General features: G+C 35.7%; 4 protein-coding genes across 7 annotated transcripts; 1 reads left to right on the plus strand and 3 right to left on the minus strand.

Annotated features, from left to right (window-relative positions):
• The first annotated feature begins 1,482 nt into the window (after positions 1-1,482).
• On the plus strand, positions 1,483-60,622 carry osbpl6 (oxysterol binding protein-like 6). Of its 3 annotated transcripts, XM_015358940.2 has the most exons (24): positions 1,483-1,763; positions 22,350-22,606; positions 29,713-29,835; positions 31,840-31,893; positions 32,619-32,732; positions 32,849-33,019; positions 33,924-34,059; positions 35,289-35,392; positions 36,220-36,312; positions 38,342-38,380; positions 39,434-39,602; positions 40,658-40,788; positions 45,406-45,513; positions 48,383-48,520; positions 49,985-50,072; positions 50,847-51,100; positions 53,155-53,292; positions 53,982-54,045; positions 54,972-55,050; positions 56,243-56,387; positions 56,781-56,925; positions 57,676-57,802; positions 59,575-59,697; positions 60,395-60,622. In XM_015358940.2, the coding sequence occupies exons 2-24, from the start codon at positions 22,469-22,471 to the stop codon at positions 60,501-60,503; spliced, it is 2,790 nt and encodes a 929-aa protein (XP_015214426.1). In that variant the 5' UTR covers positions 1,483-1,763; positions 22,350-22,468; the 3' UTR covers positions 60,504-60,622. The 3 variants fall into 3 exon arrangements, with proteins under 3 accessions (XP_015214426.1, XP_006636548.2, XP_015214428.1); XM_006636485.3 differs by lacking the exon at positions 38,342-38,380; XM_015358942.2 differs by lacking the exons at positions 36,220-36,312; positions 38,342-38,380.
• A 4,386-nt stretch (positions 60,623-65,008) lies between these two features.
• prkra (protein kinase, interferon-inducible double stranded RNA dependent activator) lies at positions 65,009-72,442 on the minus strand. Its single transcript, XM_015358943.2, has 8 exons — positions 72,284-72,442; positions 71,653-71,822; positions 71,334-71,418; positions 70,321-70,399; positions 69,577-69,694; positions 69,367-69,461; positions 68,556-68,721; positions 65,009-66,639 (listed from the first exon to the last, which is right to left on the minus strand). The coding sequence occupies exons 1-8, from the start codon at positions 72,331-72,333 to the stop codon at positions 66,482-66,484; spliced, it is 921 nt and encodes a 306-aa protein (XP_015214429.1). The 5' UTR covers positions 72,334-72,442; the 3' UTR covers positions 65,009-66,481.
• A 4,274-nt stretch (positions 72,443-76,716) lies between these two features.
• itgav (integrin, alpha V) lies at positions 76,717-111,330 on the minus strand. Of its 2 annotated transcripts, none has more exons than XM_015358957.2 (30): positions 110,771-111,330; positions 109,898-110,025; positions 103,868-103,959; positions 103,475-103,589; positions 101,992-102,053; positions 101,675-101,720; positions 99,290-99,412; positions 98,754-98,798; positions 98,026-98,069; positions 97,885-97,941; positions 95,924-95,976; positions 94,909-95,114; positions 94,325-94,516; positions 92,980-93,025; positions 91,861-91,968; positions 87,954-88,009; positions 86,930-87,084; positions 86,546-86,683; positions 85,894-85,961; positions 83,790-83,937; positions 82,553-82,645; positions 81,953-82,032; positions 81,229-81,309; positions 79,846-79,951; positions 79,346-79,504; positions 79,095-79,211; positions 78,779-78,892; positions 78,541-78,648; positions 77,930-78,052; positions 76,717-77,499 (listed from the first exon to the last, which is right to left on the minus strand). In XM_015358957.2, the coding sequence occupies exons 1-30, from the start codon at positions 110,941-110,943 to the stop codon at positions 77,401-77,403; spliced, it is 3,135 nt and encodes a 1,044-aa protein (XP_015214443.2). In that variant the 5' UTR covers positions 110,944-111,330; the 3' UTR covers positions 76,717-77,400. The 2 variants fall into 2 exon arrangements, with proteins under 2 accessions (XP_015214443.2, XP_006636633.3); XM_006636570.3 differs by having other exon boundaries at positions 101,675-101,723.
• A 9,399-nt stretch (positions 111,331-120,729) lies between these two features.
• zc3h15 (zinc finger CCCH-type containing 15) lies at positions 120,730-129,810 on the minus strand. Its single transcript, XM_069196662.1, has 10 exons — positions 129,647-129,810; positions 128,888-128,989; positions 128,334-128,442; positions 126,382-126,534; positions 125,770-125,861; positions 125,255-125,437; positions 124,248-124,394; positions 123,236-123,340; positions 122,455-122,587; positions 120,730-121,960 (listed from the first exon to the last, which is right to left on the minus strand). Exons 1-10 carry the CDS (start codon positions 129,719-129,721, stop codon positions 121,782-121,784), a joined length of 1,278 nt encoding a protein of 425 aa, XP_069052763.1. The 5' UTR covers positions 129,722-129,810; the 3' UTR covers positions 120,730-121,781.
• Between the last annotated feature and the right edge of the window lie 14,369 nt (positions 129,811-144,179).

A 144,179-nucleotide genomic window follows, 5' to 3' on the forward strand; every position in this document is an offset into this window, starting at 1 on the left:
CTTTTTGGAATGGTGGAATTAACCATGACCTTATTCCTTTGCAGCCTATACACTCAGATGCAGCCCCCACCCACTCAAAACTAGATAATGGCTTTATTATCAACAGGCACAAGGCAGGATACACACTGAACAGGACACCAGTTCATTGCAGTGGCTAAACTGTATAGTGACACTATCATTGTCTTGCCTTCTATTAAAATGATAGCTTTTCAGGTCCACTATGGCTGTGGTATCATGTGTAGCACCTCTTGCCATCATCTGTGTCTAGCTTCCAGAATGCAACCCTTCTGGATCCTTCAGGAAGTCCAGATGTAGCTGCCTGGTCAATAACACTGAACAAGACACAGCTTTTAGCTGGATAAGCATGCCATTTTAGCAGGTGTTGATTGTTGTACTACATATTCTTCCAGTAATCATGCTTCCCACCAGGAGGCCAAGTGACCTGAAAGCTTTAAAATTGAAAACTAAACAACACTAACTTGCAATGAATTATAAGAGATAAGACGAGATCACTTTATTAGCCATATACAATTTCTTGCATACCCCAGCTTGCTCTCCATGAGACACACAGATAGGGAGAGAAGCTTGGGGTCAGAGTGCAGGGTCAGTCATTTATCAAGTGCCCCTGCAGTAGCTGGGGTTAAGGGCCATGCTCAGGGGCCCATTGGAGTAGGATTCCTCTGCCGGCTGCTAAATTTCAAGAATGACAAGAATGCTCTTCTACAGAAAAACTGGAAAATAACCTAAACCTTCACAAAACGGAAAGAATTATGTACAGAAAAGGATAATGAAAAAATTATCTGCAATATACTCGATATTCTAAACATTTGTGTTCGTGATGTCTGTTTTTTGAAAGAGATCTGCTTACTAATTTGGGCAATGTGTAAAAAAATCATAAAGAGTTTATGAAAATGCAGAAATATTTAGATATAGCAGATCATTTAGCTCTGATGTAAAACGGTTAAGTAACTTGTAGGACTGTAGTTGAGTGAGTGACCTGTTATAAATATAAAAGTGAATCGTGTTGTCTGAATGGGCTCAAGGCACAGAATAAGCACACAGACGCCACCTTCCCTCAGACTTGGGATGTTTAAGATCTTATTTCAATCCATTATCTAATGTTACGTGTTCTTGCATCTTACAATCGTGTTATCTTTCACGTTGTACAATGTTACGAAATAAGTGTTGAGTATGAGAAAAGCAGCTGAGCATTAGGAAGACTCACTGTCGGCTGTGTTTTTTAAACGGGTGTCCGTTTTTGTTTGCGATGTTTTTTTTTAAAACGCCAGTATGATCTTTTTTTTTTGTGTGGGCAAGCATGACACAAGTTGTCCACACTGGCATGCAAAGGGCACCTCACGTATGTTCTACTGCCGTAGGTCGAACTCTAGCATGTCTGCACACATGAACTCAGTGAACTGGATCCAGTTCATCTTTTCTCTCCAGCCCTCGCCCTACCATCCGTTCCAGTGCTCCACTCCGCTCATTAGCAGATGCGGAGTCCCTTACTGCAGGGAGGAGCGCTGTCAGGCACCCGGCTAACTGCATCCAAGAAACGGGCAAACACAGCACTTTCATTGCTTTTCCTTTTAGGTATCAGTGAAGCAACGCCAACAATAAACACGAAAATGATTTTAAAAGAGAACGGTGTCGGGAAGAACTGCTCTTAACGTTAGAATCCGCCGAAATCTTCTTACACTAGCCGAAGCTCCAGTCATCAGTTTCCTACACCTAAAAGACATGCCAGAGACGGTACATTTCTGGTAAGATTTTTTCCATCTTTATCTTTCTTTTTTAATGGGCAGAGGATTTCATTAGGTCTCTGGAAGCATGCATTTGCATGAATTGTGTAACCCTAATGGCAATGCCGGCTGTCACGATGTCTCTGAGCAGTAACCCAGGTGAATGGAAGCGTTCCGCGACTTGCGGGTCGTTTTCTGTGATGTTCTTGGTGCCACGATTGGGAAGAGCTGTTAAAAGACTAGCAGGTGACGGTGACATTAGGTCATATGGGGGATGGGGACAGTTCCTGCAAACCAGTACTCATTCTAAAGAACACAATACAGGTAGTATCAGGATGGAAAGGTAAGCACGGTGAAATGTTAGTGCTGCTTCCGTAGTACCCCGTTAACAAAATGACAGTGTATGAGATTTTGAACTGTGCAAATTTTAAGCTATCCGAGATAAAGGTAAGTGATCCATGGCGTTTCATACATGCGGTGCTATGTATAGATTTAGTTACATGTGTAAGTGCATAAATATTGTTGAGCTTACATATATGGAGACATACAGTACATAAGGAATAATTTTAATATCTCTGTGTTGAAAAACACTTTCTAGCAGTACTGTGCTCTTTAACTGTACCTAAGATAAATTATTTCCTGTATAGCCCACCAGATGAGCCATCGCTTCTTAGCTGGTGTCTTAAATGAACCGTTACCGTGCTCAACTCTTTACTATTGATAAGAATTTTGAGCTGCATCTCGTAAAACAGATCGCATCCCCCCACGCGAGGAGATTGAACCTGAAAAGGGTCTGAAGACTGTTCAGTTTTAAACTGAAACGCGAAGGATAAGTAATTTAAAAACAAGTAGTTGGCTAAACACAGCTATGCCAGCAGTTATCTTTCCAGAGGAAGGACAGACGGGCCTGGTTTAACAGAGCAAAAAATGCTATTTTTAATAAACCAAGGTCAAACAGAAAACTTCAGTTACACGTCTTAGAAATCCAAGTGGAGCACGAAGAGAGTGAGACGGAATAATTTAAAATTGGCTCCTAGTAATGACGATAATTGCCCACCTTTTTTTTTTTGTCATTAAAACTGCTGGGCTGTTGCATGTGCCAGCCAGCAGTCAAGGTAATTGTGTCAAAATGCACCGAAGTGCTGCAGTAGGAGAGGGGTGTCCTCGCAGTACGATTGTGGTCGGAACAGTTTTGGAACATCTGCCTAGTATAACATTGTAATGTGAGCCGTACAAAAAGAGAATCAGACAAAAATAAACTGAATATTGTAATTTGCTTTTCCCACGGGGGATAAGTTAAACGTTAGGATATAGATTGAATTGATTTTGCTCAGTAACACCAAATCCCTACGCCTTTCTCGTCCTTTCAAATATAAAGCAATTTTAGTTTTCTATAATTGTTTATGCCTTTGCAGTTTCTTAAAATCTACTATAGCTCATCACTGTGATGGATGATTTGGTTTAATTGAACAAAAGTCAAGCTTGATACTGGGGCAGCTTCTCTTTTTTTTTCTTGTCCAGCTGTTGACACTTCAGTCCTGACGCCTGGTCCTCCAGTTATTTTTTAATTCGTCTCATTGAAGAAACCTTGTTAACATTTATAGAAATGTTGCTGAATAAGCATTGCAGTTTGTTTTTGCCTTAGACGTTGAATGTGGATTGAATGTCCTAAATTGGTTTTAATTGTGACCTAAATTGAATTTAAACCAGTGCAGCCCAGACTGTAGTGTTTGTCAATACCTCTATTGAAGCATCTACTTCACCCCCACGTTTCTGTACACAGGAAACTTTTCCAATTATTTACTTGTGCTTGTGTAACAAACTAATAACAGTCATAAAAAACAACAATATACAGTTAACATTATGACTGTACTCAGTTTGTCAATTTTCTATCTAGCAGGATTTCTGTGAATACACTGTTTACCATCTATTTGGCTTACATTTTCTGAAAAGGTACAAGTACTTTCTTCACAGTTGAAAAAGTGACAGTCTTTACATTGAACCTTCCATGTTGAGACCATGGTCTTAAAAAAAAAAGCATGTGGCTTTCTGAAATAGGATTCTGGATGGAACATAAAATTAACAATGGAGTCTCACCACAGTGTTGAATACTTCATTATCTTCCAACTTTTCACCAGCTCTTCTTTTTTATGATGCTACGTATCACACAATGCAGGCAATTTTCATATATCCTACATACAGTACTACAAGCCTAGAACTTTAAAAGGTCTACTAAGGTAAAGTTCTTGTAACTAGATTATTGCTAATCAGGGTTCATGATTTCCTATAGGCAGTGCGGATTATGCTAAGAACTAATAAATTAGGTACAGTAGGAAGCAAAAGACATTCAGGAACATTTAGTCTTTCTGCGTAAGCATAGCATAGCGTACTATTTTTTAAAAAAATTCCTCGAAAGCATAAGTCTTCCATCTTTTAAAGTTAATGTTGGAGTAGGAGTCAGTAATTGCTATTGAGCTGTTTTGTTTTTGGCCCTTTGAAAGGTAAATGTATTTTTTTTTATTAAATACAGTGAGGGCTTACTGTTTGGGTGAACAGTACTGGGCAGTTGGATGTTCAGTAGTACCATTACTCATAATGGGTACACAGTTAGGGCAGAGAATGTGGATTTGATTACATGATGGTTAGTCTAGAGCCTGTGGATGACCTCATGTTATCATAAATGTTATGTTAAAGCTCGATGATTTGTGTCCATTACTGTTGAATGACTTTTTCTTAGAATGGTTTATGCTTAAAAATAAAACAGAACACTAGGAGTTTCATGGGAATTGGATCATGAAATATCAGAAAGTATTGTGAAGTATTACATGATAAGCTGTGGTCTACTACTAATAAAAATGGCCCACTAATAAGAACTGAGGTAAACAAGTAAAAAAAACGAAGAAATACATTTTTCCTGTATGGGTTAAAGATTTGATTAATAAGTTCATTTCATTATGGTATTGCATGCCAGTTGTGAAGATTTGAAATACATTTCCTTTACTATTAAATAACTTTCCCAAAACATAAAAAATATATTACCTGCATCTGTCAGGTGATCAATTTTAAACATGGAATTATCTTTTTTGTTTCTGTAGGAAACAAAAGTGGAAGTCTTATTGCACTTGTAACGTGATCCCAAGGCTGGAAGCTGGCTATTACTTTTAATTATGCAATAGAAGGTTGATCAGCATGAATGAGGAAGGCAGGTCTTTGGTATAATATGAAATGTGATAGAGACTTAATAGACTTTCACAATAGGAATACAATGTTTTTGAACAAAAAGCTTGTGTGTTGCATATCTCAGGAGAAAATTTATATTTAGTCTTGTTTATTGCCATTTTTGTATTTCCTTGGAGGTTCTGCTGAATCTGAACAAAAACGTAGCCTAGTGGATGTGCATTAAGCCGTGGCACAAAGCTGGCTGATACCTCAGCCTTATCTTGTGCAGTAATGAAGTTTTTCCTAGGCAGCTGCTAACGTACAGACAGAATTTAAAGGGGAACTGCAGTACCAATTTCTCAGACTGGTTATTAAATCTAACTAAAATGAACTAATTGAGGGTATCATAAAATTTGACAAATTTTGAATTAAGCCAAAAATTGTGAACTTTGCGAAAGTACTGTAAGTCGCCATGTTGTCGCAAACGCCAGCAAGATTGCAAATTGCGACGTAAAGTGTGCCTTCCTGCTCGCTAGTCACCGTAATGACTAATGAAATGTGCTGTACGCGAATAAGTACAGATTGTGCTGCAGACATGTCACCGCAGAAATGTTCCAACGTGATCTGCATGCAGAGTTAACAAGCGAGTTCCATTTATCAGCAAAACCGTCTCAAAGTTGAGAGCAATATTTCTATTGGATTAAAAGAGACGTATTCACAAGCCTGCAATGCCAACAATGTTATAATATGTCACTGAAAGTTTTGTTGCCTCATTCTGGATCGCAGAACATGGCGCTGCGCGTACCTGGAAATCTATTTTGTGATGTAAATTTGAGGTTTTGAGGTTACTGTGTACTTTTTACTTTCATTGGGGTTTGAAATGCACTCATCAATGCCAATTCTTTCTAACTCCAAAATATAAAAATAGCATGGCAGTTGCCTTTTAACCAGACACTTTTTACAGACGTCAGTAGAAAGAATAAACTGATGTGAATGCCTATACAAGGCCCATCCTTTCTTGGCTATCACATTAAGCTTCTTTGCAATCTATAGGTTCTCAAGGTATTTGGATGGAGCAGCTACAGTATGAGCAAGCATCACAAGTATAATCTGGGGATTCTTTTTTTTGTTTGGGTCCGAGGAAGAACACTTAGTGGATAGTTAGACATGTTCCATGACAACATTCATACAGAAATACAGTGGTCCTGGTATCCTTTACAAACAAATTAATTTTCTCATAAAAGTAATGCCTGATTAAGTATTTCGGCTACTAACTGTGGGTTGTACCATTTCTCTTCAGTAGGTATGTAGTCATTTGATGCTTTATTTAAAATACCTACCATTAAAAAACAAATACTGGATTACTGTACAAATGGCAGTAGATGACGTTTTACAAGTGCCTGCTAGTACTTTGTCCGGAAAACTGAACCACTTAAGTAATGAGGTTTAGATTAAAAACTCAAGATGTTTCTTTAATAAAGGTTTGATAATAATTTCCAATTATTCCAATAATATACAATTATTTTGTAAAGAAAGAAGTAACTGCTAAATCCGACATCGCATTTCCAGATCTAATTTAGATCACTCCATATTTAAAAATAATGCAGACATTTATTTGACCAGTAAACATTATATTCCCAAATGGGTTTACACATGACTCACTGCTCCTAGTGTTCAGCTTTACCTCCCCTGAGGGAGACGGTTTTATGCTAATGGAGAAACATTTTGATGAAGGGTTGTGTTCTGTAGCAAATTAAACTGAATTCGAAAGAAGATCCCATTTTAAGAGGTCTCTGAATGTTTTTTTAATTTTTTAAGCAGACCCAATTTTATGTTGAAACCTGTTTCAATCAGTAAAGCACTGCAGCAGGAAGTTTAGTTAAAGTTTACCACCACTTTTACCAAGCTGAAAAAGACAAATGTTAATATCTGCAGTTTTTTGGGTGGGTTTTAAAGGATGCATTAATGTTTACATGCAAACCTTTAAAATTCCATTATATATTATTAATGTAACTTGTTTTATTGCTCAGTTAGAATTTTTTATATGATCTGTGTTGAAATTTTGAATGGAAAAAAAGGCTGGAACATGGAAGATGACATGTTCAGACACTGCTTCAGATGAGCAGGGATTGGTCAAATTTTAATCTGAAATATGTTTGCTGTTTTTTTTTTACTTCTGTATTTTTTGATACTGTTGTAGGAATTTGTATAAATAAGTGGATCCACTCCTACTTCACAATAAAAATTCCAGTCTTTTGGATGAAAAACACCATATAAATGCAATTGTATAGTTTATCACTGGCCCCACACTACTAAACTACTGATTGATTGTTAATAATTAAAATAAATGATTGTGATCCTTTAAGAATATATTTAAGGGGCTGAGATGTTAAAGGAATTTAAGAGGGTCATATAATCATGGCCAGATTCACTGCATGATTGTGTTTATTATTATGTTGTATAATAATAAACACATCAGAATAATAAACTGTGAAGTATCTGGTTATTCAGAAAACTGGTAAAGAAGAAAGCTTTCAGTAATTTTCTATATATTTCTAGAAACAGTAATAAAAATCTAGGCATAAAATAAACAAAAAGTGTCTAATCGCAATATGGTAGTGGTATCGCAGCAGTTCACGGAAATTAAATTAAACTGTAATTAACAATCACATAATCATCAAATGTCTGTACAAATCATTTGGTAAGACACAAAGTCTATAAATTGTATGCATCCACAATTGTTTTCGCAGGGGATTTGTAAGAAGGTGACAATTAGGACTAGTATTAATATGGTGGAATTCATACCTGAGGTATTGGTATTGACATGTTTTCACGTAATTATTATTGTTTTTATGAAATGTAATCATTATTACATCGTTACATTTTCTTTCACTTGTGAATCCTAGAAGTGTGTGGGCATTTTTTAAAAGTGTAATATAACAGAGATATATGTGTATATGAAAAAGGTAAATCACTCTTTTTCATGGTTTTAATGTTAATAGTTTACCATAAATATAGATTTTTAAGAGAATACTGCAGATAACTGCAGTTAAAGTGTTCATAAGCTGACATTTAAGTAATTCTTTAGATTCATAAAACACCCTTAAAGGACATTAACTTGGCTTCCAGAATAGTTGAAAAGATGTAATACATTTAATACAGGTGGGTGGCTGCGTCTGCATGCATAGGCTGCAAAGGGACAAGTAATAGGTTTATTCCATGCTGAAAAGAGAAGAAAGAAAACAACGTTTTGGCCATGGGGCCTTCTTCAGGTGAAGATATCATTCGGTAAGACAGCAGAAATGTACAGCGTAACACAATCTTGTAAAATATAGTACACTCTGTTGTCTTTTAACTTTTGACTGCTGTCTACAATACAACCTCAATGCAAACATGTAGCAACTCACAATGCAACAATGACAAGTAATGGCTCACTTTAAAGTAGACTCGTTCAATATTGTGTTCTTTATGTTCTTGCTAAATATTAATGGTTTTCACCGTTTAAAATGCTACAAGAATATTTCCTAATAATCCATGCTTGAAACAAAAGATCAGGAGCTAATAAATAAATAGTAGTTATTGAATGTTTTTTTTGTTATATAAGTACTCTAAATGTCAAGGTTTTATTTGTGCTATAATCTGCATATATTATTATGATGCAAAGCTTTAATGTTTTGTCCCTTTCATGTTGAAGTCCATGATTCACTGTGACTGGAGTTTGAATGGCAGTGCAGAAAAGGAAAGCTTGAGTGTTTTTCCACAGGGTTTTAATGAGCTCGGCTGAAAATATGCCGAGTCATGGAGTAACACCCAGAAGGAAACCTGACTGTAAACATACAGTATAAGCATAACATAAGCTCTCCATAAACCAGGCTGTTTGAGGTTAATTTATTGAACTCTATTTCTAGAAAATTTCTTCTTGCAAGTACTTGACCCAGCCCTTAACGCCATATTTTCAAAAGTAAGCCTACTTATATCCTATTTATGTCACTCTTTATTTACAAAATCTTTAATTTGATATAAATTTTAAGGTGCCTAGTTTTGAGAGATCAAATTACAGATAATTTCTTATCCACATACACAAAGTATGAATGAAAGTATGAATCTCATGAAGTTTGCTGATGACACAGCACTGGTCACTTATTAAAGGACCCAGCAAACCATCACGATCCCATTCTAAATGATTTTACTAATGTGATGAGTCCTCTTTGGTGTAAAATGTTTTATATACAACGGAAACGATGCAACATCCCTCCAGCCTACTGTTATTAAAATCAAGACAACCTAAATATCCTTTAAAACAGAAGGGTAGTGGAAGGAAACAGTGCGTAATTTAGGTTGAATGGTTAGAAAATCCTGAAGTACTAAACGTATTAGTTTGGGATGTTTTTTCATATAAGGTTGTGGCGTCTAGAAAAGCTACCCAGTCCTGTTTTTGAAGCTGGTGTCTGGGTTTTGTTTTCAACATATGGCTGAATGAAATGCTCATATCATTATATAAATTCAATACTAATTACCATTTGGGCTAGAGGGGCCAAATAGCCTCCTGTCATTTGTAACCTTTCTAATATTCTTATCTTTAAAGAATCAGGCCATGGTAATTTATTATTGTTATTCCAATATCACAAGACCCTTGATTTGTTTTCAGCAGTCAAATATTAATATCAATTATGATTTATTTAGTCATTGTACAGTTTTTTTCTCTTCTAAAAGAGTCTGTAGTGATTGGCACAGATGTTTTGAACAAATAAAGGTTAATTCCAAGCTGAAAAAAAAAATCAATCCGTTTCAGTTGTGGTAGAAGGAGGAAGAGTGCTGGGACATGAATATTGTATGTACATGTATTGTAGTTATGCACTGTTCAATTGGCTGAAGGTGCTTACAACTCTGAGGTTATGACTATTCACAGAGAGTTACCCTGTAAGGTGTGCAATGTTTAGTTGTATAATTCTGCTCCTGGTGGTTTTCAAATCTCAGGGCATCCACAGGCAGGCTTTTCAATGTTACATATACTGTAGTAATATTTTTCAGTAGGAATAGAGCTACCTTTTACAGTCTCAGAAGCCATTGGTAAGTAACTGAGATAGACTGAGACAAATGCTTAGCAAACCAGAGTAGCAATGTACTGTAAGATAACAATAAAATAAAATATGAGTGCCAGTACTGAGGCATTTATGTGCAAGAGGAATTGTAAATTTATCACATTGCTCACAGAAACATTCAAGCTCTATTTCAGTATGACCAACGGCATCAGATTCAATGGGATAATATGCTTTTCTTTGACAAATCAAGCTTTAAATGCCTCTGAGCATCTCTTGGACATAGTTAAGCATGAGGTTTGTGCTCTTCAATGGCAACCCTAGACCCAGGCAGAGTATGAGTGAGAATTCATTGTTGAGGTTAGTCAGGTTTGCAATCACCCAGGGTTGTTATAACATTTTTTGCCTGATTTAGACTAGAGTTGCTCAAACAGCAACTGTGGCATTTGCTGTGTGTGTAAAATCATTTGGTAATGATTGGTGTATAGGTCGCTTCACTTCACACTATTATGAATTGCATCCATACATCATATAGTCTGTATGATATGAATGGTTTCCTTTTACAGAGATATATTTAAACTGGTTAAAGTGGAAAATGAAAGCTTTTGAAGAGGAGTTATTGAAAACAAACACAGTGAAATGTTTTTCATTTGTAGACCAAGTAAATCCATTTTTAACAAGACAGAGAAACACCAAAACATCCCAACATTCCCTCTAGATAAACCATATTACTTGTAGAATCCCTTTATACGGTTTCTATTAAATTTGAAAGCTCCATAAAATGTAGTTGGCTTTCAAAGTTATGTTAAGTTTGTCAATTCAATAAAAAAAAATTGTAAGTATTTTCCCCAAAGGGGTATGTCATATTAAATCTTATAATTTGTTCATTTTTATTATTTTTTATATAAAAGGATTTTCTACACAGGGGTACAGTATTTAAATATTAAAAAAAAATATATGTATTTCTTCACTCATAAGGAAGCTTAGAATTTATATTATAACAAATTTAAATAATTTTGATACAGCATGTATCGTCATCATTTATTTCTTACAACAATTTTGTTTCCTACAGTCATTATAACTAAGCACTTTTATGTCAAATTAAGTAAGGCTGTACTTCTGAGATATCTGGTTCTATGATTTAAGGTTTATATGCTATAGAATATAAATATAGGTTAAATATGGGAAAAATTGTGAATTTGTGAATTGTGACAAATTTAGTGTATACTGTATACTGTACGTGTGAATGATAATTTATTTCAGCTTAGAAGTCATGAAAAAATTCAGTGTCATTATTTGGTTATAAAGTGTTATGCTTTTTTAAAATAATAATATAGTTTGGATTCATTAAGACTTTCCTTTTTACTTCATCAAGACTTTATAAAGCTACAAGATTTAATTTAATGGAAACATGCCTACAAGTGGCTTTATTGTTCATAATCAGTGATCCTGATGTATAAACAGACCATATTTTTATTTTACAAGGCGCCTCTCAACCCAGACTGTGAGGCTAAACAGACAATTATAATCACAACGCCATTTCACAGCAATCAGGGGAAGGGGAATTAATTTAAAAAATGATCTTTGCAACAGGCTGTATAATGTTCTCTCAAGTATTATAGTAGGGAACTCTGAACTCAGTACTGTAGGTGTGTTATCATACTCCTATGGTGAGAGTAATACTTTGTGTTTTTGAAGAAACTGTAGTTTTCTGATTTTGCCCATATTACTCAGTGATTATGTCCGTACTGACACTGAAATCATAATATGCTTTTCTGGTTGATATCGAAGTTTCCTTTAGGAGTAAATCTTTAAAATCTTCTATCAGCTTTTGTTTTGTAAAATACTGTTTAACACTAACAATGTTAGCCTTATATCCATGTTCTTCAAAAGCCCCTGAAATGTTTATGACATGCAAGGTGGAAGCATTCTGTTAAGGGCAGTGTGCAAATCTGGCAAAACACAAACACTTTCTGAGTGGGATTTTGTTGTCAGCCTTTGAACATGGTGCAGTTTATAGGTGTAGGTACATTAAATATGGTCATATATTAATTATCAAGATGATGATTTGCTGTAGAAGAGGTCTACCACTCTATTTCATTGTCACTGCTACTAAAATGGCCCAGTATTGATGGCTGAAATGTTGCTGCCTCCAGAAATTTGTTTTGGTTGTTGTCTCCCTGATGCATGAACACACAGGTGCGACACTGGTTGCAGGGAACAGCAAAAGTGTATTCTCCCTAGAGTATCGGCATGGCAACCATTTGAACTAAACATAACACTGCGCTTCATAGAGGTTATAATGTGGGTAGTTCCTATTTTCAGTGTTTCATCGGCTAACCCTGGTACCTTGCTTGCCTCTGTCCCTCACGCAACTCTAAACCAAAGTATCAAGCAGACACTTTGGCCTGGGTCCGAGTATACAGTATTGCCTTGTACTGTGCACTACACAGACAGCGCTCCTACCTTTCGCTGCCAAATTTTTCACTGAGGTTGTTTAGCTCTGCAGGCAGGGTCATGGTGACTCCCAATGGTGTGTCTTTCAGATTTTTATGAATCTTTCTTAAAGGTTTTTGGTAACTATCTATAGTCTATATTATATGGTATAGTATATTACCATTTCAATAACCTTTGAGAAGAGGTTTAAGAAAGTTGATGACTCACTGCTGATGTAGGACAGCCTTTTTTTCTCTTACAGTAAATCAATTGCTGAGGGGTTCAGTTTTTGTGAAAGAACATTCAATATAATATACTCAGCACTTGTGTACAATATTTAGTTACTGGGATGAGATCCATTCCAGGGCTGAGACAAAACCTTAATGCCTTAAACCATTCAGCATTTTTTGTATTATAATGATGTTATTTTTATGTAATGCAACAGAACATTTTTTTTTAAAAAGATACTTTTCGCTATAATTTCAGTTCTTGTTGTTCTTCCATTTTATCATGATAATTAAGACTGTCCCATAAAACTGATTTACTAACCAACCAGTTTAGTAAAACAATTTGACAGCTTTGAGGGTTTTTCCTGTAAACAGTTTATATTGCTCTAAAAACAAAATATTTAGAAAAGACCAACAGAGACCTATCAATACTTCTTGCTATTTACTGTGTGTGGGCTGTGTTAGATGCACAAGTTTATTTGATATAGTCCTTGCAGAACTCCTTATTATCAGGAAAACATCTCACAACCTTTACAGGAAGCTCAGATTTCCACAATAACTTTCTGTAGTTATTAAACTACATAAGTGGGGCTAAGGATCTGCACCTGTGGCTGGAAGGTTGCTCAAATCCCGCAGTCGGCAGAGGAATCCTACTCTGTTGGGCCCCTGAGCAAGGCCCTTAACCCCAACTGCTCCAGGGGTGCTGTACAATGGCTGACCCTGCACTCTGACCCCAAGCTTCTCTCTCCCTGTCTGTGTGTCTGTGTCTCATGGAGAGCAAGAAGGGAGTGTTTGCATTGTTTTGACTTTGTCATGACTTAAATGGTATGAAATAGGCCTGTGTTAAGATTTGTCTTGAGGTGTATGGCAGATAAATTGTAAATACATTTCAATTTTCCTTATGTGCTTGTTACAAAAATCTAAAAGCAGTATCTTATGTTACATAAATAGGGGAAAGTACATGATTCTTATTTAATATACAGGCTTCACTATTCATAAAATAATTGATTATTATTTTTTATTAAATATGGATGAATATCCAGTGCTGTCCTACAGTATGTCCAGTCTCACAAGAATAACAACTACCACATTAATATTTATTTCATAACAGCTAGGTTGTAGTGGTTTAAATATATCATTAGTCATACAGGTATATATCACAAAGTGATGTGTTATGCGCAATTTTAAACGCATCAGTAAAAGTTCTTTTTAACATTTGAAGCTGATATGGATGAAAGCATGAGAAAGTAGTAGCCAATAGTGAGTACAGTTTATAATTTATTTCTTTTATAAATTGTTATATGGAAATGGAATGGACTTGGAAAATGTAGCATTTATTTAAGTTGTTTTGTACTTTTTAAGTACATTTTTGAAGTACAAACAACACTGATTGTGAGAGAGGACTAAGGGTTTATTAGATTTTTTTGTTTTATTTTGGTAGCAGAATTTGGTTCAATTTAGTTTTACTCCTGAGATCCTCTAGTACTCAGTTCTTTTCCTTTTGACTCAAAGCAAGTAAGGAAATCTACATGGCCATGGGAGAACCTTGGGTGATACAATAAAGATAAGGCTTGCTTGTGACAGAGGTGTTTTTTTCAACGCTTTGACGGAAGTCATCTGAACAGTGTTGTTCATTTTCTTTGTAGCATTTTCTGTTTTTTTTATTGTTGTTTGAACACTTGCTCATTATTTAGCATCTCCGTAATTTCCTTGCAGTTTTTGTACAGTATGTTTGGGAGACACAGTGGTGGTTAGCATTGCTGTCTTGCAGTGCTGGGGCCCTGAGTTCAATTCCCAATCTGGGGTGCTGTCTGTGTGGAGTTTGTATGTTCTCCCAGGATGTTCAGGTGAGTTTCCTCCGGATGTTCCAGTTTCCTCCCACAGCCCAAAGACATGCTGGTAGGTTAACTGGCCTCTGAGGAAAAATAGGCCCTAGGTGAAATGTATGCATGTTTGTGTCTGTGTGTTTGGATTATAATGGACTGGCTTCCCATCCTGCCTTGTGCCTGTTGTTTGCTGGGATAGGCTCCGGCTCCCCCCATGACCTTGTATTGGATGAAGTGGTTAGAAAGCTAATAGATTTTGAATTTTTTTTCTTAGGGTCATTTCTTTTGTTAGTGAGTATGTTCTAAGCCATCCTTCCACAAAGACTATTTCTGTGTCACATTCTTTCATGACTCTTCAGAGAAACACAAGTGGTATTGTATGAATATGGGAAAGGGCGCTCTTTTCTCAGTGATGCGGAACTAATGAAAGAACAAGGCAGGGTAGGGCAGTAGGCAAAATGTGTTTAACAATCAACAAAAAAGTAAAAGTGATTTAACTCAGACAGTTAACTAAAGATGTTTGTGTGTGGAATCCATCCAAATGCTTATCGCTACATTTTTTAGTACAAAGAACTACTGATCAGGGAGTTTTTAAATTAGTAAATGCAGTTAATGCTAGCTTGTGTCTTGGAGGACAAGCTTGTTCTACATTCACTTTCCTTCCATTAAGATGAAACTCAGCCACTTTTAGCACACCACAGCAGCTAAATATACACATCATCTCGACCCTCCTTAACTGAAGACTAAAAAGGAAGTTGTGGCAGTCTTCTTGACTCTAACTTCAGCAATTTAATGCTATGTCTGTCTATATGTAGGTAGTTGAATGGCTAATATGTAGAATGTAGGCCACACCTTTGTGCAGCAGGCTTTAGAGATAAATGTGGGCTAAGCCAGCTCACTGCACAGCAATATAGACTGAATTTGCAAAGCTTTGAAGCTGGCAAAGCAAACTGTAGTGTTTTTTTAAAATGCTATGTTTCTTTTGGCCAAATATTTTAGACATGTACAGTAGTTTTCAGTTTATTTTGAATGCAAAGCATTGTCTGACTCCTTTTGTTTGATCACCATAACTATTTTGTGCTAACATGAATGACTATGGAGATAAACTCTGTGTGTTGAAGGATTTTGCTCTGACAGCAGGGGACAATCGCAGTAGCAGGAATTATGAGATTATCAGTGTGACTAATTGAATCTGGGCAGGAAAGCTCTTAATGAGGCCCCACACAAGTTAGGTAGCTGTTATTGTCCTTGTCACAGGTCTTATGTGAGCCTTAAAACAAGGCAGATAGAAGTTTTTAGTCATTCCAAATAAAAAAAAATGATTAAATATAGGACACTTGCCATGTAAAAATTGTCATATATTGTTTCTGTGTATATCGATTTTACATATAGTCTTGTTTTCCTATTCATTTCAGTACCTATCATATTTAATAATGTGTTCTGTAAATTGCCTTTTTATTTCATTTTTATTAATTGTCCCACCACTTTAAATATTCTGTAAAATAAACATCTTTAAAGGTGAATGAGACAGAGTTTTTATGATATGAGGGTTGAGCGGATCAGTGCGGGGTGTTTTAGGTGTGAAACTGTATGATTCATCCTTGCTTCCTGTGGACACTTCCTGACGATAAGCTTAGAGAAATGTTATGTGCTGGTTTTACTGAAAACTTAACATGGATAATAGTCTAAGATGAAGTAACAGCAGAAAGGCCCAGAATATGTTTGATAGTCTATGAGCTTTAATGCAACAATAACATTAAGATTAGGTTAATTGGTAAAGATAAACAATAAACAAGAACAACACAACAACAATTGGTGAATAACCGGATAACATTGTAAAGCCATGGACAACAGAACTAATTATTCTGATAAGTACTGTGACGTGTCCTGGGGAGACTGTGGCATCAAGATTTTAAACCTTCTGAGTAGACTGTGTAGACTGGGAATTTAGGGAACTTTGATTAAATTAATTTTTCCTTAATTGACCATTTTAATCGTTTTTTGTTAATTATCTTTTTTCTTTTTTGAGTTGTCCTCTGCACTCATTAGTCAGGGTCTTATTTTCTTATCAGGTTAAAGTGAACCAGGTTTTTTTTGCAGATTGCACTGGAACGTATATTTCTATTGGTTTAGCAGTGATTTCTATCCGTCATTATTAATATTTGTAGCATACTTTTTATCTTCATCTCTGTGTGCAAGAGCCTGGTAGTCAGGATTTTGGGTATTCAGCTCACATATTCTCCATCTGAATATCATTATTCATTTAAGGAGAACTTTTGTGTTTCTGAAATAACCCATGGCTATTTCTACTTCAGAAGAAATAGGCTTAGAAAATATTATTTTACTTACTACCAGACACGCTACATTATCAATGGTTATCTTTTATTTGAAAAAATCACTACAGCAAAGCAATCCAAACATTTTAATATTCCCTTCATTCTCTTTCCTTCTTGTCTTCCTACATTTTATGAATGTTTCTTTTTATTGACTGCAGAAAAATTGGGCTGTGACATGTGATTTATAAAGATGGCCATCAATTTTTGTCCTTCTAAAAATCATCTATTTTTTCCTTAATTAAAGAGAAAACAAGGTGTGTGTTCTGTAGCAGGTGCTCTCTTTAGAATGCTAATGTGTCATATATAGAAGATCGTTATACTGTATGTAGGCAGAAGAGGAATGGAAATAGCATGCAAGCTGTTTTTAAGACCGTTGTAATAAGCAGGATACCCTTGTTATTATTTTTGAAGGGCATCCACAACCACACCTTTTTACTGTAAATACAGTAGCAAGTCAAACTCTCAGATGCTTTTTTTGGCATTCAGCTTTTTAATGGTGATTATCAACACCTTCAAACTGCTTGCATTTTTTAAAACTCTTAAAATGTATAACAAAAGTGAACAATAAAGTTGAATCCTGACCTTATGTCCACTTATACTCCTTGCCTTAGTCTTCAGTCCTTTGATGTGGTTTCTGTAGTGTGTCCCAATTACAAGACTGCAGCCTTCTCTGCCTGCGCTCTTAGACTTTGGAGAGCACTTTCAAATTGTTTTGGATGTGTAGAAAATCTGTCTTCCTGCAAGATTATCCAATCAAAACCCATTTGTTTTGAAAGGCCCATATTAATACTTATTTATGACAGTGCATTCGAGTTTTTTTGCTCTAATTATTCAATGTCATGAGGAAAATAAAGTCGGTGTTGGTGATATTCCCATTTTGACCAGTGGTTCATTACTTAGTAGTCACGAAGGTGCCAAACAGTAGGGAGGATGAGAGATACAGATTTACACAATGCTTCAGGATTACATGTGCTGTACTGTACGGATAGGAGGAAGCTCTGTCTGCCAGATGCATCCTGTTGTGAATAAGTTTCTCTGCAGCCATGACTTCAAGTGCTGTTACCCATTCAGTCCCCTGTTTTTAATGACTTTGAAAAAGAAAGCAAAGACGTTTTTCTTTTTGTTTTATGAGCTAGAAACTGTAATCACGTTTAAACATTCACACATTTAACATGGTGTGTATTGTGATTTGAAATAACGGGAAAATGCACTTAGACTTGCACTACATTTTGCATTTGTGGTTTAGCATCTTACGTCTTATGTGGTCTTTTTTAGAAAGTTTTCCAAAAAGATTTCCCCATCATTAAAGCACATTTAAAAAAAACTTACTCTTAATCTAATCAAATAATGTTTTCTGAGACGTGTCCCTTGTGGAAACTATACAATGTGATCTCTTACTGCTTGTTGGATGTAGTTGCAGTTTCAGATACTATAAAAAGTACAAATGTTTGGATCCTATAATTTTTTTAAACAGAAGGTTATGCATGAAAATAACAGTTATTTGTGTCAAAAACAGAATAGGGCCAGAAAAACATTAAAGAGCGGTATGTGCAAAAATGACATCCGTTAAAAGCATCATTCTGGTTTTAATTAGTTTAGCATATAGTACTATACAGAATTGATGTCATATTCCATTTAAATGAAAAAGACTTATGAATACAGGACCACTCACCATAGTAAGCAAGCATTTTTTTGAGTTATTTTTGACTTAGTTATGTGATCGGAATTTTCATAGTTTCATAATCACCTTCAACGAATTAGGTGCACATTCTATCTGGGAATGAAAGCCTTTAAAAACCCTCATTATTATCATCTCTTCACATTATCTAAAGGTCTGTTTTTAGTTCGCTTTGTACAGAGGTAAAGGCTGTCATTATAAACGGGGTAGCTGGCTGATCTGATGTAAATAACTCAGGTCTTCTTTGTCATTTTTAATGGCTTAGAAGCTTCAGTATATTATAAGTTGCATCAATATACTGTATGTTCTATGTACCTTCTGTAAAATGTAGAGTGGCAGTTCGTTTAGAAGCTGTACTGTTAGTGTTTTGTGTTATGGGCATATTAAATCCACATTTTGTTCTGAATTTTAAATATGAAATATGACAGTAGGGAGGTACTGTATCAAGCTGTTGCAAACAAATTTTCCTTTAAAATACTGTGAAAGACTATTATTATATTCAATCAAGGATCTATACTGTAGCACTATTGTTTAACCTTCGGGTTAATAATGTGTATTTGCATTGGAAATTTCAATAAGAATGCCATAAAAGCATACATTCTTTTACATACAGCAGAGCCTAACTGTGTGATTTAAGAGTTTAACCACGTTCAGTGGACAGGTGTTGGTTCAGAGACAGTCTTAAAGGAATAAGATTCAGATGGGCTGGATTACATAAGTCTTATGTAAAACAGTTTAAAAGAAATGCTACTAAAACCAACCAACCAAATTCCTTCCAACCAGTAGTGAGATATTGAAAATATAGCGTAAATCTTTCCTGTTCCATGGCCCTTATGTAAACTTGGTTACAGTTTTTTCATGTCTGCTTTATTTAGGCAGCAATATTATTTTCATGAATCATTACACTTTTACATCTTGAAAAGAAATCATTAATCTCCTCTGCAGTACTGCAGGGGTAGTACTGTGTCAGTGTATACTCCATTGTGAAGTTCTCTTCAACTGACCCATAAATGAAGTGACAGAGTTTCTTATAATAAATTGCAACAAGGTGAATTTACTCTATAAATACATGACACATGAATTCGTCAAATGCCAAGATTATGAGGCAGGAAAAATAGCTAGTGTTCTTCCTGGCATCAGAGTGCTGCTTAAACCACTTTATTTCTGCCGTTAGAAGATATTATAACACAGGACAGAAGGATATGCTGATAAAGAATGTGATCTGGCTATTTTGCATTTTTAAGATCTTATTAATGACACACAAGATTTGAACCAATTACGTTTTCTCCCTGAAGCCCTTTTAATTTTTTAATCACCTAAAAATATTATTCTTGTTAAATTAACAGATGTGAAGTGCTCTTTTTAAAAAAGACAGTAATTATATCAGGATCATTTAATTTGTTTTACTTTTCGTTTCTCCATGCAGCATGCAGGAACTTTTTTTTACAGCTGATCTGTGTGTATTATAAGTGGCAGAAATGTTTCAGGTTATTGATTTTGATTAAATGCTATAATGAAAGTCTTTAATATTGCCAGGAGAATTTTTGACATTTTCTCAAAACAGATTAACATTGACATGCTTGCATATGTTATTATTAATATTGCAGTAAAGTGGATTTTAGAATATTTTTGTAAACAAAAATTGGCTTAGTAGTGTAATGGTTTTTTGTAGTGTTAATATACCTAATTTGTTTCTGTTTTCTGTGCAATGTACTAAAATACATGGGTCGCTAAAACATAGCGACAAATGAGTTAAAAATTCAGTGTACACTGAAATTCAGTCTTTTCCCATGAGTCCAATTAACTGACAAAACCTGGGTGGTTGTATTCCTGGCCCTCAAATTAAAGAATTTTTTTAAAGAATTCTTACCCATTCCTGAGTTTAAACAACATAGCGGGTTACACAGATGAGCACATATGGCGAACCTTTTCTAAGACGTCGTCTTTTTAATGGAGGTTTGACCTTTTGTATTTGAAAATGAATATTTTCTTCAGGGTTTATTTAAATTCATTGAAGTGTGTCCCATTTGGAGCTCCTTTGGCTTGCTTCTACAAAATCTCAAGAGCAGTCTAAGGCAGCTCTTCTTTAAAACAGGCTAATTTCTTTATTTAGCCTGCAGTTGCTTTTGCATTAAATGTCCTGCTGTATATTGGGGACAGCAAAGAAACCAACAGGATGTCTTTAATGTGCTTGGTTGTGTGCTTTTAAACTAGTACTAAGTGGAGAAGATTAGGAAATTCACCACAAAATGTATGACTTTATATTGCACCAAATAATTTCCGCTGTCCCTGGTCCAGTGATAGCCTTGACTTGTTTATAAAAAACAATAAGAACTGCATAATGATGCAAATGTGAGGAGGTCAAATTGCCCCCGAGTTTGGGCCTCGACCGCCTTGTTGGTTTCCAAACACCTACTGTACAACCCTTTGTGTAAACAAGTGCTTCCTATTCTTTGTCCTAAACAAACTCCCCTTTACTTTTCCTCTAGTTACTTGTCTTTGTTTCACTACTAAGTGTGAAATAGTCCCCTCGGTTAATCCTGTCTATAACCCTTTATCTGTGATATACCCAAAATAGAGCTACTGTATTCCCCTGTCAGTCTAAATACGGCAGTCCTCTTGTTGCTCTTCTGTTTCTGTGGCTGTACTGTATATTTTTGCTGTTTGGTGTCCAAAACCAAACAAAGTGTTGTAAGCAAAGTCTTACTAGTGTATTCCAAAGCGTTCTTGGATTTACATTCCACACTTTGTTGGATTTTCTGTTTGCTTGTTTTCTTGCTTTCCCACATTGTCTTGATGAGGACAAAGTAGAATGTACATAATCATTCAGTTCAAGTCATTCAGATTTTTCCATGAAAGCAGTATTTTTCATGGAAAAATCTTTTACATAGTGCTGTATATTTTTTTTGTATTAAGTCAAAATATGTAGCCTTTGTAAACAAAACTTGTCTGCACAAAGGTTCTGTGTACAATGGGAACAATATAAAGAAAAAAGAAACTGCTGAACCATCCTATCCAGTTACTGTATAGGCATTGCGCTTTAGTTTCTATTCAAGTAGCGGAGAAACAGGGTTAAAACTCTAAAACTATGACACATTCTAGTGAGGCTGTTGCTGTTAATGCTACCATTTCTTCACTGCTCATAATGCTAACAGTTCTAATGATGTTGTGATGATGACTACCAATTTGTTATTCTGACATAATCCTGATGAATTTCATCGTTGTTTGTTTTACATCAGGATAGTCTGAACATAGTAGTAAACAATGTGTTTCTAGTGATTGTTAAGACTGTTCAAACCTTTGTTGATGAGAAATGCAAATTCTGACCCCGTGTCTCATTCTCTGAAAAACAAAACAACTTGAAATCACAGCCATGTATCAGTGAAGCATACATTAAAGGGAAAGCTTGTGGTGAGATCTTTGCAGGTTATTGGGCTGCTAAAAGAAAATACTGGGGCTCAGAGACAGATTCTTGAAATTGGTTCTGTGTAACATAAGCATTATTAATAAATAGGTCTTATTTAATAATTTATGACACTAAAAAGAAAGATTACCTTAGCAAGTTTTAAATTTTCTGAATCTTTCCTCCCCTAATATTATTGGGGTAATGTTCTTGTGAAAATACACTTTTGGACCTATTTCATAATAGAGTACATTTAACTGATTGAATAAGGAATGCTGTGCCATGGGATTTTAAAACAGGAGTTGTATGGTTCATTTGGTTGTCTGGTTGAAATCTGATCTGGTTTATAGTAAATTCTTAAATTGTTTTGGACATTTAAAATATATTTGTTCCCTTTCATAAAGTATTCTTTAAAATGAAGATATTTAAGGAAAATTACGTTGATGTGAACAAAATTAGGTGCTAGCAGCACAACAATAACCTTTATTATTCCTCTGCCTTAGGTGAGGCGAATGCGAAGGTGGTGCAGAGTTGGGCCTTCATTAAAAACAGGATAATGCCCTTTAATTTACAACTGGTTTCCTGAGATTCTAACACCTGAGGGGGGACAGTTCAGACATCAATGGCGTATCAACAGCGTGGCCCCCAGCTTAGGGCCATGAGCACAGAGGAGAAGACGTCGACCCCTGTCCACAAAACATCAACACCAACGCATAAGAGTGCCTCGTCCTCGTCATCTTCTCAGAGGGACAGCAGACAGGTAAGAAGCTGCATTTAAAACAACTCTCTTTGGGTTTAAAAAGCTTCAAACTTCAGTTGCAGGTGGCTGAATTAGAACCTTTCCTACTTGCTTTTTGAGAGGAAGAGAGCTGGCTTCCGGAGGGAAGACTGAAGCACCCCTTCTTTTTGTTTTGTAAGGTTACCGTATTCCAGCCAAACATTTTATGGCAAACAAGGTGTGTCATGGTAGAGAGGTGTTTGTCATAGGTGTAAGTGTTTATGTCTATGAGCATGAAAACAGGTTATAAGATGGAGTAAGAGAAAAAGACCGTATATTATGAAATGGTAGCTTGGGCTTAGAAATGGTATTTATCATGTCAAAAGTCTGCTTTATTAAATGTCTGTAGTAAAATGAAATCCATGATTTTATGCTGATTAATTCAGTAGTATTGCAGGGAAAGTGGCTTTTGAATGAATTGTTCCTAAAAGTCGAACAACAACCTCTGACAGTTTTCTGCCACCCCCCTGCCTGTCAGTATTTCCTATTTCCATTATTATAACATTAAGAAGGGAAAAGCACAGATTCTTTACTGATCACGATTGTCTGTAGCTTTGGTGTTTAAGAATTCTAAAAAAATAAAACCCAAACATAATGTTCCTGTTGAACGCAAAAACATCAGAAATGTTAGATACAGTACATTGGGAGGCCATTTAGCTTATGTTACACTTTTGATTTCCACTAGCTTTCTCATCCAAGGACTGCATTATTGCATGTGCCGGACACTCTCAAAAATCTTGTTTTAAATAGATGTCATATTTTCTTTCTTTCATAAGTATTTGTCGTTAATTCTAGTGTTTGATTACTTAAACTTGTTTCAGTTTTTTGAGGATAGATTTTTCCATTTATTTTTGTTTCATATTAGAATACTAAAAACGAATCCCTCTATCTTTAGTGTGATCAAGATTTCTTGTAGACTGGTCTTTTAGTTTGAGGCATAGGTTTCAGTCTGGGAATGTTATTGGTTTCCCTTTTTTCATTTTTTTCAGTGCAAAAAAATCTTTATTTCATGTTTGTTTTGCATTCCTCAGCTGTAATAGGAGGTCCTTACTTTCAGGACCATACCCTTATGAGTCTTATAGAAGGTTTTCAAGTGTTTGCGATCAGTGCTGACATTTGTGACAAATTCCAAGACGATTTAATATTTTGAGTGCCCATTAAAGTCGGGGAACGCGTCAAAGACAAACAGCTCGCCAGTGGAGAAACTGATACTACCAAGACATGGCTGTTGGGGAAAACAAAATCTTTTTGACTTTGTTCATACAGTACTGTATCTGCTGCCTTAAAACACACATAAGATGGTGTTATTTATCAAGGAATATACAGTTACGTTAAATGGGTACATTTGAGATATTATCTTTTTATATCCAGTCAATGAGGATAAAAGCATTGGGTATAATGTCTGTCCTTTCAATCACACTGAGTGTTTGCGGTATGTATAGGAAAGCTTCATGACAAAAACCTAGGGAGCAACTGGAGGCTTGAATGGAAGCTTTGACATCACTACTTTCCGATGTCTGTCTCTGAATAATTGATGAAGCAGCCAGAGAACCCAAAACTCATTACCATAAATTAGTAGTATAGGTTTTGCATTTCAGGTAACCATGAGAGATTATACTCATTCAGAAGAAATCCCTCATGGGTGTTGACGTGAAGGCTGAATAAACCACATCAGCCGAAGACAAACACCCAGCATGAGTGTGTGTCAGATAGTCCTGTTTAAACGAGAAAATGTTTGTTATTCCTGTTCCTCTCATCTCCTCAGCAAGTGCAGACCTTTCTGGAACCTGTACACTCTGGTGTTAGAAAACCCGGTATAGACGGATTTGAAAACCTTTCCCAGCCACTTCACTGGTACTATTTATTGAATTCTTCCACGTACGAAGAGCAAAGCCTCCAGGTAGTCAAAATATTTCAGTAATCCAGTATGCCATCTAATTAGAGGGTTAAACTACATCACAAAAGACACATATACCATATAGGAGAATTATTTTGTGTTCCCATTCGGAAAACATCAAGTAGTGCAAGCTTTCAACTTTTTAATTTTTTTGACAATTACATGTATTGACAGTACTAAATAATAGCATAGCTTATAGGTATGCTATGTGATCCCATGATTTCAGTATCATTTAGGGAATTATATACTGCAGTGTAGGCTGTCATTCAGTCAGTCTTCCTAGCATTAAAAATAGGCAGCACTGTAATGACAGAAATACAACTGGAAAAGACAAGAAAAACAAATGGGTATTGGTTTACTTCCATATCACTGATGAAGTGTAGGTTTCAAGGAGGCATTAAAATGCAGAAAATCAGGTACAATTTTGGTTTAGATAACACTTCACTAGATTGCAGTATTAGACCAGCTGAAAGGATATGTGTCCTGTAGCTACCATCAAATCAAGACTCACAGGACTACCCTTTTCATCAGTTTTGTATGCTTAATCACATACTGGAGACGTTGTTACTTGTAGGTGCCATCTTTCCTTCTTTTTGCAGTATTTTAGGTATAGGCAAACATTACAAACCCAAGACCCTGAATTTACTGATTGATGTGAAATGGTGTGGTAACACAGAACCAGTAATTCAGGGCAGTTCAAGCAGAAACTCTTGAATATTTCTAATGGAAGTAATAAAGACTGGCAAGGAGTCCACATACTGTTAATGTGTCAGTTGAATACCTGCTAGTAGCTCTGGTTTGAGCAGGGTGATTATGATTATGTGAAGCATGGTGTGTTGTTAGAGTGAAATGAATGTTTTCTGTCCTCAATGAACACCAACTGATGAAAGCTTATTTAAAGATAATGTCCTGAGCAAGTATACAGTAAAACCTCAGTATTCGCCACGGTCAGATACCTTGAAGTCTCAGAGAAAGCAGGATTTAGTGCCTTATAGTGGCATTCAAAAGTTGGAGATTTTCACATTTTACACTATACAATATAGAATATAGACAATTTACTGTAGTTATAATATAGAAACATTTATTTGGAATTTTTTTGCCATTGGCCAACACAACACACTCTGTAATGTCAAACTGATCCTCCTAAATATAAATTTTATATAAGTATAAAATAGAACAAAACTGCATAAATATTCACCCCCTTTTACTATGACACATCTAAATAGGCTCTGGTGCAACCAAATATCAAATATAACAGTCTTCCATGGCTGAGATGGAAGAAACTATATGTATATGACATGCTTCTTAAAATTGGATTTCATGGGAGAGTTGACAGAAAAACAAATCAAATCTCACCTTTGCCAGAAGGCATGTGGGAGACTTGAGATCAAGTTGAAGAAGGTTCTATGGTCTGATGAGACCAATACTGAACTTTTTGGCCTAATCGGTAAGCGTTATTTTTGGTGCAAGTGTCACAATGAACATCAATCGGAGAACATTATCCCTACTGTGAAGCATGGTCATATCAGTATCATGCTATGGGAATGCTTCGCTGCATCAGGGCTTGGAAGGAAAAATGGATGCTGTAAAAGTATAGAGAAATACTGGAGGAAAACCTGCTGCAGTCTGCAGCAGACATGGGACTACTGTTTCTGCCAAAAGTACCTATTCGAAATATTGACTCACAGGGGGTGAATACTTATACAATCAGGATAAGTGTAATAACTTAAACTTGTTAACTCTGCCTTTACTGCAGAGATGGAGATATGGAGATGCTCAAGAGAGTGTCTACATTTCCTGCCCTGCTCTGCAGCCTACAAATGTGCAAATCTGGTTCACATATAATAAGTGGTCACTAATAATTTTGTACAAATATGCAGAATCGCGATTGATGAACTCACCAAGGTTTTACTGTTCTGTGCCAGAGCCACTTATTGAGGGTTCAAGAAATTGCTTCAGAACACAGTTGAATCCTTCTGAACTGCATTATTGTTAATGACATTTTTGCTTTAAAATACATGTAAATACATGGTAACATCTGTATAGCCTTTTACTTGTGATCCATAAAAACATAAATTGAAAATCTTGCCTGATATTAGGATAAACTTCATCACGCTAATACATTTTTTTAGACAGTGTAAGCACAACATAGTGTATAGTGTAGTGTTTTGATGACATTAAATATTCTTGCTTTGTTGTGTATAAGCATAGGATGGCATTTGCTGAAAATGAAGATTGACAGTGCTTTTTTGTGTTTACATTGAAACATGAATTATTTACTGTAAATTGCACTGTAATGTTTGTTATTGTAACATAAATATTATCTAATATATAGTATCTTTCAAAAGTACTCAACCCTTTCCAATGGTCTTCCATTTTGATGCATTACAAATAATTTATACACAATTTTTATAGGGAATATTTGTATATATCATATGTGGAACTGTAATATACTTTTCACTCTGTCTTTATTCAATTTTTCATGTATTCTAATCTCTTGTAAAAGCATTAATGATTACACATTGACTAGAGAATACATCCTCCATAATGTTTGCTTCAAATTGACCTTTTTTACCTTACCTTTCGCATGACTTGCTACATGAATAATCAGTTCTGTTTGGAGTATTGCCAGTTTTGTGATTTTTTGCAGTATAATCATGGATTTGAAAGATTTCATATGTCTCTGATGTTTTCACTACAATGATGATCGATGTTGTCTTAACCAAGTTCCTTACATTATGCAAGACTTGTTGTGTGTGGATCTTTTTGGTCAGTCTCATTGTCCTTTGTGGGTGAAGTTTCCGATCAGGGTTTGTAGTGATGTACAACGGTTCATAGATTTTAAGGAACAGTTTTTGCTTCTGTTCTGAATTTCACTGAGAACAGATGGAACAGTATACACACAGAAGAAAATTGCTCAACACAGCAGCTACTGTACATAAATTACAGGATTGAATTCAGAACTTATTACCAGCACATTCTTGACAAAATTAAACACTGACTATGTCTCTAAAGTGAATTAAACTGAAAACACCTTTATATTTTAAACAATCTGAATTGGTTCACTTGAATTTCTTGCCTCGTTGCTGGAGTGTTTAAAGCTTCCAGAAGCACTGTCTGAAACCGTGAGGTCAGGCACTGAGCAGCACTAGAGAGAGTTAGACTAGGGAAGGTATGAATAGAATGACAAACAGGCCCTTGCATCTCCATACCATGGATCAGCCTGGTTAAAAGCATTTGCAAAGGAGCATTCATGAACCTGTATGAAATGGCTTCTAGAGTATAAACTGGAATTCTCTGAAACTGTTCAGTTCAAAGCCACTGTTTTGTTGATCAGCCCTTTAAGGTGAAAAGCACAAACCCATGGAAAAAATATTCTCTTTAGTGATTTTTTAGTTATTCCACCAGTAAAGGTATCATTTCAGAGTGCAGTCTGGTCTCTGTAATCCAGAGGATGCTGAGTCAAACCTAGTTGTCTTGAGGCAACTGTTGCAGAGAATCCTGAAATGGTGGCGGTGCTAAATCAGCTGAACACAGCTAGGTTTGGGTAAGACTTCCTGCCAGAGAAACCTTTACCTGACCTGTATGGGTTGCTAGGTGCCTTGGAGACGGCAGATCTGCCAGGGACAGCTGCAGTAGTTGTCTTTCTGACACCTCTGACGACTGCCTTAGGGCTTGCAGTGTGAAAAGGAGCGGCTGTCCTGACAGCACGCATTTCAGAGGCCCCTCTATCCTAGAACGTGCGCTATGGTGGTCAGACAGGCCAGTTAGACCTGACGACTTCCAAACTGGGAAGGTAGAAAAAGAAAAATACATTGGTAATGGTGAAGTTTAAAAAAGAATACCTTTGCTTCCACTTTAGAGAAACGTAAATTCACCTGTTTTTGTTGTTGATACCAACCATTCATTCCCGTGGTGAGCTGTTTGTCTTTACTGTATACACACTAGCCCCCTCCAGGCTACTACATCATTTCCCCCAGTTTTCCTCCATCTTTAGTGTGTAATTACTGACCATTCCTCAGTAGATTTAGTAGAAGAGACTTTATCTTTTCACAGGTGATTTATAAACGTGTCATTGTTTTACTCTGTAATTTCTTCGCATAAATATTCAACACTGTGTACTTTAAGTTGGGAGCTGCATCAGCATGCTAAGGCTGTAAAGCAACAGGTAAATGTTTATTCCATGCTGAAAAACGCTCCACAGACGAAACATTGTGTCTCTTTTCTTTTCCTTTCAGTATGGAATAAACTTTTACCTGTTCCATTGTGTATTTTAGTTTTCCTTTAGTGCTTTCAGGAAGCATGTTTGAAACTATTCACTGAGACCTCCCTGATTTCTGATTTTTTTTCTCCCCCTACAGTTCATAATATTTTCTATTTTTGGAAAAGGCAATAAGATGAGATGAAATTCAGTTTGTGAATATGAAAATCAGCAAGGACATCATTTTTTGTCTCTGTCAGTGTCACAATCCAGGACGAAATGTGTTGTTTTCTCCTGTTACATTACATAATAGAAGCAAGGCCCTCCAGAGTTCTATGAATAATCCTGCAGGCTTTGCATAAGGTCATTGTTAGCCTTCAGTGCACACCCAGGCTCCACAGGAGGGTGTATCTAATTATACAGCTTATGTTGTGGGGTTGTCAGGGCTTATTTCTTACAGCTAACTTTGGCAGAGTTCTTAAATTAGCACACGTTGAGTGTAGGATATCCTTTCAAGATTTATTCATGCTAAAGGCAGGTTGTTGGAGTCGATATTGGTGGTCTCCTGGTGTACACCGATTTTCACCTTTTTATTTTTAAATGTTAAAGTTCAAAAAACAGTGTGCAGAGTAAGGAAACACTATTGATGTTAAAATGCTGAATAAACTGTTCAGAATAATGGATCATTGTAGCATTTATTTAATAAATTAGTAAACAATAGCAGCATTACCTTCAATTTCTACAGCTGTGACATGAACTCACTTTTTGAAGAACAGTATAAAGCTTTCAGTAGGCTTTGCTTGTCTGCTGTGACTGAACACTGTGCATCAATGTTTTTGTTGTTGATTGTCTCATTTTTAAAAACTCTTTTTGGATTGTTTGCAGAGGATTCATAATTTCTGTTTGTGATTGTGCATAGAGAGAGATTAACCAGGTCCTACCTGAGTGGAGATTTGAATTTTTTTTTTGTTTTGCTTTAATGTCTTTCAGGAGGGTGACAGTTGGGAGATCATTGAAGGGCTCAAGATAGGCCAAACGAATGTCCAGAAACCAGACAAACATGAAGGTTTCATGCTGAAAAAGAGAAAATGGCCACTGAAAGGTTGGCATAAGGTAGTGTTTATAAATATTACAATATTATTTTTATGACAGCCCATTTTTATTTTAGTAAACATGGGTATTGTACTGCTGTTTTTAACGGGACTTAACTTTTTCAGCTAATTTCAGATCTTCGTTAGGTGACTTGTGTGAACCTACTGAGTCAACATTGCTATATCCAATTAATGGTCACAGAACATTGCCCACATATAAAATAATGTAAAAGCAGTGCATTTTCTAAAAAGTCCTACATATTCCTTTAAAGTTTTCAGTTGCATTTTTTGTCAGACAAGAGAAAGGAAAATACATGTACACACTTAGGTTCTGCAAAACCGCTGTACATCCTTTGCTGTTAAAGTATACACTGTATAAAATACAACACAGTATATACAACATACTGTACAGGGAATCCAATTCATTGCAATAATGTGGAAGAGTGTGCTGTAGTTTAAACTGTTAGGCCTACTGTTTGAATACCTTAAATCATAAGGAGTATCATTAAATCTATGTGCCATACAGTATTTACCCATTGGTTAATCTCTCTGTCTGGGTATGTCTGCTGTTTCAGGCTGCATCTGCTTACCTGTCTCTCCTTCTCAGCAATTATTGTGTTGAAGACATACACATTGTTTATATTGTTTATTCACAGGTGGTTATTTTAAACCATAACCTAGACCGAAATCATAACCAGGTATTCTTGAAAGTCTTTATTAAAGATGAAGATAACCTGATTAAATGTATAACACAAAGATATCAAATACTGCATAGGTGGATTCTTTAATTAGTGATCCAACAGCAAATATCCTGATATAAATAAGTACAGTTAGTGGACAGAAATACACAAAAGTAAATAAGGAACACCAAGTGCATTGAAAGCAAGAACTTCCAAACACGTTCACCTCATGTTATAAGTAAATAACATCCCAGCATGATTTGAATCATGTTTAAAAATGTTGTAATGATATTTAAAATGCTTATAATTCTGACTAGCGTGGATGTAAAAGGAGACCTTGGTGACTTTGAAAAAGAGGTCCTTGCTGGGGTGCATTGACAGAAGCTTCTTTGACTAGGACAAATGTAAAATGGTATCTAGATACCCGATTCCAGAGTACTGAGAAAGAGTCTGGAGTTTCAACCCACAAGAATATTGGAAGAACATTCTCTGGACACTTTAGTTGAATGTGAAATTTCTGGCCACAAAGAAATATTTTATATGTTCAAAATCAAAAACTGCCATCCAACAAAAGAATGGCATGTGACTGTCAGGCATGATAAAGAGATACTCTCTTTATCATGCCTGACAGTCACATGCCATTCTTTTGTTGGATGGCAGATTTTGATTTTGAACATATAAAATTTCTTGTCTGGGGGCGGCTTTGCCACTTTAGGACCCAGGTGGGTTGCCATCACTGAAGGAACCATGAATTCTGTGTTGTCAGCAAATTCTGGAGAATGTCAGGACATGCATATATTAGCTTACACTGAACTAAAGGTGAATCATGCAGCAAGACGGGGATCCTTAACATCTAGCACAAGAATATCTGAATGGCAGAAAAACAGAATGGCTACAAGGGAAGAAATTTTGCGTTTTAGGTCGGCCGAGTCAAAGTCCGGACCAGCCCAGACAAGCACCAGTGTTATGGAAGTAAGCAAAAAGTAACAAGGTGTAGCAAGGAAATCCTTAATGTCACTGATTTGAAGCAGTTCTCTAAGGAGGAATGGGCTCAGATTCCTAATAGCCAGTGCAGGCGACTGATGAAACAGAAAACATCTAGCTTAAGTCAAGAGGGTTTTGCATACTTATTTAAACAAGGATATTTAGTTTTGGATCATTATGTTTAAGTAATCCAAATATACATTGTTTTGTGTTATACATTATTTAATCTTATCTTCATCTCTTGTTAAGGCATTAATGAGGATCTCAGGGATTCATAAGCGCTTTCTTGTCATTGTATATTATCACTTTTCAGTGTTTTGTTACTCATTGACCAAATCCTTTCTTTGTCTTTCCTTACACAGCGGTTTTTTGTTTTAGATAATGGAATTTTAAAGTACTCCAAATCGCCCCTTGATGTAAGTACCTTTTAGAAATATGCATCTCTGCATGTGGGTTGTTTGCAATATTCACCTCTACTTCACAGAGCACAGATTTATACTGAGCAGTTTAAAAAGAACTTTGTTTCACAGGCTTGGTAGGGATTAGCTCAATGTTAACACTTGCAATTGTTGTCCAAGCCAAATATGTCTACACAAAAATGGGACTTGCATAAGGTCAATGAAAGTTTAAGCAATTTAGCCAATGTAATTTAAGCAATGCTATATTCTCATTAGTTGGAATAACAGTTTTAAAACGAGTAGGTCAGTTTTGTTTAAGAATCAACTGTGCATGATCCATCGTGATGGGACTCTTTTAATTGAATTGAACATTTCTAACAGTTTTACTTATTCTAATTATTGTATTCTTTATAAAGCATTTCATCTTCTGAGTTGTTCCAAATGATATCATAAAGTGATTTTAACAGTGCAAATGTCAGAGCAACAATAAATGTTTTTTTTCTCATACAGGTCTTGTTATAATTAGAAACAGAAAAGTGTAGCTCAAAGCAATTTTTAAATACATTTGTAATCTCTGAACACAGTAACCTTATATTCTTTGAACCTTGTACAGCTAATTCATAGTCAGCTTTAACTGGAAATTTCTGCAATAAACTGCTATTGTATCAGCATATCTAATAATTGGCATGAGATGTCAACTCTTTCAGATCACAGCAGTTTCTAATTTTGCTTTTCGTTTTAAGATTCAGAAAGGCAAACTGCACGGAAGTATTGATGTTGGCTTGTCAGTGATGTCAATCAAGAAGAAGGCTCGGAGAATTGACCTGGACACAGAGGAGCACATTTACCATTTGAAGGTAGGTCTGTTGGGTGACGTCAAGTATTCTGTCTGAAGTGGAATCCTGAGGTGGAGAGCCAGGTGGGAAATTTATGTACGCCTTCTCTTGAACCGCACTCTGCGCTTTGTTCACAGGTCAAATCGCAGGAGGTTTTTGATGCCTGGGTGGCGAAGCTCCGACACCATCGTTTGTATCGTCAGAATGAGATTGTCCGATCGCCAAGAGATGCCACCTTTAATGTGTTCCCTCCTTCCCCAAATGCAGAATCTGCTATGCCAACTGCTGGAGCAGGACTAGAAGGAAAAGTAGGCTTGAACGAATTATTTAGTATTAACTGCATACAGCATGTGAAAAGTATTTGGCATCATCTGTCTATTCGTCTTGTTGCATGACCTTTGTGCTTTGCTTACTTCAGTTGTAGTCTGTATTTTTACTATGTGGCCTAGAGAAATATGTCTTTTAGAAATTCTTTGCAACACTTGAGTCGAGGAAGTTCTGAACAATCATTTTTGTTTTGTGTAAAAGCGTGTTTGCTCCCTTTGTAAACTGCCGGGTATTCATTATCCAAACTTCTTTGCAGTTCTAGTGCATTACATTAGCAGGGGAAATCGAAGCACAGTGGAATATACTGTAACTGCAAAATGTAAAAGACTGTTATCATGAGAGAACTTTGTTCTTCCTCATCAAATCCTGTCATTTTATACGGCACTTTTATAGTGGTTCCATCACAGTGTTAGTCTGAAGCTGTGTGTTCGATGCTAGTTGTATCCTTGGGTTTTTTGGCAATCACATCATCCCAGCTTTTTACAGAAGTTAGTGCTTGTATTTAGATAAATTAAAAGGTCATATGTAGGCATGCTTAATTTTGCACCTTTTTATGTTTTAAATGATTTGCTCAGTATTTTTACTTTAACATTCAGAAAAAACAGGATCTTTATAGTTCTACAAGTCAGCAACATTATTACACAGTATTAGGATGTATAGTGTGTAAAGTATTTTTTTTACTCATCTAATTTACTATTAGCTGGTCACACAACTAAATGACATTGACAAATGTGTACAGACATAATAAATCTGATCAACACGTAATGAAAGCGTTTTATGGGCCTCGATGTAATGCATCACGGCCATAAACATAGCTCAGTAAAATTGTCTCAGACCAATGAATGTCTGGTAAAATTCTAATTTTTTCCTCTCCCAATGTTTTAGACGAAGCCAAACACTTTGCCCTGGCAAGCCCAATCAGTTCCCAGCAGCAGTGCTTTACCAGCTACGTACAGTAATGGACAGAGCAAAGTGGTAGCCTGGCTACAGGAGTCTGAAGAGATGGATAAATGTGCAGAAGGTAATGTTATTTTCCTTTTTTGTCATTATTTTTTTTAATCAAGAACAGGATCTGTAGCAAATGTGGCAGGTTATTAAAATCAGGAGCGATACAGACTCCTTATCTTAATCCCTGGCTCCGAGAGAGGAAATAGAAAACCTGTTAGTGCGGAATACTGTGGAAAAGATTAGCTTTGCAGGCCAGAGGGCAGTAGAAAAGGTGGGAAATGACAACTTTAGTACACTTTGCAAATGTAAACCCCTGACAAAAATGAAAGTTTCCTGGTTTGGAATTCAAGGAGAGTTCCTATTCTAATAATAGTAACAGCTTGCATTTGTATAGCTCCTTTCACCACAAAGGATTCTAGAGCACATACTCACATGTTAGATGGAATCCCACTTAATCCACTATAGAAGTGTAACACTCTGCTGTGTGATACACTGTCCGAAACTCCACCAGAAGTCCCACTACACAGCGTATCAGTAGGAGAGGTGAGAAATTACCACATCACTTTTACTAAGGGGGAAATCTAGGAAGGCCAGATATAGCAAGCACAAAGTGGAATTTAGCCAGAAACTGGGAACAGCACTCCACTACTACTCTTACGAACAGTGCCAGGGGATCTTTACCACAAGTAGTCAAGTATAATATCTCACAGTACCTTTTTTCTGGTCATCATATCAAGGCATTGGATTGGATATTTTGCTCCAGATTGAAGTGCGCACCCTGCTGACCATCCAAAAAGCTGCAAACTGGTTTTCCTTGGAGGTTTCCCATCTCAATAATGATCAGGTCCAGCTATGCTTAGCTTTTGAGATTTAACAAAACTAGGCTAGAAGGCTGCAGTGCTTATTTTAACAAATGGATCTAAAAAAAGATGCAGGGAGGCCCTTTAGACTTTAATCAGGTTTGAAGAATGGTAAAATACTTCAGGATGTTGGTAAGCACTTTTCATGTTAGCTTTTATAAAAGGATTATATGACTTGTCAAAGCAATCACGTAATTGTAAAAACCCATCTTTTGTTATAATGTAAGGACATATGCTTAGAAGTCATAGCTGATGTTAACAAATACTCTCACTTTACAATGCATGTTAAATATAAAGATAAATTATTCATTTTTAAACTTTCCATTTATAATAATTCCATGAACTGTTATTAAAGTTTAATATCTATAACTTATTATATAGTATGTGTGGAAAGTATTGTTAATCATTGATGCCCAAAATGTTTTTCTTTTTTGTGTGGCAGAGCTTGGACACTGCCAATCGAATCTTATAGAACTGAGCAGATTACTGCAGAGTCTGGAAATAATGCAAAGGACTCAGTCAGCCCCCAACTTCACTGACATGCAGGTAAAGACGATAACGGAAGAAACACCTCAGGCCTCAGCTGGGAAATTGGGGGAAGTCAAGAGAATGTGTTTACGTGTCAGTCCCAAAGCATTTGGAATATGCGACAGTTTAGTACTCGTACTGAAGCCCTTATTCTTGTTCTCAAGGTCTCAAAGCTTTCACGATGATTAATAGATATTGTTTCTGATTGTTTAAGGACTCTTCTGGCTTATTCATTGAATGCCCAATAGTGACACAGTTCTGGGATAAAGTATGGTGTTAACAACTAAGCAGTTGTTACTGCCATACAGTACATCTTAAAGAATAATATTTGACTTTACCCTCTGATGATGTCTGGTTTAATGTAAAAAACAAAATGATGACTGTCAGTTGCTTTGTTTATGTCAGTCATCTTATTTTGAATAGTACAAAATATAGCTATGAACTATTTGAAAGTATACATTTTTTATTTAGATAAGTTTTAGTCCGTTGTTATATTGATTGCTTCAGTTAATAATGTAAATGAATAGTTACAATGATAGTCACTTTTAGAAACAGTTATGCATGTTATAAGTCATTCCATTATGAATTACCACTAAATTCAGTTATCTAAGTTGCATTTCATTAACTTTTTGTATCATTTACCTTGTTTTGGTGTACAGTGCATACTAATTTAAATCTTCTCATCAAGCATTTCATTGCTATGCTTGCAGTATAATTTCCTTATAATACAGTAACTGCTGTTTTAAGAATGGATAGAATATACTGATGTATTCAACACTGAAAGTTTGGCTGTTTCTGTCTTATTAACCACATATTGTGTATTTTAATCCATTTGTGTAATGTAGGCTAATTGTGTAGATATATCAAAGAAAGAAAAGCGTGTGAGCAGAAGATGGAGAACAAAAAGTGTCAGCAAAGATGCAAAAATGCAGCTTCAGGTACAGATTTTGTCTGTTATTTTTCTCGTTCCATCAGTGAATGTCTGTGATCCTCAGTTTTTGGTGTTCAGAAAACATCATAGTAACCCCACACAGTTGCCTTTAAATAGAATGTTTTGTCCTAGGGTGGCATTGGGACTCCCTCTGTTCTTCAGAGGTTTGACACATAAGTCTTGTGGACTTGACAATGCCTTAGATGGACTTTACCACAAGTGACCACATAACTGAACGAGGCTGAGGAGACTGAGCTGCTCTTTACTACTAGATAGGGTTAAGAAAAAGCAATAGTGGACAACCTCTGACTTTGTAGATGTGAACACATGGGATTTCAGTTCTCTGTGAAGAGTCTGAGATTTTTGGTTTCCTTAACTAATCAGCGTCTTTCAAGAGGAAACATGTACCACCTTCCAAAACGTGATGGCTTTTATACTGTCCTAGTGATATTTATATATTGATTTATGATACAATAGCTAATATTCACAGTATGATTGGTATATGTTTGCTTTGCATAGTGCTTAAGAGTTAAAAAGGAATGTGCACAGATACACCTTTTGTCCTCTCAGTTTTAATTCCTGGTTCTTCCTTAAGCCTACATTTTTTCAGTTTATCACCTTCAGGACATTAATATGATCTTACTTTTTTAACCTGTAAGTCACTAAAGAGCAAATTCTCATTTACAATGGAGACCTTTGCAAGAAACGTACACTATTGTTACACTGGAGACAGAGCTGTGAAAGAAAGAAAATAAGCAATTCAATGTAAAAGACCTAACAGGAGGCTGCAATGCTAAGTTGTGGAGGTGTGATGTTGCAAAGATTTAATAATACAACTGAAAACACCCTCACGTACAAAGCTAGATAGTTTGCTCTGAGCTTGTTGTTCCAGTCATTGGCAGTTGCAAATTGAAAAGACTTGTAGCCCAAAATCACTAGTTGCTCTTGGGAGGTTCCGTATGCTAAAAATACATCTTAAATTGTAAGAACTGCAATACATCATGTAAATGACAGGGAGATCTGTAAATTAGCTTAAACCAGTAAAAAATCTAGTATCCACTGAGTGCCACTAAATTAAGTAGTTAAGACACATACTCTGACCATGGTTCCGTGCTATTTGCACATCTTAGATATTTGTGAAGGATAATAGTACATTGTGGTAAACCTAGGTTGAAATGGCGTATTGTTTATCTTACATCCTCAGTGGGCGTGCTTCATCCACTTTTAAATTTCCACTGTCACACCCTAGCTGGATTTTCATTCATTAACTATGTGCTCCAGCTGATATAGATTGGAATACTTTAGAATTATTTCTGATTTTATTATTTCATAAGTATTCTTAAACCTTTTAGGACTTCATTGCATTTTGAATTAGCAGTCATTTTTGTTATGCCCAACCTTTTTTGTGCATTTTTCACATCTGGGCTCAGTGTCAGCTGCACCTGCACTCAGGGGAGAATAAGGAAATGAAGGCAGTCTCTTCTGACACATCCACCTTCTAGCCACTTGTGTTATAACAAGTGATGGGCGATGCACTTGTAGAGCACCAGGTGGGAGAGTTGGTTTGTCCCTCATCGACAGTACTGCAACCCTGCAAGTGCCTGGGAATAAGCAGTGTTGCTGTGGCACAAAGAGCCAAGCACTCCTGGGGGAGTCCTGGTCACAGTCAGCTAGTAACATGACCCAGGGTTGAACTCTTGATGACAGAACTCAACCTGTGATCATGTAGGCACCTCCTCTGGTTCAGCCACTTGGCAGACCATGAGATACTTTATACATATTTTTCCTGTACTGTTAGAAACGTAAAACCTTTATTATGCCATTTGGATCCACAGTACATTACAGTGAGGAGATAAATAAAAGCACTTTAAAGTTTTGACTATGAGTTCTCATACTCTAAGCCTATTTTGTTCTTAATTAAATTCTTCGTGAATGATTCTGCTCCAGCACTCACCTAGAAAGTGTGGCCGTAATATACGTCTGTGCCTTACTAATGTACTAACATTATAATCCCTAACTCTCATAATTATTTCCAGGTTTTTCGTTGTTCATTTCCACACGCAAGAACTGTAAAAGTAAGCAACTTCCACACTCACGTTCATTTCTTGCTTCTAGTATATGTAAATCTGGGGCTAAATAGTAAAGAAGAATTTGAGAATCAAAAGCTTCCATAGCAAAATGATGGATTTCAGTATAATCTGGCAAGGTATTGGTGATGTATTAAAAAACTAGTGTTAAAACTACAAACAGCATTTTCATTTTGTGTTTGATCATGTTTTTATCTTTTGATTCTCATTTGTAATTCTTAAAAGGTTTGTAGGTACTCTTTTAGAGAACTTTCTTAAGATCCCAAGATGTAACCACCCTAAATTTGTTCATGAAGTCTAGTTTGTTGAATATTTTACTTATGTAGTATGTGGTCACAGAGACAAGCTATTTTGAAATAAAAGCCATCCCTAGTGGGGAAGATAAAAATCTAGAAATATTATTCTAACCAAAATGGTAAAATATCTATTTCCTTACTGTAGTTATGTTTTTGGCACCAGAGGCACCAGCTATTATGTATAAATACAGTGGCCATAATCATTATAAATCGTTCTGAAATGATTTGAAATCCAAATTGTTAATAAATTCTTTGTTAATTTTTATGTCATAGCCATTCAAATTTGAGGTGACAGATAAACTTTACTTTAATCTTGTTTTAATTTTAAAAGTAGTACATTAAACGGCTGTTCAAAACTTCATCAACATTTCATCAGACACATCTTAACTGTTTTTTGGCTATCATGCAAAACGCAATATATTTACTGTTTGGAGAAACTTGATCTTGTTTAATCCTTGGGATTATGAAACAAGACTGATGACAATGTCTTCTGTTTGAAATGTCATTTGTAATTGTTTCACCCATTTGTAGACAAAAGGAACAGCTGATGTTATGGATCTGGCTGGAAGCATACGCAATTGACTTCGTCTTTTAAATTCATTTTCTGAATGTATCTGCTTTTTTATCAATTGTCATTTTGTCCTCCCTCACAGGCCATCTGTAATTGTAAAGTGAAGTCAAAATATGCATTGCTATAAATCTATTTTGATGATAAATTATTATGCCTCTTTTTTTTGTTGAATAGGTTCCTATAAGTGCTTCAATGTCACCAGTCCGTTTGCACTCTTCCAATCCCAACCTCTGCGCAGATCTTGTAGATTTTCAGACTCCTGTGAGCAGGCTCGCTGAGACAATTGAGTGTGCCACTGACTACATCAAACTGCAAGAGGAGTTCTGTCACATTGCACAGAAAGGTAAAAGGAACATCAGGATTTTAGTTGCTCCTTTTTTGCTTTAACCAGCATATTGTAAAAGTACAAGCACAACAGCTGTACAGTGCGGATAGGATTCATCAGTTCAATGTCATGAAATTGAACCGAGTGGGACAGGTGACTTCACAGAAAGCCAAGCATGAAGAAAATCATTAATTATTTTATGTTTCCTCCAAATTGAAATCAGCTCTCTCCTGCAACCCTCAACATAAACACACCTTACATGTATCTTCCATGAAGTGGTTTGTCCTGTCTGCTACCCCACTGGATCAACAGCAGTGCTTAGTTAAGAGAAGAATTGCAGATATAGGACAAAAAGTGGCAATTGTTTTTTTACTTAAAATACTGGTGGCTCAAAGACACAAGGATCAGTGTTTTTAGTCACTGTGATTAGTCAGTGATAACCTGACACACACTCACCCAACTGTGGTGGTGCTGTGCTTAGCTCTGGTGCTGGGATCCCATTTCTGGCTGATGACACTGCCCTGAATCAAATCAGTAATCTCTGATCTGGGACAATCTGTTCTTCCAGCTGGGAACCTCTCCTCTGTGAGCCATTCAGAAATTCTTTTCTTACTCAGTCTGTCTAACATGGGACAGAGAACAGATTTGTTTTCTGCACAAAACTGATATGCCATCAATTTCCCTTTGAAAAATCTAAAGAAATTCATACTGGGAATGATCACAACAGACCAAAATGTGTCTGTATCACTTTCATCTGTCTGTGGTGTGCCATAGTTTGAGGTGCAGCTGGCTGAATTTCATTCCAAACACATCTTTTGGATCAGGGGACCCTATCACAGAACCATAACCAAAGTATTCTGAACGTTAAGCTGAAAAAAAGTCTTTGTTAAGGTCTATACGTTATGTACAGTAGCTTTCTTTGAGCTATATACTGTAAAAAAAAGGGTCAGAGAGATGAGTTGTTATTCCTTTAGTTTTGTTTGTTATTTTCAAAACAATTCACAACACCTCAACTATATACTATAACAGATGTGTGTACATCATAACTAATTTTATTTCTGTCTCATTTCCAGTCCACTCTCTCTTGAAGTCTGCCTTCAATACAGTAGCAATAGAGAAAGAGAAGATAAAGCAGCTGCTCTCTGAGCAGGAACAGTCAGACCACACATCCCAGATTCTGTCCCTCAGAAGGTCTCTATCACAGGTAACCACTTCTCTCACACTGCCTTATACAGAGGCTGCTGGGTGTCTGTGTAACATAACATATGGAGCTTAAGAGATCCTACAAGGTGAAGAAACATTTCTTGGTTAAACCTGTCTGGAGGAGCATTTGAACTGTTCTTGTTAGCCTTTTGTTTAAGAGTGTTGTTTGCTGTTTTGTATGCAAAATCGTATCACCTAAAAAGTGATATGCAACAGCCTTCACAAACAATTACATTACACTTTTAAGTCTAATAAGTTCTGTTGTAAGTTAGGGAGCTTGTACAAACTAGGGCAGGTACATCTCACCTAATAAACTCCATAAAACCATATGACAAATACAGTTTATGGTTTAATTTGACATCTTAGTGCATTCTATCTGTCTATAAAGAAAATATTATCTTCTATATATAGCAGATAGAAGATGTATCTATATAAATTTAGAAGGTATTAAATAATTCATCCTGAACAGGTGGTGAAGTGTAACGCCATTCTATTCATCAGTTAAACACACCGCCAGTTTCTCTTGGCAATGTGAACACAAAAAAAGCACAATTTTTGAGGTGTGAGATGAGACCAAATGATTTTTGACAGGTTATCACACAGTATGGTTTTATTCAAGGCGAGATCTACTATTCCTAAATAAATAAGGCTTGAATATGATATTTATTTAGCTTTTTAATGAGTTTTACATATGTAGTATTTAGCAAATATTACTTAATTAAAAACACTCATGCATTTCTTCTTAAAGATTTTAGAAGTTGAATTCACATTCTGGAGTCTTTTCTATTGACAGGACTTATAATACACCCTCAATCCCACGTTTTCTTAGTGATTCATTGCTTCTATTCTTCAGAATTCAATTGAATCAAAGACCTCATGGTTGGTATTGCAGGCGTATGTCTTGACATTCTAAGAACAGAATAAATTAATGTCATTGGTTTTTTATTAGAAATCACGTTCTGCTTCATGTCTTACACAAATTATTTTACTGTAGAAGTCCTTTTTTTCCAGGGTTATAAGTTCTGCTGCAGAAACAATCACTCTTGTGTGCCGTGGGTAACTGCTTTCTGAAATGTTCCAGATTGTATTTTTAAAAGTCTCAGTAAACGTGAAGTGATAATATTGTTACGAAAATGGTGAATTTCAGGAATTAATAGCGCGGTTTAGTCAATATGTAAAATAATCATTCATAACACTCAACTTGTGAGTGATTTCTCTAGAATATACCCAAGCAGTTGGTATAATTACAAGCACGTGAATTCCTGGTTCTCTGGCACGGCTTTGGTGAACAGAGTAATAATCCAGGCACACTTAGTTAAACACATTTATTAATGATGACTAAACACAAACTACACACAACAAAACATACAAAACACAAGTTACTCTGTGTACAGTATTTACAGACAAAGCGTTTCAGAGGCCTAACATTCTAATCACCCTAAACAATTCCCAGACTTCTACTAAGTAAGAAACTCTTTAATAATGTCTACAGTGGCCTAATAAGGCATAAGCTTCCTTCTAAATAAATGCAGTACAACCTGCAGTTAAATTTCTCTCTCTGCAACCCAGATGCCACAAAATAAATAGGAGGCTATCTCCCTATTCTAAAAATGCACCCTAACCATGAATGACTTTTCTATTGGAGGTTAGATTCTTTACCCAGGACACCAAGGTTCCTTAAAAACACAAAATCGTAAACTCTAGCAAGGTTCAAATACTTAGCTCTAGTCAGGTTTTGTTTGGATGATCATAAAGTAGAGGCTCTCGCCTGGCGCAAGCTTCCAGCTCCAACTCCTCTGGACTCCTGTCTCTCCTCTCCTCTGCTTGTCCTGTCCTATCTTTGTTGTCCTCTGTGCTTTTAATGTGATCTTATGTTGTGTGTTTCTGTACTGCTCATTGACAATCATTAACCCACAACTTACCTAAGTATACCAATTTATACTTTACTTTGATTTTTGATCAAGGGATCCCCCAGACCTCAGCAAACATCCTCTCTGCTTTGAAGCTAGGAAGTATTTACTTTGCCAAGTGTCACAAACTTTATCTAAAATCTAAGAGAAACTTCTCAGTCACCAAAAGCTATAATAATAATAATAATAATAATAATAATAATAATAATAATAATAATAATAATAATAATAAAAATACATCACCCATCCTTATTTAGTTATATATATTTTATTATGGAGAATAGCTGGAGGGTAAAACTGGGTACCAAGGGTTTACATCTGTATTCTGTGGGAATAGTTCTGTGTGATATTAAAAAAAAATAAGTTCATTAACTCCTGTCCTTTGGGCTTTCTTTGCATTCCTGTGATTAAATTTGAACAAGTCTCTCGAGCATTGGAAGAGTTCTTTAAATGTATGTCTTAAATCATTGTTATTGTGTATTTTATTTATGCGACCTTAATGAGAATTAAGTTTCGAAAAGTTCAGAGAAAAAACAGTATATGAAATAGTACCTTATGAATACTTTTTTAAAATATGTTTGACCTTTTGATCACACTGCACTAAAATAGGTCATTCATAACTGGGTTGATATGTTAGTTATGAAATGTTGAAAATAGAGAAAGCACATACATTGCGAAATGTACAAAAAAAGTGCCTGAAAAACTAGTAGTATTGAGGCTTTTAATGTATAAGCTGTGCTTAATGAATAAGAAAAAGCCAGGGGGAAACGCAAGAGAAAATGGCCTTAGTGTTGTCTTTTTGTTTTATGGGTTGAATTTGCTGCAGTTTACTGTTGAAAGTTGGAATAATACAACTTAATGGCTGGCAGTGTTCGTGTTTAGAAAATTAGCAGCCATTTGTCCTTCCCATTGGAAGTGAACTAAAAGATTAGAGTAAAATATAACGGTTAAGAAAAGTGCACTTATAGCATTCTTTAATGTGTTGATTTTAGGAGTGTCAGTACTATTAATGCTTTTGAACTCATTTCTATGGACTAGATTTGTACTTGTTTTTGACAGCTTTGTTCATTTATGTTAAATATTTACAGGGTAGGGCTTCTGAGTAGCTCAAGCTCTATTTAGAGTATGCAAGTTTGGAGTCAGGTTGAGCTCTGTGACCTAGATGTTCTCATTTCAAGCCTGGCCCTGTCGGACAGCTGGGATACAGATACAGTATTTGGCACAATTTACAGTGTGTAACTAGGAACAGTGGACATACTGTATTATACTTGTATTATGGGAGGTGTACTGCTCCTCTAGTCGGCATGAACTCTGCTGTAGTGCACTTTGGATCTTGCAGGCAGGAGTTGCGACTCTGAACTGAAGTCTTTAAAACCTGATTTTTAAATAAGGGGATATATATTAAATAAAGGGCAATCCTAAATTAGAAAAGAAAAAAAATATCAGAAAAAGCCAGTAATGAAAGATACTTTTTGTTACACAACCTTCACAGGTATTGTGTCAAAAGTGTATTTGTAGCTGGCTGAAATGCAGTAATCCAAACAATAGCTTGATCATAGTATCTTGGGATGATGATGAATTAGGCTTTTTAGAGATTGTATTTTTATAGGTATCAGTAATGAATAATTGCTTGTATTAGTACAAGACCTTTCATCACGAAGGATCCCAAAGTACCTTACCAGATAGGAGGAGACTTTTAACTTATATTAATTTCATCCAGCACTGAAGTGTAGCACCTACTTGGGTAACATGCAGTAGCTCTTATGCATCTGCTGCCTCACTACACAGGCTGGAGCAGGTGGAAAAGAGAGAAATTGATTGAAGAAAATACTTTCAGGTTAATTGCATACACTCAGAGAGAAATGTATCTAGGACCCCAAGGCTAACACCTCTTACCTTGCAAACAGTCAGGACCTTGGTTTACCATCTCATCTAAAGATGGCACATCCTAAAGCCCAGTGTCCCCTGTCACCATGCTGTGGCAGCTGGTTTAGAACATTTAGTCCTGATCTATAGTGCCACCAACTGGTCACCCAAACATTTGTCATTTTGCAGTTCCAACATGGGTTTCCTTAGAAGGCCATCAATCTCAATTCTGACATCCTGAAAATTAAATTTAGTTTCTGCTCATGTAACATAAGCATGTATTTAAAACTAGTGATATTTGGTTGTAAGTGAACTGTTGGTTTATGTTTTAAATTATGATTTGCTGTATTTAAACAAAGAAGTCTATCTGAAACAAGTCTATACTGTATTATTAGGAGACTGTGTTGTTCTGAGCTGCAGTTTATAAATTGCGGGTTATAAATGTATTTCAGTTCTACTCTTAACAGTTTTTTTCTGTTAAAATCAAATAATAAAAGGACAACAGTCATTGTCAATGAATGAGAGGATAGTGATCATATCACTGTAAGGCAGACGAAAAGCTCAAAGTCTGTGAAAATTATTTAAGCAGCACTGCTTATCTCAAGTGCGACAGATAGAAAAAGAGTCAATGTTTTTTTTAACTGCCTCTTGTCATTGAGGGCAACACAAGACAGAAGGCCTGAATGATCATTGAATATGAGAGAAATTGTTGTTGATCTGTTTTGTTTCTTGTTTTTTCATTTTGTTTCCAGGGATCATACTTTATATTAGTGTATAACCAATATCTATAAGAATAACCATTTTTATTATAAGAATACATTTTGTTTTTTTGCTTTTCGTAGGCTTTGACTCAAAATACAGAGCTTAGAACTCGCCTGAACCGGATCCATTCAGAGTCTGTCCTGTCTGACCAGGTGGTCAGTGTAAATATCATCCCTAGTCCTGATGAGGTATGTGGTTATTATTCTGGACTCCTTCTTCTATGCCAGAATGGTTAAAACAAAACCTTTCGCCTTTGTACTTGCTGACGTTAGGTTAGGCACCAATAAGGAATAATCTTTTTCTGCAGTTGTTTTTTTTTAAATTTGGTAAATAACCTGCATGGAAGCCATCCAGAAGCTTCTAAAGCAGCTGCTACTGAATTTGTACTAAAGAACTAAGCTTGTTTTCTGGATACATTTTTAGAGGTTTTGTGTTAATTGGAAAAGGATGATTAAAAATAACATTTCTGCACCTGCATGGTAATTCTAGAGTCAGGTGAAGCAGACTTCAAAGTATTCTGATTGTGGATTCTGATTCTATTTTGATTTAAATGGTAATTAGGCAGTTTCTACAATATTTTCATGTGATAGGAAAACACGCACGTTTTCTGTTATTCACATGTCTACCACACGTCTCATTTTCCTCACCTGTGGTGCTATAATACTGCACATGCTATTATCTGAATATGTTGTTTTGAGTTAATTAGATTCCTTACATAAAATATTTTTTGACGCAGCTATTTCAAACTTTAGATAATAGTTCATGGGGGTTTCAGGCTTGTTGCACTGTACCTTACTGTTTAAGACAATTCTAAAACTCGATGAGGTCTGTTTTAAGAAAGTTCTGTGCTACACACAAGGATTTTGTAAATGAAAAGGTTATAGAATATCCAGCATTCTTTTGATATTGTCTTTACACTGAACTGTTATATTTAAATGTGTGTTGCTGATATATTTAAGCTTTTTAATCCAGTCTTTTTCACACTTTTCTGATTAAAGGACACCTTTTAAATAATCCACCAACTTTGAGAAACACAGTTTAAGTATAAACAGATACCTGCAGACTATTATTATAATATCTAGTGTTATTGTTAATTCTATACTTTAAGGACAGTTGCATTGTGGTTAGCATTGCTACCTTGCAGTTTTGGGGCCCAGTGTTCAATTCCAGACCTAGAGTGCTGTCTGTGTGGAATTTGTATGTTCTCCACATGTTCGTGTTGTTTTCCTACGGGTGCTCTAGTTTGCTCTCACAGTCCAAAAACATACTGGTAGGTTAATTAGCTTCGGGGAGATTGTCCCTTTTGTGAATGGGTGAGTGTGTGTGTCCCGTGATAGACTGGCGTGTATTCTGCCTTTCTCCCCTTGCTTGCTGGGATAGGCTCCAGCTCCCCTATGACCATGAACTGGATCAAGCAGTTAAAAATGACAGATGGATGGAAGAACAAAAACACACATCAACGAATCCTAAATATTGTAAATAAATCATGACTTGTAGCAGTAACTGTCCAGCATTGTTAACTCTTCCAACTTTACTGAATAGTCTTTTTTGGCTTTCATCTTTGTAACATTTAAGAGGATGAAAAGCTTATAGTAATTGAGAATAAGGTATTGATTCTTGTGTCTAGCAGAGCAAATTATTTTTTGGCAGATTCTGGTTATCAATGTCTGGGTTAGCATACTAAAATGCAAACATTTTCAAATGTCATAAGTGCAGTATTATTTAGAAAAAAGTTTAATATCTGGCCAAGCTCAAAGAGTATCTAAGGGAAATACAAAGATAGACATAGTTGGATGTGAAAATAAACCAAAAGACAACTTTGATTCTGTTGGATTCATCCAAACCCATGCTATTGCATGCTTGTGGAGAGAAAGAAAGCAATCACCATTGGTTAAGGATCACCAACAAGGGACCTTTTCATTAGAGTGACAGTTTCAGTCCTGATGGAGACTTAATATTTGTGTAATCTTGTTAAAGCAAAGCTACAGTACATATACAAGCACAGAAGTATCACTTTTCAGTTTGGTACCACTTGTACTCTGAAATAAGTACTCTAAAAAATGCTGTGATATTTGTGTTGTATACAGAGAGAAATCATATACAGTATAATCCTCTGGAAACGCATGCTTGTAATAGTCAATACATTTTTATGAAAACCTAAATGAATTGATATTCCATTTGCCTTGTCTGTGGACAATAGTTTAGTGTGTGGTTGAAATAAGAAGCTTTAATGAGTTCAGATTTACTCTACTTAAAGGCAAAAATATCTTTACTGCCGCCTTTCTTTGAGGTGTTACATAATGTTTTGCAGTAATTCTGGTACCTAATATGGCTTCTTCAAGTGTGCCAAACCAGCATTGCATGTCCTCCCTGTTAAATTGCTTTTATTAGACTTTAGCTGGTGGCAAGGGCAGATTAATTAAAAACATCTTATCAAAACAGATACTGCAGGTCTTTTGCAGTATCTCTACAATGTACGTGGCTTTAATGGAATGCGAAATATCCAAAATTGTGAACTGTGATGGAAGCAGAAGGACCCTCCTCAGTAAATATTATGATACACCCTGTCAAAAAGCACTGTTTCGTGTGAGTAGAGTCTAGAAGTGTAAGTGGAATGTAACACAATTGCATTAAGTGAAGAAATTCTTTAAACTGTTTTGCAACGTCCAGTGTTCAGTTAGTAAGCTGCTTCGTCTACATTTGTGTTCCTCAACTGCAACACAATGTTAAAAATGTTGATTTAATTAATCGATCAAAAGTATTTAATTGGTTCTGTAATTTTATATGATTAACTGAAATTTGCCTTTGTAGTTTTGGATGTCATTGTGATAACTGTAGTAAGATCCAAGGTTACTGCCTTGTATCCTTGATTTTCCTTGATTTTTACTATCCTATTGCTCAGGGAGATCACTTAATGCCCAATCAGACATAGACAGGGTCCATTTTAAGAAAAGAATCCTATCTGCAGGAATGAGCTTAACAAGATAAGAAGAGACTCAATGTAATGCATGAATGTAAACGCGTCTCACAGAGATATGTGTCCTGTTTGGTCTGCAGCCCAACGAGCAGATTCACGTTGGCATCCCCCTGACACAGCAAGTCTCTAATGAGAGCAGGCTCTCCATGTCAGAATCCGTTTCGGAATTCTTTGATGCCCAGGAAGTGCTTTTGTCAGCAAGCTCATCAGAGAACGAGGTAGGTAGATGGGGGAGGGGCTTGGGTGTTCAGACTGCTGCTGGCTGACCAAATAAAGATTTTATGGTGGCTCATTTGTCCCTGGGTAAGTCAGTAAGTAAATGAGAAGTCCTTGAAAAACCAAGATAACACAAAAGGATTTAATAAATTAACATGGCTGTCAAAAATGATCATTTCCGTTAATTTTGTTAGAGGCTTCTATTCAAAGTGCAGTAAGAATGAAAGGACATTGTTTTATATTTTATCTATTTTCATGTTTTTATGGGCCTTTCTTTGATGTTTCAGTTCATTTGTATTCTGTAGTTAAATGAGGCATAGGGGTTATTTCTGTTCTTTGTATTAGATCTTAAAGTCAGGTCCTTGTTATTTGGTTATTAAAGATCCCAGGGCACAAGGGATGTTAAGCACAGCAACCTGGCTAAATTCAGCTCTGGGTTTTCAGAATCTGGCCTTCATCAAGTTCCTCCTTAAATTGGTTGCTGAGCTTGTTTCTTATTTCTCAATCTTTTCCACTGTGTAGTGGGGATGCTGGTATATAATAGCTTCTGCGGGTCACCCAGGTGGGTGAGTGCGTGCTAAGCTTCAGTGATAGATGAAGTGGATCCACTCGTATAAGCAAAGTGCTTTGGGATGAAAAGCACTATATAATTGCAAGGAAGTCTTGTTATAATATAATTATTATTCTCACCAAACTCATTTGCTTTAAAGGTCAGAATTGAATTACACAAAGCATGCAACTCTTGGCTTTGTGCAAGCACCACAGCTTACCTATCAGCCTATACTGCTCTCTGAATGCCAAGTATATGTTAATATGGATGCACTCTCTAATTTTGTCAGAGAACAGTTTAGGAAGTCAACAGAGCTGCATTTAAATTGTTTTCTTCACAAGCTGCATAATTTAGTCACTTTATTTTTGGGACTAGTTGTTTTTTTTAGTTTATAGTCTGTGTAGCACAATGGCGTGATTTATGAAAACCAAAAACCATTATTTAAGTATGTATTAAGCATTGAAAAAATGTAATTTTTCTGGATTAATGTAATGTAATTACAAAATATTTTAAAATGTAGTGAAAATGGTTAATGTGTAAAACAGAATCACAAACTAAATGTAGTTTGTATAACAGCAGGATATTAAGACATGTACAGTATACAGTATATGGTTTAAATGAAAAAAATGGCAAGGCTGCAGATATGTTGCACAAGTTAAAATGTAATAATGTTTGTGAATGAAAAAAATTACAGCCTGTAAATGACTGTGCAGTAATTTTAATTTTTTGACTAACCTGTTTTGTTTAGATTACTACGTCATGTTTTAGTAACAAGCTATGATTACAGTGAGCCTTATGGAACTTTATGTATGTGCTTGATGTTTGGAGAACTATTATGTAATGCACTGGTGAGATAGGATCCAATTAAATTGGGTGTTGAAGTAAACCCCCATTCCTTTATTCTCCATCCCTTTAGGCATCAGACGACGAATCATACGTCAGCGATGTCAGTGACAATATTTCCGAGGACAATGCCAGTGTTACAGATAACGTTTCCAGGCAAAGTATGCATTACACAGCCACGCCACCAATTAGAACACCTTGCTAATTTAATGGGATTCATGAGCTGTGTGTATTATTCAATTCAGTGTCTGATGAAAGGGTTATTTCTCAGGCATGCTAAATGAAAATTAACAGAATTAACTGTCTATGAATTTCACTATTTAATTTTTATTTTGTAAGGTGTTCAAAGGAGCAGGACTGGGTGTAAAAGCTGTTATATTCATAAAGCTGCTTTTCACATTTGTGGAACACACTGAAAAGACTGTAGGATTCCTCCAGATCATAACCAGATTCCATTGTACAACCATGTGATTTACTATTATATTTCAAAGATAACAGAGCATAAGTAATTTCCAAAACAGTTCTGGGTTCTGTTCTGTTGCTTTTGTGCATGTGTTTTTTTCTCTTTTTCCAGGAACTGTTTTGAGTAAATAGCAAAACGCCTTGAAACAGTGTTAGTACAATTACAGTTCTGTTATTGTAGGTTGTAGCTGCAGTAGTTTTAGCATTAGCACTAGAAACTAGAAAAGCTGGTCAGCACAGCAGTTGACATCACTTGTAAGCAGGTAGAAAAATCTACTAATGTTTAGTCTAGTTTCTGTCAGTTACATATCTGTTCTTATTTAGGTTATATCCCTTCAATGTGATTTTAGCACTCTGCATAAAACTGATACTGAAAAGAAAAAAACAACAAAACCGCCAAGGTGTGAGTGGGAAAAAAAAGAGAAAACAACCTCATTGGAGAGCCTCACTGTGTAACTGTCATGTGATTTTAGTGCCCAATGGAGACCTGGTTGGAGGTTCCTTCCGAAATGGTAGACGGACATGCCTCCCTGCCCCTTCCCCAGACACCAGTAACATCAACCTGTGGAACATCCTGAGGAACAACATTGGCAAGGACCTGTCCAAGGTGTCCATGCCGGTGGAGCTAAACGAGCCCCTCAACACCTTGCAGCACCTATGCGAGGAGCTGGAATACACTGAGCTGCTAGACAAGGCTTCTGAGACAGACGACCCATATGAGCGCATGGTAACACTCAAGCCAGAGTTTTCAGCTGGCTACTTCATTACCTACATTGCTTAGTTTTGGTTTATTTGAACTTGAACCTCGGTAGAGGGTGGCTGGTGTTTCATCTTCATCATCGTTTTCTAACCCCTTATTCCCGATGAGGGTTGCGGTGGTAACAATCTGTTAGACCCGACTTTCCTTTTCCAGCTCCTCCTGGGGGACTACCAGTTGCTCCCAAGCCAGCGGAGAGATATAATCTCTCCAGCGTCTCCTGGGTCTGCCCCCAGGATTTCTGCCCAGTGGGCAGTGCCCTGTACGCCTCCAATGGGAAATGCTGGCCAGTGTTGGTTTTTTGTTAGTCATCGTGTATTGCAGTATATTCAGCTTGGAGCGCTCAAGACACAAGCTTTTTCTTATTAATTTTAACAACTTTCAGGAAGCTTCCAGTATAGGACTGCAAAACAAAATAAATGATGGTGAATAAAATTCATGAGTTTTTTTCTGTCATTACTGTTGGGACCTCTGAATTCTGTGCTGTAGCTGTTCTGTTTCATGTTAATCTGTGCAGCACAGTTTAAAGATCTGGACTGCAACTGAATATGTTATCCTTTCCTTCTGACTAATTTCCATATTCCATTGTCGTACTTAACTGCAGAGCATGAAGGCAATGATTTTATTTCTATACAGGGACGTTTCCAATCGAAAGGTGATGGTTTAAAATGAGTCAGGTCCTTTTTTATCAAGAAAAAAAAGAAATCAGTGCACCACAAAACCCTTGGCATTTTCTGTCTCGTTCTACAATCTGGTTTCTGATTTCTCCCTAAATGGAAAAATGGAAATTCCCTTTATATTATTGTGTGATGTTAATGTTATTTGAATTTCCAATTGTATGTGGAAATTTGGGGAATGGACCTATTGGCATATAGACAAGGACTAATAAAAAGATTTGAGACAGGTTTGGGACAGGTGTTTATAAAATAAAGGATTGCTGTTATACTGAATGATGTACAATTGTGATATGGATATCCATTGCACCAAAGAGGTGCACATTTTGCGTTGGTGTGGTGTTGAAATAAATGTTAAACTGTTATATTAATTAGTCTTTGACTCTTATAGTCTTGAATCATCACTCACAGCTGCTTATTATGAGGAATTCATAAATAGGATGTTGATTTGACTTCACAGAAAATGTGATACAATTTGTACTTTGGTGATAGCTTGCACAAAGCAGACTCAAGGTTTCTATTCAGATTGTGTTATGTAATAGACCTTGCAGTTTGTCAGGTCTCAATGCATAGGCTATTTAACAAAAGCTTTTATCGGCTATATTTGGAAGGGAAAAAAGTTTAATTCAGCTTTGCTTCATTGTCTTGCAGTAATCTTTATCAGTCAACAAATAAGGAGGCTTGGGCCTGGTATAAATGATAAAAGTCAAGGCTTGTAGATGGGGAAAATCAAGACATGTTTTATAAGTGTCGTGATGCGAGGAGTCACAGTGCAGTTCAATGAAGGTTTAAGACAAGTTTAATTGTGACAAAAAAGGACATTTCCAGAAAACACACAAAGTGTATTTCCCACAGTGCCCCGAATTAACAGTGTTATAGAAGGTTTTATGGTCCGAGCCCAACCATGATATTACCGTTAATGGTGGTTCATGAGTGGCCATTCCCAGTTACTATTCCTGATTATATTATCCCTCCTTTCAGCTATTTCTGAGGTGTCATATATGAACCAGGTCAGGAGTAAAGAACTGAGTCAGATTTTTACAAAAGTCTTGGTTAATGTTTTCTTTACTGTAATACTTTGCTGGTAAATTAACTAGTTCTTCCTCATTAGTGTACCTCCTTCTTGTCGTTGTGTTTTTCTCAAAACTCTCTGCCTTCGTAGATATTCTGAAGTGAACTTAAACTAAAGCAATATTTCCATACATGTCAGAGATGATAATAAAACCAAAAATAAAGGTGATGTTTATCAATCTGGTCTGGAAAACATTTTCTCATCATTGCTCTTTAGTTGGTAATATAACACTAAACACCTGATTATTGATTTATTTTGTGCTAACGTTTATTTTTTAGGTCATAGTTGCTGCCTTTGCAGTCTCGGGATACGCTTCAACCTACTACAGAGCAGGAAGTAAACCATTCAATCCTGTGCTAGGAGAGACCTATGAATGTATAAGGGAAGACAAAGGACTGTGCTTTTTTGCAGAACAGGTGTGTTTTTATTTGTAATTTGGTCAAATGTAATTTGTTAACACAGGTTTTAATCTGTTTGAAATATTAATAAACTGTAATCTGCTAGAGTTAAAAACCTACAGTATAAAATGCGAAATTCTGTGCTAAATAAAGTATGTTAAACTTTGATAATTGTGAATGCCAATGCATTAATATGACCCAGATAGGATGTTAAGAAACTCTTGTATGCTTCTTTTCTGGAAAATCCTAAAAGATATATTTTTTTAATTTTACATGTAATTTTACAACTCTGTATTCTTGGTTTTCAGTTGATTTCAGCAAAGGTCTCCAACACTTTATTTGGGAAATAAATCGCAGCACCTGTGCCACCTAGTTTAAGTGGTAGTATCATCTGGTCATGGACTTCAGATCAAGAATATTGATACATTCTATGGCTTCAATCCTAACTTGTATTTAGAAGTGTAGTCATTCCTAGCCACCTAGGCTGAATTCATCTGGTATGAAGAATAACAGTTATTTTTACATTTGTAACATCTCCAGATATACAGTAAAATATGTTCAAATGTTGAATGAATGCTTAAAGAACAATGAACACTTACACAATAATACAATTGCAGGATGAAATGTGCAAAAACAAGTTAGAAAAAAGAAAGTGCTGGATAACAGTTGTATCATTCTTTATATTAATACTTTATTGCATTTTTTAGGTGAGCCACCACCCACCAATATCGGCTTGCCACTGTGAATCTAAGAAATTTACTTTCTGGCAAGGTAAGGTACAAAATATACTTTTTGTTAATTCTTATAGCCTACTAAGCTACTCTGACTGTTATCTGTTAGTAATTAGATCAAATGGCAAAAGACATTTGTTGTTACGTCTGTATAAATGTGAGGGAGATCAGATCACACTAAATCAATATTTTCTAGACATACAGTGGATTTTATATCTTTACTTTCTTACCTTGATAAATAGAAATGTGATTTAAAAAGACCTTCCTTGACCTAACATGAAGTGTGTTTAAATAGTATTGATTGAATGGGTTATTTGCTGTTAATCTAAAAATTTGTTTTGTTATACACACCGTGTTACAGTCTGAACACACCTATACAGTAGCTATATACAAAAATGTGGGAACCCCTGGTCAAATTGCATGTTTCACAGAACCTTTAAGTGAAAAGAAGGTAACACAGCCTCTGCAGGATACAAACTTAAACATGACTTATTTCTGCACATTTTAATGCACAATTACTATTTATTTGCTGAATCTAACAGACTGGAAAAAAATAAAACAGTAAATGTGCCATGTGCAATAGTTTGGGGACCCTGTTAGTCAGTACTTAGTCACTCAGGTGGGTAGCTGCGTCAGCATGAGTAGGTTGTAAAAGAACAAGTAATAGGTTTATTTCATGCTGAAAAGAGAAGAAAGAAAACACGTTTCAGCTGTGGAGACTTCTTCAGGTGTAGCTTACACCCGAAGAAGGCTCCACAGCTGAAACGTTGTGTTTTCTTTCTTCTCTTTTCAGCATGGAATAAACCTATTACTTAGTACTTGGTACCCTGCAGAGGCTGTGTTAACTTCCTTTCAGTTAAAGATTCAGTGAAACATGCCATTTGAGTGGAGCTGTTTTGCAAACAACTGTAGGTGTGAGTTTTAAACATTTTTAACCTATGCCAACCTAAACCTTTACATTTTTAGATATAAGATGGAAAAATAAATTCTGGGGTAAATCCATGGAAATCCTTCCGATTGGAACCATGAATGTGACACTTCCAAAGTAAGTCATCCAAATTTCTGCACTGTATTTCTGCGGAGATGCTTTTTACCTTGTTCTTAAGGAAACATGAATCCTACCTATTTTATGTTTCTTTGTCCTGTTTGGTTGGGTTCGGTTCCGTTATTGTTGTGACCACTGCCTTGTGGCTCCAGGTTCCTGGGTTTGATTCGGGCATTTGGTGTCTGACTGTGTGGAGTTGAAATGTTCCCTCTATAATTGCTATGGTTTCCCTTCACCTCTGAAAGATATGTTGGCTGTATTTGATTGACTTTTCTAAATTGTCCCTTTCTCAGTGGCCCTGTAATGCCATCTAGGAAGTGAATAGTGAGGTACTCTCAGCCCTTTCCCACACCTTACACTTTAGGGATAGGCTCTGGTTTTTCTTTCCCTCACCAGGATAAGTGACATCCCGATTAATGGTTTTCCAATGTGTGCATTTATTTTCTTTCTGCAATACTTTGTATGCCATCGAACTGATGTGTTTTCATTTTATTTTCTTCAGACTTAGCAAGTGGTGAGACTTAACCTCCTTAATCTCATTAGTGACCTTACAACACATAATTGTTTATCTTTTATTTTACCGGTTAGGGATGTACAAGTTTTATCTCTTTTTAAAAAAAAATCTTAGCCATTCCAACTGAATTGTTATTTTTAAAGTATTTTTTGAATCAGAGTTATTTGTGCCTGAAAAAAAAAAACACAGCAGGAGATTATTACAGATCATGGCTGTGCCTGTGTGTGATTGTAAATGAGATCCTAAAATAAACCCTGATTCCCCAGCTGTCTGGATAACAAGACAATGGGTTTGTCTGTGTCTTGGCTGTTGCATGAATGAGATCGGTGGTGCTTCTTCTAAATTTCTCCAGAGATTTTCCTTGCATCACAAAAATATCCACTAAATTGGGTTTCGTTGTTGCTAAACCTTTGAGTACATGGACATTCTGGTCTCATGTTTAATATGCTGTATGTGTGTGTATATATATACTCATCTTGCTATCTTTAATTTATATAACTCCTTCCAAATTAATTAAATCTTAAGTCATCCTTCAATTAGTTTGATAATTCTACATAATTATTCATTTGTCCAGTTAGGGGAAGGGGTTTGAAATCAAACCATTTAAGTACTGAGTTTTTTTGGCACAGGAAATGATGGTTTTTGCAAAGTCTTCATGGTTGTTCTGCTGTAATTTAGGTATGGCGATCACTATGAATGGAACAAAGTCACCACCTGCATACACAATATTCTTAGTGGAAGAAGGTGGCTAGAGCATTATGGAGAAATCACAATAAGAAATACAAAAAGCAGCTTGTGCATTTGCAAACTCACGTTTGTTAAGGTAAGATGCAAAGTGAAACTGGTTCTAAATGTTCACTGTGGTATAGCTCACACTTCCAAGTGTCCATGATGTTATTATTCATTTTGTACAGAGTTTGTAAATTACTGTAGTGCTTTGCTCAGAATGAAAATGTAAGCCCACATCTGTCTGTCATTTTGTTGAGTTTGTGTGAATGTTGTAAAGCATTGTAGGAGTAAATATTCAAACTTTGTGTCGTAAATTAGCTAATTCTCTTGAAATCTTACAGTGCGTAGCATTGATGAGTGCCCAGTAAGATTAGAAGTATAATTGTCAAACAGTTATTGTATATTATCTATTATGAATCACGTTTCTGGAGAGAGACAGTGGCTACTGTATATTTGCAGCTCTATTTGCATTTTGCCATCTTTCCAGGGGAACTATTGGAGTTCAAATGTAAATGAAGTCCAGGGGTTTGTGATGGACCAAGAGGGAAAGGTGGTGCACCGACTCTTTGGGAAATGGCATGAAGGACTGTACTGTGGTGTTGCACCATCAGCTAAATGTATATGGAGGACAGGTGAGACTTATTTCTGGGCTCTTTAGATTTTTTTGTTCCATAAAGATATTTAAATAACACAAATTGTCCAGTCTGGTGGGTTATAGCAATCTTCTTAAGTACTTAACTTAATAATTGGTGCCCGTGAAGTAATTGAGACAGCTGTCTCAGTAAAACTCACATTTTCTGTTATCCTGCAGGATCAGGAATTAAGCTCCTGGTCCAGGTCATTCATTTCTGTGTCACCAGTGGCTTTCTTTTTGTTGGTGTGATGCCTTTTTCATATTGTAGTAATTCTGTTGGTAGAATACAGGCCTGCTGTTCATTTAGCGTGTCTTTTTGGATGAACTGAAAACTAAGGGGGTTATTGCATTGGTTGATTCTAAAAACCCATTTACACCAATCAGTTCATTAAATAGCTTCTCTCTCCTTATTTTCCCATTTCACTGAAATATAACATGGAAACGTTGGGAATGATTAAAGTAATACATGCTGTATATTTTGCTGTTAAACTTGAATCTACTCTTTTTTTAGAGACCCTCGTCGTGGTGTGTTAACTGTCCCCTTTGTTTTATATTATATTATAATGGTTATGTACTATATGGTTATGTATTATGGATTTATGGTAAACAAAAATCCAGCTCACTTGTTTTAAATGTTTTTTTTCTTACAAAACATTTATTCTATGTTTCTCTCAGAACAAAGCCACACAGTCTGCATAATATTTACATTTATTTTCCCAATACAAATATGAACTTTTTGTTTTGTTAGGTTCAATGCCCACCGACTATGAGTTATACTATGGCTTTACAAGGTTTGCTATTGAACTCAATGAACTGAGCCCTGAGATGAAGGATCTGCTTCCTCCTACAGATGCCAGATTTAGGCCTGATCAGAGGTTTGTTTGTGAATATGAATCTTTTAAATGAAAACTTCACAGTAGGTGAGCTTTACAGGCAAAATTGTAAAAGCCTATCTACTGTATTCTGATTCATACCAATGGGCTTTTCTTTACTGATCTCAAAAAACGGTCTTGTAAATATTTTATTCTTGTTTGTAAATGTACAGGCAATGCACATTTATTTAAAGGGAAAGGCTTTAGGGAAACGAAAATAAAGGTAGCCCTTGCTTGGAGGCAGATTTATTTTAGCTAGGAACAGATAATGGGTTTATTCCATGCTGAAAAAAGAAAGGACACAATGTTTTGGCTGTGGAGCCTTCTTCATGAACTATATTTTAGTTAGATTAAACTCTTGTGTTTTTATCCACTATCTTATCACAACTCTTTAAAAAATGTACAAACAATCAAAGTAAATTCCACAGTTTATTACGGCTGCTTGTTTAATATCACAGACCTACCCCTTACATTTTTCAGAAAAGACCTCTCTGCTAAGCATTAAAGATATAAATTACTGCCACCTGCTGGACACCCATTTTGAAATTTTAAAGAAGAAATGAAAGCAGAACAAGTATCAAGTGCAGCTGTATGTTATCATTGTAATACAATTTTATTGAATATGAACAGTCACTATATTGTTTGCACTAGTGTAAGGGTTACTAAAACCTATGTATTAACAATAATATTTGTAATACCTAGACTAGCTGTGTAAAATTCAATTCCAGAAGTGTCTTTTGGTTTTTGTTACAGCAAGAGCTGTTAACTGAACATCTGTTCATCCATTTTTGCTTCATCCAATTCAGTGTTATAGGGGAGGCATAGCCTATCTTGGCAAGTAATGAGTGCATTACAAGGTGGGGTATACCCTGGACGGATTGCAAGTCCATCGCAGAGCGCACAACAGACACACTCACACCAGGGCCAATTTTCCAAAAACCCAATTAACCTACCAGTATGTGTTTTGGACTGTAGGAGGTAAAAGTAGCTCATGGAGGAAACCCATCCCATGCACACACAGGGGTACATAAAAACTCCACACAGACAGCATCCCAGCTATTGGAATTGTACACAGGGCCTCACAATGTGAGGTAAAAATGCTAACTACTGCACCAACAAACTGCCCACCAACTAAACAATTCAATCTAATTATTGTGGTAAATAATGTTTCTTTGAGTCTTTTACAATTGATAAAACATTTCATTCACTTCATTGAATGTACAGTCATCTGTAAAACACTTTGGAGCCAAGTGAGGAGTACAGTTATGCAGTTAAATAATTGAATTTTCTATGTAACTGAGAACTCAGATGGAGCTTATACTAGAAAACACTAGGCCTCCCAAGAAATGGTTTTGAATCCCATGACCTAGGCTTTGAGAAAATACGCTAATGAGTTGAATTTGACAACTTCAACACAAAGTTTCAGTGTTCTCATTCTCTCTTTCTGCATCGGAGACTATGAAAACAAAAACACTTAACCTAAATGCCTATACTAACAACATAAACTGGTGAAGCTACCAAAAATGATTTGTGATCCTTATCATTGATCTTAAACACCATTAATTACAATCATACCGTTATACACAAGGGAACATCAAAGGCAAAGATCCTTCTCAGACAGTTTGGGACTTTGAGCCGGGTTCATAACTCCCAAGACATAGTTCATAATCTTGTAATGGGCTGACAGGCTGACATTGTTGTCTGTGTTGACAGACAGTAGCATGACAGCAAAGCTCAAAATCAGGAGCAACAGAATTCAGTGTCTTTCTAAACAGATACCTGGAGGAAGGAAATGTTGAAGCTGCAGCCACAGAGAAACAAAGGATTGAGGAGCTGCAGAGAACAAGAAGAAGATGGCTTGAAGAAAACAATATCAAGTATCAGCCTAGGTTTTTCAAGTAAGTGAAAATAATGCACACTCTCCTCAATCAGGCCCTAGAGAAGTCAGCCTGGAGAAAAGCTGATCAGCTCTGTGATTTCTTGATGGGAATACAGGGTCAGGCTGGTTACCTGCCTGCGTGTCTGTCTGTGCTCAAAATCAACCAACCGTGAAGGAGCTAGGAAATCATTCTATACCAGGGTCTGATATTTTGTTTTAAAAAGCGAACTCACAATCTTTGACGAGCTGACACTTTATGGTAAGAAGTAAGCTGCCCAGAAACGTTGTCAAACCTGAAGCCCAGGCTTCGTTCACAGAACCCTGGAAGAGATCCTAATTAAACTACTTGGAATCAAATGCGCTAGGTGGTATTAATGGCCTCCTCTTGTTGTAATTTTTTTAATGTTCTTATATGGCGACTACAAAAATTAAATCCCGAGATACAGATTAACAGAAAACGTTTTCCTTGACTTTGAATTTTGTTGATAGGAAAAACACTTATTACATAAATTGAAAAATTGTACTTATCCATAAATGCTGTCCTTTAACATGGTCTTATACTGTAAGTAGTACATTGAGATTAGTGTGAAGCTACATTTTTGCCAAGGTGTTCCAGAAAGAATCCCTTTTTGGACCAACACAGCAGAGAATTTTAAAACGTGTTTAGATTTACCTTTTTGTTTAGTTTTTTCTCTCTGTTCATATGTAACCAACAGGAAAATCATTGATGCCAATCGGAGGGAAAAGTGGGTGTCCAACAACACATACTGGGAACTGAGGAAAGACCCTGGCTTTAGCAAATTGGAAAACCCTGTTCTTTGGTAACATTTGGGTAGCTGCGCTCAACATATCATCATTTTTAACAAAGAAGCTTTTTACCTATGCACAAATTTGACCATTTCCGTTTTTCAGTACAGAATCAAGCTGGCTTTTTTTGGGGGGGGGGGTAAAAAATATCTTTATTCTGTGACCTTTTGCTTTTGGAGATGGATAATTAGGAGCTGCAACATCAGAAGGAAACTACCATTGCCTGTTTGTGTTCTGCTGGGGCAATGCTTTTCTTACACTACTATAAAGCCTTTTCCATCACAGAGTGCTCTATAATGACTTGCAGAGACCGGTTTGTGAGAATGATAGAAAATGAAGATCTATCAGATGCTGTTATGACTTTAAAGAATGTCTTTGCCTTAAAACGCAGTGATTGCTTTCAACACACTTCTTAAACATGGCTAATTTTAAACTTTAGATAGAGCCCAGATGATTTTAAAGGTCCAAGATTTAGTTGATTGTCTAAATTGGGCTTAGTTACATAGTTTACTAGAATGCCAAGCATGTCAAAAAGATGTCTTTCATTGGCTTGAGTTAACTTGAGTTAAAAGTGTACAATGACAAATATGAGCACTATAAAACTTTTATTTATATTTATAACACGTCTTAAACCTTTGCTTATGTTTTTTTTTTTTATTTAGGTGATGGGTACACAACAAAGTCAACATGTTAGGGGGATTATTCATCAATGTTTTAGAAACGTGTGAAAGGGATCTTTTAGTTTTCATATAGCTGAATATGTGTCACAGTTATATTCTCTCTGGGGGCAGTGAATTGCTTTGTAAATATTTTATACAGTTTTGAAAAAGCATAATGGATATTGTTTTGGATTATAAATCTAGAATTACTCTGGAAAATATTTTATGATGATTTCAGAAATGTAGGATTATAAAATAATAATAATTAATAAGGTGACTATGTAATGCTACTTAAGGGTAGAGAGAAATCTTTAAAAGCACAGTGCAAGTCAGTCCTTGTAGTGCAACATGTACTGTGATATTAATGCATGGGCCAAGATTACAAGTAACTATTTGATTTTAGAGTGGTGGGTTTTTAGCAAGTGACGCACTGAATTTGTGATCCAGCTGACAGGAACACATAACCAGTGCTTCCCTTAAAAGGCAATGACAAAAATGTTAATTTTTAAAGATGTAAATACATTCATATGATTTCATTAACTTTAAATTCTTTCCGGTGATCAGAAATTATTCCTGCCCAGACGTTTTGGCAGGATACAGATTGTCCTTCCCACAGAGCCAGCCTATTTAAAACTTTGGCACAGTTTCCGAGATGGAGCAGTAGCTTGGGCTTACCCTTACTGCTTTTTCCCCCTCTATTTATATCTAGAATAAAATCCCAAATTTGGTGCAGCATATGTCCTTACATTTAACCCCTGATATCTGTTGTTTTCAGTGGATTTCTCCTTTTGTAGGCCAGTGGGTATTAGTTGCTCTTCTTTGCTTTTATTTCTCTTAGTTTCCAAAGGGGATCCTGGTACAATCCGTGTGTTTTTTATGAGAGCTAACCCTGTTTATTCAAAATAAACAGACTGCTTGCTAGTTAATAATTCCATTCAAGGAAGGGAGTTCAACCCCATAGTTAATGGATAGATTTATGAGAACAGTCCTCTTCATGTTACAAATTGATCTTGCAGTAAGCAGAGACATCTACTGACCGGGCAAAAATGTTTAGTTGCTAAATTGGAAGCTAGGTTTTAAAAGTAGTATGATGCACATTATAACTGCAGTAGTGTAAGATAATGGTAGTTGTATATACTATTATTGTACTTTAAATAATACTGTTAATTTATATAATGCCATTAATGCTTTTGAAGGGAATGCATGAGCAAATCCAGAAACTTATTTTTAAGCAAGAAGGCACAGACAGATAATCCCTGAACAATATGTTTGTGTTAAAGCAAGCCAAAGAAATGCATGATTGTATTTTGTGTTTAAAATTACCAAATGAGTAATTTCAAATACCCTGGAGAGTATATTGCTGTAAGTTAATTTACAGTGGAAAAGCGGTACTGTTTATACAGTATTTAAAATATTTTTGGAACAGACACTGCATTTCTGGCAAAACATTTAAGAATATTTAAGTTTTAATATCCCCTTAACATATTTAAACAAGCTGTAGTATGCGTCATTTAACTGCTGTGTATTTATAATGAGCTCAGTAAATGAGTTTTTTTAATGCTATTCTGTATTTAGTTTGCATAATTTGAGCTTTTTATCAATTCACGTTGACTTATTCAATAAGCAGAGTACTTGCTTCTGAATTCTAATGAACGTGCAACATTAGCATTAAAAGCAGAAAATCAAACAACATACTTTATTATCAGCAAAATGACTACAAAGAAGAGTCAGCACATTCATTTATCAACACACTTTTGTTTCTATCTGTATAACAATATACAGTACATATAATCTACATTATATTTCTTATACAACAGATTACTCTGATAGTCTGGTAATTATTTTCCATATTTTTCCATTAATCTTGCAATTGGCATAATTTAGCACTAGTTTGATTTTTTCAATAAAACATCTCCATTACTTTATTATGAATATTATTTAAAATACAGTTGTGGCTTTCTCAGTAACAATTCCACTTGCTGTGCCTTAAAATTTAAAAAAACACCCCACATCCACAAACCTCAACAAATAATTGAAAAGGATTCTATGCGTGGCTCATTGTGTATTTGCATTTCATCAAAAAAGGGGGTTTTCATTTTGTTACCTTAACATTAAGGTTACCTGAACTGTGATGTTCAAAATTGAGGTGTTGTTCTGCAAAGTGAGGAAAATTATCTAAACTATTGGCTATTCCGCATAGTGCTCTGTAGTACAGCCTTTAGTTATAATTGATTTTGACAAATACTGTAATGAACCTGGCTTGTAATGTTGAGCTTTCTGAAGGATTTGATTCCATCTGATCATGAAGATTTACCTGAATGCTTTTTTCCTCCAACTAGTAATGGAATGTTTTGAGAAAGGAGAGTAGTGTGCTGTCCCACGTTTTGCGTTGGAACAGTCTCAGATTTGCGTAAAATAGTAAATGCAAGGAATGTATAGCATGCATATACTGTATTTATCCTTTTACTTCACGGAACATTAATTTATCCTCTAAGGGCCCTCATGACTTCAGTTTTCTTTGTAGAATGTATTTGAGAAGGCTTTGTCCAGTAATTCTTGTTCTCTGCTATGCTTATACAAACCATTACAAAGTGAGTGACTTGTGTATTGGCACACCACCCTAGAATGGAATCATTTCAGCTTCATTGGCTGCTGTATTTCACATCCAAAATGCAAAAGGATTCCTGTGATTTCTCACCTACAAATAAAAAAGAACTTCTTGAAGTATTCTAGCTTCACAAAACAAGGAAATGCTTTGAGCTGGATGCTGTAGCGGATAAATAGAGCCGCTTTCCCGTTGGCATAGTCTTAAGACTGTTCTCCTTCAAAGGCACAACAATTAATTTACAAGCAGGGGGTGTGTGAACCAAAACATCCTGGCCTGGATTGGTCAAAAGTTTATAAATGTAAACCAGATGAATTATACATTTTGCTGTATCTCAGGCTTAAATGATTTTGGAAATTTCCCATATTTTATATGGGACTAAATTTATGCAATGAACTACAATGAGAGGCTTGAAAACATAGTTTGTGGTCATTCCAGTTCAATCACTAAAATAATAATTGAAGACCTATCATACTTAGAGTCATCATGGTAGTCACCATTCATCTGTGAAAAGGTAGGTTTTCCATAACGTACACAATATGTACTTTTTCCCTAAATGAATTGCATTGAAGGCTGACTGGTTTAAAGGCAAAACTCCTGTCTTTTTAACTTCAGGGCAAACCCATGTTCTGTTCCAGTAGCACAGAGAAAACATTAAGAGCACTGTGTAATACCTGTTACAATGTTTATTATAAATGCATGTGCAAATGACATTAGCCTGCCAATGAATGTTGCAAATGCCTTATAAAAGGTCATTTTTGGTACTTTGGATTATTCAAGTTTTAAGACTAACATGTACCTCTTTGGTGCTGTTGGGCGCTCAGCTTACAGTTACTTAAATCCAATCTCCAATGGATTTTTCTGAAGAAGTGCAATTGTATAATTACATATACATATCTTCTCATGAACACTCTGTACACTGCTGCTAAATAGTGCTTGTTCTAATAAAAAAAAAGAATACAATGTCTGGAGTCCTTAATTATGGTTGTTTGTTACTCAGGAACGACAGAAAGTTACTGTATTTTTGTCACATCATTGAACTGTATGTAAAAAATCCTGGACCATATTAAAAAAAGTACAAACATACAAGTTAGCAAAGCAGGGTTATGCCTATTCTGTTAACTATTCTTTAAAAATTACCAAGTGGGTAATATTCCACATTGTCCATTCATTTTGGCCATAATGCTAGAGTTTTTGGTGTCTTTGTAAGAAGTATGATCAATCATGTATAGGGAAGAATCAACAGACCGGACAGTAGATTAAAATGTCCTGCTCAGCATCTTTTTATTTCAAAATGCCCCAACAGGGTGTAATAAACTGATAGACAAATGAATAGTTACATACAAGAAAAGAGATCTTAATATTGTCTGATAAACAAAGGCTGTAATCTTACTACATTTCACACTCTTAACGCCTGTCAAATGAAAATAATCTCAAACACTAAATTCTGCATTCACAGTTAACACATTTTTTTTGTTTGTTTTCCAAGGATAGACTGAAAATATTATCCCACTAAAATTATGTCCGTTTCTACAAAGAAACATCAATTTAATTTAACTTTTTCATCCTGTGGTGTGCTGCTTCCTTGGTACACAACAATTAAAGCAGTCTGTGCTGTATATGGCCTTTAGTTATGCACTCTGATATAATCCTTAAGATATTTTTCCAGTTTAAATTGGCATTACCTTAAAAATGGAATAGGAGGCAAGTAGGATCCTGGTTAAACTGTCAAAGGAAATGACTTAAAAAGCATTCATTTTTCAATTTTTAAATAAATTTCCTCTTGTTCCTCTTGTTTGAGCTTCTGTGATTAAATGCTTTTCAAGTTTCACTGCTGGACTGCTTAACAAAAGGCCAAGATAACCTAACTTTAGGTTACCAGCAGGTGGACTCAAGGCTGTGTCCAAGTTTAAATCCAAACCAGCACCCACCAGAATAAAAAGCTAAGATACAAAACAGAACTCTTTTCCATTCTGTGCAAAAGGAAGTTAAAATGAGAGTACAAAAACACAACAAGTATCAATGCTGTGCTATTACTTAAATATCAGACATATGTCAGTTGCATCAGCCAGACCAGGAACCAGCCAACAAAATACGTTTCAAATCGGCTTGCTACACAGCTTTGCAAAAGACATGTTTTGTGCTTCTAGCAGGTGTTTTTTTTCATTGCTCTCAGTAGCTGCTTGCAATTCCCAGAATGCATCAGGCTATGGCTTTCCTTTACAAATCCTTTGGCACCTTTGGTTATATTTGATTGTTAAAAATATGGGAGAGGCTACAAACTGATTCAATAACAAAAAGCAAAGGTACACACTATGGCATTGTTCTCCTTGACACAATTTCATATGACAGGATAATAGAAGCACCATTTTCTTTTATTTGGTGAAAAGGGATAGACATTTGCTAAAAGGCTCCGCTTTCCGTTACTCTCACTCTTTTTTGTGTGAAATAGTTGTAGTTTAATGGGGGACAGTATTGGCATACATGTTAAAAGTCCTTGACCTACTCAAAGCAAAGAAAGAAATCACTGCAATTAAAATCACTTCTGCAAAACACTAAGGAGATGTGCAGTTCACATTTCCACTGCTTCTTAAATGGGAGATGTTTTCTTCATAAAATTGTAAACAAGTCCTTTTAAATGTTTCAATAATCCCCGATTACATTTCCATATTCAGTATTTTATTTCCAACCCACCTGGAACACTTATTGTGACTGAATGAAAACGTAATAGCTTAGTTAGTCCCGGCCACAATTTTGACGTACTGCAGTGCACTGTGTGCTGCGTCGTTGTGTGCATTGCCACAGGTGATTCCAGTGCCATGACACACAATTACCGGAGAGGTGGCAAGCTCTGCCAAACACTGGTACTGCCCGTTCACCGTCAGCTCATCTGCAAACGAAAAACATTCACACACTCGTTGAGCTCCGTTGAAAAGACAAAAAAATCCAGTCCGAAACCTCACTAAATCTGAAAATTAAAATGACAGTTGACAATGTACGGCACCCTCTCTGCGAATTGAACATGCCAAAAATGTGTTTATTCACAAGTTGGTCTGGCTGATGGGGTCTTGGATGGAAGATCAGCGCTGGATCAAACCATTAAGAGCAACTTGCAAATTAACTGCGCAACAAACTAGGATTGCAAGACGAACCCAGCTAGTGAGTGAGCCTCTCCCTGCCCCCTGCCAGAGTACCCATAAACCAGCATCCTCATTTCACAGTGGTCTTGTTTTTGGATTGTAACAAACACTCCATATTGCTGGTGTGGGAAATGACAGGCTGAAGATGATTTGACATGCTCACAGTTTTATTGTTGCTTTCAGTCTGGAGGCAGAGAGAGAAAGTGCAGGCATCCGCTGGAAGCAGAGAAGGAGGGATTCATGTTGTTTATTTTAGCAGATGACTAGAAGTGTGAGATTACTATTGTTTTAGTTTATCAGTGTTATTTTAATTATCTTAATGCCAACACATTAATGCTTAAATGATCACGTAAGTGAGGGTTCTCTGAAGAATCCATACAGTGCCTTGAAAATGTTTTCACTTTTACCAACTGTCACAGTATTGCAAACGAGGTTTCAATTTTCTTTTTATTTTAACAACTGATGAACAAACCGAACACACATACCATCATACGAGCATACCATCTTATTAGTGGGATGATGTGTAGTTTGACCAAATTGCCCTAGGTTCATTAGGGATTGCTGATGAGATCTTCATGTAAGTCTTGCCTTACATTTTCACTTTTTAATTCAAGATTTTGACTAGATACCTCAAAGCCTTTCACTCTGTTCTTACCAAACCACTCCAGTATGGCTTTCGGTGTGTGTTTTGTCCCTTTGTCCTGGGTCATGATGTTAAAATGTAAGTTTCTGAAGCAGTTTTAGATTCTTGGGTGACTCAAGCAGGTTCTAATCTGGGATTCAAGCTTCCCCGGCTCTGCTCATGACAGTGTAGCATCCTTATAACATGATGCTGCCACTACCACCACACTTGACCAAAACGTTTTGATTCTAGTCTCATTTGACAACAAAACGTCCTGCCACAAGTCTGCAGTATATTTTACATGCTTTGTCACAAACCTCATACAAGAAGATGCGTCTTTTTCGGCACTGGCTTCCTCCCTGCCATTTGTACATATAGCTCAGCTTGCTTACTGACTCCCATCACAGACACAGAACTTTGCACATCTTTCCGAGTCACTCTCGGCCTCACAGTGGTACAGTAGCTTTACTAATTAGTTTCCTTCATGCCCGAGTGCTCAGGTTAAAGGGCAGCCAGATCTGGATAGCTTCTGGATGGTATGACACACATTCCCCTTATTAATGGTGGACTTTATCGCACTCAACAGGATATTCAGTGACTTTAAAAACGTATCCCTAATTTAAGTCTAAATCTCCTTGGTCATCTTGGTTGGTGTGTCCTAACACTATGCAAATTGTGGCTTGAAATTGAATAATTAAGGGAACTTCAAGAGGGAGCTGTGTTTACTCTAACGTCAAGTTTAAAACACTCAGTAAACAGAGACCAAAACCCTAATGTTGTGACTTTTTAAACTAATCCCTTTCACCTGAATTGATTTAATAGCTGGTGTAGGAAAAGTTTGGATCAATAGACAAATAAGAATCTTCTACATATCTTCAAAAATTATTTAAATACTCTCAGCATGTTTTAGCTTTATCTGTTCGTATTGGACTGTGTCATTTCTAAATACACGGCAAAAAGTCCTTTTGAAAGTGTCATGTTTGCAATTAAAAAAACCCGTACAAGGTAAAAATGATCTGCTGACATTAGGAAAGATTAACTCACCTATATTAAGGTATGTGATCTCAAAACCTTGCTCTTCACACAAATCTGCCATCATCTGCACATAGTCTGTGTTGGGAATGCTCAGGGGATTTCTTTTCAACATAGTGATTTTTTCTGCAGAAGAATTCCGCAGAGACTCCAACCTGAAACCTGTTGTCTTAGGCATCTGTAATGAAGAAAATGTATGAAAATTTTGGTGTTGCAACACTTCCATCCCGGAAAACAGGAATTCAAGAGTTAGGACAAACCCTACACCTGATTAAATTAGAATACACCTTTCGTAGCCTTCATTTTGCATCCCTCTGTTCTCAGTATCACTGCATTTGACAGCAGCACCATTTCTATTCCTCCTTGTCAGAGTAAACTTGATACACTTATATAAACCAATAAGTCTGCATGACCAGGCTTTTGTCCCCTTTCTATAGCTTAAACTGCATACACAGGAAACCATGCTGGATAAGACCAAAGTTACTGAAATAAGTAATGCAAAGTTAAAAATGGAAAATAACATAATTGAACAGATATCTTTCATACATCTAAACAGATGCAAGTCTGAAACTGTTGGACTTCAAAAGACATTCTAATATTGAACAATACAATTGGAATACCAAGAAAAGCTGTGACTTACACAAAATGAACAATATTCACAATCATGTTACAAAATGATACCACTGTGGCAGTTTTGCATTCCACAAGAGTGCACATGTACAGGGAAAATAAAAATCATACAGCAAGGATTCACTAACAAGTGTTATACCTTTCTAAATTTTGGAAAGTGACAGCAAAGAAATTTGAATGTCAGTTCACATACCATGGAGATGACACAACTCTCTGACAAACTCTGAAGTTTTGCAAGCATCTTTTCAGCTGCAATCCTTTTAGCTACCTTTTTGGAGCTTCCAGTCCCTGTAGAAAATCAAGGGTTCCCATCATTTACAGAAAACAAAACTGACTTGAGTTGACAGAATTTCACAGAGAAATTCCTGCAAGAGTGGGAAATGGTTTAAAAACAAACACATACCCATTTCTGTAAATGCCTCTACCTTGCAAGTCACTGTGAACTCTTTCTTGTGAGGGGGGCCAGCTTCCACAGAAACAGAGTATTCTGGGAGTCTCCACCCTTTATGCACGGACATTTCCTGTTGAGGAATTGTAAATAATGCTTAGGCTGTGGAAAGTGACTGAAAATAACATTGTTGATGATACAGTCCAGTACAAAGTCTAACGTATGGTCAGAAAATACCTTGCTCAGATCTACCAAACAATAGCTTGCAACTGTAATTCTGAACTACAAATAAGGTAAAATCTCTCACTAAAGATCAAAAATGCAAACGTCAATTAACAATCTAGTTGTTAGTGAATGACTTACACAGGAGTACCCAAAACATATAGGCAGGGGTGACTAAATTGACTCTGATCACAATTATACTAAGTAAAATAGTGTCTTGACTAATTGCATGTGAACAAGAATTTGGAGTAGTAGTTAAGTTTTGAACTCCTAATCTGACGGTCATGGATTCAGCACCCAGTTGGGGAACACTGTTGCTGTAACTTTGAGTAAAGTACTTTACCCAGACTGTTCAATAAATGGGTGCTGATAATTGTAATTCAAACAAAAATACCCAATTGGAATCTCTATAAGTCACTATGGATACAAAATTACAAAAATAATGGGACACATGCACTTGTACAAAATTACATCACATTTCAAACACAACCTGAAACACTCACAGCTTTTCTTTCCCTTAGATACAAAATGTAGTACCTGTAAGACTCCTATAGAATTTGTTTGATTTTGAGGGTGTTTGGCTATGATACAATCTTCAGTCCTTGGCAAGGAATGGCTGTGCACAAATTTAAAAAGCACAAAGAAATTAAATTGCATTGTATACAGATATATTTAGTTTTATATCTGAGCTTATAAGTTTCCCTCAAAGGTAGTAGTTTCACAAAATTATACATACAAAAACATAATACTTTAATTATTTTATTGTACAACATACAGGACCTCAGCAAAAGGATTCATGGGGGTTCAATCTGCTGAACAAGGTTAGAAAGTATTCTTAAACTACCTTACATGCACAGTTGTGCATCACTTGTACTCATATGTTAAAGTAAATTAACAAATGTTAATGAACAAAAACAGAGCATGCAAGGGCTCTGAGAGAGTTAGCCATCTCATTTGGAGGACAGTTTGAGTCCGGGGTTATTGCATGAGCCTCAACCACAAACTGCTCAAGTATGTGGCCAGTGTTGTGGGCTTGAGCAGTTTAGGGTATCGTCAGACTGCAACACAACGATAACCCCTGTATCTTTCTGGAGGCCTCTGAGCCTGCAGGTTAGTCAGAAAGTGCCACATCGCTCTTCTGCACTAACGTAGCTGTGGGCCTCACAGTGAGAAAGATGACAGATCTGGATGACACAGCACAAGCTGTGCACTGCGCTTGACAGGACCAGTGCTGGTCGAAGCCAAGTTGATTCAAAATCATCATAACAACAAAATCATAAAATTGATTTAGTAACATATTGCTCTGCTTACTTGCTCAAAAAGGCAAGTTAATTTAAATTACCTTAAATTAATCAAACCTATAACCTGTCAGCACTGTTAAATCAAAACGGAGCATAAGGCTTTTTCATAATTTCATTAATATTGTTATTCGTATGGGTTTTACTTAACAACAACAACAACAACAACAACAACAACAACAACAACAACAACAACAACAACAACATGTATTATCTTTTCCCCAGCAGCTGGCACAGTATAAGAAAACTCACCCATCACCATCAGGGACTTCTTTTAAAATGTTCAGAGCTGCTTCAGCAGCGGTATGTTTTGCTGCCTTCTTACTGTTTCCTTGACCTGTGGTTTGTAGGGGAAACAAGTTGCACTGAATGCAAACACATTGTAGATTGCCTTGAATGCATTTTAAATGATTCTGCTGAAAGCTGTTTTAAAGATCAAAGCTTGTACACAAACGATATTTTAATTTTAAAAAACGATAGGCCAGTAGAAGCCTTCCAGACGCTGATGGCATCATTGATAGTAATATGTAGTGAGACGTGTTTGGAAAAAGAATTTTTCAAAGAGACAAACCTGTGCAGGTAATACATCCCACTGTTACACTGAAAATGAAAGTTGGGAGGTGGGCGTCTCCCTCCTCCTTTTCCATAGCATAAACAGGCATTTTACCCGTCTTTGTGCCATATTCATGAAGAATCTGAATTGGAGTTTTTCCTGGACAGCCAGTGACCATTTGTTTTACACTAAAACATACACGAAACAAAAACCAAACATACCTTTTTTAACGTGCGTCTGTAAAAGAAATGTCGTGAACATAGACTAAACACATAACAAAACATAGACGTCCATACTAATTTTTGTTATTTTGTTTTTATATATACAGTATGTATAGTCTAGCACAGAAATACCAGATGTCCCCAGTACACATGCACAAGTCTGCAGAATAAATGCTTAACAAAACGGAGAAGAAATCAGTAGCTATCACGCCTTCTGAAAGTTCACGAGTCATAAGAGAACATCTTAGGTTGAACTTGCTTCTTATTTAAAACTTAACATGTTTAGTTTACTACAGTAATACTGACACCGTTGTCGGCGAACAGGTCATGTACTCATGTTTTTAAAACAGGCACCAGTATCTTTTATTTAATCGCAAATTGTTGCCGTTATTCACCGAGCCACTCGAAACCTGAATAAAAACACTGACCTATCAACAGAGCTCCTTTTAGACGCGGCAGGAAACCTCTCTTGGGACATGTCGCAATTGTTGCTTTGAAGGGTTGAAGTCGTGCTAAAAAGGCTCTCTGCTTATATTTCGATCAATGGGTTAGCTGGCTGTCTGTCACTAAGGTCACTACTGCCGTTTCTGTTCCGCAAATAGTTTCCGGGTTAAGTTTTAGGTATTTTCCGGGAAAACAAAAAGGAGAAGCATGCGTAATTTTTCATCCATCTTTTTTAAATAAAGAATATAAATGTTTGTATAAACGTACAAAGCTGTTAGGAAAAAAAGAGTTGTTGACAAGTCATTGTATGTTTGTATCATAAATAAGTCAAATATGTTGGAACACCTATACGCTCATTTTTTGTTCCTAGAATAATTTCTTAAATGTTTACTGAACATTCACTGAAAACCCAAAGATTCCAGTTTCATCCACGCAGAAAGTTTGGTAAACTGTGCCTTGGTGATGTGGTTTTTGTAGGTGAATTCCTATCACCCTTCCCTGGTCTGAGAAGGAGATCCCCTTTGTATGAAAGTGAGTTTCCTTTTGTGGGGAACTTGATTTTTTCCACGAGATTCAAGTTTTCATCTTCGGACACAAACAGATGCGTTATTAACAATATAAATAAATGAAGATCATTTCAAAAAGTGTAATTTTTCAACCGATTTAAAACACTAAAGTCTATGTTTATGCATAAAGGTAAAGTGGAGAAAAAAAGGTCAAAACCAATAAACAGAACCAAGATGCCCCTTTATTTAAATCCCAATCTCAAACCATAAATACAAATCAATGAACCCATTACACGAAATTGTAAGGGCAATGACATATAGAAAAAGATACATTTTTAAATGGAGTGATCATTATGTGTGCTTCATAAGCAACTGGAAATATTTTATAATATACAACTGGAATTAATACTGTATTAAGACTATAACACCAGAACAGGTTTAAATTTACATTTTAAAACTCATTTTAGACATTTCACAATGCACTGTCCAATTTTCTGGGTAAAACCAGTGATTTCCAAAACAAGTCTTGGTATGAAATAATTGCCAATTTTGGCAAAAATTGTACATCAGAAAACAGATGAAGAAAATAAAGAATTGCATACATGTTCATTAATTCTTATTTCAGTTTAATCTGGTTACTTTTCATGATCATGGTAATGTGACATTATTTCCTCATACTTGAAGGTTCAAAGAGAAAAAACAATGGGGGTAAATCAAAATTCAACAAAATACATTTGTTAAAGAAACCAGGATATTTGCTACTGTATTTTAATAAAGACATTGAGAAATTAGTCAAACCCTGACAAAAGGTTAATGTAAGAGATAATAAATAAAGCAGTAATAAAACCATTTTAAAAAGCAAATACAAATTATCTGTAATCCACAGCTATCTACCACTTAATAAGAGGTTTTGTGTTGCTCTGTAATTTTAATTTACTTTTAATTTCCCAACTGCTGTACAAAGTTGAATTTATTTTAACCCACCCTAATCTATTCACCCAATGTGGGTGACTAGTATTTAACACACCTAAAATATAAATATATGTACTGGAATAAATGTTTTTTGTGTGCAGTTGCACAGACTTGTAGGTACTTAACAATGAATATAGATTGTTGTATTGTTTGGGTTAAACATTCACACCCCGATGAGCACTTGTCTTAGTTTACTATTTTGTTATTTTAATGCTATCCTAAGAATGTACAAGCATATTTTTCCCCCATTGTTGTTATGACTTTAATCATACAGTTTTATTTACATTTTGCATGTGTAAGTATATGTGTGCGTATGTATATAAAAACAACATATCTGAGAAGGCAACTGCTATGTCAGTAATAAAAGAAATATTGTACTTAAAATATTTACTGCTTTGTTACTGTAAATTAAGAGTGCAATTGATCAATGCCAGGATATTCATTTGACATTTGGTCTGAATAAGATGAAAACCAGACCTACTCCAATAGTGTTTTATGTATTTTTCCAAAGTATTTTTTCAGCAGTTTAGGGTCTATACTGAAGCATTTTAGAAACACAACACATCATATCTGTTAATTGGTTCACCTGTTTGCATCATATTGCAAGAGATTTGATGAGCAAATATGACAAATGATGTTGGAACTCATGCTTCTGTGATCTCAATACCACTAAAATGTTAAATGGCAAAATGTGCAAGAAAACATGCCCTTAAGAAACATTCACATATGAGTTTGCACATTCAAAGGTAATGTCTGCATAAATAACTTGTACAAACTGTTTTTCACTGTTCTTAATCACCACACCCTTTATTCAGCAAAAATAAGTGCAAATTATCTCTGGGAATGTTTTGGCAGCAATCGCACACGTTTTCTGATGAATCTTGATTCTGTTTCATATGGCAAATGCAAACCACATTCAGTCAGAAGAAAACACAAGACTAACAACTTCCTCAGTTCTTTGTGGTAGTAGCATAGCAATGTTATAATTGCTGAAGTTGATACCAGTGCTAACACCTTTCGCACGTGTCAAGTGTCACTCGAGTTTTTGCTTCAATCATTATTAATCAGTGTCATGCAGTGGCCAGCTGTAAATCAAGTTGTGTAGATGGCACATAATGTCCTTTCTACAACACCGCCCCTTGGAGGAGATGATGTAATAGCATTACATAAACAGCACAACAATTGTGATTGGTTAGACTGGTGGTATAAACAGGAAGTGCAAGAGCTCCTGATGGTGTACTACATCTGCTGCCTAAAGAAAGGAGCAGATCCTCTGGCTATGCAGAGGGGCTAGAAACTGGTAGTAAAGGAGATGAAGAAATATTGGTAGAACCCAAATAAAAGCTAGTTTTGTTTCTATTTCCTTTTTGGCTTTTAGCACGATTTCTGCATTGCATTGTAAAAGGTTTGCACTGCATCAGCTTGTGGGTAACCGTTTTCCTAGTCCCTGCCTATTTAGAGTCCATGACACACTGCCACCTACACTGTGTCTCTGCTGTTAGACCCAGAAATATCAAACACTTCAAAGTGAGTTTAGAGATTTTGTGGTTGTTTTTCAAGCTTAATATAGGAACCTCCCTCTGATTTAAGTGCTATGTCTCTCAATCTATGCTTTACTACTTGTACCGTAACAGGGGACCAACTTGAGTACACTGAGACTTGTATGATTCTTGACTAACTGAATTTTACTGCCTGAAATTCTTTTACAAATGATGAGGTAATGTCATTACCAAATCTTAAAATTATAGACCTAACTTTCTGCATTCTAAGGTTATCTTGATTCTCAGTTTGTGTTTCTAAACATTTTCAGCATACTTCCAGCAACATGGCAGTATATCATGTAGTTCATCTTAACAAATAACACGTATCAAAAGCATTATACTATAAGTAGATATTTATCACTACATCTAGAAAAATAAACATTTTCTATAAAGCAAGGTGTCCAGTCCTAGTGCTTTAGGTTCTGTCTATGTGCAGGTTTTAAATTTCAGATCAGCTCTTGATGGCCTAATCAGTCCATTGATGGCTTAATTAGACTGATTTAACGATTTCAGTTGCTGCTGCTTTAAAGAAACCTAAACAATTTGCAGACATACCAGCTACTAAGGTTCATAATTAAGACACCCCTGCAACAACTGAAAATAAACTCTTGTCATAGTAAGCACTGTTATGGTATAAAATGCTGAATGCAGATACTGAATTAGCATTCTATTAGTTTTCTATCTGCAATTACTTAACTTGACTTTAAGTTAAGTTGTATGTTATTACAAAATTCTTACTTGATAAATTGACCTAAAATCAATACACACACACACACATATGTACACATACAGAGTTTTTGCCAAACTCCTGATATTACGTACCATTAAATCTAGTTGTTCTGATCTGCATTGCATTGTAAGAGCAGTAAGGTTAATGCTGACAAGAATACTCACTCTGTTCAGTAAAGCATGGGGTGATCTCTACTATACATGTGTAATCTGACAAATCACTGCAATATAAATCAGCATCAGAAAAGCCTAAAATAATACAGATGAAAATGCAATGGAGAAGCCATTGAAAAGAAAAATTACTGCATTACATTAACCCACCATATAATCTAAATGTTAGAATTTTGTTTTTTTTAACAAAACTGTGGTCTTGCAGAACCTTTCTTTTCATTCTTTATCTACATCAAAAAGAATCAATTTATGTACAGCCTCCCCAGAAAAGTAGGAGGTAGGATTATTTTATATTCTTTGCTACTCAACATAATGCCAAAATTAGTCTTGGTGAACTTTAAACCTATTTAAAATTTAAGTGAAATTAGTTGACAACACATCACCAATTTTTAGTCAATTTTAGTTTGGAAGACCTTAACATTTTAAAATATCTAGAATCACTTTTGCACTTTTAATATTCAACAACATTACTGTAGCCATTGTAATGACAAAAATGAGCCACATACACAGAAATTTAATTTTCTTTCATATTGCCATGTCAAAACACTGAAAGCTAAGACCTTAAAACACTTTCATCAGAAGTCACAACATAATATAAAAAAGGTTAGAAACGAGAGCTATTCATTCACACTGTCTAGCTCATTTGGTTGCTATCACCCAGCTGTCATTCTAATGCCTTTCAGCTTTTTTCCTACCTTAATAAAAATAATAAAATAATCTATAAAAGCATCAGTGCACTGAGTTGCATAGAAATAACCAGCAGGTAAGCAAACAGTAACAAGGACTGTAAGCATCCTCAATCACACTGGGAGTCAATGTTTTAGAATAAATCACAGTGGTCTATCTTTAAGTAATCTTCTCTTACTTTAATGTTCTGACTGCTTGTTCTGGGCAGTTCTGTGTTTGGGAACGCAAACAAAACAAATCTCAAATGTCGGCTTAAATACACTTTGAGAAACTGATCATGATTTGCTTCTGAGTTCTGCTCTCCTACTTAAAAACTAAAGAAAAGGTTTGAAGTGTGTCCAATTACAGTGGTTACGGCACTTTTTTGTTGCCCTGGCTACTAAATAATTTTTCCAATAGTACAAAACCGTGAGTGGACACTGCCTGGGATTGAGAAACTCTGTAGCAAACGGTTTGGCCACACATGGTCACATGTCCCCAAGTCCCAGGAGTTTTTCAAGCTTCTGTATTTCCATCTCCATTCTCCTGAGGCTGCAATTGCTCTTTCTCAGTGCCATCTTCCTGGGGCGGGCGCACACGCTTAAAAAAGCCAAACTGAGGAAAGAAAACAGAGCACCAGTGAACGAACAGTAACCACTCATTTGTGCCTGCTTATGGGTCTTCTGGTGACCACATATAGACTGAAAATTGACTGGAAAAAGAAATTAAGCTGAGCAACTGTCAAGAAATCTATGTTAATTTAATTGATTTAACTGAACCCCGCTTATCAAAGCTTTTTCATCACATCACATTCGAAACACATTTCTCTCTGTATTTTGCAAAATGTGACAAACTTATTCTGCCGCTTCTCTCATATCAGAATTTATCACAATTCCGATTCAGATTCACCATCTCTAGTCAGGAAAGCACAAACAACTGTGTCATAAAATAAATACCAGGTACTTAAATAAATGACAGATTATACATTTTTCTAATAAAAGCTTTAAACCAACAGACATTTAATTAAGCAACAATTCAAATTTACCTTATACATGACAAAGATCAACAGAGCCAAAAGAAGGAGCCCAGCAAGAACTGCTAGTGCAATTATCCACCCGGGCACTGGTGGTGGGTTGTCTATTATAACCCACATAATAGAGGTGTTAACCTTTGTAAAGAGAGAAGAGTAAAAACTGTTATTATTTATGTTGCTGGAAATCTGTGGCTTGCATCAATGCTATTAGTGCTTTTCACAAATGAAGATTAAGAAAGTAAGTTTGTTGCAAAAGTAAGGGTATTCTGAAATTTCCCTATTTATGCAGGCAGCTTAAGCACATATAAATCACACATTTTAAGCTATTGCTCTTGATTATTGTGATCTCTATAGTGATAACTAATTTAACCATATTTCGCATCACACATGACACTCTATTCATAATTTCTAAAATCGTTCAAAAATGTCACTATAAATGTAAACTGAGAAAAAAAGAAGCACATCTAACCTAAGCAGATAACAACAATTGTATGGAATAAACACTGCAGTATTAACTTCCTTGATTCCCCCCAAAAAATAGGTTTCACATCACATATTTCCTTTACATTTTAAACCTGTTCCCTTTAATTTCACAATGTTTTCAAGAAAGAAAATACACATACCACTGTAGAATTGGATGGTAACTCATACTTAAGGTTTTTGTATGGCATTTCTATGACATTAAAAGAGGCTGATGATCTTGCAATGTATGACCGGTTCTGGTTTTCACCCTGGGAACATAAAAAAAGAAAAATCTTTTTCAATCTAAGTAAGACAACAAGCTTTTCTACTATCTTATGTTACCACATCAATTATAAATTAAAAACACAAGCTTTAATTATTTAAAGAAAGGGTTCTTACGCTCAAGAAGGTAGCAGCCCACAGTCTGGACCTGATGAAGAGAATTGCACTCTTTCCTCGCTCTAAGCGACCGACCTGACATCTGATTTTGAGACATTCTGCTTTCTCACAGTTCTGAATAAGAAGAACAGAAAAAATTGTCAAGCAATTTTTCTCTGATAAAACATGTACTGTACTATGTATATTTTGCATCCCCAAAATAACTTTAATCTGGAGAATTTTTACATATTGTCGCCAATGTTTTTATGACCTTAGTGTGGGAATATACAGAGTATATCAGGAATACTCATAACGGTGCAATAGGACCAAAATATACCAAAGCTTCCAGGTTCCCTTCCATCTGTGGGGCATCTCTGCGACGGCGTTTATTTTTTCCTTCATTCCGAGAATCTCCACTTATAACTGTAGTATTCTGCTTTGGTGCTGCAGGCATCTAAAAGAAAAGTGTAGCACTACAATTACCAAAATAAACACACATGAGTGTTTTTTCTTAATTAAATACTGATTGATATGTTTTGTAGGAAATATGTTCACATGCAGTAGTAACTACATAGTCATAATACTTACTGTGACATTCAAGGGATTAATTTCCATATCAGTAGTACAGTTCATTGGTCCATCAATTTCGTAATTAGTAATGTAAAGAAGAGACCCGTTGTTGAACTTGTAAGGCCAGTCAATGTCTAACATTGCCTTGCTAAATGTGCTTGGACCATTATTTCGAAGCTAAAAAAGAAAGAACACATATTTGTGTATTTTAGGGCAACTGCAATGTCAAACAGCCTTTCTTTTAACATGAGCAATGGCTATACTGAATTCAGCCAGTATCTTGGACAGTCTACAAAGTCATTAACATAAATGACAAAGATTTGTCATATCTCTTCCATATAAAAAGTTCAAGTTGAAAAATACCTGGCTTTAAATAAATATGAAATATGTTACAAATAATTGTAATTTGCCTTTTTTTAGGAAATGATGGCAGTTGGCCATTAAAATATCAGCAGGTGTTAATACCACTATTGCATAATAAAGAAAGTTCTTTAAGAGGAGGCAGAAAGAAATAAGACCTCATAGATATGCTGCACAAGAGGTCCAATGTCATCCTCTAACACAGGGTTCTCCTTGGGCTGCCAATTAGCGATGGGGAGAAAGATCTGATCAGGTGCAGATACACTGGATAAGAGGAAAAAACATGAAACACAGCTTGAGAAGACAAACTCTGTCTGTAGTCATAGCTACTTTCCTGGCAAAAGACCAATACTAAAATACAAAATACCAATACAAAATCTTCAAAAGATCCTCATTACAGGATTCTGAATGATACAATTACTCCATCGACCTGCAGGTAATGAACGCTTTTAAAATGGACAACCCCACGTCCAAAATACATATTAGACAGGGCAATGTTTATTCTTTAACTTTAGGCTGCAAAATCATTTAAAAATCATTCGAAAACCTGTTTTTGAGAAAATCAGTACATGCAGTACTAGTATCTGTACTAGTGTTTAGGTTAGGTTTCCTTAAGTAAGTTATACTTGAAATGATCAATTGGACTCAAATGCAAGAAGGCTAGGAATGTAATGCAGATGCTGCAAAAAGTCTACAAAACAGCTTGTTCCATTCACTCTGTAACACGACTGATCAGCAGTGATACTGTATGTGTGAAGCAGGATCCCAGTTTAACACAGAACAATTCATGCCCCTTGCTTTGTCATGACAAGGACAAACACATTGAAAGATTAATGGATTACATTGATGCTGGTATTGCTGTAACAATTGTGTGGACCACACACCTGAAAACGTAATGCCTAATAAAATGCAACACAGTGAGACTGCCATCATCAACAACTGTTAAAATTGGTATTAATGACCCCTTAAAACACATTTCTACTGAAACAATGGTTCTGTTTTACAATGAACTCAGCAACCTTTCATGGTTTCTGGTGTAAATATATGCTGAATTACTTTAGCTCTGAGTTGTCCAAGATTGTACACCGCTACAGGATGATTAAAACTGGAAAACCTGCGTGACCTTTATGCACAATAATGCACACATTATTGTTGCTCATGGAGAGTCGCATGCATTTCCTACCACTTATTAACATGCTCGTTTTTTCACAATCACTTATTTTTAAACAAAAGATTATATAAAAACAAAGCACATACACGGACTTCTTGATTAGCAAATATGAGCTCTAAAATGTTCGGAGATTACATTCAAACAGGTTGTGACATTTCTTCAGGTATTTCAACTTATACAAATCATTTTAAAACAAATTAACTGCTTTCATTACTCAGAGTTCAGTCTTATGTTAAAATCAATCAATCAAAATGTTAAACAGTAGGAAACAATTACCTTACCACACGTGTCCCTTATGTCAAGATAAAATCAACAGCAGACAACCAGTAGTAAGATAAAACAAAAAAAAAAACAAGCAGCTCATACTCACCCTCGGATTTCTACTTTTGCCAAGACTGCAAGATCAGTGACTGTGGACACCAAATTGCTAGTATTATCAAACTGGTTGGAACTGCAAAACATTTTGAAAGCAAATGATTAAGAGATACGTAACTATGAGAAAAACTAAGAAACTTTTCGCTGTGTAACAAAATTAATGTACGACTGAAGGTGGCACTGTAAATCCAGATATGGAATTATAGTGTTATTCTGTTGGTAAATGGATGAGATTTGATGCCAGAGTTTAATCAAAATCTTAACAAGCCTTATGACCTGGGGAAAGAAAGAGCAGCACATATGCTAAAATATACATAGAAGAACAGTAGAGAGAAGATGTCTTATCAGATTTTTTTCTAGTAGCAACATATTCTTTAACACACATTGCTAAATTATACTGTGGTCTGCACTGCACTGTAGAGCAGACTGAAAACTTTAGAGACTGATAACTTAGAGATTCTGTGAAACATGCAATTTGACCAGGGGTGCCCCAATGTTTGCATACAACTGTAAGTGAAAGCAATATGCCATATACTGTAGGAGCAACCCAATATTCAAGTATTTTTTTTAAAATGTCTCCAGGGGGCTTGACAAACTTCCTAATTACTACATCTTCTATTTAAAGATTCAATAGAATCACAGAAATCTCTGCCTTTAAACAAGACAAGAGTTTCAACTCCTGGATACCCAGCTGTCCGAGACAGTAATGCTCACTTTACCTTTTGATCTGCAAGTCAAACTTCACTGAAGTGTCCTGCTCTGAAAGCTGATGCACACTGAACCGCAGACCAGCCACAAGCTACCCAGGAAAAGAAACGGCACCACTGTTAATATCACTGTTTGCAGTCTGGCAGATTGTGACATTCTTCCATTTCAGAAAGGAAACATCCACTCTACCACTGCATTAAGGCAAACATTCTGAATAGCATTATGCATCACCTCAAATTCATCTTTAAAGTTTGATGATTTAGTTCTTTTTCAAACTTATCCGCTTATCTGTTCATTTAAATTGGAAAAAAAAATATTCAGTGAAGAACCAATTATTTAATGTAAAATTGATTTATTTTACACTATATTATTATTATTATTATTATTATTATACACTTTACTATATTATTATGAATTATTCAGCCACACATTATAATCATCAGGTGGTCATTTTCCCTTTGAATTTGTAAACATAAAGCATCTCTGACAATAATCTGTCAGGGGAACAAAGAAAACAAAAACAATTTTTAAGTATTTTAAAGAGTTCAGGTCTTAATGATACCTAATGAAAGTAACTGATACTAACTGAAACTAATGACAATGATACTTACTTTTGTTCCACCTTTCATTGGATTTCCAAGGTCACATACCACTGACCTGGTTTGGTTTTCCGTCTTATAAGCACAAGACAATCGTGACAATACCTATAAAAAATGAAAATAAGGAAGTCAGCTGTGCATTCATTTCTTGTTCAACAAAGCTGGGTCGGGTCAGGACTGGGACTGAAATATCTAAGGAAAATCAGGTGCTGTTTTAAGTGGCGCTGGTGGAGGAGACGGTGATGGTCTTCCCTTTGGAACTGAATTCCCAAAGCAATGTTCCAGCATAGTGGTGAAGGACACTATGCCAGAGGAGGTGTCATTCCTCAGATGAGACATTAAGCTACTTCCTACTTGGTTGTTAAAGATGTCATGGCACTGTTTGTAAGAGTAGGGGTGCTCACCCTGCTGTTCCAGATAAATTCTAGTCTGGGCTTGTACAATCTGACCTCCCTAAAGTTACCCCATTAATTCAATTGGTGAAGCAATTTCTCATTTGTCCACCTAATGTGTAGTGGGGTTATACACTAAGGGCTGTCACACATCACCCAGGTAGGTGCTGTACATCAGTGACAGATGATGTAGGTCGTTGCACCATATGTGGAATGCTTTAGTGATCCTGTGGGATGAAAAGTGCTACAAAACTGGTAGGAACAACTGTATTGTTTCCCTGGCAAAAAAAAACAAATACATCCATCCATTTTCTAACTGCTTTATCCAATAGAGGGTCATGGGGGAACTGGAGCCTATCCAGAAAAAAAATGAACGATACACCCTGGATGGGACACCAGATACAGACATTAACATGCACACACTCACACCAGGGCCAATTTTCCCCGAAGCGAATTAAGCTAGCAGTATGTCTTTGGCCTGTGGGAGGAACCTGGAGCACCTGGAGGTAACTCACATTAACAAGGGGAGAACACACAAACGCCATGCACATGACACCCCAGGAATTGAACTCAGAGCCCCAGCATTGTATGGTAGCAATGCTCACCATTATGCTGCCCAACAAAAAAACACACAGATTTTAAAAATAACTCATATTAAATGGTCAAAAACCTTGCCCACATAAACCATAAATTAATATCATAGTTGCGGAACACAATTCATGACAAACATTAATATAAGATCATTTGAGAGTGTAATTACAGTATAAAGGGCAGGTAGTTTCTAAGGCTGACTTCACTGGAATTAATCTAAAATAATAAAACAGAGGGACACGTTGATCAGTGCAGGACAACTTTACCTCACTATTCCGTACTACACCGATGAAGTCTGCCTGGGGAGGCATGAACACATGCAATTCTGCCTCGTATGCCCCCTCTCCATTGTTCTCTGCAGTGACCTCTAACGTCAACGGGCTGTCATCCCCAATAAAGATCTGTTTCTGGTCGCTGCTCAATATTAAAAGAAGATAACTGTGTTATTCTGTAGCTTCAGCTCATGTGGTCACTGAATTGTGTCTTCTTTGTGTATGTGACTAATGTTTGCTTAAATAAGTCTGAAAAAAATGAATCTTACTAATAGACAAGGTCACTAACACATTGCTATCACATATTTCTCTTCCTGTCAAATGAGCACCTCTTCTATCTGAAATTTCTACATTGTTAACCATTATAAGCTGACAGAATTTAAAACTAGAAATATTAACAAATACTGTATATATGCATCCAATTTTTAAACACACAAAATACATAATAGTTTCTGAACATATCTTTTAATCCTCAAAACACCTTTATACAATCTATAAATCTTTTAAACAATCCTAAGAAATTTTGTTGTAATCACTGTTGCAAGAGACAAATTGTGATTATTATTATTAGAAAATGTGATTATTTTTCACATTTCCAAAGTCTGTTCTTAATAATATTGTAAGTACTGTACAAATAATTATTGGTTCTTCAAATTTGATATAAAACCTCCTACTAAACATGGTGAGCTTTGCAAAATTTGAATATTTAAGTCCATTAGACACAATGGTAGAAATGAATCTTTAAAAAAAATAGCTGACCACTGATCAAATTGCCTTACATTACTTTTTTCTTTAAAAAACAACCATTTTTCCCTTTGCCCCTTTTCAAAGTGAACAGATCCTACGTATGATAAGTTGATACATTTTCTACTTCACTGAACAAATTTTACCAGTTATTTTTTTTAAAGACAGAAATAATATTTTATACAATATGAAATCTGTTTCTGTTCTTGGCATGGGTGTGTTACAGCAGCCTTAAAAGTCTTAAATCATATTCTTATGACCGCATTTATTCACCTGTATTTAAATATCTACCTATGGCTTTTGATACTACGGACTACTCAGTACCTTTTAATAAATTGTGTAGTACTGATTTTGATCATTCTCCTGCATGGCTTCAGGATTTACAAAACAGCAGTGTGTAAAATCGAACTTATGCTTAACCGTCTAACCATTACTAAGGATTTCCACTATTTTTATAATACATACTACCAGTACTGTCCAGGTAACTTTCATACTCATTTCTATGCTGACAACACTATTTAATACTTAGTTGGTCATTCTTTATTGTCAGTAATGGCTTATCTGCAAGTCAGCTTTGATCAAATTCAGTAGGTATTTCATGAATTGCAACTTTTGTTTAACACTGTAAAAACAGAAATAATGTTATTTTACAGAAATATAACAAATTGCTCCATTGGTAATGATTGCAATATATTTACTTGGAGCAAGATTAATTTAGAGAAAATAGTGGTTTCTAAATATCTAGGTGGTTTAGATAGCTCTTTCACTGATTTAGATAAGTTATGCATTAAAATCAAATGTAGACTTACCTTTCTATAAGACACAGATCCTGTTTTACATGTACTTCTAGTTATAAATCAAATGTCTGTACTCCCCATTTTGGTTTATGGTTTGGTTTATTCACAAAATGCCCACTAAAGCTGTACTTGGAAATTTATTTTTCCACATCATTCTGCTATAAGATTTATCATTGGTGCTCCTTATCATACTCAACACTGGGATCTTTATTCTTTAATGGATAGATCTTCTCTGCATATGAGAAGACGGACTCTATGGTTTAGGGTAATTTAAAGAAGCATGATTGGGAAAAATCATTCTTATTTGAATCATCTAACAATTTACAATCTAGTACATTTCTTAAATTGCATCTTCCTAAGGTAGTTACTGCTCTAGGATGCAAGTCCTTTCAATGTACTACAGCTAAAGACTGGTAAGAATTGCAGAGTTAAATCCGTTCAATTCTGTATATGCTGATAATCCTCTGTTGGAGGGTTAATTTAATAATTTTTGATACTTTTATTGCTAATTCAAGTTTAAATGATGGTCTAATATAAAAAGTCACAATCAAACTCACCTTTTCACAGATAGTCTGAGATCTGGTTTACAGATATTATCATCACCGCAGTCCAGTAAAATGTGGGCCTGGAATTTATTAAGGTAATGATTACTACCACTCCAATAACTCCTAACCTTCAGCTTTTTAATTTGTTTAATGGAAATCTTTGATTTATTGATGATCTATAAGATTAATCAATCCTTTTAAAAATACTGTCGCTATAAAACAAAGAGAGAAGTCAATTAATCTGTTGTGATTTACTTGCTTTATTGACCTAACTTATCACCGTAATTAATTTTATATTTGTTAATATACATTTGATGTGTAATATATTCAAAGGAAACCAGATATGAAGTAGAAATGCAGGCTGTATTTTCAGATCCTAAATGATATGGGATATAATGCTGTTTATTTTATTATTCTTAAACAATTAACACCATATATTTTACTATTCGGTATACAATGTAAATGACATACAGTATACCCTAAAATAAAATCTTTGTCTGATGTTCAGAAAAAAAAAATTAAAGTGTTAACTTGTTTTTTAACCTCTTCCTTTAAAAACAGCATGTCCTTCGAATGCATAACAGATCAATTCTTTAATATTTAAACATTAAAGCATTCATTCTCAAACCATGACAAACCTGTTGAGCACTAAGGAATACTGTACCTGTTTGGAGATGTTAGCAGGGGTAAACTGGTCCAGAATAGGCATAAGTCCAGTTTTATCTGCAGCAGTTTTATAATCTAATTTGTACTCCATAAAGATGGAAATTGGAGTAATCTTGTCCCTGAACTCTGAATCATCCTATTTGAAGGAAAGGAAAGCAAAGATGTAAAAAATATCATGTGAACTCAAAGTTGTTTTTTCCAGAATAAGAAGAATTTAACTTGAACACTTTTAATTTGAAAAAAAGCTTAGTAGAATCCAACGACACCAGCGATCGGAGACTCTGTTTTATCATTAATACTATGAAATATGATGTGAACCACACATGATATATTTACAGTGTCTTTCACTAAGACAAAATAGGAGGCTAATTGGCACACTCACTCGTAAATATGCATCCAGCTCTTCACACGAAGGGGCTTTGCCAGTATTCACAGTCATGTTTTTTGTATGGGATGACAAACTGCTGTGCAGAAACAGGGCCCTCTTTATTGCTCCTTTGTGTTTGAGTCTGTCTAAGTGCAGGTCCACCTGAAAGTCTTAAGTCAGAAACAAATGTATTAAAATATTTTAAACATCCCTTGCCATCTCCTTTTTAGCCTTCCCTTTTTGCTTCTTGTTTTTTTATTCAACAGAAATGCCAACATGAGTAAATACATTACTAAAACCATTAAATCTTCTCACTAAATTAGCACAATGTATAGTTTGGAAGGCTGGCTGTACAAATTGAGAATTGACACTTGAAATCCTGGGGAAATACACATGCAAATAAACATTAGAATAGTTCATTGGGCTGGGCTCTTCTGTTTATTTGTGGCAATGATTAGAGCAGAGAAGCTTCATATGTTGTGTGGTCACAGTTCAGGTGATCAGCAGGGAAACATCAGAAAGTTCAAAACTCTTACAACAGCAAACGAATATCCTCATCATTAGAGCAAAAAAAGTGACAGGATTGTGACTTAAATTTCTACACTGTGTGGGAAAAAGAGGAAATGCTGCATTAATAAACTACTAAATGCAATGCTTAATATCTGGTTATACCTATTAAGATTTTAACAATGTACAGGTAACAGCACAAAAAGATGCTCTGTATTCCCAAAATATAGAAGTGTTTCAAAAATATATTTTACAAATTCAGAAAGGACTGCAATATTCAACGTATTTTGAAGAAAATCTTGAAATAGAACATTCACTCTTGCTGTATCTGTACTTGTTCTTTACATTTGGATTCTATGTAAGCAGTGGAAGTACTCCCTTTGCATCTGCTGTGTTGCTTTAAATATTATAGTTTGGCAGAAGGCTGACTGGGTAGTGAGAAGGGGGCCGAGCCTGTTTTTTTTAAGTCGCTATGATCCTGTTTTCATGCCACCCCGAATTAAAAATGACAATGAAATTCATAGGAACTTACGGAGCATTGAAGGTGCTCCCTTCCCGTTTGCCTTCAGACAGTATTTCACTTTAAAACTGCAGGGAGATGCAAAACAAGTCAGGATAACAAGTAAGTAAAAACACGCTTCTTACACAGTCTGCACGCTCATGTAGGAGATAATCACATTCTATCAAATGTGATGGGGAGATTTGTTTTCAGATAGTCATACCGCTTTGTACGTTGTCTCTTCAGACTCAAAGTTAAATATTTTTTAGAAACCTGCAAGAAACCATTAAATTATCTAGTGGAAAAAACTATGCATCACTGCATAAGACTGTGTACTTACTGATTATATTTCAAAATTAAGGTATGCTAGTGTAATGTACACTGGTAAAATGCCTATTTTGTTTTAATTTAATAATACATTATGTGAATGTCCTCAAGCACAGAAACATTCTGGTGTTCAAAGTGCTGATGCTTCCTAATTTATGTTACAATTATTAATCTGAAAGCTAAAATGACAGTTACATGTATGGGCACAACTAAATAGCAAAAACTAAACAACATTAATATATATAGATAATGTTCCAATATAACAGTTTCTTAACAGAAAATCGGTGGCTAGGAGTTTCAAATAACAATGATCACAACTATAGAACATCCTACAACAATTCAATCTAACCACAGCATACTATATACAGTATGAAACTACATACTGTATGCTATGCCCAGAAATGAACTTCATTTTAATTATTATTTAAATTATTGTGTCAGGCATGTTACTAGAATTTCAAAGGACAGATTACAAAAACTCCCAATCACTGTTGTTAAGCTTGTTGGAAGGGGCAATTGAGCTGTCTAAGAATTTGAGACATTGCTAAACACCTGGCTGGAATTAAGCCGGAGTCACACTACAGGACTCGAGAGCATGAAAAATTTAACGACTGCAGTCACTGAATCTCGCTGCTTTTTCTGTCCTAGAAGGTTTTATATTACACAACTAGCAATCGCAGGGGGTGACTAATCACGACTTTTCATCAAGCTCTAAATCTCGTATTGCGCCATGAAAGTACCATGGGGTCGCCTCATTCTGACAGCCAATCAATGTGGAGCACACCAGAATAAGAGGAGGAGCACCACACGAAAATAAACGAACAAAATGGAAAATGTTTATAAATATAGAACAAATTTAAAACCTTTAAAACAAACATTGTTAACAAATTAGTATTGCGCTATAACGTGTAATATCATGGGAACATTATCTCACAAGTACACATCTGGCTCACTGCCCACCCCTACGACTTGCGACTCGCTACGAGAAAATCAAACCAGTTTGATTATATCGTAGCGAGCCACAGAGAGTCATAGGGGCTATTAAGAGTGCTATGACTGAGTTGCTGGGAGTATCACACTACACAACTGAGGGTAATGGGCATCCACTGCAACTCTCTACAACTCGCAGTGATTTTCTTACGATTATGTAAATGAAGGCTAGGACTGAAAATCCTAGGAAAAGTCGAGTAGTGTGACACCGGCATTACCATTTGCAGTTCTTGGGAGCTTCAAAGCAAGAAAGTAACTGAGGTGTCTGCAGAGTAATAGAGGGCCTGAGAGACAATGATCACAGGAATGGTCTGGTTTATCTTGGTTATCTTAAGTTCTGGATCAATGATTAAGTGTCATCAACAGTTGAGGAACAGAGGATAAAAAAGGCAGGTAGACAGAGAGAGAGGGGGAAGGACAGGGGAAGAGACAGAAAGACAAGAGGGAAAGTGAAAAAGGGTTGTGGTCTTTGAGACGTCACTGTCCAGATCATCTGAATTAAGTACTGAACCTTGTTAAGGGAGCTTGCCATTCTGTTGTTTGTAGGAAATGCTCAATTTCCTATATAGACAACCTGTTGTTTAAAAGTGGCCTTTCTTGGTTAGAGGATGCTTTTTTTTTAAATGGGGAGATAAGCTTCCTATTCACTTTGACACATCCAGATCTATTCTGCTTGGTTTAGAAGGCAGGTTTATCTCTTGTGGACCTGTGTAGGGGTTATAAAAGACCTCTTAATATTTGGTAGCAGTCTGGGGTTTTTCTGGTTGGTTAGGACATAGGCCTCTAGGATATGTTGTATGTTTGTGTTGTGTACTGTTTAGCATGTCACTATTAACAGTTTTGTCATTATTAACAATATATTTGTTCATCCCAGTGTGCCCGATATATTAATTCAATTCACCAAAGCTGTGCCAGAGAACAAAGATCTCAGGTGCCTTTAATTATACCAACCCCATAGGTTTATTTTGTAATTTAATCTTTACAATTTAGGGGTTATGATTAATTTACTTATCAATTATACCACTCAGTCTATTTCAGATATTTTGTGGTACACCTCCTTTTTTCATAACTCCTTCTTTGTAACCACTGTATTACAAAAGGATAAACCACATTCTTCCTCTTTAACCTCTTTTTCTCTTTTTTTTCTTCTAACGCTGCAATGATCACATATGGAGTGATCAGTGGGGAAAAATATTTCTTTGTCAGTGGAAAGATAACTAAAGCAAATTGAAACTGAGTGTTCACAAACTGAAAAACTTGTGTTAGGATAAGTCAGATCATTGGTTAAAGTACAGGTATTCAGTCAAGAGCCATAATCCAGATCTTCTACATTTCCTTAAATCTTCAACAACCCAAAAGCTTTGAAAAGTGTTAAATTGTATTAGTTAGCTAATACTTAACGTAGTTGAGCTAAAACATGAGGTGAAATGAAAACCTGCAGACATCCAGGACTGTATTACGTTCTGGACTAAATTTTCACTGAAAAAAATACAAATGTACTTAAAAATATGAATGGAAAATTAAAATAGTTAGATTTGACAGTAAACATAAATACAAAATATACAGCGAAGAAACAATAGTCTGCATTTTCTTGAACATAAAAGGCATTGGCTTTGTGATGTACTATTTTCTCTCAGAAATACATTAAAAACAAGAGAGTAATCCTGAACCTCCAGTCAAAACCTGAAGTAGGGGATTACAGAAAAGCAGACACTGACTGACAAAATCCAGTAGTACTAACACTGAAGGTTTTTTTTTTAATGACACTGCCTGAAGCTTTTAAATTTTTCAATGTTTGAGAATAAGTGCTCCCAATTATGGGTAACAACAGGAATGCAAATTAAATTTTGCTAGGAAGCAAACCTTGTCTAAAGGCATTAAAAAGCTGTACAAGCATTGTGTTACTTAACAGTGCACTATTTATACTTCCTCAGTGCTGGTGAAAATGGTAAAGCCAGTCTCTTCCTTTTGCAAAGAGCTCCCAGATGCTTGGGCAATGACATGTGAAGAATGTTAATGTACCGCCTCCATGATAGAATTAAAACCAAACAAAAATCTGAGTCACTGGAAGGCCTCTAATTCCATTCTCATAAATAGCTTTAAGGGAACAACCCAGTTAGGAATACAGAAAAGGATATTGATTTTTAACAGCTGGAAAAAAAATAATAAAAATCAAGGCCAAACAACATTCACTACTATTAAACTACTTTAAACAAGTAAACTGGGTTTAGGAAGCTCTGATAAAAACTCAGGCTGCTGTTTTATATGTCACAGAATATAAGACTTACTAATCAGTAATGATAAATACAAAAAGAATTATTAGTAGTCAGCATTATTCTGATCAATAACATCTGATTCCCACAGGTATTTTCTAGAAAATGTATGTATTTTCTAAAATGACAGTTAAATCTCATAATTGTCATTATCATTATCTTCCAAAATTGAATGTCATATAAAAATATTTTTAGTACAATGGGACACAAAACCTTTTTTTAAACCAAAAAGCCTTACAACTGTAATTTGCAGATTAAAAACACTTGAGCTAAATACTCCTTCTTGATTTGTGATAACAGTGATCTGTGCAGCTGCTTATTATAATAGCTCCCTCATCAGAAAGACTTACCATGACACTTTTTTTGAAGAATCAGGTAACAAACAGCTTTTATCCTCTGGGTTGACAATTAGGGGGTTGATATCGAGTGTAGCGTTTACACTTATAACTGGTCTTGCTCTGTCAACAGATTAAATATACGGCAAATACCAAAACTTACAAAAGCAATGAAATACAGTTGGGACTAAGACAGTCAAAAATGTAATACTAACTCTAATCTAACTACCAGGTCACACACAAAATTCAGTTTTATCATGCATAGGAGCCTTGTCATTCACAGTCATACAGGCATGTTAATGTATATGACACTGTAAGAAACATACCTTAGACTAAATAATATGCATCTGCCATGGCATTTCTATTTACGAAGAACATGACAAATCTCACAACATACATGCATGTTTTTTAAAAGACAAGGTAAAAACATCTAAAAGGATAAGTGTTTAATTTCAAATAATCTTATGATATTTTATATTTTAATAATGTCATCTTAATGTGCATTATTTTATGCACCATGCACATCCACTTGCATTTGGTGTGTGTGAGAAGAATGGAGGGTGAAACCACAAATTATTAACTTTCAAATGTAATACTATGCAAAACAGAATAGTAATACATTAATCAGCTGCACACCAACCATCAACAATTTCTATCTGGATGCTAATGCTATCTGCAGATAGAAATTGTTGGACCGTTTTGAAAGAGGAAATCATTTTGACAAGAAACACAGGTACTGGCAGAACAACATAAGAGATGAAAAATGAAAGATCGATTCTAAAATGCTACACTGAAAAAAAATATTTTCTTTATAGACATGTATCTCCAACAAACGTGTCAAACCTATTTGTCATGTGACCAACGGTATCATAAAGGAAGAGTTAGTGCAAACTGAAGAAACAGCGCAACTCTCCCTGACATCACTGAAGGTTTTCAGGCACCAGGAAACTCCAACTACCCACCTAATGCCCACTCAGCTTCAGTGGCATTCAGCCAATTGTGTGCCACCACTTGGCAATTTTTTTGGACAATTGACTAATGACATGGCGCAAATTACAGTGAAGACAAAGATGTTTAGAAACAGTAAAACACAAATATGCATCTTAAAGAAAGATTAAAAAGGTTTATCAGTACCTGTATAGTACTGCCTTATCTGCTCCAAAAACACCAACAATCAAGTCTACAAAAAACAAGAGAACACAAAAACATTCAACCTAACAACCCGGTATGGGGATCTCTAGATGTAATTATTGTTTTCTGTGAATCCATCAAGCTTTACCGATTCTTTTGCTAAAATTCATTAGTCATTAAAAATTCAGAAGTTTAGTTTCACATCAATAAAACAATACCTTTTTTTATTGTGTGTTACATAACCTTTTAATTATACAAAATTTGTGTGCACAACATTCATAAACTGTTTTCACTCTGCTAAAAGCAAATAGAGTAGCTGTAAAAGACTACAATTCCTGCAAATTGAACATTTAGAAAAAAACTGTATTTATATCTTTTTTTCTAACATAACAGAGAGTAAAGAAAATAATTCATCACGGTCCCCATCCGACTGAAAAAATGTGATGTGAAGTTGAGAAAAATCCCCACCCCCAGCCAGGCCGAGATCACATTCAGTCAGCTTAAAAAAAAAAGGAAATAAAAACGTTCCTTCTTCGTTCTGGTAGTGTTTGCATTTGCAGATTTAATAATGTGCTTATTATGTGTAAAGAAAAATCCAGGCCTCTCCTGCAGGTGGAAGTAACTTGTTTAATCTTGTTTCTAACGCGAGAGAGACTCATGCCCTTCCCAAGTTTTAAAGGTTTGAGGGGCTGCTTAATGGTTAAAATGCACATTTAGTGTTAAATCTCAGAACATATGTGTAATAGCAAGCGGCTATAACACCCTACAACTCACAACTTGCAACCCACTGAAGCTCAGCAGGTGTGAGACTGGCCTGTACCTGGATGGGAGACCTCCTGGGAAAGCTAAGGTTGCAGGTGGAAGAGGTGTTAGTGGGACTAATATGGAGCGCTCTCCCCACAGTCTGTGGGTCCTAGCGCCCCAGCATAGTGATGGGGAAACTATACTGTAATGAAAGCAACATGTTTTGCATAACGATGTTAAACCCAGCCCCTAACTTTCCATGGTCATTAAAAAGCCCAGGGCATTACCTTTGTGTCCTGGCTGGGCTGAACATGAATTGGGGAAGTTAGAGGGGAGTCCCTATTACCTATAAAGCACTTTGGGTAGAGATGTCCACAATAGCGCTATATAAGTGTAAGGAATAATACTACTTTGGGTGTGGGTCAGGCTTTCTTTTTGCCTAACCTGATCCGTTAGATACATTAGATTAAGAATGCATCTGTTTGAAAGTGTGCTATTTTTTATTATTGCTTATCACTGCATATCACTTCTACAAGATGAATAATGCAAAAATAAGGGAAAAATAAGGGAAAGCACCCATTATGGTAAACCAGACATACTGTACCTGGGTACCCATTTAAATCTATGTCCGTGGCACCATGCATTGAGTAGCCAAAGCTGGGCGGCATGGAAGTAGAAGCCCATTTCCCTTCTAGGACCTGGGATGCAGAGGGATCAGGGCCTGTAGCTCTTCCGTTGTGGATGTAAACAAGGCCCCTGCGGTCAGGCCCTCCATAGGGAGCAGCAATTGCAATATCTAAAATTGAAATACAAAACAAGATGCCTTACTTTCTTACTTTCTTAAACCACACATTGTGTTCCATTTAATGAATAACACATTTAATGAACAGTCATTCTGGCAAACTGATGTTTTCTGCCTCTTAATGTTTTTTTCTGAACAGCAACATGCCATTTAACGTCATTTTACCTTTATTTTTAATGTTATTAATGTTGCCACACAAAACCAGAAAAAAAATTATACGCTTCATATTAAACTGAATGCAAAACCCTCCTAAGGAATTATTTTCCTCAGGTGAAAAAACTATCCTGGGAATCCATAAAACAAGCTACATATTTGATTTGGTTTTTCCCTTTACCAAAAAAACAAACAAAGATGGAGGCAGGCTTTAATTCACACTAATCTGGTACCGTTAAATCCATCCATGTCAAGGTCTCCAAGAGGAGTGATGGCGCTGCCAAATCGGGAGTAGATTTCAGTGCCAGTCAGCTTCTGCAGTTTAGGGAATGTGAACTGACCCTTTCCCATATACACATAGACCTGGCCAACCTCTCTTAGTTTCCCATCTGAGCCTCGGTCCATGAAGAGAGGGGCTCCAATAAATAGATCTACAAAACTGCAAAGAAAGTCTATCAGCAGTTTGCGCAGAGCATGAAGGAAATTAAGTTTTCATTTTAGTTATCCGAGAGCTCACGTCATAGCCTGTACTTATTAAATATTGTGTACACCAAAACTGCTTTTATGTTGTTTTAATGCAGTTTTATAGTGTATTAATAAGTCCACTGCAAACTGAATATGTTTTGGCATGACGAAGAAAAGGTTTCACATCAGAAGGGAACAGACTGGACAAAGACATTTTCCAAGTTCACAAATACCTATTTTTAAAGGCAAGCTGCAAGACTATTTCTATATTTTGGGGTAGGAAAAATATCGGCAAAGATGAATGCATTTTAAACTGCAATGAAAGTATAATGTACAGAATAACATGTAATCCTCCAATTTACATCACAAAATAGATCAAATTTCCGGGTATATGCAGAGCCATATTGCTGTCATTGTATGCAATTCAGAATGAGGCAACAAAACTTCCAGTGACATGAAGGGCTGGTTCACATCACAATTCGCGCAGACTCTTGTTCCAGTGTTTTGTGACAACATGGAGACTCTACAAACATTCACAGAGTTTACGATTTCGTACATAATTCAGAATTTGTGAAAATTTGCAACACCATCAGTTTTTTTTTACCGAGATTTAATAAGCGTCTGAGAAATTGGGACTACAGTTCTCCTTTAATACAGGTTTCTATGCTTCAGAAAAAGCTACAAGAAAACATTACAAGCACTATATGGTCTTTTTTATTGTATTACATCATATATTACTTTTCTTTTGAAGCCCTTTGAATTAGATTTACACACAATTCTTACCCATCATTATTGATGTCAGTTGCACCCACGGAATGACCAAAGTAAGCAGCCATCTATTAAACAAATTAAGAATGAATTTAGCCATGGATTTGTTCAGAGTACTATATTCCCTAGAATTACTGTTTTATTCCCAGAACAGCAATGGCAACAACAATAATAACAATTATAAATTCCTAAAAACTTAAATCACAGTTACCACTGTGCCAGTTCTGTGCATTCTAATCATTCCTACAGACCCATTAGCTTCCACCCTCTGCATTTGAACTGAAACAATGTCTCCACAAAAGCCATGGCCTGTTAAAACTCTAGTCTGTTTTGCTTTGCAGTCATGTCAACACATATTATGGCTTTCATGCAGCATTTTTCATTTTTTAACAGGTTTTGTCCTTACCCCTTCAGATAACAAGTAAAAAGCTTATTCTTATGCATTATAACACTGATATAAGGCCGGAGACACATGTTTGGAGGTGAAGAATGAAAAAAGTCATTAGTTATCAGAACACCTCTATCAATCCTTTTCTCTGTATGTGTACTATATAGTAAACTAGGCTACACAAATGATAAACTGAGCCACTCACAACTATAAAGCAGAGTTAAACCATAATAACTATCTGAAACCTATGATTTGCAGTAAACATGTGACTTGTACAAAACCCAGCTTGGTTGGGGCTGGGAGACGCAGTGAATGTTTCAAGCTTCATATTAATGAAGAATAATTTGCAGTGGATAACCCTGGTGCCATTTTCTATGTTAAGTCTAGAAGACCACTATAGGAAGAAAATGAATTCAACCTTAAGCCATGCAACTTGAAATAGCATAGAGAGATGTTGTATATGAGTGTAAGCATACTGTATAAGTCTACATCCTCCTCACTCCTCTCTACTCAAAGAATCAACAAAAAATGTCTGTCATCGAGTAATACCATTACAGTATACATAAAGGCTTTCTGAACATTCATGGATTATTCTATAGTGGGAAAATTACTCAAAAGACAGCAACAAAAAAATCTCTTGATCTTTACATTTTATCGCAGTTCTATTTCAATGTCTGGGAAATGTTGTATATTGCAGCAGCGTTGCTGTGGTGTCTGATACAGTACAGGCACCTCTGTTCAAGAAGTGACCAGCCACTTTCCAGAGAACATGAAAATGTACGTCAGCCAATCAGACTGAAGCTTTTGCTATCCCTCAGCTCCCAGTAATTCCTTTCCCCAGCCAAACTGCTTCAACCCCTGGGCTCAGAGAGCCACATGCTGACTGTGCACTCTTCTTTCCTTTCTGCTTTTCTGTAATGTTTGTGCTGACAGGGCTGTGTTGATGAGTTCCAGATGGGGAAGTGGATTTAGGACATGAACTCCTGGCTTGTAAATAAAATGCCATTAAAAAAAAGGCTGAAACCACAATAACATTGTGTCGCACTTGCCTATCAATTATATATGCATATTTAGTCTGGATGACCTTGAAGGATAGGCATACAGTGATAAATACATATTTCACAGAAAAAAAGCAAACTTTCATGTTTTTTAAAAGTATAATATTATCAATCAGATTAACCAACACCGAATGTGTAGTATAGTACTAGAATGAAATATTAAAAGTATTCAATGCAGATTTTCCGTCTCAAATTATGATGGATTAATTAAACTTGAATGTTTTGGAGAAGCTAGAACCCCAAAATGTTTACTTAATCCATCATTCAAATTAAAATAATAATCCAGACAAACTTCCTGCTTAAATCATACAAAATGTTACATTGTAATATGTTTTTGCTTTACAGTTTCACTTAAAAACTTGTAACATGTTAGTGTTGTGTTGCCAGAGAAACTGTTCCCAAGTTTCTCTTAATTACATCATGTACAACTTATTTCACATATCTGTTTGTAAATAATTTATGTGGAGAATTTAAAAAAGCTAATCACCTTAAAAGATAAACATAAAGCAAACAAGAAAGAAGGAATCTACCTGTTCGCCGGTGAAATTAACCATTGATTCCATGTTTTTTCCATTTAAAATGGTAACCTGCACACAAAAACAGATTATTATGTGAGCTTTTTTTTTCCTAAAAAGGTTAAACGTTTGCTCTATAAAGCAAAGTATACTTACATATCCAAGAGCCTTTGCACCTCTAGGAACTCCTGTGACAAAATCTGTAGAAAGAAGCAAGATGGAGGGTACTGTTATTGAGCCCCGTCTTATCTTAAGGAACATAATGGTGAAAAACGAAGGTACTTTCATAAAGTAATATTCAGAAAAAAAATCGTAGTGTTGTTGAATGCAGTCTTTACAAGACACTAAAGCACCACTGACAAATACTAGTATACGGCCTTACCAACTGAAACTCAAAGTTCATTAAGGAGATAAGATGTGTGAAATGAAAAATAAAAACTCTCTGAATGACTTGGTTTTGGCCATGAACTATAACAAGGGAGAAATTGTAAAGCTTCCTTTTTTCCTTGACAAAAAATGAAAATCATTAAAAGTAATTACTATAAAACCTCTAACTAAAGAACAAATGCTTATCATACATGATGACTTATCAGACTCCAAACCTGTAAAGGCGCTAATGTCACTACCTCACCAACTTCAAACACTACCACATAAAAGACTCCTAGTCTTAATTACATTCCTAAATGTTTACTATTTTTCCATAACTCACCAGTGTTGTCTGAGGAACAGTCATATTAGCTTTCATCTTTCAAATTACAGTTTATAGGTGTTCTATTAATAGAAACAGATTTTTTCTGGTCTTCCTTAAATTGGCAACACTGATACCTAAATCGACTTGCATACAGTTTTCATATTTTATATCTGTTGTAGAAGAGAAATCTCACCATCTGTTCCATCATTGTTAAAATCTCCAACAGTCACAGAGTAACCTAAAAAAAACAGCAGAGCAGAACTGTAATTATGAAGGACCCAAATTCTGAAGAACAAAGCAAATTGTAGTTCTGCAGAACAAGACATACATGTGAAACAAAATTAAATAACTTTTTTTTATTTCTTGACACAAGACTTTAATGGTACAATCAAAAAACATTTAGAACACATATTGGTAGGGAATAATACAGCTTTCATCCCCAATATACAAAACTTTATGGAATCAGTACTGTAGAAAAAGTACAGTTAACTGGTGAATTATCATGCAGTTCACATTTCATAAGGAAAAATAAACAGGGCATAGGCTTAGTCTGCTAAAGCAAATATTAGTGTGTACATCTTTCTCTTTGTTTATACTCTGAACAATGAGAATGGCCCACAGCTCCAAAAATACCCCACACTTTGGTTTAAACAGCATGTTATGCTATTAGGATACAATGCCAAAAATGTAAACAAAACTTAAAATGACATTTAAAACAAAATCCCTTACCTAAATAGCTGTCATCAAACTGGGCACTGGCTGTTTTTGTTGCAAGCTGATTCTTGTATGTTATGAAGTAATCAGGTTTGTAGTTGTTTATAATTTCAGAAATCTCATCAGAGATCAGCTGACCTGAAGGAATGAAAGAAACATTGACAAAAACACTTTTGTAGGTACCGAAAGGCACAGAAGAAAAATAACTCTATAGATACATAAACAAAGGGACAACTCATTTGCTACATGAATGATAAGCATTTAAATGAACTTTTTTCCAAGCACCGTTTTGGGTCTTTCATGAACCAAAGCCAGAGATGAAGGTGGTTTAGTGATGTCTCAATTGATTCCTACAATTCTTCAGTACTAAAAAGTGGTCAGGGTTGTATTCTTTCAAAATAGTGGGAAACCAAAAGGATATACAGCAAATGACTTTTATCTGTTAAGAATATTTACAGAGGTCTAGCTGGAAATCTCAGAAGCATTTAAAAATAAATTAATCCACAATAATTAAAGTGCGCACAGCAAATCATAAGAAGGCCAAACAATGTACACTCATGTTCACTCGTGAATCTTAAAGACCACCTTGTATGACCTGATAGTGATGATGAACCCGGTACAAGAATAGAGATGAACATAAACTGATCTTACTTACAATTAAGGTAGTATTATGGTTTTATGGTTAATTCAAAGTGTATTTTCTGTTACATCTTTTGATTTAATTCTTTTTTCTGGGATTTATTAGAAGTTCTTCTCCCAGTATGATGTTGCTCTCCTAAAGAGCTGATGTGTTAAAAAAAGGATGAAGGTAGCATTGCAAATACTGAAAGCTACAGTGCACAACTCTTTCTTTCAGGTCACAGTGTAACAAAACACATAAAGCTGAATTTATATATTACAATATCAGGTCAATGCCACTTCTACCTCTTACAATTTTGTTAAGTGAGCATAATTATGTGCTGCACTAGTGATCTAATAAACAGCATTATGGGGGGCAAATATATGATTTGAATAAAACAATAAAAAAGCAGGATATTATCTTGTTGGGCTTTTAAGGCAGACATTGTGAATAATACCAAAGGTTTAATATTGTAAGCAGTTAAAAACAGTAGGTTTTAAGGCCTTCTTGGAGTTCTAGATCTGACTTGATCTTGTTTTTGAACACCAGCCAACATTTCATTTATGTTATCACAGGTAAGACCAGATCCTGAAATTTCACCTGGCTCTTATTCCTTCTGCAGTTTTAAGATTTGTGCATTCATATTCTCAGAACTTTCAACACAAAACATTTTAATTATTCACTTGGATGGGTAGTACAGACTGAAAAACAACTCCTTTTTTAAATTAATCTGAAATCCCCAATTGCTTCAAACTTGAGCTCAAGGATGTTTCCTTTACTGCATGGGAAGATTAAGGGGCCTGTAGAGTCCTCCAATATGCTCAACAGTTACAGCTATTCAGCTTTTACTATAGCGCCAACTGCATGGTACCTTTGTTAACATCAAATAGAAGCAGAGAAGCATGTTTTACTAACATCACTGCGTTCCTGCAGTTGCCCAACAGGCCACAGGGGTCACTGTTTCACAAAAACCTTGACGAATAATTCCAACCCAGCCCGGTGGCATGCTGTTACTTGTATGCTGCTGCCAGGTTACAGCTGGTTAGCCAAATGACCACAATCAAACCATCACCATTTGGAGCACAGAGCTCAACTTGCACTCTGAGCAAGCAGCATCACTGGCGGTGCCTGTCTAAACCTTTTACTTTAAAAATCTACCTTGCTTGAACGACTTAATAAAGATATGTTCTTTAATGTCAGCAGCCAGCAGCCATATCACTCTGCAACTCACAACTGGCAACTCACTGAAGCTAAGCAGGTGTGAGCCTGGTCAGTACCTGGATGGGAGACCTCCTGGGAAAAACTTAGGTTGCTGCTGGAAGAGGTGTAAGTGCAGATAGCAGGGGGCGCTCACACTGCAGTCCATGTGGGTCCTAATGCCCCAGTATAGTGACGGGGACACTATACTGTAAACAGGCACTGTCCTTCGGTTGAGATGTAAAACCCAGGTCCTGACTCTCTGTGGTCATTAAAAATCCCAGGGCGTTTCTCGAAAAAGAGTAGGGGTATAACCCTGGCGTCCTGGCCAAATTCACATTGGCCCTTACCAATCATGGCCTCCTAATAATCTCCATCTATTAATTGGCTTCATTAGTCAGTTCTCCTCCCCACTGATAGCTGATGTGTGGTGAGGGTTCTGGCGAGCTGTGGCTGCTGTCGCATCATCCAGGTGGGGCTGCACATTGGTGGTGGAGGGGAGTCCCTACTACCAAAGCACTTTGGAGTGTCCAGAAAAGCACTATATACAGTAAGTGTAAGCAATTATTATTATAATGTATTACCTTGCCAATAAAAGCTACCAGGTCCTCCAACAACCACACGGTTATTCTGCTAAAAACATAAAAAAGACAAATGTTGGAATGGAGAATGTTCATTGAGTTCCATTTTTAAGATTAAACAGTTCTGACAATGGGCAAATTAATTTTGAGGAATGAGGTTAAAATAACAAATGTTGGAAACTACTTTGATATGAGGAAAACAGCCATTTTTACATGCTTACGTCATAAGAAATAACTAGAAAATGGCACAAGACACATGATAGAGTCTGGTTAAAGCAAGAGAGTCCTGAGGCTATGTTGCATTGTGAAACATTCCATACCTTTACAAAGTCTATGCTGAATCCTGCCTGGCAAAATCCTTGTCCTTCAGGGTTGCCCAAGGCTGGAACAAGTATACAAACTTACAGTTAGGCAAAGCAGAAACAAAATAAAAAAATCAAATATGTCTTAGAAAGACATGGTGCTAGCAAGTTTGCCTTTAGCATATGTTACAGTTACTGCACGAAGGCAAAATCAGTCCTGAATAAAGGTATTTGACAAGGAATTTTTTAACCATATTCCAAAAGAAAAATGAGTGACCAAGATACTTAGGACTATAGTCTTCACACCTCTCAACTGAAATCTGTCAAATTAGATTATGTGGAAAATAGATTCTTGAGACTTATTAGACGGAAACTGGTTTTCAAACAGGAAACAACAAATTCCTTAAAATGCAGTTTGATGCCCACTTTAATAAGCACCACAAAAGAGCAGGGACAAACGTCATGTAAAAAATTCTCCTCCTTCTATTATGCTTAACAGAAAGGTACAATAGTAGTGTTAGATTCTGTGAAATCAGATTTACTAAACTTTCACTGAAAACTGAAGTCATATTTAAAGTTCATGGTGAACAAATCCTGTTTAAGCCTCCCCCAGGAAAAAAGTATTTCTTTTTGTGAAACACAGCATATGTGTTATGGTCAATTATGGGTGTTGGCTACACTAAGTGGACATTACAGGCTTTCACAAACCAGTAAAAATCCTCTGCTATGATTCAGTATGAATAATATACCTTTTCTCAACTCTCATTTACATTTCACAATGTTCTAAATGTCAATTACTAATAATTACATTGTGAAAGAAACCTAAACTAATACGTAAAATGATAAGTTAGTCAGTTGTTGCACCTCACAGAGCTTAAACCATCGGAACAGTGCAACAGTATTTCACCTTTCAGAACACATGAACTCTTTCAAAATCAAGGTAGGTCCAACTAAATATTTTTCTTTCTGGATTAACAATACTGTAAACCTTAGCTAAATTTGGAGGGCAAAACTCACACAGAACCTTTAAACCCAATCCTGATACTACGCAAAATAAATACCCTTTGGAAACATTGAAATCATTGAAATAAATAAGTAAATAAATAACACCAAGGCAAGGTTCACTGTATTAAATGAAGTATGATAATACCGTGTGAGAACATGCAAAGATACTGTATCGACTGAACTGCAGATATTGGAACTGGGACATTTCTGACAGAATTCAGTTAATTTGCCTCCAAAGTGAACTACTGCTTGTCATTTTGAAATAGTAACCAATAACGGTAATCACAGTTTAATTAACAATTTTTACTAAATAAGACATTAGTGAGTACACATGTAATAAATGAGGTCCCGATACTTTGGTAAGCAACTGTAGATTCTTTTCATTTAATCACTTTGACTTCAACAATGAACATTACAACACACTATCTTGCTAAGACAGCTCCCAAGGGCTTAATATTTAACGATGTCTAATAAGCAAACCACAGGAGTGCATTACCTGTTCGACAAGGTGAGTATTCCACTATTCGCCCTCCTTTTTTCAGGAAACAGGTTCCAACGGGCTCTCTTTCTGCATTCCCAAATGTCCTCCACTGATAGAGTGGAGCACATGCCTAGAAATAAAAAAAATGTTAACAGCGTTGGATGTATTTAAAGCCTAATTCTTGTGTAGACTTATGAATACAGAATACAGCAAAAAATGTTCATTAATTCAAAAAGAAGAAAGATTACCAATGGCTTAGTGTGCTCAGTTGAACCTAAACACTGCCTGCTTTTAACAACCTAAATTACAAGGTGCACTACAGCCAGAAGTAAAGTAAAGTCTCACATCATATCACTGATTTAAACAGTTAGAGGGAACCAGGGGGAGACAACAGAAACTGAGACTTACCAATATCTGGTCACCACTTGACCGCACAGTGGCTCCAAACCACTGGCTGGATTTGAATTCCATTGGAGAGCCATCGATTCCTTTCCTGTCATCTAAGAATGATTGACGGGCAGTTAAATTGAATCTAAACAGATAACCTATTTGAGAAAGCACTGCCATGCAGAAAAGCCCACACGCTCTATATACAAAGAGAAAAATGCGTAGGCAAATACTGTAATTTACAACCAACAGAGAAAAAATAAAACATGAAAATTTTGAGCTGTTTAGAAACAACCACGAAGGTGAGCTCCCAAAAATCCTCAAGAAGGAAAACTGGAAGACATGAAGGAAAACTAAATACTTAAAGCTATTTCTACTTATAACTGGAATGTATAGGAAGATATCTGGAGGTAGAAATGCTGATAGTTTTGGATAAAGCCAGATTAAGGGTTGAAATCTCAAACTTTGATCATACAGTATAATTAGCAGAGTACATCAGGAGTCTATATTAAGGCCACTGACGCTGTTACTGTATATCAATGACCTAGACTCTGGTATATAAAGTAAACTAGTCAAGTTCACAGATGATCTCAAAATAAGATGAGGTGCAAAAGAATAGGCAAGAACAACAGACAAAAAGCTGGCTAAACACCTGGTGCATGACATTTAATGTACAAAAATAGCAGAAACTAGAAACAAACTATATACTGTAAATAAAATGTGAAGTACCAAGTTGTAAAAAATAACCTATGGAAAAAGTATTTCTGATCAAGCGACATCATTTTCATCTTCCAGTTATGGTGAAGCAAGAACGACAAGATACATTTCTAGGCTTAAAATACGTTATTTTATCCCATCAACCATGTTGGTGAATGATATCCTGGCATCATTCAAGAAATGGCTGGATGAGAACCTTATCCTCATCAATTGGCCACTAACAATCAAACCTTTAGAGTTATAAAGGAGACGGCTATATATATGTACACTATATCCGAGCAAATAGCCTACCGAACATACTTCATATTTCAATGTAAATGTTAAGTATCACCCATTATTATATATCAGGTTTACAAACCAAAATAAGTTTATACTACTCAAAATATGATATTGCACATTAAAGCACACAATTCACCATTAATGAGAGTAGTCATTTTAATAATCCTTTGTGAGCTTGACAATTTGTAATTGATTATTTAGTTACAATCCTGGCTAAATTTCAAATAGTTTCAAAGAGATTTCATACATAGGAGTGAACCTTGCATCTAATGTGCAAAATACAAAGGCTTGTTCCAACAGAGCCCAGTTGTCTGGAGGTCTAGTTAAAGCAGGACAACTTTAAACATGCTGAGGCAACATTATTTGACAAAGCCCATAAAGCAAAACAGCATTATAAAACCCTTATCCAGTCAACATATCAGGAGGAGAAAATGTTGTAATTTATGTTACAAGTAGCTACTTTGTGATGTGCTACTGACCAAATTTTGTTAAATTATTCCTGACATAGCAAATAAAAACACAGCAATGCAAAATGCTACTTCCAGGTCACTGATGTGCTACCTGAACTGTTTTTTAGACAGCATGATAACAAAACACACAGCAAGCAACAGAAATATTTTCTAAAAAAATATACGGTACAATTACAGTTATTGTTAAGATGTTAGTGAGAATTGTTTTGAAACGATGGCCATCACAAGCTTAAACTTATACAAACACACATAAAATAACATTCAGGCTACAGCCATGTTTTTTTTAAAAGGTCTGTTGCAATAAAATGATAATTATCATTCACGTAAGCTGTTAACACAATGTAAATCAACTAGAACAGTAAAAAAAAGCCCAAAATAAACATTGACATGACAGTAATTTTTCCAAAATCCAGAGCACCTTACAGACCACATGAGAATAGTTTAAAGACAGGAAACATCTGCCTTGTCAACTTGCCTCTTCATCTGCAATATTACTTCCTTCCTTCAATGGGCCTGATTCTCTGCGTTTCTTATTGGCTTCCAAAGGAGATGTTTTTTAGAGGAGATCCAACTCTATAGTGTTTTGACGCATAATGTATCAGAAGACTCTTGGCAGCCTTTAAAGGCTTAAAAGCACAAATCACAACTATTTAAACTGTTTAAGACATTTTTGAGAACATTCCCTTTCTCTACTGCAGTCACGCATGCACTGCTCAACGCAGTGTCCTCCAACTACACAGCGACTTGACATGAAAAGCTACAGTATGTATGTCCCCTCTGGCAGGCATCACAGTTATGTTAAATACAACAGACGTCTAATCCTGGACCTTATAATGCAGAAGATGATAGTTCCTTTTAAGTTACATCTCATTTCCCTTTATAATGACACACTGAAATCACAGCTACATACTGCATACAGTCCTGACCTATTGTTTAAGAGGAAAGGACAGAGTACCAAGATGCTGTGATCATAAAATCAGTTACACAGAACTTGCAAATACTTGTCAGTAGGGAACCTCTTAAATTCTAAAGCATTTTTCAAAACTTCACTGGACCCCTTACGGCAGAATGAGTGCCATAAAATTCTGCCACTAACTGAAGAGTAAGAGAGTACCTAAAACATTCGAATAAGGTTCTTATTACAACTTACGGGTGCTACAATGCTTAATCAAAGTTTAGTCAGCCAATGCAAACTGGCTAACACCTGTTTTAAATCATGCATATTCCAAATTAGGTTATCAGTAACTGAATGCATGATTATGTCCATAAGAAAGGAAAAGAAAACATGTTTTTTCAGTGGGCATACACACCCACTCACAGCAATGGAATGGCTGCAGAAGAGGTAGCCAGAATAATAAATTGGCAATCTGCAATTAGCATGTCCACAACAAATGCATCACTCAAGTATTTACTTAAATTGGTGTTACAGACACCATCAAAACTTCATATCAGCAGTTCTATAGTTAAACATTTCCTTGAAGGGATTTATTAGTAGGATCCTGTGTGGACAGAAGTTTTTTTTTACTTCAAGGAGCTTTTTCAAACTATTTTTTTTCTTTTTTAATCAAAGAGTTAAAGTTTGGGAAAATCTGGATGTCTGCATTGTTCAAAGTACAGTACATAGTATCCTTGTTCATCAGCTCAAAAGACAACATGCATCTGAGCCGACAGCACTTCATTTCTGGGGATTTTTAAAATCTTAAAAATAACAATCTTACTATACATTCTCTAATTATAGCGTGTCCTCCAGCCCACATCAACACGCAGCAGTAATCTAGATTGAGTCAGCCTCTGCACTGAAACCCAGGGTCTGCCATAACAAAGAAATCTACTGTGGGGACGAGGACGTGGTCATTTATCAAAACAGCAGAAGGTAGTGCAAAACAATCGCAGCTCAATAACCATGATTCAACAGTTTACGAAAGGAAACAACTGCTTTTCTGGGAATATCTTCTCACTTCTGTGAACACACACACTAGCAGCATTTAAAAAGTCATAAAAAAACATTTCTAAAGTTTTTCTAAAGGCGTGTATGACCTTTTCCTCCTTTTGTTCTAAAACACTTCTTCTGTCTTTCATTTCCTAGCTGACAGTTGCTCATACTGTCTGTATGCATTTGATATAGCAAACAAGAAAGTACGTTTTGTATAAGACTGGACCCAATTCAAGAGAGAAAGACCTTACTAAATTACATCTAAACGGTAATGTCAGACCTGGTGTGTTGAACAATGAAAGATTGAATGACAAGCAGCCTCTGAACTAAATACAGTATAATCTAACATGTTCTACCTACACACAAAACTGAAACATGTTTTAAAGTTAAAAGGTTTCAAAGAAGACAGATGTTGACTTTAACCCCCCCCAAAGAAAAATTATATAAATGAGGTTTGCTTAGCCTATGTAACAGAATGTTTTCTCATCAGAGGCTCTCACAGGACAACTCTCTAGAGATTATGTGGTAAGACACAAGCCTGAATAACTGGGATTCAATGGAGCATAACTCAGTGAACAACAGACGGTTTCCTAAGAAAAAACCATGTACAACTCATTTTAATGTACTAAATTAGTCAACTGAAATAAACAGGCCAAAATCTTCAATTCAAGAGACTAAGAGGAAGCAATGACAATAAAGTGAATAAAGAGAAAAGCTAGAAGATTTTTTTGTGGTGGGAACTAGGCTCAGTGAGTTAATCAGCGGTTTCTGCCACTGGCTGTTGAGAGGAGCTGGGCTTGTCCTGTATTATTTAGTCTAGGTTAGGCCAATGTGTGATAACTGAAAAATGAAAACAGCATGGAGGCTAAGAAAAAAATCACCATCAAATCTTCTTGAAGTGATCTGAAGTGGTGTGCTTGTAGGATTGATGTAAAAAACATCTGGGGTTTTTTTTTAGAACTGTCTGTGAGGTACACAGCACATTGCTTGTTTAATCTGGGTGTTTACCTAATAGAAGTATAAGTCTAAAATTACTTCATCGCCCTGTAATAAAACGTCAAATGATAGACGTGTTCAGATGTGTTCTAAGTAGCTTCAGTAGAGGGAACACACAGTCAAGGGTGAATCTCTCTCTAGACACCTCCCAGGTTTTTGTAGGTACCCCAGAGAATACTGAACCAACAATTCAAAAAGAGATATTTTGTACTTCTTGAACATTCTTTAACTCACTTCTGACAGAGTGCATTTCTTTTCAGTATTTAAACATGGTGTGTAACAATGCCACTGTTTCAGGCTACACTTTTAAAAGTTATTTTCATTGGAGTTCTTACATTGTAAGAAAAATGTGTATATATATATGCAAGAAGGTTAAGATAGGCCTATTCATAAATCAATTTTAAGGATATCTTACTCTTTAAATTGTGAACCACAATGATCTACTGTTCACATGATAATCTAACGGATACTGTACAGGCCAACCAAATGTACCATAAATCAAATCCCATACAAAAGGAATGAAGGAATGCTTGTGAAGTCGGAATGCTTATCAAAGCAGGGTAAAAACACCAGGGCAATGGCTATAAAAGGATTTAAATCTTAAAATGATGAGGTTATCAGAGGTCATGCCCTTTGAGGTTTCTTGTAAAGATTCCCACACACTATACTAATACAAGGCCAAAAATTAAACAAACTAACAATTCATGTAAGTTTGTAAAGTCACTCCTCTTGCTATTTCACCACTGTAGGCAGCAGTACACTGGAGTAAGATATGTCTGAAACATTCTCCTTCTGCATTCCAGTATGAGTTCTGACATGAGCACAAATCCTTGGTTCTTACTTCAGTGAAGTATTAGATTTAACACACCTATTGAAAACATGTGGAGCAAGCTGATCTTTATAACCTGCCATGCTTTTGTACATCCGGGGCAACTTATTGCTCTATATACAACATAACCCATATTCCTTTGACACTATCATTACTATATACTCTATTTTTTATATATAAAGAGTACAACTGCTTTGTGCCAAATTAACAATTTACATTAAAATGCACTTGGTACTTAATGGAAAATACTGCTTTTTTGTCAGAAATTATTTTGGATTTAATAATGCAGCCAATTTGAAAAACCACAAATGTATGTATTTAGTAGAAAAAAAGTAACATCTGAACTAGACACTGTAGCCATAGCATCTGGAATATAAGCATGCATTTAGTTCATAGGAGTTAATTCAAGGCAATTATAATTAAACTTACTTATTTTAGATATTTCATAATAGCTACTGTACTTAGGCAAGTGTTCTATACTACATCTCTTGAAAACACTTTTGAATTTTATTCACATTAACTACAGAAGTGGATAAAATCAAACAGTAAATAGTCCATTTGTAACCTTTCTCTCGCAGGAAGAATTGAGGACAATGGTCTACTCCAAGTGAACGAGTGGTTCCATAAAACACCAGCATAATTATGTTCCATTTATTTTATTCAAATCAGGATAGCTGCCTTTGCAGAAAAGCACACTGAGACGACATGAGCTGGAAGACTAACATTGAGTTAGGGGATCAGTAGCACGGTCAGGCTCCAGTAAAGGTATACGACACACAAATGGTATAGTAAATAACAAACCTTGAGAAGTCAAGGATGAAGCTCACCTGTATTGTCAAACTGTAATTCCTGACACGGTGTGTTTGTTTGCCAGGGACAGCTGTAAACTACTCCTCTCTCCACAAGCGTTGAAAAAGACGCATTTGCTTTAGGAGCGCCTATCAAGATGTTTAACCTAAAGATGAAGAAAATACAAAGAAGATATAAATAATTAAAATAAACCAAAAGAATCTTAAACCTTACAAGCTACTCAGCGTCCTGATGATCGTAACTGGCCTGACCAAAAATGTAATAGTTAATAATTTATATAATTTTAAAGTTGTTACAAACATACAGCACTAAGGAATTCGAAATTGCTGACAAGAACTCAAACCATTGTGAACTACTGTTTTTTTTATTGGATGAACTCACAGAATAAAAAGAAAGAACAGTACACAGCTGAATCCAATAGCTTAAATTCAAGTAAGTATGAAAATCCATTTGGAGTGTACAGAAATTTATTGAGAAACACAACAAAAACATTGAGATCCTGGAAACAAAATGTTTTCTTAAACAAATCTGTGTTACATTTTACTTATTTGACAATAACGTCCAATACTTCTAAGGTGCCTAAACCAAATGTAACACAATACTGAGGAAGTTGGGGATTAGGAGATCGCACTACAACATCAAAAAGTTTTAAGGTTTCCTTTTTTATCAAAGAACTCGAATTACACCCTATTGCTGTAAACGATAGGTGTTCAAAACTGAATCGTTCATTTCTATCTTTAATTTGCCCTAGAAAACAGGCTACACTTACACAACAGTATTCTATATTTATACTATAAAGACAAGTTTATATCTACTTTGAACTTTTAGGTAACTTGATTAATGTCATAAGGTGTATTGTAGGGTTAAAAAAAGTAAATTCTGAAACTTACTGGCTGTCATCTGGCTTGAAGAAATCCACTGAAAATCCAAAGTAGCTCCTAGCAGGACCAGAGTAAACAGAAGGATCGTCTATATCCAGATTGAAAGAAACGCTGCTTTTAATTAAAGAACACAGCACTGCCAAAGATAAATACATTTTGCGACAATATCCGTCCATCCACATTTAAAAAGTGTTTAAAAAGTCTGTACAGAAAATGAAGCGAGTGTTCAGCTCTTGTAAAGCTACAAAATACAAATGAGCCCCACTTTTCGATGTAGTCACTGTATCTGTCTGGGAGCGCATTTAGCAATGATTTCACACTCTCTGCCCACATATGATTAATTCTTTCTCCCAGACAGATAAACCACAAACAGCCATTTTGCATTAAACCATTTACATATTCGTCCCAGAAACAATTCGAAGAAAAATCGAAGATCCCTCTTTTCTCTTTTCGCAAGTTGATCTTTAACTGTGATTTGTTTATGTCAGTCTACAAAAAAAAACTTGCACAGTACTGTCTGAGCAAACGTACGAAGCCCCATTCGTATTTAAAAAAAAAAAGACTACAGGAAGTGAAACGGATCCTGAGCCGAGACTTCCGCAGTCCACATATTATCAATGGAAAACCAGTGAAGAAACTTTCATTTTCGTAGGATAGGTAGTTTTCAGATGGATGAGAACATGTTTACAGTATACAAAATTGTAACTTCGTATGTTTTTCTAGAGTGTATATTCTTTAGCAATTTTTGCTTGATGAAACAAGTAAGACATCCTTGCCATAAAAATACATATATTTATCTGGACCTCGGAATTCCCCTATATCGGACACAAGAACTGCTACCCTAAGATCCGTTAGTTTATCTGTAACATTTTGGATTAATTTGTGGTATAATCGTACACATACAGTATGCTTATAATTATTCAATTTAAATGTTAATAGAAGTATGGCATGTTTTCCTATCCTGATACTTGAATTCTAAAAATATATGAGAAACAAACGCCTTAAGACCAGTTAAATTTTAGACAAGTAAAATAAAGGGCGTGGCCAACTGTTACATTTCTAGATGTAAAATATCGATTTAAGATGAATGAATAAAGGCGAGTATTTTACGCATAATATGTTTTTTTGAAGGGGCAGTTCAATTACTGTTAACCTTTGGTATATAATATCCAATTACGACTTAGGAAATTAGGAAAAATATAAATCCTTCCCTTTACATGATACAAACATTAATTATCTATATTAATTATTAATCATTATAACATTAATGCATTTGTGTTTTTGAATCTTGTTAAAATATGACTTGTTTTAAGCACAGTCCAATTAAAATAAACTGCTACAGATAATCCACTTTTTGACAACTTGGAGCGCATTGTCCCATTACTGTTCTAATTTAGCTGCTTAGATAGACCTGACAGTATCATTATTAAACTTTTTGAGAACAACGTTTTGAGATTTACTCAAGATCTCTGAAAACAACACTAACATATGACTCACAAGGCATACGATTTGTCTAAAAGGCCTATGCTTACTAATTGGTTCAATTGGATCCATATGGCATGTGTGATGTTAACGTCTAAACGTGGTTATTGATACATGAAAAAAGGTTTTTGTTTGGTTTCCATGAAAAGGACAGAGACATTATTTAATTTGAACAAAATGAATGGTGTCTGTTATTGTACAAACATATTTGTTCCTTACTATTTTTCAGTCACAGACTTTTAACACTTTATACAGACGTTTAATGTGGCATCAGTCTTCCTCTTCATTTCTAGATGAAGACTAATGTAATGTAAATTAGATGAATTAATAATATGTGGCTTAGATCAAGGACAGGTCATTGTAATGCAATGTTTTTCTCTCACTACACTGTGTAAATGTACTGTATAGAAGTGCTAAGTTCTCCTTAAATCAAAGCTCCTTCTAAAAATTACCATGACATTTCACAAATGCTACACAGGACCTTATTTTAATCAGGGTTACGGTCTTCTGTTTAAAAAAAAAGACTGAACTGTAGTAAGTCAAAGTGGGCATTCCTTAATGACACCCTTTTGTACTAAATAATAAAAGAGTGAGCAATCAGAAGCATGCCAAAATTGTTAAAAAGGCAGAAGACTTTATTTTAGAAAATTTACCAGGTATGTTTCATAATGATAAATATTACACCTACTGTACCAGCACATAGGCAGCACCTTAAACTTACATCTCTGCAAAAAAACTGTATACAGATCATATGAATGTTATGAGGCTAGTCTGTTTGAAAAAGTTAATCTGTATAATATTAGATGTATTATATGATCACAAATTGAAATTTGTTTTGCATAGCAAAGGCTTATGTAGTGTACTTTTAGAGTAAAGGGGACTGCTTCTTTCTGGTGTTTCTTCTGACTCAGCATTTAAACAGAACTAGACAGGAAACACCCTGCAGGTTTCAACATAATCACTTATCTCTAATGTGTATAGCTGGTCAGGAGCCACTGAATCATTCACTGTTGAGATTTTACTTAATAAAAGGGTCAGCATGAGTCATTGTTTTGGAGTTTGAAACAGCACCTTATCCTGAAAACTGAGAATTGTGAATTACTAATCAGAGCAGACAATGTTTTGTTCACATTTGACTTAGCTTGTGACTCTCAGCTTTCAGTACAGGAATGAAATATCTTCTAAAGAATGTTCGGCACAAATCTCATGGGCTCAGTGTACAAGACTGATAACTAGGATTGTCATTTAAAAAAGTCGTAGAATGCCCATGCTGTTACCTTCAGCTGACCTTAAAAGAAGAAAAAAAAAGAACAATGCTTACAATATTTTCAAAACCATATTAAACAAAACAACTAATCCAAATTTCTCCATGTGGAATAACTATTACACTTTGAAACTTGTATTAAACTTGTAGTAAAAATGTTCTCTTTCTGTTCAAAAACCTTCATTGGAAGAGGATTTAATTTTTAATTATTTTTTACACATCCTTACTAAAAACCACATTCAAGAAATTCAGTGCAGTGAATGATTTTTGCAGAACATTCAAGGTTTTATGGGTCTGAAACTGAAATTTCCTGGTGGAGCTATACTCTTATGCAGAAGCCATTTCTTTTGTTTTTGTAACTTTCTGTGATATTTTATCATAAAATGAAGGGCAGCGTGTACCAATACTCTCCAATTGAATTAACTGGAAGGTTAAGTATTCAGCTGCCCTCTTCTGTTTAGATTAGTAATACTGAGATCATCACAACCATGTACAGTATGTTCCACATAGTGTGTGGCTCACCTTCACATTGCTTGGAAAAAAATCTTTTTTGAGAAACAAATCTGATTAGAATTCCCATTGGAAACTTTACCTACTTTTCAGTATCATTCTAAATGATTTATTCAGCACATACAACATAGCCTAATGGTTGTGCCTTTGATCCAAGATCATTATAAACAGAATTTTGAAAATGGAATTTGCACATCAAATGCTTTAACGTCAATAAAACGTTGTAATGACTGAGCCACAGAAAAACAGAACAACCTTGATTACACATGGGAACAAGTACACATAATTTTTATTGTTTTGTCCGGTTCTTCTTCAATTTCTTAAAACATTATACGACCGTTAACCTTGACAAATCTCAGGGTTACATAGTTAGTTTAGAAAAACAATGAGATAGTTAACGATCATGGTGCTCTAACCATAAACAAAGCCTTTGTTTAATCACTTATTCAGCTCAGAATGGCACTGACAACTCTAGAGAATTTCCAACTGGTCAGCTTTTGCAAAACTAAATGAATAATAAAAAAAATAACATACCATGCTATTTATACAATGCCAGTGGATAAATGCCCAATAATGCCACTCAGAAGGACTTCATCGACGAGCTAAACATGCATTTTGTTTTTATTTTTAGAATATTTTCAGTAAAATGGGAATAAGACATTTCTAATTAACAAGGAAATTGGTTGTCAGTACTGTATCAGTATGTCAGCTGAAAAGGAACAAAGGGAGGTTAATTCCATGCTGAATGGCAGAAAGACAAACTGGAAATAAATTACTTTTCAGCCTGTATTTACAATATTAGTGATTTATTTTCCCCTACTTATTACTTACAACAATAGTAGTAAGTTCATTGAGGGTGTTATGCCTTCTGCATAAAATGACATGCAAAGCATTTGATTCTTTATTTGCATCTGATAGCCCTCAGCTTGAGAGTTATCAAATATTCAGATATGCTCAGATACATACTTTATTTTTTGTTATTGAATGTTTAGAATTTTTCTATTAAATTTACACATGAAAGACAAACATATTGGAACAATTATTATATTCTTACCCACAATAAGTTTGACTTGAAACTAAAAAATAAAGTATTTTACATAGTTTTGTTTTTTTATTCAGCTCATAAAGTGGCTTACAAGGCTCCAGGGACATCTAACCCTGCTACTGTGTACAATTGGACTTTTATTTTATTAATTTGGAACTGGTTGTGGAAGGATTAACTTGGAGAATCTGAATGCCAGTGATAATTCAGACTTCTAATTGGAACACTTTTTCTTACAGGAACAATTGTTCTTTTGTATCTGCTTTTGGAAAGTCTTGCATGTGGTCGCTGAGGTTTGATACCATGTGACAGAACAAGCCGCTGAATAATTTAGCTTGAGCAAAGCTGACTGGGTTGGCTGTGAGCAATATCTTTGTTAAAAGATGGGAGGTAAATTCACTTTGAGTGACAGATCACAGATCACTAAAATGGAAATATAAATTTGAGGCATTAAATAAGAATCAGAATCAGTACAGACTTTAATTTATTAATATCCTGGAAATGTTAAAGTTATTATACAGCATCATTGTACTTATGCTTCTGTCAACACGAGTGCCTTTTGCTTACTGATAATCCAGCAATTGGAAGGGATTAATACTCTCAAGAGACTATGAGACATTCCAGTCTTGGAATGGAATCTGTAGGCCGAGTGGATAATATCACTCGGACAAATGTGGAGCCTTTTGATCCAGATTGTAATATATGGCGCCAGAATCAGATATCTCAAAGAGTGCAACAGTTGTTCAGTAAGGGGTACAGTATATATGTATGTGCCTAACCAAAAATATGTCAGAGTCTGCCAGGAGTTAGATTCATTAACCACAAAGGAAATAGAAACTAGGAGAGGATGTCATCAAAAAAGTGATTTGCACTACTTTGTATTTCATTATTTCCTGTTTAATTGGATACCCTTGGCATTGAATTTAGGTTACAGAATCCTCATCAACTATGAAAGGAAATTCACATTCGGGCGGGTTAAATGTCTAAAAAAAGGGACCTCATGAACTGCACCAGCAAGTCAATACCTGGAGTTTTCTTACTTTGCAGTTGACATTGTTCCTAAAGTTAGTCAAAATGCAGATAGACGACCTTTGAAACATGTGGTACAAAAAAAGCAAAGAGAATGCCCTTATCTTTTAACTGTAAAGTTTAATAACATTTAGAAAAGGTCATCTTTTAAAGTATATAGACCATCTATCTAAGTCTTTCTAGAGCTCCAGGACCCTGGAATAGACCGGGTGGAACCTATTAATTCATCTGTTGATTATTTTCAAACCTACAGCTCAGTTTTTTTAGACAAAGCACCACTTATTCAATACAGTTATGTGTCTACTACAATTAGAGGATTAGCTCAATGTAATGTATAGATTCAAGGATGAATAATTATCTTTTTGCAGAAAACAGGAAGTACTTACAAAAAAGATGGGAACTGGCTATAAAAATAAACAGAAATATCCAAAGATTATGGAAGATTGAGAAGCACATGGAAAAATGGCAAAGCAGGAAACCTGAGTCATTTAACTTCTCAGACTACTGGCGGGAGAGGCTAGCAAATTTGGTTAGAAGGTGATCAATATTGAGATTTCCTTACAAGTTGGCTTTGATTAGGAGGTCTTACAAACATTTACAATCTGCCCTGTCTAATTGTAGAAATGGTTTCTACTCTGACAGAAGTTTTTGAATAAACATGGAAAAACAGGCAAGAGTCATTGCTATGACTCTATGAAACTGCTATGAAAACTGCTATATCACTGCTATGAAAGAAAAGTGGCCCCCTTTTCTGTGAGGCCCAGGGTAACCCAGCATCTTTCTTTCTAATCAATCAGTCATCTGTTATTTTTTATACCACTACTTCAGATTTTCATGTGTCTAAGCAAGTTTGGGAAAAGCAATTGTTCTTTTTTTCTGTTGTTTGAAAAAGGAAAATAAAAACTCAAAACAAACGATAATCACTTATCTACAGAATTGCCAAAGAATGAGGTTTTCTGGCATTGACATTTTTTTAAATTAAATCAAAAACGGTGTATAGGAATAATCAGAAGTTTTTATTTTAAAGTCATGGCATTTCTTTCTTTTAAAGAGGCCAGCACTGTTTTTTATTTCTTATATAAGTATTGATATTTTTAACACACTACCTGAAATAGGATTAAGTCTATTTTCTTTTTCTTTGATACCATCCAGTTCCAGTTACTGCAGTATTATTGACTCAAAATAGTAAAAGTGTAGATCTTGTCTGGAGAATGCATAAACATTGCACAAAAAATAAACTCAAATAAAACTGAAACGGACAGTGCAGTGATTAGCATTGCTGCCTGGCAGACCTGGATTCAATTTCTGGGGTGCAATCTGTGTGGAGTTTGTATGCTCTCCCTGTATTTGTGTAGGTTTCCTTTGGGTGCTCTGGCTTCCTCCCACAGTCCAAAGAGATTTCTTTTCCTAGCTAAATAAACTTAATTTCACAATAAACCTCTTTCAGTAAATATAGTACATATTCTAGCAAGACATGCAAATTCTACAATAATCCCACAATCCAAAGAGATACTGGAAGGTAAATTGGCTTCTGGTAAAAATGGCCCTGGTGTGAGTGTGTTTGTGTCTGTGTGTGCCCTGTGATGCCATCCCATCCATGGAGTATCCCACCAGTGCCCTTTACTGGTCAGCATAGGCTCTGGCTCCCCAGCCTCCCTTTATTGGATAAAGTGGTTAGAAAATGTATGGATGAAGATTGTAAAATAGTTTTTGTGCTTGGCTAAGGATCATAACATAGGACAACCAACGTAGGAGAACTAGCAGAAAACAGTTTCAGACATACAAATGTCTGCTTTGTGAATTGAAAGCACAGACAGCACAAAACAATATATAGTCATGAAATAAACTGATAACTCAAATGATACAATCATTATGAGTTCAGCATTCCATATTGTATTTTCTGCAGAATAATTAAAAATGACAGGCAATGCAATAAGACTTTAAATGGTATTGTTGTAATCCATTACTTATGGCAAGTTTTGTTCACTAGAGAGGTCCCAGAGGAAAGAACTGCCCTGCTTTCCCTACAGGAAAATAGCTAACATGCATTTCTTTTAATGCAGATCACAGGAAATTCCTGTTTAATGACATAAAATTCGACAAGCCAGGGGATATGTTATAACAAGGATATGTTAAAACACCCTTAAATAGAACATGTATCTTTAGAGAAGTGAAATATTTATGTTCTTGTTGCCATGGTCACTGTTACCATATACCCTAGAAGCACAGGAACCCAGTCAAAGTTTCATAAAGTGGTTTCAATCTGTTAACAAGAAACTGAAAATAGGAAGAAAAGTTTGGCCTTTGATAAAAAGATAGAAATTAACTATCCACCTTTCTATATTGAAAACACATCTCAGTGATTTCTGCATTTGTCTAAAGGTCATGTCAGTATTAAGAGGTATACCTATATACCACATGTAATGTGTGAATTCAAATCTCATACCAAAGGATAAGAGGCAAACAGAATTGTTGTTCATGACAGACAACAATGTTATCTATATGCTATTGATTTTCTTGGGATGGACAACTACTGTATATAAGTCACAAGGTAAGCAAAAGAGGTGTGTTCTGTGTATTGTCTTTGTACAGCTGAATACAAATGGCTAAGTAAATTTTAATGTTAATGTTATATGCAGCAAATGATAAGATTTTCACTTATATGAGGAGGGGTGGTGGAACAATACCAATGTTTTTTTTTATACAATCCATATTTAACCATATAAAAGAATTAAGACAAAGTCTTATTTGCAAAGGCAACTGAAGAATGTTCATTTATACAGCACAGCATTTACATCTAGTTCAAGGGTAAAACCCCCTAACCACTACCCTCCTCAGTACTGCCCAACAAAGATCAACTTCAATTGAAAGTATCCAGTCTATGAGAGAAGTTGCTAAGAGAGGAAAACACTCATAAAAGATCAGCATTCATTTACTACTGGATATCTATAATCCTAGAAGGCAAATGATACATTGATAAGGAAGTACAGTGAACAGCACTTCCATTCCTGCAAGGCTGATCAGATGTTACATTTCTATTAGCATGTTGATCCATTAAACTGACTGAGGTTATATCTGATATAAAAGGAAACAATACTTTGAGCATCAGTGTATTTGCATTGTTGTTTTATGTACATTTAGATTTATGTTGTTTTTGTTATACCCATGATTTGGAAGCCAGTTGCCATATTGTTTTTCTGATCGCAGCTACAAACCCCACGACCACACCCACAGGAGAATGAGGAAGTGTAGGTACACTCTTTTGACCTGCCCACTTTCATGCCCATTCATCTTTCAACACCTACCGAGCACAACAGAACAGCACTGCAGGTGAGGCACGTCCTTCAACAATACTGCAATGCCTGCAAGAGCTGAATAAGCGGCAGGGGTCAAAATGAAGATGAAAGGTGCGACTGTCCCACCCTACACATGGCGGTGCTCAGTCAATTGTGCGACACCGATTGGGTAATCCTGCATTCAACTCACTCGATCGTGTCCACTAAACCATAACTCGTGATCGAAGATCGGAATCAGAGCACCTTTATCAGATGAACTGTTCAGTAGGCCCTAAGTGCAGAGAAAAAAACTTCTAACTCTGTGCATCTGAAGTGGGACATGTACTGTATACATCTCACTTATCCAGCATCGCGAATATCACCACTTAAGCACATCGTGAGAGGTGTTGCTGGGGTCTGTTAATTTAGCCTTCAACAAAAGTCACGCTAAGATACCATAAAGCTGACTTGCTTTAGCAGCTCCAATGACTTAACGCTACATAATAAAAGACAGGAACACCACCCACAAACAGGACAAAGCAGACCAATGTCTTCTGCATATCAAAGGACAGAACCTAGAGCAAGACATAGTAGGACAAGAAGTAATTACATATCAAAGAACAGGACAAGCATTTAGATTGTGAAATAAACTTTCTTCTGACTAGATACAAGAAATGGGAAACCCTAGCAGTTTGTCTGTTCTGTGGGGAAGACCCACTGCACGTTGTTGGACTTATTGAGTGCAATAAAACTGAATCTGCACAAGACTGTCCTGCTCCTCTGATGAAGAACTCCCCCCCACCCCCAACACATCTTTTCACAGATGCTCAACATTTGCAACTACCGTGGGAAGAATCTAAAATAAGAACCAAAATATACTGATTGCAGTCTTTTGAAAAGGTTGCATTTCATATGGAAATCACCAAACTCACCCACTGTTGGCATAAATCGTAGGTACTGTAGGTAGCCTAAGAAATCTTTGCATTGATATATATGTATAATACAGCAAGTCTTCCATTTACAAAAAAAATTGAGTTTCTACTGTTAAACAATAATTCAATACACACACCAGTTATCTGACAAAGGTCTGCAGTCATTTACAGAAAAGTGTCCTTTGATATTAAGAATTACAAAAGGCATCTTAATATTTTATGACCTACTTAAAATGAAGTTCTCAGTTTTAATGTTTAAAAATACTGACTCTTGCTAAAACACATTAAGAGGTAGAAATACTTGTTGACAATGGTCTTGCCTCCAGAAAAGAATTAAGAAATTGTGATATAGTTTTCTTTCTAAGAACCTATCTGTAAATTAAACTTGATCCTAAAGTGAGGTTTCTTTTAAACAGTAAAGACTGAAACAAAACTTTAAACCTGGTAACCTTTATTTACAATTTTTCTTGGCATAATGATGAAAGGGAAGTTTAAAACAATTTAATACAAGAGGAGACAAATGTATTACACATTTCAATTATCTGCTTATTTCACATTTTTAAAATGTTCTGCTTGCAGTGGAAGAATAGTCAGGCTGAAACTAAGCAACAATGGTCTTTATTTTCCCTTTATTACCTACACATTTTTGTATACTGATACGGTCCATCACAATTTCTTAATTAATCCAAAAGAAAAATAGATTTCTACAGCATTTGGGTAATTCAACAAGCCAACAAAATGTTGCTGTGTACATGCTTTAGTTTATAATTTTTAGGACCCGTTTAATGTACAATTACAGAAATACCTACATGTAATCATCATGATAGAGGTATGTACTTCTGTGATTCAAAAAACACGTATGCAGTTGTACCGCTGAAACAGTCCTTTGGCCTCCAGAATGAACAATCAAACTTCAATTTTATGTCAGCAAAAATAAGAATTACTATTCAGCTGTATTACTGTAAACATTCCCCTTACAATAACTTGTTTTAGGCTTTTATCAAAGATCTTTCAAACATAGTTTAATCAATTTTGCTAACATAACTAAGGCACAACACTTTCAAACTTCCCCGTTCAAGAAATAAAAACTTCTACACTTTAGGTAGAATTGCTCTAGCTTCAATACAAAACCATTCGCATTTTAAGATAATTATATATTTTAAGATCTTGGATCAGAATCGTCATTAATAAGAAATGATATATATACCAATTGATCAAACTCTAACAGTGCCTTAGAAACCATAATCTTAGACTGCTTTTAAAATAAGGAATTGCTCATGTGTAAAATTATTAATATGAATAAGCTAAAGGGGGGAAAAAAAAGACTAGAAATTGCAAAAGTTCTCATTATCTACTCCTCTTTAATTCCAAAACTTCCAGATTGTAGGGAAAATGACTGCAGAATTCCAACATGAAGATGTTTGTTGTGAAACACTGACATTCCAAGCAATAGGTTGTCCATGAAATGCAGCCAGAAGTCCTATTCTTATTCTTCCAGATCCAGTGTGTTCAACTCTTCTTCAAGTTCATCTAAGTCCTCTCCTGTGAAAAGATTTTCATCTACAGGCACTGCTTCCGTTTCCTCCTCTTCCTGGCTCTCTCCTTCAGAAAGGGAGTGTTCCCCATTTTCTTCACCACCGCCTGAAGCCTCGCTTAACTTATTGTCTGAAAAAACAAACCATATGAGACCAACAATGACCAACAATACAACTGCTGAAACAAGAAATTAAGTTTGTTCTGCTTTAATGTGTTTATCAAGACCATGGAGCCGAGTTATAAAAACTCTGTACTGCATCTAGGTTTAAGCAATGTTACACATTTATGACCTTTCCTTATCAAGCCATTTAAGGTTGGTACTGTAAAACCACAGTACTGACTTCATTCCACTCACACCTGCTTTGTATTACAACCTACTTCATAAATGCCAAAACACTTTATTTTTTTTCAACACACATAAAAAAACCGTATGCTCTTAATATTCTTAATCTTAATTTACATGAATATTTCTGGAATTCTAAAAACAGTTTGCTTACCTTTCCTTCTCATAGGAATGGTTCTTATAGTCAGTTTTAGCAGAAAATTGCACTGTGACCATGATCAATTTAGAACACTTATATAAAAAAACTGGAGCAAAACACTGCTTAACCACATGTACTCACCATCTGTTTCCTTTAATGGCTTAGAGAGTGCTGTAAATCTGTCTGTGGAGGCCACGGTGATTCCAGTGTTATCTACTTCTTTTGGAATAAACCTGGTCAGGTCAATGTCATTCACTTCCTGGGTGTCTTCAGCCTATGGAGGAAAAAAACAAGGATGGAAAGATACATTATGAAAAATTCTGTAGAGATCTTAATCCACCAGAGAATCAAAGGGTGTATTACCTTAGGTTTGTGAATAATGTCTTTAGGAAGTATTTGGTTGAACAAATGGCATTAAGTCCAATTAAACACAATCATCTCATTCCAAATTGGAAAAAAACGCCTTTTGGCTATATGCTATATGCCATGCATATTTTGGATAACAGCTTCAAGCTTTGATTTACCGAGCATTACGAACATATACTACCACAACTAACCAAAATGGTACCAAAAAACTAAACACACATATACAACCAACAGGCATTCAAACTCCATAAAGGGCAGAGCACCTGCACTGATCTAACATTAGTCTGACATACAAAAAGACACTAAAACCTCTAAAAAAAACACAGCTTTCAAAACTCATTTGTGATGTTTTTAGTATATCAACAATTAACTGGAAATATTCCCCCTCCGTTTCACTATTTGAAAGTAGATTTGATCACAGTTTTGGCTGATATGATTCGATCTGAATTTTGGAAGAATTCTGCAGAATATGTCCCATTCGCAGACGAGTACACTACAGCTTGAGCGGGCATTAACAGCAACGACATAAATGACAATAAAATAAAATACATTTTACCTCTTGATCATCACCATCAGCCTTTGAATATTTAGTATCATCAGCTTCTTCATCATCATCATCTACCAGCTCAGGTCGGAATTCAAACACTTCACGACCACTGACCTGCATGAACAGAACGATTCATAAATAGTGGTTAAAATCTTCTCAAAGGTAAAATTTCATATATTGTTTAACTTTATTAAAAACAATATTTTAACATCTGAGGTATCAAGTACAATATTCAAGACTTTCATTATTTTATTTCAGCAAATGGTACCTATGCAGGCCACTTATCCTAAAGTGGAAATACAGCACACAAGACAGGACGAGAGCACATGAGTGCCCTCCACTGGTCAATAAGAATCTCAGTGAAAGAATTTAAAACAGCCTTTCAAATCTAGCTAGTACACTTCTTGGGAGGAGGATGAAACCCATTTAATCTTGGGAAGAATATGTCAACTCCACATGGTAAAGTAAATATTTATTATATAATATGCCAATACAATCCTTATTATAAAACACTGTGGGTGAGTTCCATCTAATAAACATATTAAGACAGCTCTAATGTCTTTAAATTTAATAACTGGGATTATGCCTTAAATCTGATTGCCCAATTTTGTAAAACACCAAAAAATAAGATTTTAATGGATCATATTTTCTGACATTTCATCACGACCTTCTTGAAGAAAAAAGTAATTGACAGTGGAAAAGAAAATAAATTACAACATTATAATATTTAACACCTGACAAATCAGAAAGAGTGTTGGTACAAATATCACAAAACTATATCACTAACACAAAGCCAAGACCCGTATGACCATTTAATGTGTTACAAGAATAAACTCTTTTGAATGGACTATAATTCATTACACATCATTTGTCAATTTCAGTGATGTTATGTTTAAGTTTCTTAAGGGCGATGATTAACGACAGTTCTCTTGGAAACCCATTAGGTAATTAGTAAATTAATTACCTCAGAAACAACAGCAAAACCTGCTGAAAATTAATCTTAAGAGAAAATGTTCCTCACCCCAAGTGATTTTCCAGCTTTGAAGTCGGCTCTTCTTTTCTCCATCTCCATCTCTGCCTTATCCACCTTTTCTTGCCTTTTCCTTTTCTTCCAAGCCAAAAATGTTTCAAGAGTGATACGCGTAACATTTGGTCCCAGGGCAGATCGCTAGAAGAATACAAATCTCTATTAATCCTGAACCTGCAGATGTAGCACCTTGAAGATATTGTTCCCTGCTGTTATTTCAGAAAGTCAATTACCATTCAATCAGATCTACGTCTACAGCATCTGGAAAAAATAAAGCCACACAGCTTTCACTGGGGAGTATGCAGTGGTAAGTCATCAGCGCTTTACCCATATGAGTCAAGAATACGACTAGCAGCTCTACCTAATGACACTGTAAGGGCTTTAGTATAGCTCACTCCGTGCCACACACAGGAAGTCCCTAAATGTAGACTTGTGACAGTCTACATTTGAACTAGGCCTGACAGGCCTTTTTTACTGGTGCCTAACTGGGACTAGGCACCACGTTAATGACTTTTGTTCTGCCTGGTCGTACAAGTACAAGCTCATTACTAGTCTGACATTCAAAAAGAGCCAAATCTTCACTGGAAAAATGAGACGTCTATACCTTTGTTTGGAATTAACGAATAAGGACTTAAGTTGCACATAAGAAAATAAGAAGTGAAGTGACACTTCACTCTCCTGTCATTTTTCACATACTCTGCATGTGACTTCATGGATTACAGCTCAGGTATTGCAGTAGACAAACATCTGAGCCACATCACGCAGGCTCGGTTAGGTTCATCATCAGCTTGGCGCCACTGGAAAAAGTGGCAGATTTGACTGTCACACATAGCTGCCACACAGATTTAAGCACATGAAGATCCATTATAGCCACAGTCACATACAATACTAACCTCATATTTTACATATCGTATTTGAGAAATAATATAAAGATAACTAAAGACCTAGTCTTTCAGATGTTTTCTGTGAAACTGAACAAAATGAAAAAAACTCCAACACACCTCATTTTCGATCAGCTCTTCTAATGAAATCTCCTCCTCCTTTTCTTCCTTCTTTTTGTCTTTCTTGAGCACAAAGCCAGGTGGGAGAGCGTGGCGGTACATACAGCCGTCACCTCCTCCAGGACAAACCCAAAACCAGCCGTATTTATTGCTCTCAATAGCATCAAGAAAGTATTTGCACACCTGGAGGATTAAACAAGATTAGATATAAACTAAAAATAATTAGAAACCTCATAAGAACAGGTGATCTTTAGTTTAAGAAACAAATCCGAATGGAACTGGTCTCTTTTACATGCATCCCCCTAAAGATTATATCAATGTCTACAGTATGGACTTCGGTCTTGCACCACATTTTATGTAGACAAACAGAAAGTGTAATAACTTTTGAATGACTCTCAGTATATTAGGAATGGTCATACAATATTATGAATTTCATTACACTTTAAAGGATAAAAATAACATTGTATGATACTTAGAAACTGTTGCTTCCAACTAAAACCTAGGGCATGGCTTACAATTTGTGTTTTCGCTTTCTTCTTTTCTGCCTCTCCGTGCTTCTTGTTCACAACCTCTTCAAGCTTCTTTTCATCCCAGTTATCCATTGTATCTATAAGAAGTTTAAAACTTACAGCTTTGTAACGGAAAAGAGAGCCATAACTTTACCACAAAGAAATCTTCCACTGATCACTTAAATACATGCCGTTAGTTTTGAAAAAAATATCTTTGGTATGACCTTTACATTGACCTCATGAAATTTGCTGATCAGAGACCCTATTCAAATTTGTCACTGAGCATTCCGCCTTTTTTTAATACAAATCATGTAATACATAGTAAAACCTGAATTCTTAGACAGGAGAAAAGTTTACAATATATAACTGCTCTAAATAAAATACATCTTTCTAATGGCAAATAAAAAAACAGAAAGCTTACCTGTACAAAAGTAAACAGATTTACTACCCTATCCAGTTCAAAATAAATCAGCACAGTATTATTATTTTTGTGCAGAAATATGCATTAATGTATCTGCTTTAGCTGCTGCAACCTCCAATTGGATGTATATGAAGTGTGCCATTTGTGGTCTTACGTTTATCATTAAAAATTGCATCAATTATACTACTTTTCCGTACCTTTCTCAAGGTCTTCATCTCTGCCATCCACATAAACACTGCGTTTTTCACACTTTCTTTCAAGTGACAGGTCATGTGAGAACTTGCACTTGTCTCCCTTGGAGCACTGCCCTTGCTTGAAGAAAGCACACACCACTGATTTCGGGTCGGCCCCTATAGGAAAACATTGGAGATGTTTCATTAAAATGTCTAACAATGATAAATCAAATCAGTGTCTATGAACTCATTAAGATCTAACTGCTAACCTCTACAAGAACATGTTCAGGAGGGAAATCTACAAAGTATCAATTTCTTAACTAAAAAGCACTTATATCTGTTATGAATTCTATTACACTTTAAAGGAAAAAAATATTGTGCGGTAGTTAGAAACTGTCTATTACTGTTTAGAAGGCAAATAAACTGCATATCTTCGGAAAAGTGAATATTATCTTCATAAATAGTTCACTATATAAACAGTACAGTTTTTAAGAATTTTTCATGCCGATAATATAATAACCCTGAAAACAAACTGCCTCTTTAACAGACTTGAATCACCCTAACACAAGTCATAATCTTTGCATTGATTCTATTTTGATAGTGGCAATTATAAAAAGTACATAACGCAAATGCTGTTTTTATGGTTTTTAGACAGAAACATGATAAGGGCCATGTTTTATTTTGCTTCATCCTGTCAATCCAAATATCTGAGTGTTCTCATCCACAATGAATGAATAATTCAAGACATTTAAAAGAAAACTACACAGGATAACAATCTGCTAATGATCACCACCATTCAGATATTTATGATTTAAAAAAAAACTTAGTTGGAATTAAGAGGGCAGTTAAAAGCTAATTTAAAGGTATTCTCAAATTAAAATCCACCAGACAGTAACATAATTACAGGGTTGGCTACTTGTTAAGAAACTTGTTAATTGCAAGATGAAATTATTTTAAATTCAATTACAAGTTCCAGTCTACTCATTTTTCAAAACAGGGAGTGTTTGCTAAGCATGAGCACCTTTTAGTAGTAGTAAGCAGGCATATTTAAAATGTTTTAAAATTAATTTACACATATAAACAAGTTCAAACAAGTTGTGAAATGTAATATTTTGAAAGGGCATCCTTACATTAAACTGGATAATCTGTCAGTACTGCAAAGCTAATTAGCATTTATGTAGTGCGAATTTGCTCATCAATCACAAATGCCACAACAACTTACTGATGATCAGCTGTCCTTGAGTTTTCCCACTTTTGATTACATATTAGTGAATTGATGTATCAAATTAAAATCCTGTTTCTCCCATAGATGGCTTGTATTAAACCTCTTTACAGTGTGAGAATGTATTGGTTTGGAAAGCAATATGGCAGATCACTTGCTTATAAAGTAGTGTCATCTAAATTAATATAACTGGTCTCAATCCAGCTTTTATTTCATGATTTTTTGTTGCTCTGAGAAAATAAAGTCTATGCATTTATTATTGTTCATAAATTATTTTTTATTGTTGACAAAAGAAACAGGTCATTTATTCATAAATACAAAATTAAAGACATGAGTCCATGTATATTTTACAGTACATTAAAATGAAGGATTTAACTTAGCAAAAGGAAATACATGATCCTTAAAAATATATTCCATTTAATGTATCTTTTTACTGAACTGACAAAATATTAACAAATATGATAATGGTATTCCCAGGTAAAATACAATTTCAAATCACATACCTTGAGTTTATGGTTTATTTTACGACAGCAAAATGGAATGGACTAGTACATTTGGTAGCACCAGTTAATATTTTAGTTCTGGGAGTGAGACAACTAGTTATATCAGTCTCTGAATTTCACCTACTTTCAACACTCAGCAAAAGGGCAGTGATGTAGTCAGAACATGACAGTGATACAATCCAGTGACATGACTTCAACTTAACCGAACCATTTTTCACATATATAAAACAAAACAACAATACATAACTTACCTTTACTGATTTTCTGAGCTGCCACTACTGGCTTGAAGAGCTCATTTAATTCAGAAAGTTCCTTCTTCTTATCTGCCTTCTTGTTCTTCTCTCCTTCAGCTGCAGCCACCTGAATTAAAGAAAAAGCAACACCAAAATTGTTTTTGATGAGGCTAAAGAATACTTTCTAAGCCCTGGCTGAAGAGCAATCCTGTATGCTCAAGAAGGCTTACTTTTACATTTTGAGTTTTGACAATTACAATAACAATTGAGTGCTTACATGTATTAGGAATTTAAGTGGTGAGTTTCACTATTTTGATCATTAACATAGGGTTGTAAGCCTTAAGTATACCAGAGAGCTATTATTGCCTATTCAGTCTGTAAAATGACATTTATTTCAACAACAATGATCATTTATTCACAAACAATAACATAATAACATAAAATGGAACTACAGAAACAACAAAGCATAAAATGTGACAAAATACCTTTCTTTTAAACAACAAATGTTTCAGAAGGCAAACATCTCAAGAACTTAATCCTATACAGATACGACTTTCAGCTGATGGTTTTACCTGTCGCGCGTTCTGCTGGCCATACTTCACTTGTTGCGTGACAGCCTTGATGAATTTTTGCTGTTTGGCTCCCTTCTTATTCTTCAATCCAAAAGTCTTGTCCTGAATACAGATAAATAGAACATAAACAATGAGAATTCATTCCTACGCACCAGTTATTTTAATAACAATACCCCCCGCCCAAATACTTATCATTTATGCTTTGTGTGTGTGTAATTTGCGTCAAGTATGCTTTGCTACAAAAACACATCCCGTTGATTAATGACAGAGACGCGACTGTCGGGGGGTCCAAAATCTGAAGAAGACAGTATCAGATAGCGCTCGTTCTTTGAGCCAGAAAAGGAAACCGCAAAACTGAATTTATTACGAGATTTGGTCGGTTAAAGCCCCGCTCGGTTTTATAAGGCATAACTATGGTTTTCTCAGACTCAAGACTAAAATTCCGTAAATTCGACCACACGAATGCGATCCACAACACTACCCAACTGTCATTTTTCTTACAGTTTCACAGTTTACCTAAAACTGTGCGAATCGACTTCTACAGATTAAAATCGAAAAGCCCTATTTTAAAGAATTACAAGGGCTGTCAATTTCCCGATTTTAGCACATCACTATCTACACGAAAATGATCACCGCATCCGTAAAGCCCTAAACTACAGCCGGCCAGGCTAGGCCCGAAATGCAGCATGGTTCAAAATAGAGGAGTTGCAATTTACCGGTTGTACTTTTTTAAATAAAATAAAACACCATTTCTCTAACCTCGATAATTTTCTCCTTCTTCTTTTGGTCGGTTTTCTTATTAGCCGCTGGTTGCGCTGGTTTCTTTGGAGGCATATCGAAAATTAAGGTGCTGAAAAAAGAGCTCCTAGTCTCCGGTTAGGTGGATGAAGCGCTGGCTCAGTCGGCGTTCAGGCCCCGATGACTCTCTGGGAAATCAGAGTCTCGAAAAGCATTATGGGTTAGAGGCAGAACTCCCATAGTTCTAAATTCATTGGCAAAAAAAAAAAATCTCATGGTTGTATAAGTACTCCAAAGTTTTTGCTTCTTAAAAAAAATATTGTGTTATATGAGAATAAGAACTTTAACTTGAATATTAGTAAAGATATTCGATTTGAGTAACCTTTCTAAGACGTAAAATAATACAAAACTGAAGCTACAGTATGTTAAATAATGAAAAAAGCGATTGGTATTGGTAAGGATATGGGCAGACTAATGTGAAAATTAGCGTGGAAAAACTGAGTAGGTTTATGGAATATTTGTGATCATAGATACCAGTACTGTACTGTATGCCAGTACTCTTTTATTTTAAGAGGCTATTAAACAGCGTGTATACACTGCTACTGTCTTTTGTTTATTTAACGTTGCTTTTCAAAAATGAAAAAACGCTGTGATACTGAATCATGGATCACTCTTTTCAATCATTAATTTTAGAGACTAATTTTTTGGTTGGGTAAATCTCCAACCACAAGTTTGGTGCTTTTTTCCTAAGACATATTAATCATATTATGGCATACTATGGTATGGCAACTGCAGTACTGCAGTACACTGACCGCAAAGCCCTACAGCGGGTGGTGAAAACTACCCAGTCCATCACTGGGGTTGCCCTCACATCTATACAGGACATTTATGACAGACGGTGATTGAGGAAAGGTCTAAGCATCATCAAAGACCCCACACACACCAGCTACAGACTGTTGTGACCTCTACTATCTGGAAAACGGTACTAGAGCATTCGGGCCCGGACTACCAGACTCAGAGACAGTTTTTACCCTCGCACTATCAAACTATTAAACTCCCAGCCTCTCTCACTCTCACCTCACCTCTCACCTATGATCTGAACCTCACAGTGCCTTCTTTCTTACTAAAAACTCAAACACACATTGAAATCTACCTTTACCTTACATGTCAAAAAGCTCACTCTCCATAACTTCTATCCCTTTATTTAATTCTGTTGATGCATGTTTTTGCACATCTGATGTTGTTTTTTCACATGACCTGTTACCCTTTTGTTGTTTTGCAGATTGCCTGTTGTTGTTTTGCACACTGCCTGTTGTTGTTTTTGGACGTTGCCTGTTGTTGTTTTTGCACACTGCCTGTTGTCTCTGTCTTTCTTTTGTTATACAATTGTATTGTTTTTTTCTGTACTACTTATCGTCCGAGAGCTAGCTAAATAGCATTGCGTCATACCGTATATATTATACTGTATATGAGTAGAATGACAATAAACTTTAACTTAAACTTGATCATATGTACTGTACTTTGCAAATGTTCATACTATATATTCACTTCTGTCTCCCCTGGGGGCAGTAAATATCATAAAACAAAAGCTAATGATACTGAAACAGTTTTGCCTCAGAAGTCATGTAATGGGAAATTATAATTGATGTAATTAATAATTAATGTAATTGGGATATACAGAATAAAACAATACATTACTTAAACTTGCAGAAAAACACATATCATTTAACTTTAGATTGAAAACAATGGATGTCATTGCATGAAAGTGACTGCTTAGGTTATCACCTGCAAAGACAAAGTTTTTAATAAGACTAGCTGAAAGAAATTTTTGTCAACCACCAACACTGAAAATAAACCCTATCTGGAATTCAACATTTCACGTAAAACTTGAAAAAAACATTTGTTCCATAATTATCTGTGGTTTATCAGATCACCATACATCTTGTCATTTTATACGGCCGCAGACGTTAAGAAAGGCTGGGCTTAATCTGTTTATGGATGGGAGACTTCAACAGAAAATCAAGTTGGTCCTGCAGGTATTGTTGGTGGGAAGGTACAGTAGGTGGTGCTCTTGCCCCTGGAACAGAATTAAAAAAAATCATTTTCAGTATAGTGACTGTAAAGACTGTGGTGTGTAGGAGCACTGCTCTGTCCAGATGTATAGTTAAACTGAGATTTAAACTATGTGCTCATTAAAGATCCCATGGTATTTTTTTATAGTAGGGATATTAACCGCAGCTTCTTGGCAAAAATTCAGTCATAGCCTATTTACACTGGCCTTCCTAAACTTTCAGTTTAATTGAATTTGTGAATACATTTCTCACTTTTAGAAATTATTTGCTGTGTGGGCTGTTGGTGCTAAATGGGTACCCCATGTTAACCAGGCGGGCGATGTACTTTAGTGGTAGATGAAGTGGGTCTCTTCCAATATGTAAAAAAGCTTTGTAATAAAATATATTCTATAAATCCCCCCAAAATTAGAATTTCCGGAGGCAATCATATTGAAGCATAATAATAGTATCAAAATGTATCCAAATTTTCTATCTTTGAAGCACAATATTTCATAAATATTTTAAAAATCAACCCTCTGCAGTTTCTGTAAAGCCACCTTCATTCAAGGTTTTGTCATAGTCATGATATTTGAGACTGATATTAGTCCTTCCAGAACTAATGGCACAATCATATCTCCTTTGTAGATCACCTTGCTTTTAATTAAAGTTGCACACTACGCAATGGTAAATGCTATGGTAATGAATACAAAGTTACTGATCAAAGTAGCAAACTAGATCATTCATTACTACAAGATCGTGCCTCATTAATATTTTTTTGAATTGGAGATTTTCTTATCCTTATACATATATACAGTAGATCAATATTTTAAATATGCAAAATGTCATGGATTCCGGTTGAGATATTTAAATAGATACCTTGCATAAATGAATAGGTAAAGGTTAATACCACACTGAAAACTAGAATGAAAAACACAAAGTTTTGGATGTAGAGCCTTCTTTAGGTGTGTGAGGCTCCCTACTCAAACATCATGGATCTTAAATGCCTGTTATATTACTGTATGTACGCATTTCTTTGAATGAGTTATTATCAAATAACTCTGTATTTAACAGCAGATTTAAATTGCCAATTAATTTTAATGGATGATAAATTTTCACATATTGCATGGTTGTTTGCGAACATGAATCAGATTTGATTAGCATTTTCTACATTACTTGTTAATTATTGCTCAGTAGATAATATAAAAGCACTGATCAGGAATTAAAGCTAGCATGTCTACCATTGACAAAAGTCAATTTTTATTATGCAGAGGACAATAGTGCATCATCAAGTTTTAATTTAGAATGTTGAGAAATACATACAGTAGTAATTTGATTTATGAATACTACAACACAACTATCATTACATACAGCACATTTTTAATTTAAATTACTTACATTCATGTAGTGCACCCAATTACTATATTGTCTCAGTCTAATCATATCAGATATTCTACAGAAATACTCTGTGAATCTGTTTTCTGTTTTCGGGTAATTTTTAATATATGTAAATGTTTAACCCACTGTCCACTATGATACTTTTGTGTTCTAATTACTTTGCTTTCTCTCTTATGCTTAAGATATGAAATACATTTTTAAGACATTTTGTCTCTGTTGCCTGCTCATAAATTGTATCTTATTTAATTTAACTCCTACACCATGATGTAATCTCAAGTATCCAGCTTTTGAAAAGCACTGTGTGCTTCAGTTTGTAACAAAATACAAAAACTGCATATCTAAAGTTTGCCTCATGGTGGCATTACAATCATTCTAAAACACATTACATTCTGCATGATCTAGATTGCTTCAAAGTGGAATTTACAGTTTAAGTGTATTATATGAAATATGAAACTGTAACAGTGTGAAACAATTGCTATTTTAAAGGACACAGGAGTGGTTCAGGATGGGATTAAAAACAATTCCTTATGATTACTAGAGGGAAGAGGAAAATTTTATGAAAAGCTTCTAAATTCTAAGTTCTATACTTAGAACGTTCTCTTGTAAATGTAAAATTATAGCTAAATTGAATTATTAGGCTGTACTAAATACTATATTGCCATACAGCAGTAATACCCCTGAGAGAGGATCTTCTCAATGCACTTGTATAAATAGTAACCTGCATTTCTGGGGATAACTTTGTATAGCAGGTCATTTTTGCACAGCACATAGTTATTGCGTCAGTTGTAAGCTCTGTTTAAACTGGTGACTAGTTTTATTTCTGTTCCAATGAGGCTAGAGAAAGCCAGTATGGCGTAAGATATACCAGTCCTGCTTTGCCACTGTGTCTTGGTTGTATGATATTGTGCCCTGTCTCTGGGATAAAAACACTCATTTGCCGTTATACTGTATGTGGATCTCCTCAGTTTCACTGAAACCCACACTAATATATTTCTGGTGGAAGAGTGGGATTGGAACCCATGCTCCGGAAGAGACTGGAGGACAAGAGAAGAATCTTCTTCAGCCATCCCTACCTGTTTCTCAGGTTCCTGGAGCATAACGATATAACACATCAACTCCTGTTTACCTGAGCCAGACACCACTCGAGGACCACCAGCAACTCATCCCCACCAACTTCCCCAAAATGGACTTGTTCTGGTCATCCTATCAAGCCTCTAACCACTTTAAAAGATTTTGTTTGTGTGTACACTATCTCAACTAGTCTGTTCTGAGCTATAGTGTAATCATTACTATATTGCATTATACTACAATTAGCCCCTGCTAGTCATGTATTGTGTCTTATCTGCCAGAGAAAGGGATGTTTCTTACCCTGTAAGAGACACATATAAACAGTATAGCAGACGGGTAGTTATTTAGTAAAGTTAGTTGTAAATTCTGTTTAATTTGGTTACACTATTTTTACTTTATATGTGTAGTACATCCTTATAGTGTTAAGTCTGTTTTGTGTTATTTCCTGTTCCAATGAGGCAAGAGAGGAAGCCTGTATAGTCTACAGATGGAAACATTCATTTTTAATTTCCAGATAAATGTACTTTTCTGTGCTTCTCACATGACCATAAATATACATAAAGTGTACTCAATACATATACAGTACTAATGAAACTGCACTTTATGTGTAAAGTATATAAGTTCTTACTGAAGCCTAGAGGATCATCAGGCTGGCAGCTGGAGATTAGGCTACTTTTTTTAGCATTAAGCAGACTGCCTGACTATAACTCCCACCTTGATGGGCTAGTAAATCTTTGCAAGTGTAAGTGTATGTTTTAATGAAGGCGATGAGATTCACATATAACAACGAACCAGTGTTTATTTTGCCAGAGACAGGGAGTACAGTACCAGCCTTGCTTTGTAACTGTGTCTTGGTTGTATGAATGTATGAAGTGCCGTATCTAAAGTGTATGTGTTAAGAACTACTGAAAAATCACACATGCTTAATCATATTGCTTAAATAAGCAAAAAAAATTACATCTTTAAAGATGACAGAATTTTCTTTATTTTCAGTCTGTTCTGTGTATCACACATTTTTTGGAAACCAGGAAATTGATTAACTGTTGTGGCACAACCTAACAAGGTTTAGAACAACCCACTTTATGTATTTACATGGTCATAATTTGTCATGTCAGATGCACAGAGAAAAACATTTATCTGGAAATTAAAAAGCAGACACACTGAGCAATATCATTTAGAAGCGATTTGATTTATTGGCATAAGCCAAAAATATTAGGCTTGTCATTTTGATGGATAGTACTTAATCAAAGAATAAACACCCTGCTGTAGATAGTTATCATTACCACCAGATTTGTTTCATATGTGGATGCGGTCTCTGACCATATTTAACTTCCTGGTTCAAAGCAAATGGGTTTTCATTGATGACACTTCATTTTGTTCACTGAGCCCGAGGGGTTATTTGAGAAGAAAATGATTGCAAGCCTTAAATGCTTATATTATAAGCAAACTTATAAGAATATTCAAAGTAGTATCATAACTTATACTACTGTACAGATTGAAAATGTGCCAGATGATCCCAATTATACCCAATTGGTTCATTAGACTTTCTTGGATATTGGGTTCACTGTGTACCATGGCCCAGCATACGATTATTGTGGCACTGTTATTGAAACTAAATCTCTTCTACTGGTAGTCCTTTTAATCTAATTCAACTTCAAATGCAATCCACTTCAACAGTAAGTTATTTAAAAAGCACATTTTAGTATTTCTTCATATATCTGAGGACTTCCACCACTTCCACCACACAGCTTTGTAGTGATAAACGTGCACTTTATTAACACAGTGCTCTTAACCCTTACAACACTTACTTGTAACTGCTTAACCAACTGCCCCTCAATCTACTACTCTCTATATGTGCACATACTATTTACATATTACAGTACGGCAACTGCAAAGGATCAAACTTCACCAATATCCTTACAATAATATGGCACCTTGTTCTAGTCTCCTATAACACTAATGTTTTAAATGCATTTCCTCATAGTGGCTGCTGGTGTACTGTTGATTATGAAGAAGTTTACTCAATGAACTTTGCCAATGCCTTTGAGGATTTTGAATATTTTGATCAGGTTCCCTCATACTCTCCTGTGTTTGAGACTAAAAAAGGTTAAACTCTTTTAGATTGTAAGTGTACTACATCCCTTCAAGCCCCGGAATGTACAGTATCTGGTTGTTCTTCTCTATAGTAATTCCTGATTTTCAGGAATATAATTTTTTGGAACAAGGTAAACAAAATTAAACACAGCATTCTAAATTAGGTTTTGGTAATACATTCTACAATTTTATCATATCAACTCACTTGTTATTTGTATGTAACACCTTTTTGCATTTAATGCATTTAATGCTAGTCTTGAATTTTATCTAAAACTTTTTGAATTTCCTGTTTCTTTTTTTATAATGTTTGCTAAACCTTTTATTTTCACCTGTAAAATTAACAGGTTAACTAACTATATCAGAATCTAGATCATTGATAAAAAAAATCAGGGAAGGCAGTGGTCTTACTATAATGTGGTACTTCAGTACAGTACTAACCTGTGGTCCTCCTCTAGTCACATCACCCAAACTGAGTATTATGCTGTTATATGTACTCTCTGATTTCTATCCATTAACCACATTTAAATTAAAAGAGTTGCATTACCTTGAATCCCTATTGTCTATTGATAATTAAGAAAATTCAACTTTTTAAAAGAAATTCGAAATATCCCACACAAACTTTATGCACTGTATGTATCCATTACTGATTTAATTTGTTCCACAAATGATAATATAGCTCAGTTTTAATGAACATTTCCATAATTTTACATATGACAAAAGTAAGACTCATTGGGCACACCTTTAGCAAATTTTCAGTGAACAGGTCTTAAGAGGTCTGTTTGAACAGGTTTCTTAATGGTCTTTTAAAGAAATAATGGCTCTTGCTTCATTAAGTTCAAGTGGTTTTGCTTTCATTGTCTAAATGTTTCCAATTATTATATTTCAGAATTTCTACTTCATCCTTGTTCTTTTTCTATTGTAATACTGTACAAAACATTTATTTTAGGCTGCATTTCAATACTGTTGTCTCTCTCTTTGCATTGCTAATGTAATTTTGTACTTGTGCTTAGGACTGCTTATATTCATGACTAGATCCTGTTTTTTCAATTATTTTATAGAGTACGTTCTTTCTCCTTAAATTAATCCTAATTTATTACACCATTTGGACCACAAATTTCAAAATGTAATTTTCTCTAGGGATGAATTAGGCCCATGCTTCAAGCAGAATCCTTCACTGCTGATTACATACTGTATGTGTCTTATAACAAGATGGAATAGTTTTCAAATGCACTCTCAGGTGCTCTGACAAAAGCAATTGTTACTTATGACTGTGATTTAACTTTCAGCTGAAATCCACAGTTAAGAAGCCTAAATTATAAAAAGAACATCAATTATGCCACAAAATAATTCTATTGAGGTTAACAAGGTATTCTACTTTTCAAATAATTGTTAATTGTCCTTTTTTAATACTAGAGTGGGATATAGATACTGTATGATGTTTATACACAATACTAAGATTTCATGTGATTCAATTTAAAAGTCAGACAGAAGATTTCTTATTATCTTATCTGCTTATCTGGTTATTTTATACTTTTGATAGTTTAAGCCTATTATTATTACTATTATTAATTATTCATTCCATTTATTAAATAAAGAAAAAAATGACAACAATCTTTGTAGATAGCATTGTCCATCTACTCATTTATCCCAGATATTGACTGAGGAAATCATTCATGCTCATGTTAAATCAGATTAAAATTCTCAAGTTATTCACTGTTGAGATGATACTGCTGAAAGAACCTGAGTGAAGTGCAGTATAACAGGGCATGATATCAAACAGCACTGCGGATAATGAGATTTTGCTCTCCCTGGAGTACCCTTAATGGCCACTGAAGGCACACAAGAAAAAAGTAATGGCTCTGGATGATATGGTTCAGAACCATAAGAACACACTACTAGTCTCTGCACTTAAGCTTCTGAAAAAACATTATCTTTCACCTATACTCTGCCATGAATTTGCTTGAGTTTAAGTGGAGAGACTCCTGAGACTCCTGAAACACCAACTGCTATGGGATTTCCATTGCCTCCATTTTCTTCTCCAGTATAATTGAGAATGCTTGCAACAATTCAAAACTGTTGTTGCCAAGATTAGTCAGTTGCTATAAGCCAAGCTGGTTATCTACATTACAGTCCTAAATGTCTGTGCAATTGACAAATATGACTTATGTCAGCTTCAAGCCTTTGCACTGTTACTTTATTTTGCTTTATGGCTGGGTTAATCAATAATCGTGTAGGTAACTGTCCGGATTAGTCAACTTAGCCTAACTTAACCGTGTTGGCACATACAATTACCATCCTTCCCAATGTGTTCCTTGTTTTCTGGATCTCTGAAGACAAATCCTGAGCTCAAAACTTAACATTTCATTTGTCACGCCAGTTCTAAAAAAAGAAAAACCAAACTATCCAAACTACTGATAACTTGCAGTAGTTGCAGGGCAGTAATGACTTAACTTAAGTATATAACTGTTAGATATACAGCATTAAAACCTTACTTTTACTGCAATTAATAAATTTTGCAATTTGTAAAGTTTCTCTATGATAGTCTGTTTTTGCATTTCAGAAATGTTGCTTAGGTGGAAAGTGACATATCAGTGAAGCTGACAGTCAAGACCAGCATAGTTCCATTTCGCTAGGCTTTTATGCTTCACAATTCGCCAGGGTCCTGGGTTCATTCTAACCTGAGGCACCTGTCTGTTTTGCTCTCAGTGTTTATACAGTATATATAGTTTTTACCGGCTTTTTTATTTTTCATATCTCTCATACAGTTATGCTTTTAAACATCAAATAAAACTGAAAGACATTGAAGAACATGGACAGAATCCATGATTAATACAGTACTGTAGGCCAAACCTAAAGTTGGCTTTTATATTACTTAAAAAGCTGTCTTTGTCACGCCCGACATCCCTCCCTAGAGGGCGCTCCACTGCTCTCATTATTGTTCGTGTCATTTAGCTCTCCAGGTGTACCCTTTTAGTGTTATTATTTAAAGACCAGCTCCTCCAGTCCTCGGGGCTCATCATTAGGGTAAGTTGTCGCTAGGCCCGCCTAGCACCAGGAAACCCTACGTCCGTCTCCTGAGGGCATAGGCCTCATCCCCGACACCTCCCGTTTCCTGAGCCCGGGGTCTGGAGGATCTCTCCTCGTCACCCTTGGACCTCCATGTTTCGTTTGTCTGTGTGCTCCCCCCTCCCGGGGATTTTAACTGTGTCGCGTTCCAGGATGGATTTCCAGTTTATGGACTTTCGGACCGTGCTTTGACCTGCCCTTGGACCCGTTTGGATTTGGATGCCGTTTTGTCTTCTCCGTACACTGTCTCACGGACTATCACTATTATTTTGTGCACTATTAAAACCCTGTGTGTTCCTTTTTACCACGCCTCCTGTTTTCTCCAGCTCTTACCGCATCGCATAGGGTCTTCTACAAGATCTGACACGGATCCCAGTCCGTGTCCGTTACAGTCTTTACTTAGTGCCTAGGGTTGGATAAAAGACTAAATAAGTAAATCAATATTAAAACATCATGACTTTGTCTTTGCATGACCACAGCAAAGCTTTCTTAATGAAATTATTTCTGTATTGAATTGTATGATCTCAATGGATACTTAAAAAAATAGTTCTGAAATAGGTTCTTCATGTAACTTGTTGTTTTGCTTCCTTCTGATGTAAACAATTACGTTGAAATGACATATGCACTGCTAAATTACCATTGTTAATGACATTTTTACAAGGGCCTGCTTTCGGTTAGCTAACCAAGAATACATTAAGTAAATCAAGCACTCATTTAGTTAAATTAATTAATTCAATAAGCCTATTGCAATATGACACATTTACAATGTCCTATGTACAATTGTGCAACAAGGGCATCTATTGTTTTATAATTTAGTATTTTTCCATAAAATGTTTTCCATAATATACAATTGTGGTTTGCTTATAATGTTTGGAAAACAGTGCAAGGTGTACATACCATATTTGATTCCAAGCAACATGTAAGTTTGTTTTTCTTTATTTAAAAAAATCCCCACTGGAATTTGTGAATAATATGAGATACAAATGTATCCGAGAGAATGCAATCATTCATCTTAGTAAACTAATTATTTTAGTTTAATTAGAACAATTAAATTAAAAATATATAGTTTACATTGTTCTTATACTCTGTTGGATGCATTACTATACAATTTTTGGCACTGGATGATCACTTTTAAGTAAATTGCATTTAACAGAGGCAGTGTGTTGCTGGGTCTAACCACCATGTCCGTATAACTGCTAACTGTGCTATAAATTAGTGATTACTTTGACGGAGTGCTTCACTGAGTTATCTATAAGTCCCTCTTAATCACCCATTACGTGCACACATATCTGTCACTGCCAGCATTCTATTGTTCTAATGGGACAACTTCAATGTCAAACCAAGCTCAAAGGACTTCAGCATGGTGTTTTACCAAATCATATTTGTGTATTATGTATGAAATACCCAAAGACTGCCACTTTTTAAAAAATTACTTTACATTTTATACCTTTTTAAAGGTTCATTGTTAAATAGTGGGGGTCCAAAAGACAGAGGAAATCTTGACTGTTTTTTTTTTCAGTTGTACTGGGTCTTAACACACCAAAATGCTTTCAACTTTTAAACATATTTTACAAATACAAGCTACTGTATATGAGATGGATTCATCTGATTTGCTGGTTTTTACTTGCTCTTAGACATTAATTACTTTTAATTAACATAAACAGTTGTGATCATTTGGTTTTAAGTTTAGTAAAGTCCATAATACAATCGTTTCATATTTGTTATTTAATATAGTATAATGACAATATAATAAAAACATTAAGACAAAATTATACTGAACCATTATTGTTTTCCAAACTTACCTGAAAGCACAAAACTTGTTGTGTTTTTAATGTTCATATAATGTTCTATGTGCTTTATAATGACTTGCAAACTCTTACATTTTAATTAAAGTTAACAGGTAATTTAGAGTGAAACTTAAAGGCTGTTTATAACTTAGTTTTATCCTTGTATATAGAGCCAACTGTGCAACACTACTGTAGAATTTTAAAAAACCTCAAAGGCCTCAACATTACAGGTTGTGTTATGCTCTGTTCAACGAACCCCAACCTTTACCATTTTTGATCAACTCAAATTTTATTTGAAAAAAAGGTCACGTATCACAAAGAAGCTTGGATTTAAGAGACGTTTGAAAGCAAACCTATAAACTAATTAAGATTCTTTCTTTGCAGGCTTTCTATACACGCTTGAAGGCAGACATGGCATTTTAGCTGCACTTACAATTTAACCTCTCTCCTTTAATTAAACAGAAGGCTGTATATTTTGAGTCCTGTGGTGGCGGACTTTAATAGCCAATTCTAAATGCTTGATTCAGTAAAAACCCCTGGGATTTTTATCAGTACAACCCCAAAATTACATATTTATCCTATTTTTCTAAGACCTTACAAGATAAAAAAATAAGAAAAGGGAATTTCAGAGACTTTGTGTAAAATATACCAAATAAAACTATAGTCAAAGATGAAGCCATGGTATTTCATGATAAATTATGATAAGATGCAGAACCTAAAGAGTTAGGAGAAGCTGTTAAATTAGTCCTGTCAAGCCAATTATTAGCTAATTTAGCTATTTAAGAACTAATTTGGAAAGAAAACAGAGAACACCGGCCCTTCAGGACCAGGACTGGAGAGCCCTGGTTTAATCACAACATGCTACTTGTTTAGTTTTTGAATCTTATGAAAAAAAAACAAATGGTTTTGCCATAGGCATCTCATTTCAGAAACTAAGCAAGACTGGGTCTGGTCAGTACAAAGATGGAAGACCTATAAGGAAAATAAGGTTATTTTCTTATACAGAACATGAACCATATCTCCTCCCCACATTTACTGCAGGTGGAGCTGGTTGATCACCTATCCCTTGGACCAGAATCTCCAAACCACTATGGTGAACGGTGATCAGAGATATTGCATTGGAGGAGGTATCATCCGTTGGCTGAGATTCATGTTCTCCTTATTTGGTCATTAAAGAACCATTGGCATTATTTATGAGAGTAGGGGTGTTAATCCTGGTGTCTTGGCTGAATTCAAATTTGTGTAAACTTTAGGTTTATAAAATCTGGTCTCTTTGAATGTAGAAAAGACCTCTCACTCCCCCAGCTATACTGACTGTGTAGCATCAGACTTTGAGCACCAAATTCTGCAATGTACATCCTGGAAGCAGAAAAAAATCATTATTGGTTTCTAAGAGGACCATAGAACATGTGTTCAAATATAGGCTTTCACCACCTCCTTTGAAAATGCTTTCCAGAAAAAGCTGAAGACAGTGTTGATTGACCTCACAGCAGTCCATGACATGGCAGGGAACACTGGTCTGCCAAGAATACTTCCAACCTGGGTGTCGGCAGATGTTGTAACACAAGAAAGTTCATAGAGAAGACTCACTTAGTGTTTAGTGCTGACCACAGTCTCATTTAGCTTATACGTAAATGATTTACCGAAGTCCTGCAGGTTATTTATGCCAATGATATAAGTCGTTTTACCTAAACTCCTTTTTTACTCTGAACCAGACCCTAAATAAAGACCAAACAAAGATGGCAGATTACTGTTGTCACATTGTGGCTCACACTTAGCCTGGCCAAAACAATATGCTGTGTATTTCATCTTCACAAGTTTTCACCATTGCTAATAAAGAACAGTATGCTTACTTTGCCAGGACAAAAGCCAAATTCAACCTATATAAATTTAGTAATGACTTTAGACATGACCTCGACCTCAGAACAGCAGAAAATATAAGCAGCAAAGGTCAAAATTAGAAACAACCAGCTAGCTAATGATACCACATTGTGAACCTCTGCACTAACTCTGTCATATCCATAGAACAGTTCTGTGTACTTGTCTGCTCAAGGTCATCACACAAATTTTGAGGGTAGCAATTTAAATACAACCAGGAGGAGGTAGCCAACAGCCATATCACCCTGCAACTCACAACTAGCAACCCACTGAAGCTAAGTAGGTGTGAGCCTGGTCAGTACCTGGATGGGAGACCTCCTGGGAAAAACTAAGGTTGCTGCTGGAAGAGGTGTTAGTAGGGGGCGCTCACCCTGCAGCCCACGTGGGTCCTAATGCCCCATTATAGTGATGGGGACACTATACTGTAAACAGGCACCGTCCTTCGAATGAGACGTAAAACCGAGGTCCTGATTCTCTGTGGTCATTAAAAATCCCAGGGTGTTTCTTGAAAAGAGTAGGGGTGTAACCCCGGCGTCCTGGCCAAATTTCCTGTTGGCCCTTACCAATCATGGCCTCCTAATTATCCCCCCTCTATGAATTGGCTACATTACTCTGATATCTGATGTGTGGTGAGCGTTCTGGCGCACCATGGCTGCTGTCGCAACATCCAGGTGGGGCTGCACATTGGTTGTGGTGGAGGGGAGTGCCCATTACCTGTAAAGTGTCCAGAAAAGCGCTATATAAGTGTAAGCAATTATTATTATTATTATTATAACCATGTGTATCATAACAGAAAGTGTTTGTTCAACACACCTTCCCTGGCTTTCTGATAATGTATCTCCTCCCTCTTTGCCTCACAGGCCGGTTGAAAATTCTGTGTTGCACCACACCTAAAACTTTGTATTTAATCCACCTGATACTTGCCTATCTATCACTGTATATGAACCAGCCTCCCTACACAGGATTTTTCAGTAGACTTCCTCTGGGTCAAGGAATGGCTAAGCAGAGGGTTTCCCAAATAAATTCCTTGAGGCAAATCTCTCTTGACAAAGTGCATATTTTGAACCTCTCCAGAGAGAATGGTCTCTACTAAACTGGTTAAAGACAGGCCAAGACCTTAGTGAAGCTAGCTTACACTAATGAGACATTGGTGTAAAATACGTTTGCACTGAGGAAATACAATTTAATTCCACAGACAAGGAGGTTATGTCTTAG

This window comes from Lepisosteus oculatus, chromosome 12 (assembly GCF_040954835.1).
Source record: "Lepisosteus oculatus isolate fLepOcu1 chromosome 12, fLepOcu1.hap2, whole genome shotgun sequence".
In the NCBI taxonomy this organism is placed as follows: Eukaryota; Metazoa; Chordata; class Actinopteri; order Semionotiformes; family Lepisosteidae; genus Lepisosteus; species Lepisosteus oculatus.

Excerpts from the sequence above, each read along its gene's own strand:
- zc3h15 (XM_069196662.1), bottom strand. The coding sequence starts at position 129,721 with ATGCCTCCAAAGAAACCAGCGCAACCAGCGGCTAATAAGAAAACCGAC. Across the intron at positions 123,341-124,247 it reads AAGCTGGAAAATCACTTGGG|GTCAGTGGTCGTGAAGTGTT; the intron begins GTGAGGAACATT and ends CTGTTCATGCAG. Across the intron at positions 121,961-122,454 it reads GCCATTAAAGGAAACAGATG|ACAATAAGTTAAGCGAGGCT; the intron begins GTGAGTACATGT and ends TTGTTTTTTCAG.
- prkra (XM_015358943.2), bottom strand. The coding sequence starts at position 72,333 with ATGTCCCAAGAGAGGTTTCCTGCCGCGTCTAAAAGGAGCTCTGTTGAT. Across the intron at positions 69,695-70,320 it reads ATTCTATAGGAGTCTTACAG|GAAATGTCCGTGCATAAAGG; the intron begins GTACTACATTTT and ends ATTCCTCAACAG. Across the intron at positions 69,462-69,576 it reads AGAGGCATTTACAGAAATGG|GGACTGGAAGCTCCAAAAAG; the intron begins GTATGTGTTTGT and ends GATTTTCTACAG.
- osbpl6 (XM_015358940.2), top strand. The coding sequence starts at position 22,469 with ATGGCGTATCAACAGCGTGGCCCCCAGCTTAGGGCCATGAGCACAGAG. Across the intron at positions 31,894-32,618 it reads ACTCCAAATCGCCCCTTGAT|ATTCAGAAAGGCAAACTGCA; the intron begins GTAAGTACCTTT and ends TTTCGTTTTAAG. Across the intron at positions 51,101-53,154 it reads ACGACCCATATGAGCGCATG|GTCATAGTTGCTGCCTTTGC; the intron begins GTAACACTCAAG and ends TTTATTTTTTAG.
- itgav (XM_006636570.3), bottom strand. The coding sequence starts at position 110,943 with ATGTGGATGGACGGATATTGTCGCAAAATGTATTTATCTTTGGCAGTG. Across the intron at positions 93,026-94,324 it reads AGATTTAAATGGGTACCCAG|ACTTGATTGTTGGTGTTTTT; the intron begins GTACAGTATGTC and ends TGTTTTTTGTAG. Across the intron at positions 79,505-79,845 it reads TTGTGCAGCATATCTATGAG|CTTCGAAATAATGGTCCAAG; the intron begins GTCTTATTTCTT and ends TTTCTTTTTTAG.